The 137,272-nt window shown below is 39.6% G+C and overlaps 1 protein-coding gene across 3 annotated transcripts; it reads right to left on the reverse strand.

Annotated features, from left to right (window-relative positions):
- Positions 1 to 7,464: 7,464 nt before the first annotated feature.
- Positions 7,465 to 121,509, reverse strand: ccbe1 (collagen and calcium binding EGF domains 1). 3 transcript variants are annotated; one of them, XM_061876531.1, is made up of 11 exons: positions 121,191 to 121,506; positions 120,977 to 121,063; positions 54,058 to 54,110; positions 49,260 to 49,394; positions 49,027 to 49,164; positions 31,021 to 31,130; positions 27,109 to 27,214; positions 23,622 to 23,761; positions 15,135 to 15,170; positions 12,110 to 12,145; positions 7,465 to 7,879 (listed from the first exon to the last, which is right to left on the reverse strand). In XM_061876531.1, exons 1-11 carry the CDS (start codon positions 121,292 to 121,294, stop codon positions 7,643 to 7,645), a joined length of 1,182 nt encoding a protein of 393 aa, XP_061732515.1. In that variant the 5' UTR covers positions 121,295 to 121,506; the 3' UTR covers positions 7,465 to 7,642. The 3 variants fall into 3 exon arrangements, with proteins under 3 accessions (XP_061732515.1, XP_061732516.1, XP_061732517.1); XM_061876533.1 differs by lacking the exon at positions 7,465 to 7,879 and adding an exon at positions 9,736 to 9,834 and having other exon boundaries at positions 121,191 to 121,509; XM_061876532.1 differs by lacking the exon at positions 54,058 to 54,110 and having other exon boundaries at positions 121,191 to 121,378.
- Positions 121,510 to 137,272: the final 15,763 nt, after the last annotated feature.

The following is a 137,272-nucleotide window of genomic DNA, read 5'->3' on the forward strand; positions in this document are numbered from 1 at the left end:
TTTTGCTTTTTGTAAAGACAAAAGACATTTTAGGTAGTGTTGACTTCCTGTCAGTCATCTCATCATGGAAGATTACATTGTCCTTAATAAACACAAGTGTATTTAGGGACAAACGGTAGGAAATAGATGGATGGATGGTTTAGATTGCCTTGTATGTGAGTGGTGCTCTCTCAGTGAGGTCAGCAGGTAGTTTGTAGTGAGCAGGTACTGCCCTCTAGTGGTTTTAGGGCGCAGTTGCATCCTTACAGGATTACGTCATGCACATCAGGCCTATAATATTCTTTTAAATTAAACCCTAAATTAGATGGGATGTCACCTAAAAAACAATGTTTGCACTTCTTAAATCAAAAGTGGATCCCTGCATGCACAGTAAAACATCCAGGACAATAAAACCCCCAGGAAAAAATGCAGGGAAGTAGAAATATGCAGTTGGAAAAATACATAAAGAAGAAGTACCCCATAATTCTAAACGGGTGTAAGTAAATGGATATGTTATTACAAACATACTCTGCTATGTTAGAGTCAGGCATTAAAAAAAATATTTTTTTGGTCTGATTATTACGAGAACTATGGTAATTACGGAAATATAGGTGTATTTTACAAGAAAAAAAAGGCAAAATTCTAATAGATAAAATCAGAATTTTATAAAATGGGGTTTTATTTTCTGAGGGTTATGTGAATATTTATATTACTATGTTAAAAAAAAGTGTTGTCACGAAAATCAAGTCTGATTGTTATGATTATAAAATTGTAATCAATCAGGAGCAGGCGCAGGAAGTCAAAGGAGATCATTTTAAGAGGTTTTCATAATCATAAGTATTAGAAAGTCTATTTAAAATGTAAAAAAAATCATATTATTTTCTAATTTATATCTCCATATTAGACATTTACAGTCTGCGATGAGATGGCGACTTGTCCAGGGTGTACCCAGCCTACCGCCCGAATGCAGTTGAGAGAGGCTCCAGCGACCCCCGTGACCCCAAAAGGGTCAAGTGGTAGGAAATGGATGGATGGATGGACATTTGCAATATAGGCTAAAAGTTTAGACCTACCTTCTCATTCAATGTGTTTTGTTTATTTTCATGACTATTTACATTGTAGATTGTCACTGAAGGCATCAAAACTATGAATGAACACAAGTGGAGTTATATACTTAACAAAATAGTAACCGAAATCAAGATTTTAAATTCTAGTTCCTTCAAAAATAGCCACCCTTGGCTCTGATTACCGCTTTGCACACACTTGGCATTCTCCCGATGAGTTTCAAGCACACCTGAGAAGTGAAAACCATGTCAGGTGACTACCTCTTGAAGCTCATTGAGAGAATGCCAAGAGTGTGCGGAAAAGTAATCAGAGCAAAGGGTGGCTGTTTTGAAGAAACTAGAATATAAAACATGTTTTCAGTTATTTCACCATTTTTTTGTTAAGCACATACAGTAACTTCACATCATAGTTTTGATGCCTTCAGTGACAATCTACAATGTAAATAGGCATGAAAATAAAGAAAACGCATTGAATAAGAAGGTGTACAAACTTTTGGCCTGTACTGTATATTCTACAAAAGTACTGTAAAAAAATACAGAATTATTTATGTAAAATTACAAAAAATTAACCACTATAATATTAAAATGAAAAAAAAAACACTTATGGCAAAATTCTACTAAATAAAATTTGAATTTTATAGAATGGGGTTGTATTTTCTGAGGGTTATGTGAATGTTTATATTACTATGTAAAAAAAATAGTTGTTATAACAATCAAGTCTGATTGTTATGATTATACAAGTTTAATCAATCAGATCTTTGTACAATTTTATTGTTTTATAGTTTGTTTAAAAAAACAAGACCTTTGTGCACCAACAGCAAACGGACTGCAAAATTTGCCCAAAATTATATGATAGTTCAAAATGTTCTTTTACTGGTAAACGTGTTTGCTTTAAGGATGGCAACAGTTTGACACTGGAACAGATTTTTGTTGTATTTCCATTCTAACTTAAAAGATGTGAAGAATTGTTAACAGACTGTGGGTTTTAAAGCTTCCGATGCACAAAGCACACTTAAATACTCAGTCGGCAAGTCTATTAGTCGTGTTTTTGTACACCGATAGATAAAGTCTGAACTGATGAACGACACCGAGGGGCCACTTTACGCGTTTTACGGCGTCTTCTTGTGTTATTCAAGAAAACAAAAAGGACGTGGAGTCATGTTGGTACGGCTCCCGAGATTATAACCATAACTTACTCGTGGCCCAAACAAAGACACGTAGCGAGCGAGGTCAACAAAGAGGGTCAAAAAACAAAGTTTTATGACTTAAAAAAAAAGTTACCAGGCTGAAAAACTCAGCTGGAAGCCCAATTTTTTTGCATTTGAGAGGCCCAGCCTGCCTCTTCAAGATGGGATATAGTGTATGTACATTAGTACTCCAAGGGTTCTAGCCAAGTTAATAGTGGAAATATAAAATATACTGTATGTATTCTGTATATCCAAAGGATCTATGACAGTGTGAATGTCGCCCTCTAGTGGACATTACATCCCAGGCGTAGTAACTATTTTAAAGGCCTACTGAAACCCACTACTACCGACCAGGCAGTCTGATAGTTTATATATCAATGATGAAATATTTAGGCCAGCACCACACACGGCTAAAAGTCGTCTCTTTTCATCGCATAATTACACAGTAATTTGGACATCTGTGTTGATGAATCTTTTGCAATTTGTTCAATTAATAATGGAGACTATAAGGAAGAATGCTGTTGGTGGAAAGCGGTGGATTGCAGCTGCCTTTAGCACCGAAACACAGCCGGTGTTTCTTTGTTTGTTGTGAAGCTTTAACACAGAGCAGTCAAGCGAACATGTTTCTCTACGTCAACCAGCAAGTTTTTGGATGGGAAAATTGTGATATTAAGTCAGCTCTTACCGGAGACTTCAGTGGATTATGCGACCTCCTCCTGCAGCTCAAAAAGGCAGCTGTGATCATGGCTCCTCGGCTTCTCTCAGCCATCCGACTTTCAGGTATGACTTTACAATCTCACTAAAACACTATTAAAACAATAAGCATATAAGGGATCTTCCAGAATAAACCTAGTAAATTTGTCTAATTACATCTGAAACGGTCGCACTGTCGCCGCCTGGAGCCGTCGCCTTTTTTTTTGTGTGTGCTTCACTCTAACTTTCCTCATCCACAAATCTTTCATCCTTGCTCAAATTAATGGGGAAATCGTCGCTTTCTCGGTCCCAATCGCTCTTGCTGCTGGAGGCTATGATTATAAACAATGCAAGGATGTGAGGAGCCCTAGAACTTGTGACGTCACGCGCACATCGTCTGTTACTTCCGGTTAAGGCAAGGCTTTTTTATTAGCGACCAAAAGTTGCGAACTTTATTGTCGATGTTCTCTACTAAATCCTTTCAGCAAAAATATGGCAATATCGCGAAATGATCAAGTATGACTCATTTAAATAAGAAAATCTCATTTCAGTAGGTTTTTAAACTTTCCTTTCAATCAGGGGTGTCAAACGTAAGGCCCAAGGGCCGAATCAGTTCCGCAAACAGGTTTTATCCGGCCCACGGGATGAGTTTGCTAAGTATAAAAATTAATCTGAAATTTTTTAATGAAAGAAACTGCTGTTCTAAATGTGTCCACTGGATGTCGCAATAACAATTATTTGTATCCATTTAGATGATGCAACAAGTTCAAAATACACCACATGATGTTAGTACATCAGTTGAGGGAAATGAGCAAACTACATAAATACCATCCTGTAATTAGATTTTTATATTTTTATTATATCTTGATTGATTAAAAAATTAACACCATTGAGTTGATTGATGAACATTGTCACATCATTTATTCAGAAAATATAAATAGCGACAAATAAAGATAGAATACTGTTAACCACTACATGTAAGTGGAAAAACAACATTATGATTTGTACAATTTCAGAATGTGTTTGTTCTATTTTAAAACAAAAAAAATTATCTGACGTTGTCTTTATTTTTACGTTATCGGGCCGTGATTTTACCAGTCGGGCCCACGTGGGAGTAGATTTTTCTCCATGTGGCCCCCCATCTAAAAATGACTTTGACACCCCTGCTTTAAATACTCAGACATTCTAAATTTCAATATCCCTTAATAAATGTCATAATGGTACAAGAATATTCATATTTTCAAAGAAAAAAAATATGAGTGATACAATATGTGAAAAAGTAAATTTTTTTTTTTTTACTAAAGATTACTTTTGCAATTAATTTTACAGAAACAGTTAAAATATAACATTAATAACCTTAAATTTATATCACTTTTACAACACAAGACATGTTATTACGAGAAAAAATGTGAAATGTTAGCTGTACTGGTAAAGTACTATGAGAGAATGTTAAGCATTTTCAGAGAGTAAAGTTGGTTGTTTTATAACAGCTAAATCGTAAAATGTATGTGGTAACGTATATTTATGAAAAAGTGCAATGTTATAAGATTAGCTGAAGTATTATGATAAGACCGTAATTGTGATACATCTTTGCAAGGACAAAGTTGTAATTTTGCAAAAAAAAGTTTTCTCATAAAAAAAAATATATATTTGTTACATGAATAATCGTAGTACGACAAATGTGTATTTACTACAGCAAATTCCGAGTCTTACAAAAATAAAATTTGACTTTCACGATAAAAGTTGTACTCTAATGAGCACAAAGATGTAGTGTTGCGAGACAAGTTTTCATTTTGCAAGAAGTTGTAGTGTCATGGGAATAGAAGTGTTAAGATGAAAATGTCTTTACCAGAATACATTTTGAATTGGTAGTATTATTATTGATTCGTATATTTTAGTATTACGAGAAAAACATTGGTGTGTACACGGCAGTTAAATCCGACTTTTACAAACACAAAACTGTTAATTCATGAACATTTATAATTAATGTAACTTAATATCTATTAAGATGCTAATAACTTTAGATAAGTGATAATTTCACAAGAAAAAGGCAGAATATTACAATAAAAGTTGTAGGTTTAAACCAGTTTAAACCAGCATCCGAAATCCGGCCAGCGGGAAGTCGCAGGTTAACAAAATAATATATATATATTTAAAAAATTCTTATCACTATTATATTTTAAGTTGGTCATTTTTAATCCATTTTCCATATGTATATATATATATATAATTGTGTGTGTGTGTATATATGTGTGTATATATATATATATATATATATATTCATATTGTATATACACATATATACATACACACATATATATATATACACACACACACACACACACACACACACACACACACACACACACACACACAGACATATATATATGTGTGTGTATATATATGTGTATATATATATATATATGTGTATAGATATATATGTATAAATATCTATGTGTGTGTGTATATATATACATAAATATACATACATACATATACATTATATACATATATATATATATACACACACACACACATAAAAACATCAATTATATTAACACATATATAATGTATTTGTTATACTTTCATTTAAATACATAAAATTATTTAGTCATGATTTTTAGCATTCATTTGGTATAATTTTTTTAACAAAATGTGTTTTTAATTTATTATTATTTGAAAAAAAAAAATGTTTTAACCCAATGCAGCCACTGAGTGAATAAATTTGGGGACCGCTGGTTCAAACATTATTTTGTCTCAGAATAAACTTTTAATTTTACGAGACGGATGTATTTTTGCAAGAAGAAAACTGCAACGTTATGAGACTGGTAGTAATCCAAGTAAAAAAGTTCTAATTGTATTAGTCTGGAAAATAAATTTAGTTGAAGAAAATGTCAGAAAATAGACATTTTTAATAGAAAAGGCTATATATAATATTTAGACAAACATTTAGGAGAATAAAGACGAGAAAATTGAAGTCACATTACCGCACATTTTTTAAGGTCAATTGAGTATCCATCCATCCATCCATTTTTCTACCGCTTGTCTCCTTTAATTTCAGAAATCATCATTCATTATCCTTCCACTGAACATCATTGAAAGCAGGGCTCTCAAACTCAATTTACCATGGGGGCCATTGGATGCAGAAAATGGGTGCGGCTGGGCCGCTAGAAAAGTTTTCTTAATGAAATCTAACATGCGCTTTTTAATGAATTCACCTTCTTTGATTGGCTTTCCCGCCCTAGCAACATACTTGCCGACTCTCGCAACTTTTCCGGGAAACACCCAAATATCAGTGCTCTTCTCGTCAATCTACCGGGGCAACCATTCTCTCTGTTTTCACCCGGACAACAATAGTGAGGGCGTGTCGTGATGGCCGTACCTTTGGTGTTCTCTACGAACTACCGTCTCGTCCGCTTTTTCACCATACAAACAGTGTGCGGACCCAGTCACATATTGTATGAGGCTTCCGCAGACCCACGGAAGAGACTGCAAGACATACTTATTCAACAGCCATACAGGTCACACTGAGGGTGGCCGTATAAACAAATTTATCACTGAGGGGTTGGGGTTGGGTTGGGAGTAGCGGGGGTGTACATTGTAGCATGGAAGAGTTAGAGCTGCATGGGATTGTGGGTATTTGTTCTGTTGTGTTACGATGCGGATGTTCTCCCAAAATGTGTTTGTCATTCTTGTTTGGTGTGGGTTCATAGTGTGGCACATATTTGTAACAGTGTTAAAGTTGTTTGTACAGCCACCCTCATTATGACCTGTGTGGCTGTTGATCAACTATGTCTTGCAGTCTCTTACTGCGTTTGTTTATACCGGCTATAACGTGTGGCTGGGCTGGCACGCTGTTAGTACAGGTTGAAGAGGACGCTTAAGGCAGTGCCTCCGCGGTGCCCTCTTAATATTGTTGTTAAGGGGAAATTCGAGAGAATGATTATCCCTAGAGGGGCACTGACATTGGGAGTCTCCTGGAAAAATCGAGGGTATAAAAGTATAACGCTGTAATGCGCCATTCATGTAAAACTCGCGGGCCGCACCGACATTCAATTTTCACATCAAGGTGCGGGGCCGCAAAATAACGTCTGTGTTTGAGACCCCTGATTTAAAGTGACCAAATATGGTTTCTTGCCTCGCAGTGTTTATGATATGTAACGCATAACCATACAGCGTCCCCTATCAGGTGCAAAGTATGAGTCATGTTGTTATCTTCTGTTCTGGCGAGTGTTCCTGCTAGGACGTCCAAGTGCATAAACTATGAACACGTGTGTTATTACGTGAAGATTTACAACAGAGCGACCGATGCGGCAAAGTATGTCAACAAGCCTTCTTCAGGCCTCAGCTGAGTATGGATGAGCGTGACCGCGTCAGTATTAACAATTTTCCATTCGCTTTATCATCCTCGCGTTGTTTGGTCGCCGCCATGGTGACGGCGCATCACAGGCTTATTGAAGGCGACTGGAAGAATACATTTCACTTCATTCTGTGTCATGACGAAATTAAGTACATAAAAAGTTGAGGAAATAAACGGAGGATTCCTGTTTTTCTTTTAATGTGCTGTATGTATATAAAGTATAGTTATGTATTTTTAAATATGCATATTATAGAAAAATAAACATCTGGGATGGTTTTGGCTGATCAAAAATAGTTAAATAACAATAATAACAGGTCAATATTTACACCTCGCATTCAGTATTTAAAAATTCACTCCCCTCAATCATTCCAGTCTCTTCGCGGAGGTTTCCTCTTCCGGTTCTTTCTGGAATGCGGAGGCGGCGGTTCTTTGAAGTCCTCGCCCGAGCCTGCGTCCTGACCATCCCTCCAGACGGCAGGAGGCTCCTCCCCCGGGTAGAGGAGGGCGTGGCCATAAACTTTACCCTGAAGGTCGGCGATGTCGTTGCGGATGTCGGCCATGAGCAGGAGCAGGAAGTCAAAGGAGCCTGGAGGGCCCTTTGAAGTCCAGAAAGATCATTTTAAGAGGTTTTCATATCCCTAAGTATTAGAAAGTGTATCCAAACTTTTCAATCAAATTTCTTACCATTGTAACTATACACAAAAATTCAAACCTTGGTCAAACTGTCGCCATAATGACTTTGAAAAAAAAGCATATTATTTTCTAATGTATATTTTCATATTAGACATTTACAGAACAGGCCAAAAGTTTGGACACACTTTCTCTTCATTCAATGCGTTTTCTTTATTTTCATGACTATTTACTACATTGTAGATTGTCACTGAAGGCATCAACACTATGAATGAATGTGGAGTTATATACTTAACACAAAAAGGTGAAATAACTGATATTATGTTTTACATATAGTTTCTTGAAAATAGCCACTACAGTACATGTATTTGTATTGAACCGTTTCAGTACGGGGGTTTCAGTTCGGTGGTGTACTGAACAAGTTTCCACACGGACATATAAGGTAGTGTACCGCAGGTTCTGTTAACAATGCAGAGCGAGGCACAACACAGGGCATGCTAGCAACGAGCGGGCTAGAACAACATGTAAAAGCCAGAGCTGGAAGACCTTCCTGCCTCGATAGGATCTCCCGTTTGGGAACACTTTGGCTGCGCGATACAACAACGGAGGACGGAGGTTCGCCAACATTGTTCAGCAGCTGCTTCTGACAACACGTCAAACACGCAAACCCGTTCAAGCAGCCTCTCCTTGCGAGTCAGGTAGCGCTAAAGCAATAACAAATGTTTTTATAGCAGCAGATTTAATACCACATTGCAATTGCATTAAAAACTAGATTTTGACCCACTTCTATGGTGGAAGAACAATGAGCCCATATATCCTCTTACTGCCAAGTTAGCCAAGCTGGGGTGGGGGGGAGTTAATCTGAGGCTGAGACTGAGCACTTTCTATATGTAGAAGAAATATTTTGTCATTTTATGTAATCTCAATAACAATTTGAGGCAGTTTAATGTTGACTAAAGTGGACCCCGACTTAAACAAGTTGAAATACGTATTGGGGTGTTACAATTTAGTGGTCTACTGTACGGAATATGTACTGTACTGTGCAATTTACTAATAAAAGTCTCAATTTCTTTATTTTATATATGTTGACCACATAAACCCTGGCAATGGACCCTGTGTGTATATGTATGTTATGCCATTGTTTACAAATTTGGTAAATAAATAACCAAAAATGTATATTTTGTTGTTTTCTTACTGTACCGAAAATGAACCGAATCATGACTTCTAAACCAAGGTATGTACCGAACTGAAATGTTTGTGTACCGTTACACCCCCAGTAGCCAGCCTTTGCTTTCGATCATGGGTCGGGAACCTTTTTGGCTGAGAGAGCCATGAAAGCCAAATATTTTAAAATGTATTTCTGTGAGAGCCATATAATATATTTTTTAAACTGAATACAACTAAATGCGTGCATTTTTAAATAAGACTGACATTTTTATATATAATATGATACATAGTATAATACATCTCCTATTCTTTTTAATAACATTGTCATTCTGAAGCTAACCAATAATAAACAAAATACTTCTTACCATAAATGCGACTTCTTAAACAGGTGGGGTGAAAAACGAAAGGATGGATTAAAATGCATGAGAAATTTTTATATTTTGAACGTTATTTTTAACACTGTGATTACCAGCGGAATTATTCATTACTTATTGTGTTAAGGTACCATGCATTGATTTACGTGGACTCCGACTTAAACAAGTTGAAAAACTTATTCGAGTGTTACCATTTAGTGGTTAATTGTACGGAATATGTACTGTACTGTGCATTCTAATAATACAAGTTTCAATCAATCAATCAAAGCAATGTCAGCTAACATTTATCTGAGTCATCAAAAAAGCCACAGATTCCCTACCCCTGCTCTGGATACTGCTTTGCACACTCTTGGCATTCTCTCGATGAGTTTTAAGCACACCTGTGAAGTGAAAACCATTTCAGGTGACTACCTCTTGAAGGTCATCGAGAGAATGCCAAGAGTATACGAAAAAGTAATCATAGCAAAAGGTGGCTATTTTGAAGAAACTAGAATATAAAACATGTTTTCAGTTATTTCACCCTTTTTTTGTTAAGTACAGAACTCCACATGTGTTCATTCATAGTTTTGATGCCTTCAGTGACAATCTACAATGTAAATAGTCATGAAACTAAAGAAAACGCATTGAATGAGGTGTGTCCAAACTTTTGGCCTGTACTGTATAGTCTATAAAACTACTGTAAAAAATACAAAATTATTTATGTAAAATTACAAAACATTAACCACTATAATAAATAAAATGAAAAAAAAAACTTGGGGCCTGATTTACTAAAGTTTGCGTGTAATAAAACACGTGCAAACTTGATAACACACGCAAAGCTGATCTACTAAAAGTGTGCAAAGTGGATTCCGTCTGTTAAGTGAGCAAAAAAGGGCGTGCCATCCATTTTGCGTCTGTGTCTTTATTAATATGCAAAATATATGGTGATCAACAAAACGGCCACTGAAATATAATTATTTAGCATGGAGAATGTATACATATAAATATATATGTGTATGTATATATATATATATATATATATATATATATATATATATATATGTGTGTGTGTGTATGTATATTAGGGCTGTGAATCTTTGGATGTCCCACGATTCGATAATATATTGATTTTTTCGATTCGATTCTATTTTCGATTCAAAAACGATATTTTTCCGATTCAAAACGATTCTGTATTCATTCAATACATAGGATTTCAGCAGGATCTACCCCAGTCTGCTGACATGCTAGCAGAGTAGTAGATTTAAGAAAAAAAAGCTTTTATAATTGTAAAGGACAATGTTTCATCAACTGATTGCAATAATGTAAATTTGTTTTAACTATTAAACGAACCAAAAATATGACTTATTTTATCTTTGTGAAAACATTGGACACAGTGTGTTGTCAAGCTTATGAGATGCGATGCAAGTGTAAGCCACTGTGACACTATTGTTCTTTTTTTTCATTTTTATAAATGTCTAATGATAATGTCAGTGAGGGATTTTTAATCACTGCTATGCTGAAATTATAATTAATATTGATACTTTTGTTGATAATATTAATTTTTGTTTCATTACTTTTGGTTTGATCTGTGTCGTGTTTGTGTCTCCTCTCAATTGCTCTGTTTATTGCAGTTCTGAGTGTTGCTGGGTCAGGTTTGGTTTTGGAATTGCATTGCATTGTTATGGTATTGCTGTGTAGTGGTTTGTTGGATTGATTAAAAAAAATGATAATAATTTTTTAAATGAGAATCGATTCTGAATCGCACAACGTGAACGATTTGATTCGTATTCGAATCAATTTTCCCCCACACCCCTCATATATATATATATATATATATATATATATATATATATATATATATATATATATATATATATATATATATATATACATATGTGTGTGTGTGTGTATATATATGTACATATTTATGTATATGTGTATATATGTATGTATGTGTGTGTATATATATATATATATATATATCCATCCATTTTCTACCGCTTGTCCCTTTATATGTTTATCAACATTCATCACCGTTTAGCGAGCAGTATTTAGCGTCAGAAGGACATGCGAAATGACTGTTCCACACACCGCTGCAGGATCAGTGACAGCGAATCCTCCGTCCTACGTGAGTGTGTGTGTGTGTGTGTGTGGGTCCACATTTTGGACGGTCAGAAATAAAAAATATTCCACATATTGTCTATTCAACAACATCATTTTATAGCTGTTAAGGGGAATCATAAAGGACTTATTGAAACATATTCAATTGATATTTTTTGGTGTTCTTTGATATATTTTGTTTAATGATGTTTGCTTTTTTTTCCACATTGAATATATACTATTAAAATATTTTTTATATAAAAAAAACTTATTTAAGTAAACATTTTTTTTGCATCATGAGCGTAGTGAAGTGCAGCCTCTCTCCAATAAACATACCTTCAGCGGGAAAAAAAAAAAGTGAGTTCCGTTGTAGGCACACTACAAATCTCAAGAGGTTCCTTTAACATTTTACGTGACAAGATCTGCGACGACAGTTCGTTTTGTGCGACTTCACATTTTCTTAGGGAAATTTGGGTCGGATTCAGATCTTTTAAGGTTCCGCTCTATCTCCACTAGAACAATGAAATTAATTTTGTGTGTTTTTTTTTTTTTTTTTACACATTTAATTTTACTTACTGGAGGTCCAACAAGCCCGGGAGCTCCTCGGTCACCCTGGGGGGTAAATAAAATCAAACAAAAACACAATATTAAAGTACTGAAAATATATTAAATATGAATTAATACATTGAGTAAAGAATAAATAATTAAATCGAATAAATAAATACATTTATATGTATATATGTAGATATATATACACACATATATATGCATATATATATATATATAAATACATATATATATATACATATATATGTATATATTTACATATACATATACATATATATACATATATATGTATATATATATTTACATACATACATATATATATATATATACATATACATATATATATATATATATATATATATATATATATATATATATATATATATATATATATATATATATATGCCAAAAGTATTTGGCCACCTGCCTTGACTCACATATGAACTTGAAGTGCTATCCCATTCCTAACCCATAGGGTTCAATATGATGTCGGTCCACCTTTTGCAGCTATTACAGCTTCAACTCTTCTGGGAAGGCTGTCCACAAGGTTGCAGAGTGTGTTTATAGGGAATTTTCCACCATTCTTCCAAAAGCGCATTGGTGGGGTCATACACTGATGTTGGTGGAGAAGGCCTGGTTCTCAGTCTCGGTTGTAAATCATCCCAAAGGTGTTCTATCTGGTCCAGGTCAGGACTCTGTGCAGGCCAGTCAAGTTCATCCACACCAGATTCTGTCATGTATGTCTTTATGGACCTTGCTTTGTGCATCATGGAAGAGGAAGGGTCCCGCTCCAAACTGTTCCAGCAAGGTTGGGAGCGTGGAATTGTCCAAAATGTTTTGGTATCCTGGAGCATTCAGAATTCCTTTCACTGGAACTAAGGGGCCACGCCCAAATCCAGAAAAACAACCACACACCATAATTCCTCCTCCACCAAATTTCACACTCGGCACAATTCAGTCCGAAATGTACCGTTCTCCTGGCAACCTCCAAACCCATACTTGTCCATCAGATTGCCAGATGGAAAAGCGTGATTCATCACTCCAGAGAATGTGTTTCCACTGCTCTAGAGTCCAGTGGCGACATGCTTTACACCTCTGCATCCCACGCTTTGCATTGGGCTTGGTGATGTATGGCTTAGACAAAGCTGCTTGGCCATGGAAAACCATTCCATGAAGCTCTCTGCGTACTGTACGTGGGCTAATTGGAAAGTCACATGAAGTTTGGAGCTCGGTAGCACAATGTGCTTCAGCATCCGCTGGCCCCTCTCTGTCAGTTTACGTGGCCTAGCACTTCGTGGCTGAGTTGCTGTTGTTCCCAAACTCTTCCATTTTCTTATAATAAAGCCGACAGTTGACTTTGGAATATTTAAGAACGAGGACATTTCACGACTGGATTTGTTGCACAGGTGGCATCATATGACAGTTCCACGCTGGAAATCACTGAAAGCGACCCATTCTTTCACAAATGTTTGTAGAAACAGTCTCCATGCCTAAGTGCTTGATTTTATACGCCGGGCCAAGTGATTAGGACACCTGATTCTCATCTTTTGGATGGGTGGCCAAATACTTTTGGCAATATAATGTATATATACCACATTATATATATATAATATACATATGTTGCATTTATATATAGATACATGGCTTCATCTGGCCGGGATCTTCAGCTCTCACTGGATCGGTTCACAGCCAAGAGTGAAGCGGCCGGAATGAGAATCAGCACCTTCAAATCCGAGTCCATGGTTCTCTCCCGGAAAAGGGTGGAGTGCGATCTCCTGGTTGGGGAGGAGACTCTGCCCAAAGTGGAGGAGTTCAAGTACCTAGGAGTTTTGTTCATGAGTGGGGGAAGAGTGGATGGTGAGATCGACAGGCGGATCGGTGCGGCGTCTTCAGTAATGCGGACGTTGTACCGATCCGTTGTGGTGAAGAAGGAGCTGAGCCGGAAGGCAAAGCTCTCAATTTACCGGTCGATCTACGTTCCCATCCTCACCTATGGTCATGAGCTTTGGGTCATGACCGAAAGGATAAAATCACGGGTACAAGCGGCCGAAATGAGTTTCCTCCGCCGGGTGGCGGGGCTCTCCCTTAGAGATAGGGTGAGAAGCTCTGTTGTCCGGGAGGAACTCAAAGTAAAGCCGCTGCTCCTCCACATCGAGAGGAGCCAGATGAGGTGGTTCGGACATCTGGTCAGGATGCTACCCGAACGCCTCCCGGGGGAGGTGTAAGGGCACGTCCAACCAGTAGGAGGCCACGGGGAAGACCCAGGACACGTTGGGAAGACTATGTCTCCCGACTGGCCTGGGAACGCCTCGGGATCCCCCGGGAAGAGCTAGACGAAGTGGCTGGGGAGAGGGAAGTCTGGGCTTCCCTGCTTAGGCTGCTACCCCCGCGACCCGACCTCGGATAAGCGGAAGAATATGGATGGATGGATGAATGGACATAAACACATAGTATACACAGTAATATATGATTATAAATATATTCTTATTAAACAATCCTTGTCGTTGGCCCATGTAGGTGTACCTAATAAAGTGTCTGCTGAGTGTATGTTTACATATCCAACATCCACTCAGCGTGTTAGCTCGACCGTGAGGAACTACTGTTGATCTACAGTAGCGCCCGTCCGCCCGACTGACGCGGTGACTCGGTGGACTCGCCGAGGGTCACGCCGGGGGCTGTGATTGTTTTTGCAGATGGTTTGGATTTGTTACTCAGGAGACAGATTGGCATCACTCTCCGAGATATCCACACAAACATTGGGCTTGTAGCAAAGATTGCAGGATAAATGTACCTGGATGCAGCTTCCCTTCTCGGGGAAGGAACGTGTTTGCACTTGAAGATCTCACTCATTCCTTCAACTATCAGTCATGCCTTGATTTGTGCAATCTCTAAATCCGATTCAGCAACATAGATGGTAAACATGCAGCGACTGGCCGCTGATCTCCACCTGAGTTTGCGTCACATCTTCTGACTCTGACCTCTGCTATGTCAACTACTACTTGAACATTCATTTCCAAATGTAATCAGAGCTCACCTTGCGTCCGTCTTTTCCCGGTGCTCCAGGAGGCCCCTGTTGAATAAAGACAACAGCTGATATTTGCTCAAGCTTCTGCGTTTTAATTGCGTTTATCGAATATGTTACGGGGGATTTTTAATACTGGTCTGTGCTCGTTCGCCTTAATTTGGCGAATTTTGTTAAATTCCATCCATTTAACGTACATATTGATTAAGTTCTGAAGCAATGAAGGTTTTAACGGGAACCGAGGATTAATTTAGTCTTTTTTGACTTATAAATGTTGGAAATTCATGTTAGTGCTCTCAGGTAGATCCAATCCTTAAAGGGGAACATTATCACCAGACCTATGTAAGCGTCAATATTTACCTTGATGTTGCAGAAAAAGACCATATGTTTTTGTAACCGATTTCCGAACTCTAAAAGGGTGAATTTGGCGATTTAAAGGGGAACATTATCACAATTTCAAAAGGGTTGAAAACACTAAAAATCAGTTCCCAGTGGCTTGTTTTATTTTTCGAAGTTTTTTTCAAAATTTTACACCTCCCGGAATATCCCTTAAAAAAGCTTTAAAGTTCTTGATTTTCGCTATTTGCGATGCGACTGTCCATTTCCCTGTGACGTCATACAGGGCTGCCGATACAAAAAACATGTCGGTTACACAGCAAGATATAGCGACATTAGCTCGGATTCAGACTCGGATTTCAGCGGCTTAAGCGATTCGACAGATTACGCATGTATTGAAACAGATGGTCGGAGTATGGAGGCAGATAGCGAAAACAAAATTGAAGAAGAAACTGAAGCTATTGAGCGAGTAGCTATTGACGCTATTCGGCCATAGCATGGGTGTACTTAATGAAGTGGCCCATAGCATGGCTGCCTTATTAGCATCGCCGGTAAAATATACAGACCAAACGATCAGGACTTTCGCATCTTGTGACACTGGAGCAACTTAAATCCGTTGATTGATAAGTGTTTGTTTCGCATTAAATGTGGGTATCTAGTTTCAAATGTACATACAGCTAGCGTAAATAGCATGTTAGCATCGATTAGCATAGCATGTTAGCATCGATTAGCTGGCAGTCATGCCGTGACCAAATATGTCTGATTAAAACACATAAGTCAACAACATCAACAAAATTCACCTTTGTGATTTTGTTAACTTAATCGTTGCAAATGCATCTGCAGGTTATCCATACATCTCTGTGCTATGTCTGTCTTAGCATCGCCGGTCAAATGTGAAGACACTCTGGCAAATTCAATGGGGGTCTGGCGGCAGATTTCTTGCCAGTGGTGCAACTTGAATCCCTCCCTGTTAGTGTTGTTACACCCTCCGACAACAGACCGATAAACAGAAAGGCGTTTAATTTGCCATAATTCACCCATTTAGAGTTCGGAAATCGGTTAAAAAAATACATGGTCTTATTTCTGCAACATCAAGGTATATATTGATGCTTGCATAGGTTTGGTGATAATGTTCCCCTTTAAATGCCTTTCATTTGATAGTCGGAGCGATGACCTTTCACCCGTGACGTCACAACATGAAATGATCCGCTATTTTCTCAATCTTATTACACGCACCAAGTCAAATCAGCTCTGTTATTTTCCGTTTTTTCGACTGTTTTCCCGCACCTTGGAGACATCATGCCTCGTCGGTGTGTTGTCGGAGGGTGTAACAACACTAACAGAAATGGATTCAAGTTGCACCACTGGCCAAAAAATGCGAAAGTCCCTCGTTTGTTCTGCATACTTTACCGACGACAGCTATGCTACGACAGAGACGGCAAGAATGTGTGTATATCCTGCGACACTCAAAGCAGATGCATTTCCAACGATAAAGTCAACGAAATCTGCAATATTGGAAAATAGACCACCACTGAATCTGCCGGAGTGCGAGCTATTCAAGGACGACGGCAGTCTATTCCCGCAAAGAGCGAGGTAAACCCCCTGGATATGTTGGCTAAGACCTGATTTATGCCACTTCGTCTTCCGTCTCATTTTGTCCACCAAACTTATAACGTTGTGCATGAATGCACAAAGGTGAGTTTTGTTGATGTTATTGTCTTATGTGGAGTGTGCTAATCAGACATATTTGGTCACGGCATGACTGCAAGCTAATCGATGCTAACATGCTATTTAGGCTAGCTTTATGTACATATTGCATCATTATGCCTCATTTGTAGCTATATTTGCATCCAGCCTTTCCCTCCACCCTCATTTAATGCCAAACAAACACATACCAATCGTTGGTTAGAAGGCGATCGCCAAATTCGTCCTCGCTTCCTCCCGTGCTGCTGTCTGTCGTGATCTGGCTCAATAGCTTCAGTTTCTTCTTCAATTTTGTTTTCACTACCTGCCTCCACACTCCAACCATCCGTTTCAATACATGCGTAATCTGTTGAATCGCTTACGCCGCTGAAATACGAGTCTGAATCCGAGCTAATATCGCTACACTTTTCTGTGCTATCCGCCATGTTTGTTTCTGTGTGGTCACACAGGGACGTCACAGGATAATGGACTGGTGGATATAACGACGGTTAAAATCAGGCACTTTGAAGCCGTTTTTCGGGATATTACGTGATGGGTAAAATTTGGAGAAAAACTTTGAAAAATAAAATAAGCCAATAGGAATTGATTTTTATTGGATTTAACCCTTCAGAAATAGTGATAATGTTCCCCTTTAAATCATCCACTTCACTGCTCGCCCTTTTGACCTGTTTGTAAGAGCTGCCATCATACTTGCCAACCCTCCCGATTTTTCCGGGAGACTGCCCCTCCCGATAATCTCCTGGGGCAACCTGTCTCCCGAATTTCTCCTGATTTCCACCTGGACAACAATATTGGGGGCGTGCCTTAAAGGCACTGTCTTTAGCATCCTCTCTCACCTGAGACCTTCACCCCTTAACAGCCGCATGCTGTCCAGGCGTCCACTTTTCCTCCATATAAACTGTGTGCCGGCCCAGTCACATAATAATGTAGCGTTGGACGGGTTTAACAACGGTCTCTGCTCAAATATGTCAAGAAATGCTGACACGTCGTATGATCTTTTAGCTGGTTTAATGATAACGTTAATTTCAAGCACACACACAAACACAAGTGAATGCAATTCATACTTGGTCAACAGACATACAGGTCACACTGAGGGTGGCCATATAAACAACTTGACACTTTTACAAATATGCGCCACACTGTGAACCCACACCAAACAAGAATGACAAATACATTTAGGTAGAACATCCGCACCGTAACACAACATAAACACAACATAACAAATACCCAGAACCTAGGGCTGGGCGATAAATCAATTTAGTCGATATATCGCAGGTTTGTCTCTGTACGATATAGAAAATGACTATATTGTGATATTCGAGTATACGTTCTCACGCAGTTGCTTTTAGCTGCGGATATTACACTACATGCTCTTCTCACTTCTTGTCTCTCCTTCTCACAGGCAGTAAGCGCACCTTCTTACACAAGTCACATACTGTCACGTCATACGTCACATACGTATACGCCCTCACGGAGCAGAGAGGTAGCAGACTGGGTAACGTTAGCTGTGATGCTAGCAGAGCCGTGCGAGTGGTAATACGGGAGAGAGAAGGTAGGAATGAAGGAAGAATTAATTCCCAAGAAAAATAGCATGGGGTCCATCGTCTGGCGGTGGTTCGGCTTCAAGCGGGAAGATGTCGAATAGACAACTTTAATTTGTCAAGTTTGGGGCATAAGCGTTGCTACAAAATGTAGCATTACTGCTAATATGTAGCATAATTTAAAAAGTCACTTGCTAACAACTGTTTAATAAATACAGTTTTGGTCAATTGACTTAGTTGTGATTTCCTTCTCTGCATGAAGGTTTAAAAGTAGCATATATTAATGCTGTATGAAGAAGAATGTTTTAATGTAGACACAGAATCATCATACTGCTGTGATCATATGCATGAAGTGTTCATTGAAGGCTAAGGCAAAATATGGAGATATATATCGTATATCGCGATATGGCCTAAAAATATTGAGATATTAAAAAAAGGCCATATCGCCCAGCCCTACCAGAAACCCTTGCAGCACTAAACCTTCCGGGGCGCTACAATAACATCTACGGCTTTTTGGAGCTCAGTGCACAACTACACACACAACAAGAAGTAGAGGAAGCAGAAGAACGAAGAAGAGACACGGTGACGACAAGTAAGAAGAAGAAATACGCTTGCAAGTTCCAAAATGATTGGAAAAAAAAGCATTTCATCACATCCAGGACAGCTCGAAGAGGAAGGGGTATGCTGCCTGCACCTCAACCCCGCCCCCGCAACCAAGGCGCCCCCCCCACCCCCCCCATCTACCGAATTCGGAGGTCTCAAGGTTGGCAAGTATGGCTGCCATCCTTTATGCTTGGGGTCACCAACGTGAAGCCCGCGGGCACCAGGTAGCCCGTAAGGACCAGATGATTAGCCCGCTGGCCTGTTCTAAAAATAGCTCAAATAGCAGCACTTACCAGTGAGCTGCCTCTATTTTTTAAATTTTATTTATTTACTAGCAAGCTGGTCTCGCTTTGCTCGACATTTTTAATTTTAAGAGGGACAAAACTCAAATAGAATTTGAAAATCCAAGAAAATATTTTAAAGACTTGATCTTCACTTGTTTAAATAAATTCATTTATTTTTTTACTTTGCTTCTTATAACTTTCAGAAAGAATATTTTAGAGAAAAAATACAACCTTAAAAATGATTTTAGGAATTTTAAACACATATACCTTTTAAATTCTTTCCTCTTCTTTCCTGACAATTTAAATCAATGTTCAAGTATTTTTTTTTTTTTATTGTAAAGAATAATAAATACATTTTAATTTAATTCTTCATTTTAGCTTCTGTTTTTTTGACAAAGAATATTTGTGAAATATTTCTTCAAACTTATTATGATTAAAATTCAAAGAAATTATTCTGGCAAATCTAGAAAATCTGTAGAATCAAATTTAAATCTTATTTCAAAGTCTTTTGAATTAATTTTAAAATTTTTGTTCTGGAAAATCTAGAAGAAATAATGATTTGTCTTTGTTAGAAATATAGCTTGGTCCAATTTGTTATGTATTCTAACAAAGTGCAGATTGGATTATAACCTATTTAAAACATGTTATCAAAATTCTAAAATTAATCTTAATCAGGAAAAATTACTAATGATGTTCCATAACATATTTTTTTTTTCAAAAAGATTCGAATTAGCTAGTTTTTCTATTCAGTTTTTTTTGTTGAATTTTGAATTTTAAAGAGTCGAAATTGAAGATAAACTATGTTTCAAAATTGAATTTTAATTTTTTTCGTGTTTTCTCCTCTTTTAAACCGTTAGATTAAGTGTTTTTTTCATCATTTATTCTCTACAAAAAACCTTCCGTAAAAGGAAAAAAAATGTACAACAGAATGACAGACAGAAATACCCATTTTTTTTAAATATATATAGATTTATTTATTAAAGGTAAATTGAGCAAATTGGGTATTTCTGGCAATTTATTTAAGTGTGTATCAAACTGGTAGCCCTTCGCATTAATCAGTACCCAAGAAGCAGCTCTTGGTTTCAAAAAGGTTGGTGACCCCTGCTTTACGCTACATTGCGTCCCAGATTTTCTCCCCAGAGGCCTCTTGTCCTCCATTCTACCTTCAACCGTGACCACAAGCAGATCTCCATGACATACCGTGTGGCCGACCCAGTACTGATGCACTGTAAATCATTTATTAAGCTCTGATGTGTCATAGATGCAAGTGACACACCCTCTGCGATCAAATGTGTTATTTTATGTGTCACTTAACCCCATGAGGAATGATATAATATAATATTTTATGTATAATATTTTGTATAAACTTTATATTCCAAAGACTGCTCTTCTTCATAAGGGACACAGATTGATGGTAACAGTTTCCTCGGAGAGTGTGGTTTTTACACGCAAAGGATTTTGGCAGCGTTTTGACGCCGTAGTCGTCACTCCTGCTGTCTGGCGGAGTGAAGTGCAAAATAAATACTGTGTACTGCCAAAATCACATGATTAGCAACTAGTTGACGTCAGGCTTAAAGTGTCACTGAGGTGCTTAAAGTCGACTACTTTTTTGATCCATGTATCTTATTGGCCTTTGGTCATGGTGTGTATTGAACTTTTGTAAATGTTGCCATAGGGAAATATCTAAATTTGCTCCCATTATTCTGATGGGGGGGAAATGTCTCATGGCTTTACAAGGAGGCTTCATGGATTAAGCTTGCGAACGTACAAAAATGTGCCCTAATTTGGAGCATATTTTTTTTTAATTTGAAACATCATGAACAAAATGGTGAACATTTGGAATATTTTGCTTATTGGAACACTTTCTTTGCTTGTGGTGCCTTTTTTCTATTCAAATTTTGTTGGGATATTTCCTTCAGTTGGACATTTTGAGTGTTGGAGATATTTATTATTCGGACATTTAAGGCAAATTTGGACATTTTCCATCTCTGGACTGTTAGCTCAGTTTACTTCCTTATCGGGACGTTTGAAGCAGATTTGGATAAGCCCATCTTTACCTGAACTCCCCACAAGTAAATAGTTCCTTTATAAATCTTGTTAAGGGCTTACTAAAATGAGATTTTCTTATTTAAGCGGGGATAGCAGGTCCATTCTATGTGTCATACTTGATCATTTCGCGATATTGCCATATTTTTGCTGAAAGGATTTAGTAGAGAACATCGACGATAAAGTTCGCAACTTTTGGTAGCTAATAGAAAAGCCTTGCCTTCACCAGAAGTATGTGCAAGGGGACGTCACGAGTTGCAGGGCTCCACACATATTCACATTGTTTTTAATGGGAGCCACCAGGAGTAAGAGCAATTCCGACCGAGAAAGCGACAATTTCCCCATTAATTTGAGCGAGGATGAAAGATTCGTGAATTAGGATATTGATAGAGAAGGACTAGAAAAAAAAAAAAAATGAAAAAGCGACGGCTCCGGGCGGCGGCAGTGTGAGCGTTTCAGATGTAATTAGACACATTTACTAGGATAATTCTGGAAGATCCCTTATCTGCTTATTGTTTTAATAGTGTTTTAGTGGGATTTTAAAGATTGTAAAGACATACCTCGAGGTCGGATGGCTGCGGTGAACACAAAGTGTCTCAGAGAGAAGTCAAGCTCACAGCTGCTTTTTAAACAGCTGCTGCAAGACGACGAATAATCCAATGATTTCTCCGGTAAGATATATATCACAATTTCCCCATCCAAAAACATGCTGGTTGACGTAGAGAAAACATGTTCGCTTGACCGCTCTGCTTCACAACAAACAAAGAAACATTGGCTGTGGGGCGGTTTAGCTCGGTTGGTAGAGTGGCTGGGCCAGAAACTTGAGGGTTGCAGGTTTGATTCTCGCTTCTGCCATCCTAGTCACTGCCGTTGTGTCCTTGGGCAAGACACTTTACCCACCTGCTCCCAGTGCCACCCACACTGGTTTGAATGTAACTTAGATATTGGGTTTCACTATGTAAAGCGCTTTGACTCACTAGAGAAAAAGCGCTATATAAATATAATTCACTTCACTTCACTGTGTCTCGGTGCTAAAGACAGCTGCAATCCACCGCTTTCCACCAACAGCATTGTTTTTTATTGTCTCTATTATTAAATGGACAAATTGCAAAAGATTCAGCAACACAGATGTCCAAAATACCGTGTAATTATGCGGTTAAAGCAGACGACTTTTAGTCGCGAGTGGTGCAGCTGATAATATTTCCTGACAGTCCGGGACGTCAAGCGTACGCGTCATCATTCCGCGACGTTTTCAACAAGAAACTCGCGGGAAATTTAAAATTGCAATTTAGTAAACTAAAAAGGACGTATTGGCATGTGTTGCAATGTTAATATTTCATCATTGATATATAAACTATCAGACTGCGTGGTCGGTAGTAGTGGGTTTCAGTAGGCCTTTAAGTAGAGACATCTTTGAAACATGGCCTTTTTCGAACTTGTGCTCCTGAGCTAATCAACGTTAAAAAAGTAAGATGGAATCAGTGTTTCCGATCGACACGTGTGACCCACTGATTTAAATCTCTAATGAGGATTAAGAGGTTGCAGAAGACGAACCAGCGAGCTCCCGGTCAGAAACTTACAGTAGTAATTAAAAACCCCCAAATGTGACTTGCGGGCTTTGGTGGTTTTGGCACAATAACGGTGCTCGCTCGTCTGATTGCAGGTGTTGATAGTGTCATTCATCAATATGGCAACCGAGAACCGCTTCTTACACATTCTTGGTTAACATCCCACTCATCAACATGAAAGGCTGACGCTAACAGGCAAGAAAGAGGCTGCGTGCTGAAAACACAATCATGCCAAAGAAAACTGCTCGAGTTGTCAAGGGATTAACCCTTCGTTGTTGTAGTTTACCTCACAAAAGGTGAACAGTTTTATATAAATGAACCATGCATAGCGGATATTATCATCCACCAATTAAGTCATGCACATTTTGATTGCACCTATCTATCAACGTAATAAATAAAAAGTAAACATCCACTGACCACAGCTCCGCGAGGGCCTCGTTTGATGAGGGACAAGTCTGGTGTGGGCCCCATGGGACCCATCAAGCCCCTTGGTCCAGGAGGGCCTGGGGGCCCCGATTGTCCTTTAGGACCCCCTGGTCCTTCAGGTCCTGGAGTGCCTAAAACAACGCAGATGCACGATAAGGTCCACTAAATATTGTACATTTTCCTTTAGCCACTGAGCAGTTGATGAGACAAGCACTGTGGGACGAGCTGTCATGCAAATGATGAATTACAGTTTGAAAAATGATACTTAGGCTATGCAACAATTGACTGTTATTTATCTAATTCTACCAACAACAGTTTTTCTAGCATTCGTTACGATTGCAAAACATTTCCGGCCACAAAATTGGATTCACCTTTGTATAGGCCAAAAGTTTGGACACACCTTCTCCTCATTCAATGCGTTTTCTTTATTTTCATGACTATTTACATTGTAGATTGTCACTGAAGGCATCGCAATTATGAATGAACACGTGGAGTTACGTACTTATCAAAAAAAAGTGAAATAACTAAAAACATGCTACAACTGGGTTCTATTAACATAGATACAAATGTATATACGGCGGATACTGCCCTCCAAAATAGTTTCTCTCGTTTTGAGGAAATAACATTAGAAGAATTGTTAAAACGTGTAAATGGAATAAAACAAACAACATGTTTACTTGACCCACTTCCTGGGAAGCTTATCAAGGAGCTCTTTGTATTATTAGGTCCATCAGTGATAAATATTATAAACTGATCACTTTCCTCTGGCATTGTTCCTCTAGCGTTCAAAAAAGCGGTTATTCATCCTCTCGTTAAAAGACCTAACCTCGATCCTGACCTCATGGTAAACTACAGACATTCCCTTTATTTCAAAAATTCTCGAAAAAATTGTCGCAGAGCAGCTAAATGAACACTTAGCGTCTAACAATCTATGTGAAACCTTTCAATCCGGTTTCAGGGCAAATCACTCTACGGAGACAGCCCTCGCAAAAATGACTAATGATCTATTGCTAACGATGGATTCTGATGCATCATCTATGTTGCTGATCCTCGATCTTAGCGCTGCTTTCGATACCGTCGATCATAATATTTTATTAGAACGTATCAAAACACGAATTGGTATGTCAGACTTAGCCCTGTCTTGGTTTAACTCTTATCCTACTGACAGGATGCAGTGCGTCTCCCATAACAGTGTGACCTCGGACTACGTTAAGGTTACGTGTGGAGTTCCCCAGGGTTCGGTCCTTGGCCCTGTACTCTTCAGCATCTACATGTTGCTGCTGGGTGACATCATACGCAAATACGGTGTTAGCTTTCGCTGTTATGCTGATGACACCCAACTCTACATGCCCCTAAAGCTGACCAACACGCCGGACTGAAGTCAGCTGGAGGCGTGTCTTAATGAAATTAAACAATGGATGTCCGCTAACTTTTTGCAACTCAACGCCAAAAAAACGGAAATGATGATTATCGGTCCTGCTAAACACCGACCTTTATTTAATAATACAACTTTAACATTTGACAACCAAACAATTAAACAAGGCGACTCGGTAAAGAATCTGGGTATTATCTTCGACCCAACTGTCTCGTTTGAGTCACAGATTAAAAGCGTTTCTAAAACGGCCTTCTTTCATCTCCGTAATATCGCAAAAATTCACTCCATTTTGTCCACTAATGACGCTGAGATCATTATCCATGCGTTTGTTACGTCTCGCCTTGATTACTGTAATGTATGCGGCCCTCTCCAAGGTTTCTCATAGTCATCATTGTCACCGATGTCCCACTGGGAGTGTGTCCCACTGGGTGTGAGTTTTCTTTGCCCCTATGTGGGCTCTACCGAGGATGTCGTTGTGGTTTGTGCAGACCTTTGAGACACTAGTGATTTAGGGCTATATAAATAATCATTGACTGATTGACTGATTGATCGATATTCTACTTTCTTTTATTATCTTTACCAGTAGGCTAGACTATTATAATGGTCTCCTTGCAGGTCTTCCCAAAAAAACCGTCAGGCAGCTACAGCTTGTTCAGAATGCTGCTGCTAGAGTTCTAACAAAGACCCAAAAATGTGAGCACATTACACCAATTCTTAAATCCTTACATTGGCTCCCTGTACATCAGATAATTGATTTCAAAATCCTCTTGCTCGCATATAAATCACTACATGGTCTAGGGCCGAAGTATATCACTGATATGCTCCCACTATATAAGCCCTCAAGATCACTAAGATCCTCTGAGACCAATCTGTTAGCGGTTCCCAGAGTAAACTCAAATCAAGGGAGAGCATCATTCCGTCACTACGCAAATAGCTGGAATAAACTTTTTGAAGATGTCAGACTTTCCCCAACTCCGACTACTTTTAAAACTTTAATGTTCACCTTAGCTTTCAGCTAAATCTTTTAATTTTTTAACTTTTAACGTCCGCACTGATTGTATTTTTACTGTCTGCATTTTAATTTTGCTTTTATTTTCTTTCATTTCACTTTGTTGTCTGTGAAGCACTTTGAGTCTGCCTTGTGTATGAAAAGTGCTGTACAAATAAATTTGCCTTGCCTTGCTTTGCTTCAAAATAGCCACCCTTTGCCTTGATTACTGTACGCACATGCTTAGCATTCTCTCGATGAGCTTCAAGCACACCCGTGAATTGAAAACCATTTCAGGTGACTACCTCTTGAAGCTCATTGAAAGAATGCAAAATGTGTGCAAAGCAGTAATCAGAGCAACAGGTGGCTATTTTGAAGAAACTAGATTATAAAACATGTTTTCAGTTATTTAACCTTTTTTTGTTAAGTACATAACTCCACATTCATAGTTTTGATGCCTTCAGTGACAATCTACAATGTAAATAATCATTAAAATAAAGAAAACTCATTGAAAGAGAAGGTGGGTCCAAACCTTTGGCCAGTAATATATATATATATATATATATATATATATATATATATATATATATATATATACATATATAGTTAGTACATATATAAATATGCACATATATATGTGTATATATATAGTACATATATATGTACTATACATACACACACACATATATGTCCTATATATACACATATATATGTACTATATATATATATATGTGTGTGTGTATATATATATATATATATAGTTAGTACACATATATAAGTATATCTATAGTACATATATATACACACACATACATGTGCTATATATACACATATATATGTACTATATAAATACACATATATGTGCATATATATATATATATATATAGTACATATATATGTACTATATATACACACATATATGTGCTATATATACACATATATATGTACTATATATATACACATATATGTGCATATTTATATATGTACTATAGATATACTTATATATATGTACTAACTATATATATATATATATATATATATATATATATATATATATATATATATAAAATAGCTTTAGTTAAATATGAGTTTAATGGTTCCAAACTGTAGCTTACCTGTTGGACCGGGAAGGCCCGGGGATCCTGTCAAAAAAACTGTAGTGGACCCTGGAATTTTGTCATTAGTCCTTTGCTCAAGAGCATCACCACTGCTTGACAGCATCTTTAAAAAAAAAAAAAAAAAAATTATTAAGTATTCCTAATGTGTCTTATTCCTTTGAGAGTTTTGCAGTGGAATATGAAAGCTGATCTTGCATGTGAAGCAGGTCAGCTCTAGCCCAGACAGATGGAGGTTAGGGCAACCTGGGGCGTTAAGCAGTGTTATACTGTAAGCGCTCGGTATGCTAAGCAGCATCCTCAGGAAGAAAAAAAAAAAGTTATCTCTGATCTCAAAATATATATAACGTCGAGTGCGATCCCAGGGGGATACAAATCAGTGTTTGAGGCAAGTTGTGCTGTCAGCATCAAGCTCAACTCCAACCTCTCACCTTGACATGAACACTTGAACCCGGCGGGGAGGAGGATGCATTAAAATACACTGCTATAGGGTTTCGTACATACAATCAGTTGACCTGGAAAAATCTTGTACAAAGGTAACTATAAATGTGCGGTTATAGATGACCACCTTATATCCCACTAGACATCTTAACAGCATTACAGTACATTTGAAAATGTTTACTCCTATAATCATATAATTTGTATTCCCTTATGTGAAAGCACATCTTTAAAAAATAGGCGTATATAAAATGAATCTAGTTTAATCAACTATTAAAAGATATTTTGCTAAGTGAAATTTCAAGTCAAAAGAAAATTGTTCTAACATATGACAGTGATGTTTTTCAACAACAACATTTATAAAGTATATTAACCTGTCTTGAAAAAGACATACAGTGGGGCATAAAAGTATTTAGTCAGCCACCGATTGTGCAAGTTCTCCCACTTAAAATGATGACAGAGGTCTGCAATTTTCAACATAGGTACACTTCAACTATGAGTGACAGAATGTGAAAAAAAAATCCAGGAATTCACATTTTAGGAATTTTAAAACATTTATTTGTAAATTGTGGTGGAAAATAAGTATTTGGTCACTTCAAACAAGGAAGATCTCGGGCTCTCAAAGACCTGTAACTTCTTCTTTAAAAAGCTCTTCTATCCTCCACTTGTTACCTGTATTAATGGAACCTGTTTGAATTCGTTATCGGTTTAAAAGACACCTGTCCACAGCCTCAAACAGTCAGACTCCAAACTCCACTATGGCCAAGACCAAAGAGCTGTCGAAAGACACCAGGAAAAGAATTGTAGACCTGCACCAGACTGGGAAGAGTGAATCTACAATAGGCAAGCAGCTTGGTGTGAAAAAATCCACTGTGGGAGCAATTATCAGAAAATGGAAGATATACAAGACCACTGATAATCTCCCTCGATCTGGGGCTCCACGCAAGATCTCATACCGTGGGGTTAAAATGATCATGAGAACGGTGAGCAAAAATCCCAGAACCACACGAGGGGGACCTGGTGAATGACCTGCAGAGAGCTGGGACCAAAGTAAGAAAGGTTACCATCAGTAACACAAATCCTGGAGTGCCAGACGTGTCTCCCTGCTTAAGCCAGTGTATGTCCAGGCCCGTCTGAAGTTTGCCAGAGAGCACATGGGAGAATGTCATGTGGTCAAATGAAACCAAAATAGAGCTTTTTGGTATAAACTCAACTCGTCGTGTTTGGAGGAAGAAGAATACTGAGTTGCATCCCAAGAACACCATGCTTTGGGTCTGTTGTCTTCTAAGGGGACAGGGCGATTGATCCGTGTTAAGGAAAGAATGAATGGGGCCATGTATCGTGAGATTTTGAGCCAAAACCTCCTTCCATCAGTGAGAGCTTTGAATGGTTGACCAAATATTTATTTTCCACCATAATTTACAAATAAATTATTTAAAATTCCTACAATTTGAATTCCTTGATTTTTTTTTCACATTCTGTCTCTCACAGTTGAAGTGTACCTTTGATGAAAATTACAGACCTCTGTCATCATTTTAAGTGGGAGAACTTGCACAATCGGTGGCTGACTAAATACTTTTTTGCCCCACTGTATTATAAATAAAGGCAAAATAATACTATTGTAATGTAAACAATCTGATTATATTTCATAACTTGAAACATTAATGGACAATATATATTTAATCAATTATTTCCTAGTTTTAAATCATTCTTTTGAGTTGTGTATTTAATAGACACAACAGTCATTTAATTTCAAACAGTGATACCGCATCATGCTTAACTGATTTTTTACAGAATATATTTCCTGGGGTTTTCTGCTCAGCGGTGACTGTTTTCTCTTGGAACCAAAAGAACAAAATGTCTTTAAAGTAGCTGGCATGTTTCAGGAAATATTTGTCTTTATGTTTCTCAAGCTGCTGCATCTCCCCATGAAGAATGTTATCTGTCAACGGAAGGTTTCCTACCCTGGCATCTAGAGATGTCCGATAATGGCTTTTTTTTGCCGATATTCCGATAGTGTCCAACTCTTAATTACCGATATCAATCGATACGAAATATAGATCTGTGGAATTAACACATTATTATCCCTAATTTTGTTGTGATGCCCCGCTGGATGCATTAAACAATGTAACAACGTTTTCCAAAATAGATCAATTCAAGTTATGGAAAAAAATGCCCACATGGCACTGCCATATTTATTACTGAAGTCACAAAGTGCATTATTTTTTTTAACATGCCTCCAAACAACAGCTTGGAATTTGGGACATGCTCTACCTGAGAGAGCATGAGGAGGTTGAGGTGGGCGGGGTTGAGGTGAGGGGGGTAGGGGGGATGTATATTGTCACGTCCCGGAAGAGTTAGTGCTGCAAGGGGTTCTAGGTATTTGTTCTGTTGTGTTACGATGCGGATGTTCTCCCGAAATGTGTTTGTCATTCTTGTTTGGCATGGGTTCACAGTGTGGCGCATATTTGTAACAGTGTTAAAGTTGTTAATATGGCCACCCTCAGTGTGACCTGTATAGCTGTTGACCAAGTATGTGTGGCATTCACTTGTGTGTGTCATACGCCATAGATATTATGTGATGGGGCCGGCACGTAAAGGCAGTGCCTTTAAGGTTTAGTGGCGCTCTGTACTTTTCCCTACGTCCGTGTACACAGCGGCGTTTTAAAAAGTCATAAATTTTACTTTTTCTAAAACTGATACCGATAATTTTGAAACCGATACCGATAATTTATGATATTACATTTTAATGCATTTATCGGCCGATAACATTGGCAGTCGATATTATCGGACAACTCTACTGGTATCAGAGTTAGAATTAAATTTGGACTTAGAAACAAAACATTTTTCGCTACAAGCACAGTAATATTGGAGAATCAAAATCCGAAGTCCCAGTCTGGGCTTCCCTGCTTAGGCTGCTGCCCCCGCGACCCGACCTCGGATAAGCGGAAGAAGATGGATGGATAAAATCCCAATATTATTATTCATCCATACAGTATGTTGTATCTGAAATGGGTGTCTCTAATATTGTGAGCAGTGAGTATGTACAGAGTCCAGCAGCAGGGGTTGGCAGACCACAGGACTGCAAGCCATTAATCATGTGATCCAGTAAGCGGTGCTGAGTGCCAGTAGTGGCGGATTCAGACACATTCGGACAACTGCCATCACACGGAGGAAAACATGACCATTGACGAGGAGTTTTCCGCTAATGTGCTGTCCAATTCGCATTTTTAGGCAAACATCAAGCAGCTCCAGTGAGAGAAACATGTACAGGCCTTTTGATGTTTTCATAATGAGAAAATAAAGTAGTGTAATGCGCCACCGGGGGGCTGCTAAAATGTGCCTCCTGCTGTCAGGTATGGACGGTGTGGAAAATAAAAGTGTGATGAAGGAGCAGATGATTTGTGCAGATATTTACACCGCGGATGTCTGTGAGTTTGCAGGAATGCTGCAGTCTAGCGTTTATGTGTGTACCTTCTGTTTGAGCTGCAGCACGGTCGTCTTGATCTGCTGGAAATCGTCGCACGTGGCCGAGCAGGTCCCCGCGTTCATCACGTTGTCGGACTGGTCCAAAATATGCAGTGCTGGAAATTCAGTTCAGTTCAGTTCAGTTCATTTCGAACATGCATACGATACAATGTCATTCATCACACATTTCCAGTTGTTCCATTACAACACGTTCGAAAAGGAGTAGGAAGAAGCAGAGCTTATTTAATCCTACCCCTTTTCATTCCATTGCAATTTTATCCCATTTCCTTGTTCTCTGTAACAGAACAATGAACAAATAAATAATAAATAAATAATACACCGTAGTAGCAAACAAATATTAAATAAATAAATCTTTGTCTCAATAAAAAAAAAGAAAAAAAAAGTTCAAGATGTTCATCATAATTCTTGTTCTGTGTACTTTGTGAACACTTGTAGTTTGAACAGTCTCTTAAAATGAATCATATTGGTGCTTTGTTTAATTTTTTGCTTAATCCATTCCATAATTTAATTCCACATACAGCTATGCAAAAGATTTTAAGTGTTGTACGAGCATAAAAATGTTTTAGATTAGATTTTCCTTAAAGGTTATATTTCTCCTGTTTTGTTGAGAAGAATTGTTGTACATTCTTGGGTAGCAGGTTATAGTTTGCTTTGTACATCATTTTAGATGTTTGCAAATGCACCAAATTGTTGAATTTCAATATTTGTGTATTAATAAATAAAGGTACATACGTTTGTTCTCTTTATCCAACACTATGTATTATTCTAATTGATCTTTTTTGGAACACAGATACTGAATGAAGCGCTCATTTGTAGTTGTTTCCCCATATTTCTACATCGTTAATCCGATAAATGTTTGTTTCAGAGAATGATAGTGTTAGAATAATCATGTACATATTATCGCACAACTTTATGCTTAAGGGTCATTGCTATAGTTATTATCAATTGTGCTGAAGCTGTATTTTTCTATTTGTGCAAAGCTGGCAATCCAAAAGATTGCAAGTCTTCTCTTATCAGTGTCTTTGTCCAGGAACGGCCTGCTGAATACCCAGGCTGAACACCGAGTAGCGGGACGCAGACAAAGCAGAGACGGGGCGATATCACCAGCGTCAACACACTTGCATTTTATTAATAGTCATATATTGTGTGTAACTGGAGCTGTTGAGATTACCCCCCTTCCCTCGACGACAGCTTCAGTGATGTAACCAGGGACCTCCCAAATAAATAGAGGAAGCACGTGGGCTGGACATTTAGAACGTAGTTTGGATCTGTAACTAGAGTACAGCCCAAAACACGTCTCTCCTCAATTAAGCACAATTTAACTCTGTCTCTGCATGATTCCTTGCTTCTCGTCTGTTTAATAGATGTCATCAGATGTTCAAGTACAATAACACTCATTTTTGTATTTTTTTTTCTTGTTTTTGAACACTGACTTTTTGCATTGAGGTTCCATGTGCACCTATTAGATTAATCTGTGGCCTAACTTGTGGAAAAATTGGCACACTGGAACCTGATTAATTTTCTGAACAGGTTTGAGCATATATGGTCGGTTACATGGTTGTCATCTACAACCGTGCATTTTGCTCTTTGCTCCGTAAGAAACTTTGAATTTAGATGAAAATTATTTTCTCACTGAGGAAGCACCCATAGCATCCAGAGGACCAAATTTTCACATTCTGTACTTTTTGCTCTTCAAAATGAATCTGGCAGTCATTTCCCATAATATCAATTAGTTTTTGAGTAATTGGTAGATAACTAACTGTACTTGGAACGTCTCTGCAGACCTGCAGCGAAGCGGGGGTGTGCCAGGACCGGCTTCGAGATCACCAACAGGTGTGTAGATGGCCCACCTGGGCCTGCTTATCTATTTACCTGTCACTCTGTTAAAAGGGAGCAGCCAGGGAGGAGAGGAGAGGAGAGGAGAGTGGGAGCTGGAGAGAGAGAGAGAGCGAGAGCGAGATTGACACCCACTAAAGACAATTGCTGAAAAGCACAACAGATGCTTTATTGTTAAATAAAACAGTGTCTAAAAACCCTGAAAAGGAGCAGTGATGTCTGTACTTGGTGGTCTGAAGAACCCGGAGGTGAGATACCTCCACAATTTGCCTCCCCGGCTGCTGCCTTTTAACAGAGCGACAGGTGATTAGATAAGGAGGCCCAGGTGGGCCATCTACGCACCTGTCGCTGATCTCGAAGCCGGTCCTAGCACACCCCAATTCGCTGCAGGTCCGCAGGCCACGCCCCCCCCCCCAGTGACATTCCAAGTACAGTTATTTATCTACCAATTACTCAAAAACTAATTGATATTATGGGAACTGACTGCCAGATTCATTTTAAAGAGCAAAAAGTACAGAATGTGAAAATTCGGTCCTCTGGACGCTATGGGTGCTTCCTTAGTGAGAAAACTATTTTCATCTACATTCAAAATTCTTATGGAGCAAAGAGCAAAATGCATGGTTGTCAATGACCACCATGTAACCGACCACATATTCGCAAACCTGTTCAAAAAATGAATCAGGTTCCAATGTACAGATTTTTCTACAAGTTAGGCCACAGATTAATCAATTAAGGTGCGCATGGAACCTCACTGCAAAAAGTCAGTGTTCAAAAACAAGAAAAAATAAAATACAAAAATGAGGGTTATTCTACTTGAACTAAGCAAAATTACCTGCAAATAGAACAAAAAAAATTCGGCTTGTCAAGACTTTCCAAAACTAGTAAAATTAGCTAACCTCAATGAACCCATAATAAGTGCACTTTTCTTGGTAGGAAAAAATAAATTTGACCTTTTTGCTCAATATGTTGAAAAATATTCTTAAATTAGGTAAATGCTAGTGCCATTTTCTTGACATAATGATATGTGCTCGGCATCATGATTTTTTTTCATGCTTGACGTAAAAAAATTGTATTTAAAAAAAGTAGTTTTATACTTGTGAGTGTTGATGACACAGCTTTGCAACAGTTGATATTCTAGTTTCAAGCATGTTTTACTCAACATAGGTCATCAAATCTCAGCAACAAGCTGTAATATCTTACTGAGATCATTTAGGACCAAAACCCCTAAAACTAGTAAAACCTTCAAACATAAAATTTGCTTAGTGAAAATAATTCTCTTATTAGACAGAAAATAAGCAAATATCACCCTTATTTGAGGTATTTAATTTTACTTAGATTTCAGTTTTTGCAGTGCTTAATTTTGGACATTACAACATCTGTAAATTATGTCAAAAAGCATAAGACTTGACTTACTAATTAAACTGCAACATTCTTGATATATTTTGATCGTTTTTATGACATCATTGTGTACTGTAGAGTCTCACACAAATGTAATGGGGAAATCATTGGTGCAAAGTTCTTGACATTTATGACCTAGGGGGCCCTACTCTGCCACTACAAAGTGGCCTGGGGCCCACTCAAATAATAACACTGAATTATTCATTTTCGTCTTAATTTTAATCATATTCAATAAATATATCTAACCTACTAAAAGTTTAACAAGACAAATATATGTTAAATGAAATGAAACCATGCTTTAATCACAAAGATTATTTTCAAGGCTTAGGTCAGGCTGATTACAAAAATAAATACTTATAAAATATATTGCAAAAGATTGAAGAAGAAGGTTTTCGTCCTGGTCGTGGAACTGTGGACCAGCTCTATACTCTCGGCAGGGTCCTTGAGGGTGCGTGGGAGTTTGCCCAACCAGTCTACATGTGGTTTGTGGATTTGGAGAAGGCATTCGACCGTGTCCCTCGGGAAGTCCTGTGGGGAGTGCTCAGAGAATATGGGGTATTGGACTGTCTTATTGTGAAGCTTCGCTCTCTGTATGATCAGTTTTAGAGCTTGGTCCTCATTCCAGGCAGTAAGTCGGACACGTTTCCAGGGAGGGTTGGACTCCGCCACTTTTATGGACAGAATTTCTAGGCGCAGTCAATGCGTTGAGAGGTTCCGGTTTGGTGACCACAGGATTAGGTCTCTGCTTTTTGCAGATGATGTGGTCCTGATGGCTTCATCTGGCCAGGATCTTCAGCTCTCACTGGATCGGTTCGCAGCAGAGTGTGAAGTGACCGGGATGAGAATCAGCACCTCCAAGTCCAAGTCCATAGTTCTCGCCCGGAAAAGGGTGGAGTGCCATCTCCGGGTTGGGGAGGAGACCCTGCCCCATGTAGAGGAGTTCAAGTACCTTGGAGTCTTGTTCACGAGTGAGGGAAGAGTGGATCGTGAGATCGACAGGTGGATCGGTGCGGCGTCTTCAGTAATGCGGACGCAGTATCGATCTGTTGTGGTGAAAAAGGAGCTGAGCCAGAAGGCAAAACTCAATTTCCTACTCGATCTACGTTCCCATCCTCACGTATGGTCATGAGCTTTGGGTTATGACCAAAAGGACAAGATCACAGGTACAAGCGACTGAAATGAGTTTCCTCCGCCGGGTGGCAGGACTCTCCCTTAGATATAGGGTTAGAAAATCTGCTATGCAGGGGGAGCTCAAAGTAAAGCTGCAGCTCCTCCACATCGAGAGGAGCTACAGTGGGGCAAAAAAGTATTTAGTCAGTCACAGATTGTGCAAGTTCTCTCATTTAAAATAATGACAGAGGTCTATAATTTTCATCATAGGTACACTTCAACTGTGAGAGACAGAATGTGAAAAAAAATCCAGGAATTCACATTGTAGGAATTTAAAATAATTTATTGTAAATTATGGTGGAAAATAAGTATTTGGTCAACCATTCAAAGTTCTCAGTGATGGAAGGAGGTTTTGGCTCAAAATCTCACAATACATGGCCCCATTCATTCTTTCCTTAACACGGATCAATTGTCCTGTCCCCTACGCAGAAGAACAGCCCCAAATATTGATGTTTCCACCCCCATGCTTCACAGTAGGTGTGGTGTTCTTGGGATGTAACTCAGTATTCTTCTTCCTCCAAACGAAGAAAAAGTTGAGTTTATACCAAAATGGATACATGGATGATACAGCAGAGGATTGGGAGAATGTCATGTGGTCAGATGAAACCAAAATATAACTTTTTGGTATCAACTCAACTCGTCGTGTTTGGAGGAAGAAAAATACTGAGTTGCATCCCAAGAACACCATACCTACTGTGAAGCATGGGGGTGGAAACATTTATGCTTTAGGGCTGTTTTTCTGCTAAGGGGACAGGACAATTGATCCGTGTTAAGGAAAGAATGAATGGGGCCATGTATTGTGAGATTTTGAGCCAAAACCTCCTTCCATCAGTGAGAGCTTTGAATGGTTGACCAAATACTTATTTTCCACTATAATTTACAAATAAATTCTTTAAAATTCCTACAATGTGAATTCCTGGATTTCTTTTTCACATTCTGTCTCTCACAGTTGAAGTGTACCTATGATGAAAATTACAGACCTCTGTCATCATTTTAAGTGGGAGAACTTGCACAATCGGTGGCTGAATAAATAAATATCAATCAATCAATCAATCAATGTTTACTTATATAGCCCTAAATCACTAGTGTCTCAAAGGGCTGCACAAACCACTACGACATCCTCGGTAGGCCCACATAAGGGCAAGGAAAACTCACACCCAGTGGGACATCGGTGACAATGATGACTATGAGAACATGATACTGTGATACTGATGATACTGATGACTATGAGAACATATGAGAACATGATACTGTGAAAGATCAATCCATAATGGATCCAACACAGTCGCGAGAGTCCAGTCCAAAGCGGATCCAACACAGCAGCGAGAGTCCCGTTCACAGCGGAGCCAGCAGGAAACCATCCCAAGCGGAGGCTGATCAGCAGCGCAGAGATGTCCCCAGCCGATACACAGGCGAGGAGTACATGGCCACCGGATCGGACCGGACTCCCTCCACAAAGGAGAGTGGGACATAGAAGAAAAAGAAAAGAAACGGCAGATCAACTGGTCTAAAAAGGGAGTCTATTTAAAGGCTAGAGTATACAAATGAGTTTTAAGGTGAGACTTAAATGCTTCTACTGAGGTGGCATCTCGAACTGTTACCGGGAGGGCATTCCAGAGTACTGGAGCCCGAAATGAAAAAGCTCTACAGCCCGCAGACTTTTTTTGGGCTTTGGGGATCACTAATAAGCCGGAGTCCTTTGAACGCAGATTTCTTGCCGGGACATATGGTACAATACAATCGGCAAGATAGGATGGAGCTAGACCGTGTAGTATTTTATACGTAAGTAGTAAAACCTTAAAGTCACATCTTAAGTGCACAGGAAGCCAGTGCAGGTGAGCCAGTACAGGCGTAATGTGATCAAACTTTCTTGTTCTTGTCAAAAGTCTAGCAGCCGCATTTTGTACCAACTGTAATCTTTTAATGCTAGACATGGGGAGACCCGAAAATAATACGTTACAGTAGTCGAGGCGAGACGTAACAAACGCATGGATAATGATCTCAGCGTCTTTAGTGGACAGAATGGAGCGAATTTTAGCGATATTGCGGAGATGAAAGAAGACCGTTTTAGTAACGCTTTTAATGTGTGCCTCAAAGGAGAGAGTTGGGTCGAAGATAATACCCAGATTCTTTACCGTGTCGCCTTGTTTAACTGTTTGGTTGTCAAATGTTAGAGTTGTATTATTAAATAGAGTTCGGTGTCTAGCAGGACCGATAATCAGCATTTCCGTTTTTTTGGCGTTGAGTTGCAAAAAGTTAGCGGACATCCATTGTTTAATTTCATTAAGACACGCCTCCAGCTGACTACAATCCGGCATGTTGGTCAGCTTTAGGGGCATGTAGAGTTGGGTGTCATCAGCATAACAGTGAAAGCTAACACCGTATTTGCGTATGACGTCACCTAGCGGCAGCATGTAGATGCTGAAGAGTGCAGGGCCAAGGACCGAACCCTGGGGAACTCCACACGTTACCTTAACGTAGTCCGAGGTCACATTGTAATGGGAGACACACTGCATCCTATCAGTAAGATAAGAGTTAAACCAAGACAGGGCTAAGTCTGACATACCAATTCGTGTTTTGATACGTTCTAATAAAATATTATGATCGACAGTATCGAAAGCAGCGCTAAGATCGAGGAGCAGCAACATAGATGACGCATCAGAATCCATCGTTAGCAATAGATCATTAGTCTTTTTTGCGAGGGCTGTCTCCGTGGAGTGATTTGCCCTGAAACCGGATTGAAAGGTTTCACATAGATTGTTAGACGCTAAGTGTTCATTTAACTGCTCCGCAACAATTTTTTTGAGGATTTTTGAAATAAAGGGAAGGTGAGACACCGGTCGGTAGTTTACCATGAGGTCAGGATCGATGTTAGGTCTTTTAAGAAGAGGATGAATAACCACTTTTTTGAATGCTAGGGGAACAGTGCCAGAGGAAAGTGATAAGTTTATAATATTTAGCACTGATGGACCTAATAATACAAAGAGCTCCTTGATCAGTTTCCCAGGAAGAGGGTCAAGTAAACAAGTTGTTTGTTTTATTCCATTTACACGTTGTAACAATTCCTCTAATGTTATTTCCTCAAAACGAGAGAAACTATTTTGGAGGGCAGTATCCGCCGTATATACAATCGTGTCAGTGTTAATAGAACCCCGTTGTAGCTGGGACGCATTGTCTTTAATCTCCTTTCTAATGACTTCAATTTTCTTACTAAAGAAATACTTTTTTGCCCCACTGTGGATGAGATGGTTTGGGCATCTAAACGCCTCCCTAGGGAAAAATACAGTAAACGCCTCCCTAGGGAGGCGTTTAGGGCACGTCCAAGCGGTAAGAGGCCTCGGGGAAGACCCAGGACACGTTGGGATGACTATGTCTCCCGGCTGGCCTGGGAACGCCTCGGGATCTCCCGGGAAGAGCTGGACGAAGTGGCTGGGGAGAAGGAAGTCTGGGCTTCCCTGTTTAGGCTGCTGGATGGATGGATGGAAGATTGAAGTGGACTCATAAAAACTGAAGATAATAAATGTACATACATTGTACTAAAATATGTTTGACTAAATTAATAAATAATAATAATATACATAATTTTTAAATAAACTTAGATACTGTATTTTACGGAGTATAAGTCGCGCGCCTGCCGAAAATGCATAACAAAAAAGGAAAAAAACATATAAGTCGCACTGGAGTATGAGTTGCATTTTTGGGGGAAATTTATTTGATAAAACCCAACACCAAGAAGAGACATTTGAAAGGCAATTTAAAATAAATAAAGAATAGTGAACAACAGGCTGAATAAGTGTACGTTATATGACGCATAAATAACCAACTGAGAAGGTGCCTGGTATGTTAACGTAACATATGGTAAGAGTCATTCAAATAACTATAACATATAGAACATGCTATACGTTTACCAAACAATCTGTCACTCCTAATCGATAAATCCCATGAAATCTTATACGTCGAGTCTCTTACGTGAATGAGCTAAATAATATTATTTGATATTTTACGGTAATGTGTTAATAATTTCACATATGTGTCGCTCCTGAGTATAAGTCGCACCCATGGCCAAACTATGAAACAAACTGCGACTTTTAGTCCGAAAAGTACGGTATAAGTGCAAATGAAAATACAGCTTCCCTATTTCAGTCAGAACTTTTGCACTGAAGAAACGTCTCCAGTCTTCTTCTGTTTGTTTGAGATTCTCATTACTGTCACAAGTGGTGGAAAAGTGTATTACAACTAAGTACCGCTGCGACCCATATTGACAGCAGACAAACAGATATTTTTTGGCGGCCGTCAAGGAGCCGCTCGCTGCCCAACGGTAAGAAACACTACTCTAAAGCAGTGGTTCTTAACCTTTTTTCAGTAATGTAACCCCTGTGAACATGTTTTTTAATTCAAGTACCCCCTAATCAGAGCAAAGCATTTTTGGTTGGAAAAAAGAGATAACGAAGTAAATACAGCACTATGTCATCAGTTACTGATTTATTAAATTGTGAAACAGTGCAAAAATATTGCTCATTTGTAGTGAACTATTTGGAAAAAAAGATACAAAAATAGCTAAAAACTTGTTGAAAAATAAACAAGTAATTCAATTATAAATAAATATTTCTACACTTAGAAGTAATCAACGTAAAAAGTGCCCTCTTTGGGGATTGTAATAGAGATCCATCTGGATTCATGAACTTAATTCTAAACATTTCTTCACAAAAAAAGAAATCTTTAACATTAATATTTATGGAACACGTCCGCAAAAAATCTAGCTGTCAACATTGAATTGTTGTATATCTTTTTACAGTTTATGAGCTTACATTCATATTTTGTTGAAGTATTATTCAATAAATATATTTATAAAGGGTTTTTGAATTGCTGGTATTTTAAAAATATTTAAAAAAAATCTCACGTACCCCTTGGCATACCTTCAAGTACCCCCAGGGGTACGCGTACCCCCATTTGAGAAACACTGCTCTAAAGGATACTATGCATCACTCAATCAACCGTCAATCCCGGTTGATATGCCAAAACTACAGACATGAAGTTTAGTACAAGGAAACCAAAAAACAACATAATAAAATCTATTTAATTAAACCATTAAAATGAACTACACCTCAAATTAATGAGCCGTGGCAGTATGAACTGCTGTAAATCAGTGGGATACATTCCAATGTGAAAATGGATCAGTGTTTAATTGGGAAGTATGGAAATAGACGATTTCACAGCTGACATGTTGAGACGTGCTACATCACACCTCGCGAGCTTGCCGCCACTCATTCCTCGCCCTTTGACTCGAGACAGAGGGACGTTTCAGTCCAAATTCAAACCCCAGATTTCCTAATTTTCCGCTGTCATTCACATTTATTTCTCTAGTCGAACTTGAAGTGATTATCGAAGTAACGGGTAGAGTACAGAGGTTGGTTTTGTTTCCAGCTGGGGACTACAAGTACATATTTAGTGGCTGAGTGACAGTGCCTGGACCTTTTTTCCTTCAAAAAAAATCAGGCGCACATGATTCCGCTGTACGTGCTGGGGTTTCCTCACGCCGCCACTTCTGTTGTTTTTGGTAACCAAAGTTTTTGGTTCCTTTTGGGAGGAAGTGGCAAACGTGCAGCCTCATTGGCGACGGAACAGGCGTGGACATCTTGTTTTCTTTTTAATGGTCCAAATCCTTTGTGATGTTTTCCTCAAGAGCATCGGGCAAACCAGAGAAGGACCCAGGAGTGGATGGGGTCAGAGGTCAAACTCAGGAAGCAAAACTGCTCTGACATAAGCGATATGTAACGAGTACCAGCTGTCAGTGTTTGCATTAGAAACTCGCTCACACGTTTTCTGTGGATACGTCGGTATAAGTGGAATAATCCAGCAGGTGGCGCTGTGTGTTTAATAGAAAGTAATGATTTAATTACATAATGAATCTGACTACCATACATTCTCCAATTAACACTTTTTATTCAGTTAACCCTTTAGTTGCCGGCTAACTAGTCAAGAAAACTAAATAACTGTCAGGGTCTCTAATTAGCACCGGGTCAAATAACATTGTCAATAACGGCCTTGGCTGTGGGCAACCTCCTAAAGTATTCTTTGTCCAAAAAGAAAAAAATAGCTATGTTTGAAGTTTAATGACAGGTAACCATCTAGCACAGGGGTCACCAAGGCGGTGCCCGCGGGCACCAGGTCGCCCGTAAGGACCAGCTTAGTCGCCCGCTGGCCTGTTCTAAAAAAAAGCTCAAATAGCAGCACTTACCAGTGAGCTGCCTCTATTTTTTAAATTGTATTTTTTGGGGGATTGCTTTGCTCGACATTTTTAATTCTAAGAGAGACAAAACTCAAATAGAATTTGAAAATCCAACAAAATATTTTAAAGACTTGGTCTTCACTTGTTTAAATAAATTCATTAATTTTTTTACTTTGCTTCTTATAACTTTCAGAAAGACAGTTTTAAAGAAAAAATACAACCTTAAAAATGATTTTAGGATTTTTAAACACATATACCTTTTAACCTTTTAAATTCCGTCTTCTTCTTTCCTGACAATTTAAATCAAGTTCAAGATTTTTTTTTTAATTATAAAGAATAATAAATACATTTTTATTTAATTCTTCATTTTAGCTCCTGTTTTTTTGAAGAAGAATATTTGTGAAATATTTCTTCAAACTTATTATGATTAAAATTCCCAAAAATTATTCTGGCAAATCTAGAAAATCTGTAGAATCAAATTTAAATCTTATTTTAAAGTCTTTTGAATTTCTTTTAAAATTTTTTTGTTCTGGAAAATCTAGAAGAATTAATGATTTGTCTTTGTTAGAAATATAGCTTGGTCCAATTTGTTATATATTATAACAAAAGGCAGATTGGAGTTTTAACCTATTTAAAACATGACATCAAACTTCTAAAATTATTCTTAATCAGGAAAAATTACTAATGATGTTCCATAAATTCTTTTTTTAAAAGATTCAAATTAGCTAGTTTTTCTATTCATTTCAGAGTTGAAATTGAAGATCAACTATGTTTCAAATTTTTTATTTCATTTTTTTCGTGTTTTCTCCTCTTTTAAACCGTTCAATTAAGTGTTTTTTTCATCATTTATTCTCAACAAAAAACCTTCTGTAAAAGGAAAAAAAATGTACGACAGAATGACAGACAGAAATACCCATTTTTTTTATATATATAGATTTATTTATTAAAGGTAAATTGAGCAAATTGGTTATTTCTGGCAATTTATTTAAGTGTGTATCAAACTGGTAGCCCTTCGCATTAATCAGTACCCCAGAAGTAGCTCTTGGTTTCAAAAAGGTTGGTGACCCCTGTTCTAGCAGCTTTTACCATGAATTGATTAACGTGGACCCCGACTTAAACAAGTTGAAAAACTTATTGGGGTGTTACCATTTAGTGGTCAATTGTAGGGAATATGTACTGTACTGTGCAATCTACTAATAAAAGTTTCAATCAATCAATCAATCAATCAATCTACATGCATTTAGGGCTGGGCGATATATCGAATATACTCGTTGGGACGGCGTGGCGCAGTGGTAGAGTGGTCGTGCGCAACCCGAGGGTCCCAGGTTCAATCCCCACCTAGTACCAACCTCGTCACGTCCGTTGTGTCCTGAGCAAGACACTTCACCCTTGCTCCTGATGGGTGCTGGTTAGCGCCTTGCATGGTAGATCCCTCCATCAGTGGGTGAATGGGTAAATGTGGAAGTAGTGTCAAAGTGCTTTGAGTACCTTGAAGGTAGAAAAGCGCTATACAAGTACAACCCATTTATTTATCATTTATCATATCGCGGGTTTGTCTACATTCTCACGCAGTTGTTTTTAGTTGCGGGAATTACATTGCAGGCATTTTTCACTCTTTCTTGTATCTGCTTCTCACTGAGACATAAAAACAAGCACACCTTGTTACATACGTCACATACTGTCACCTGTGCAACGTCATACGCCCTCAAGTGTTCATTCAAGGCTAAGGCAAAATATCGAGATATATATCGTGTATCGTGACATGGCCTTAAAATATCGAGATATTATTAAAAGGCCATATCGCCCAGCCCTACATGCATGTAGATAAAGTGCATGAATGTATCTACATGCATGAGCTGTTGCTAACAGTGTGACACGGCAATGCACTGCCGTGTAAACGCACCAGTTCTATTAATGTCGACTGAGCAGTTTGCTACTTATCCTTTCTACAACACTGGCTCTGTTGCTGCAGGGTTATGCAATATGCTTGTTAGTAAATGACCGTGTGGTGAAAGGCATCATTGTTGAACACTACAAACTTTGTCGAGCAATTCAAAGCCAAAATTAAGTCAACAATAATAATGTGAGTAAACTACAGCTTGTAGCCTGAAACATGACTTCTTCTCGGAAGTGAAAACCAGTGATGGTCAACCAGGCTAAGATGGCTGTTATACAGCAAGCAGCGTGTGCACTATCTGAGTATAGAAGAGTCCTATATATTCCTGCGAAAAGCAGATGCTAGAAAAAAAAAGATATCAAGGATTATCTGTTGGCCGCGTTCCCAGACATGTCCAACTATTATTAGAGTTGCGCGGAAAGGCAATTATATCATCCGCAATTACATCACCAAAGTCGTTATCCACCCGCCGTCCACCCGAACAGACATTTTATCAGGACCATACCTGCCCGCCAACCGCCCGCTGAAATAAATCAGAGGTCGGCCGCCTTTACCACTCACAGAGCTATTTAAACCTGTTTCACAGAGTAATGAAAACAATTGGAGCCGCTAACGTTCTTGCGACTATCCAATAGCATTCATCCTGATGACAAGAATATGGGCGTGCTGTGAAGACATTGCCTTAGACACCCTCAACAACATGTATGAACCGATTGTTGGTCCGGCAACATGTTGTGTGCAGCTTCCGCAATTACACGTACAAGATTGAAAGGCATACTGGGTGATACAGAGTACACTGATGGTTGTGATATAAACAACTTTAACACTTACTAATATGCGCCACGCTGTGAAGCCACACAATAAAAGATTGACAGACACATTTCGGGAGAACATCCTCACAGTAACACAACATGAACGCAACACAACAAATACCCAGAATCCTTTGTATCCGTGACGGGCCCAGAATATATTTTACACCCTCGCGCCCCCCGTCTCTTCCTTTTCTTCTCTTTCTATCCCCTCCTGCATAGCTGCACCAAATGATAATATAAATACATTGAATAAAGTCAAATACAAACAAGGCAACAAGAGAAGTATCCAACACTTGTCTTTTGTAAAGTAAATTTGTACAGCTGATATGGGCATCAACATTAACTATATGATTTGCCTGAAAAGCTGGACAGGACAAAAGAAAAAAAAAAGAAAATGTGTGGCGCAATACAAAGCCTAAAATACTGGAGACTCAGGACTGTTGAACTACTTAAGCTGTACATCAAGCAAGAAAGGGAAAGAATTCCACCTGAAAACCTTCAAAAATTGGTTTCCTAAGGTAATAATAAATAATAATAATGAATTTGATAAAATATCAAAGTGCTACAAAGTATAATAATGATAATAATAAAAAAAAAATAGAAGGTTAGAATATATAATAAAAAAATAAAATAGAAATGAAATCATGAAAACACTAGATAAACACTAGACAAAACAGAAACATAGATACAAATAGAAATAAAAGCATGAAAGCACTGGATAAAACAAATGAGCAAGCAGTGTATTTAAAAACAAGAAAGCAGAGAAATTAGATAAGGCCTGTGCTAAAAAGGTGTTTTTTTAGTCCCTTCTTTCCCTGCTTGGCACTCAGCATCAAGGGTTGGAATGGGGGCTTAAAGGGGAACATTATCACCAAACCTATGCAAGCGTCAATATATACCTTGATGTTGCAGAAAAAAGACCATGTATTTTTTCAACCGATTTCCGAACTCCAAATGGGTGAATTTTGGCAAATTAAACGCCTTTCTGTTTATCGGTCTTTTAGCAATGACGTCAGAACGTGACGTCACCGAGTTAACACACCCGCCATTTTCATTTTCAACACATTGCAAACACCGGGTCTCAGCTCTGTTATTTTCTGTTTTTTCGACTATTTTTTGGAACCTTGGAGACATCATGCCTCGTCGGTGTGTTGTCGGAGGGTGTAACAACACTAACAGGGAGGGATTCAAGTAGCACCACTGGCAAGAAATCTGCCGCCAGACCCCCATTGAATGTACCAAAGTGTCTTCACATTTGACCGGCGGTGCTAAGACGGACATGGCTCAGAGATGTATGGATAACCTGCAGATGCATTTGCAACGATTAAGTCAACGAAATCACAAAGGTGAGTTTTGTTGATGTTGTTGACTTATGTGTTTTAATCAGACATATTTGGTCACGGCATGACTGCCGGCTAATTGATGCTAACATGCTACACTAATCGATGCTAACATGCTATTTACGCTAGCTGTATGTACATTTGAAACTAGATACCCACATTTAATGCGAAACAAACACTTACCAATCGACGGATTTAAGTTGCTCCAGTGTCCCAAGATGCGAAAGTCCTGATCGTTTGGTCTGCACATTTTACCGGCGATGCTAATAAGGCAGCCATGCTATGGGCCACTTCATTAGGTACACCCATGCTATGGCCCAATAGCGTCAATAGCTATTCGCTCAATAACTTCAATTTCTTCTTCAATTTCATTTTTGCTATCTGCCTCCATACTCCGACCATCTGTTTCAATACATGCATAATCTGTTGAATTGCTTAAACCGCTGAAATCCGAGTCTGAATCCGAGCTAATGTCGCTATATCTTGCTGTGGTAACCGCCATGTTGTTTGTATTGGCAGCACTGTATGACGTCACAGGGAAATGGACAGTCGCATCGCAAATAGCGAAAATCAAGAACTTTAAAGCTTTTTTTAGGGATATTCCGGGAAGTGTAAAATTTTGAAAAAAACTACAAAAACTAAAACAAGACACTGGGAACTGATTTTTATTGTTTTCAACCCTTTTGAAATTGTGATAATGTTCCCCTTTAAATCACCACAAATGATTCCCGGGCGCGGCACCGCTGCTGCCCACTGCTCCCCTCGCCTCCCAGGGGGTGAACATGGGGATGGGTCAAATGCAGAGGACGAATTTCGCCACACCTAGTGTGTGTGTGACAATCATTGGTGCTTTAAAACGGTCGACCGACTGTGGTGCTCTAAGATGGTCGGGGAGAGCGTTCCAGAGTTCGGGTGCGGCCCATTGATTGTAATTTTGTCCTAATGGGTTTAAGGAGGTTAGTGTTTGAGAAGCGGAGGTTGCGGGTAGGAGGTTGAGGGGAAACTAGGTCCTTGAGGTAGGAGGGGCCGTTGCCGTAGATGCATTGGTGAGTTAGCAGGTTCATCTTAAATTGGGTCCGGGATGCAATGGGGAGCCCAGTGGAGTGATTGATTGAATTGATTAATTTAAATATTTATTTCAAACCTACATAGTACAACAAAACATTTTTTTTTCTTTTTTACATTTTGGCAGGGATAATCATGCAAGGCTTGAAAAGGGGTTGGATGAAGCAGATGCTTATAATATCCCAACCCCTCTCACTCATTCCACATTTAACATAAACATTATAATACTGTTATTATTGTGATTTGAGGATGGGTGTGATCACACTTGCGCACTCTCATCAAGATCCTCGCTGCGCTGTTTTGAATGTACTGGGGCTTTTTGATGCTCTTTTTGGTTGACCCTGTCGGCTGGGGTGAGTGAGGGGCGGAGTCTTGAGATGTTGCGGAGGTGAAAGAAAGAGGTTTTGCACAGATGGTTAATGTGGGTCTCAAAGTTCAGTTCAGTTCCCAAAAGTTTAGTGAATGTTGTTAAAAGGAAAGGCCATGTAACACAGTGGTAAAAATGCCCGTCCCAACTTTTTTGCAATGTGTTGCTGCATGATTATTTGCAAGTTAAGTTTATCAGTTCGAACATTAAATATCTTGTCTTTGCAGTCTATTCAATTGAATATAAGTTTAAAAGGATTTGCAAATCATTGTAATTTGTTTTTATTTACAATTTCTAGGGGTGTAACGGTACCTGTATTTGTATTGAACCGTTTCGGTTTGGAGGTGTACCGAACGAGTACACATGCTAGCAGCGACCGGTCTAGGACAACATGTAAAAGCCAGAGCTGGAAGACCCTCCTGCCTCGTTAACATCTCCCGTTTGGGAACATTTTGGCTGCGCGATACAACAATGGAGGACGGAGGTTTGCTGATATTGTTCAGCAGCTGCTTCTGACAACACGTCAAACATGTGTTGCACCTTTCCTACTTCCTGCTCCCAGTCGAGGAACGCAGGGCAGACACTCCTCCAGGGCTGATGTATTCTCGGGGGCAACACCTTTCACTCTACCCGGCAGTGGGTCTCCACAGCTCCGGAATCCAGTGTAAATGAAGAATCCGGCGATTAGTTGCAAATCGTGGCTTTATTCAGGTCTTGCACACAGCCCATCCAACAAAACACCAGCCAATACCGCACTCACGCTACGCTCCCTCACGTCGCTCGCCCACACACTCACTGATGTCACTCACCTCACATGCTGTCATATATTAAAGGGCCACACACACACATACGCTACTCTCATAATACATGCTAACCCATTTGAAGCGTCACCACCGCATTCAAGCAGCCTCTCCTTAACAAATGTTTTTATAGCAGCAGATTTAAGTCCACATTGCATAAAAACTAATTTTGGCCCACTTCTATGGTGGAAGAACAATGAGCCCATATATACTCTTACTGCCAAGTTAACCAGGCTAATAAAAGTCTCAATCAATCAATCAAAAAAATCACTATATATGTAGAAAGGTTTTGTTAAGAAACCTTTCTGAGCCTTATCTTATTAAGTTTTTATTTTATACCTGTTGACCACATTAACCTTGGCAATGGACCCTGTGTGTATATGTGTGTTATGCCATTGTTTACAAATTTGGTACATAAATAACCCAAAAAAATTATATTTTGTTGTTTTCTTACTGTTCCGAAAATGTACCGAACCGTGACCTCTAAACCGAGGTACGTACCGAACCGAAATTTTTGTGTACCGTTACACCTCTACAATTTACACAACGTGCCAACTTCACTGGTTTTGGGTTTTCTATGGTTGTTGCCTTTTGTAAAAGCTTAACTCTTGAGTTTTGTTCACTTTTAATTAATTTTATTCAGACTTGCTCAGTTGGTAATTTATGGAACACTGGTAGCAAACACGTGTTTTAAGAAATACAAATAATATCAATATATTACTTAAAGGGGAAACACTAAACCTTTGACGAGTGATCACAGCAAACTTGTGCATTTTTCGTCTTCGCTCCTTTGTACCGTAGTGTGTGGTAATTTTGTCATCGTCTTCCAAAAAATCTTGCAGTTTTCCGCCCTTCTTGATTACCTCTCAGGGAACTCGGAAGAAATGTTTGTCCTTTTCGCGATTTAAACAATTTGTACAGCCGAAAACAATGCAAACAGAGCATTATTCTTCACGAAAGGCTAAATGGCGCAGATCACCCATTGAAAACAGACGCTGGCTTGACCACCACGTGTGTTCAATGAGCAGGACGTGACAATAAAACCGAGCATTTCTCGTGTGTAAAGACATCACTGACCTCTCTCCCCCTTGGTGCATGTTCGCCCGTCTTCTTCCAGGAAGTAGCCCGTCTCACACTCGCACCTAAAGCTCCCCACCGCGTTGACGCAGATTTGAGAACAGGCCGTTTTGTTTGTCTCGACGCATTCGTCGATGTCTTGCAGTATGAAAACAGAAAATCAGACAAGAAACATGAGGCATGTAAAATAAAAAACATAATATCTAATTGATGGATGCTGCGCAAAAGCTCACCCAGGCAATAAGGCTTCTCATGGTTCCTGTGCCTCTCGCGGTGATATCGGTAGCCGGGGTAACAGGTGCACACCACTCGGCCGAAATGATCGGTACACTGCTGCTCACAGGGGGCGCCAGCACACACGTCATAATCTTCAACGAAAAAATAACAAATTACCTAACAGTTGGAAAGCAGTTTTTTTAAGATAAAAGCGAAAAGAAAAGGTTGTTAAAGAGGCAACAGTGGCTTAGCGCTAAACCTCTATCAAAAGGAAAGTCACCCAGTGTTTCTTTGTGGTAGCCCGCCACAAATAAATTTGGACCACATAAATTGATTTACCGCTACCTGTTAGGTGGCGGTATACATTGTACTGTAAGTCAGCTTCTGAACACAGCTCATACACATAGGCATTTATCTGCAAGTGAATGCATTTACTCGGTAAATAAATGCATTGGGTAAAAAAACAAAAACGAATGGGAGAGAAGATCTAGACCTGCAGTGCACCAGCACAAGGCCAGGGAGTGAGCTTTACCACTATCGTGAAAGGCGAGGTGTGGAAGCATGCAGAACACCCCATTCGACAAATTTCGCCACACCTAGTCTGTGTGTGAGACAATCATTGGTACTTTAACTTTAACTAGCGTTAACCATGACTAGTTTAAGTCAGGGGCGTCACTAGACCTAATACTGTACTGGGGCACACCTGGGGCACAAATTATTCATGTGAGCGTGGAAAGCGCGCAAGCAAAAACATTTTTAGCACTTATTTATCATAAAAAATACACAAATAGTGCTTTAAGCCATGAAATCATATCAGATTATGTTGTATGGATCTTTGATTAACCACCTGAAATTAACTAATGCATTTGACCTACTTGTGCACTTTTTTTACTCCAGACTTCTAAACTGCTACTGGTAAAAGCAAAAACAAAGAGCAATGAATCTTTTTGAAGTATATATTGCAGTAATCATCTGCAAATTTAACATTTACAAAAGTAAAACAAAAACTAAAGCACCCCTACATCTCTGGGTTCTTTTATATTATTTAATTTCCATTTATGGCAATGTGGCGAAACATATATCAGATACACAAAACTATAAAATATACACAAAACAATAAAGCCACAGTAGTAGAATAAATAAACAACTGTTGTGTGTCTGTTCAGGGAATCATTTTCTGAGAAGTAAACTGTAACGTCTCCTTTTCATTTTTGCAAAGTGGTCAATCACTCTGGACAGACATGGAAATATTACAGTAACTGTTATACAGTTGACCAGTGGTTCCCAACTGCTGGGTCGTTACATAAAAGTGGATTGTGTGTCATTTTCAGTGAGTCGCAGTCAGATGTGTGCATGAAAAAAAAAAAGTTTAGGGAGAAAAAAATCAAATTGTGGCAACAAAACCAGATATTTATTGCCATTTTTCTAGTGACTATTAGTGAGTATTGTAGCAAAAGGCAAACCGACTAACAAATTGGAGGAGGACTCAGGACAGACGTGGAAATATATACATATTTTTAATCTAAATGGGGCAACAAAACCCGATATTTTCAGCCATCTTTCTGAAAACAAATACAGAAATGTTACTATTTTTTCTGGAAACAAAACCAGATGCTATGGCTGTAGCCATTTTTCTGGTGACAAAACAAGATTATTTTAGTCAAAGTCACACCGATTATCAAGACAGGTCTACTGTGCTGTTTTTCTGTGAAATAAACTTGAATGATTTAAAAATTTGGCTCACGACTTGATTATATGGAAAAATGTTTTTCTTCCTGAAGATAAACCATTTGAGAAGCACTCAACTCACACATGCTTACTCCAAATCATCATTGATGCAGAACCAGCAGACAATAACCAACATTATGTTTCATGTTAATAGGAAATTCTCCCGACAGCTCGTACAGCAAATGAATATGTTTGTCTTGATACAAGGAATAAGGTTAGCTAACTTAGCATCAACTTAAGACAATGATGTTGCCTAGCTAGCTAGGACTTAACTTACATTTCTCATTCCTGCTGCTTCTTTTCTGCTCCGGGCGAATAACTTTCTTAAATCCATCTAGGAGTTACAGTTTGAGTCAAATCAAAATCAAAATAATGTAATTAACAAATTGTTGTTGGCTAACGTTACCTTCCTCATGCAGTGATTCTCATCCTCTCTCTCTCTCTCTCTCCCTTTCTCTCTCTCTCTCTCTCTCTCAACCGAAGTCTCGATCCACACGTGAATAAATTACCATATTAAGTAGCCATGTGCTCATTGTTACTTGGAGTGAATACAGTAGCAATCAATTACCATACTAAGTAGTATGTGCGCTGTTGTCTATGTTATGTAGACTTAAAACTCTGAAGCGTTTTTTTTTATTGGTGAAATTTTTACTGGGGCACTACAGATCAACAGTGGGGCACGTGCCCCAGTGAACTCTGTCTGGCGACGCCCCTGGTTTAAGTACTAAGAAGTGAAATACGTCAACTAAGAGTGACCAAAGTACAGACAGGGGGTCATTTGCAGGCCACAGGTTGGTTTTTCTATGGGCCCGTAGCACATTGTAATAGTAAAATACCCCAAAACAAACCCAGCAAAAATGAACAATAATCTGAAAAGGCATAATGTAACGACAAAAAGCTGAAATTTCAATACTAATAACTCCTCCCGCACTTACCTTGCAACCTACCACCACATATAAATTGCAGTCCTGTGGGAAACGTCACTACTTAGTTAAAAATGTTACAGTTACCACACAAAAACGATGACTTATCGTATTTTCCGGACCATAAGGTGCACCGGATAATAAGGGGCACTGCCAATGAATGGTCTATTTTCGATCTTTTTTCATATATAAGGTGCACAGGATTAAAGGAGTCATATATATTTTTTTTTTTTTTCGAAATTGAAAACAAACTTCCTTGTGGTCTATATCAGTGGTTCTCAACCTTTTTTCAGTGATGTACCCCCTGTGAACATTTTTTTAATTCAAGTACCCCCTAATCAGAGCAAAGTATTTTTGGTTGAAAAAATAGATAAAGAAGAAAAATACAGCACTATGTCATCAGTTTCTGATTTATTAAATTGTATAACAGTGCAAAAAATTGCTCATTTGTAGTGGTCTTTCTTGAACTATTTGGAAAAAAGATATAAAAATAACTAAAAACTTGTTGAAAAATAAACAAGTCATTCAATTATAAATAAAAATGTCTACACATAAAAGTAATCATCAATTTAAAGTGCCCTCTTTGGGGATTGTAATAGAGATCCATCTGGATCCATGACTTAATTCTAAACATTTATTCACAAAAAAAGAAATCTTTAACATCAATATTTATGGAACATTTCCACAAAAAAATCTAGCTGTCAACACTGAATATTGAATTGTTACATTTTTTTCACAGTTTATGAACTTACATTCATATTTTGTTGAAGTATTATTCAATAAACATATTTATAAAGAATTTTTGAATTGTGGCTATTTTTAGTATATTTTTTAAAAATCTCCCGTACCCCATGGCATACCTTCAAGTACCCCCAGGGGTACGCGTACCCCCATTTGAGAACCACTGGTCTACATAACATGTAATGGTGGTTCTTTGGTCACAATGTTGCATAAATTATGTTTTACAGATCATCTTCAAGTTGCTTTCTGACAGTCGCTTTCTGACAGTCCCCTCGCGATGTGCCGTTTTATGGACTGTTTTATTAACGTGGCCCACCTTCGGCAGGGTCTTCTCCCTGTCATCTTTGTTGTAGCGGTGTAGCGTTCAAGGACGGTAGTGGAAGAAGTGTCAAAAGATGGAGCTAACTGTTTTATTGACATTCAGACTTTACTAAACTCAATAATGGAGCAGTATCTCCTCATCCGGAAACAACAACAAAGCCGTCCAACCAGAACTCTCTAACTAAACTTCCTTTGGTGAATAATGTAAACTCACTACACTAGTATGTTTTAGTGGTTTCATTTACTTTATATTAGAAATGGCAACAGCGGATGAATGTCACATAACAAGGAGATAGAGAAAACGAAGAAGCTTATCGACTAGGCTGTTGGCATGGACTACAAAGGCGGAAGCGCGCAATTTTTCAGGACTCTGCAGATCCCAAATACAGATCAACAGGTACCAGAAGGTAAGAAAAGTTGCCTTTGCATAATATTGCGAAACAAAATGCCAGATGATATGTATTACCTTATATACACATCATAATAATACTCGTATGTTTAATGTGCTGACAATCCATCAAGCGGTGCGGCTTCGTCGCTTACCAAAGTCGTACTAAAACATTTTGATAGATTTTTGAGCGCCGTGTGTAATGTTCTATGTTTTCAATAGAATATATAAAATGTTGGTGTTGTTTACCGGAGTCATATTGCAGTCTACGCGTTTCTCTTATGTTTGACTGCCATCTACTGGTTACACTTATCATTACACCATGTACCAAATAAAATTGCTTCAAGGTCGGTAAGCAAAACCAGAATTATTCCGTACATTAGGCGTCACCTGGCTATAAGGCGCACTGTCGAGTTTTGAGAAAACAAAAGGATGTTAAGTATGCCTCACAGTCCGGAAAATACGGTACTCAACTACACATATTTTAAAGTAAAATGACTATTTATTGTTTTAATGCTTTGAGATTTGTAAAACTATCGCTATGACATCTTTAGGCAAAAAAACTAAGAAAGGTGCCTTCATCTGTTGAGGCTTCCGCCATTTAATAGAATGTGACTATACTGGTTTATGATGTAACCTATGACGCAATATAGCCTTGATAACACAATTGGGCCATGAAATTCTGCATAATTTACACATTTCTGAATTATTTACCTTCAGGAATACACTGGCCCAGCACAAACTTGAAGCCCTGGCAGCACTGCTTTCTGAAAAACATTAAACGGAAGCGCACGTGTAAGAGGGAACGGTATATGATATTTCTGCATTTTGAATAAACGACCTGCACACAAACATGCACGGCTGTCTGCAGGTCAGACATAATTTTTCCTGCTCTCTTGGACATGTTCCCCTCACAATGCTCCATTATGATCTTAACTGTTATGGTTATTATTCGTCCCCGGCTCACGCACAGCAAAGTGCTTCCAGGTGTTGCCTTTGAATGAGAAATTATTGGAAAAAAACAAAAAAACGAATTACCCCATGAAGTCACTGTGACAATAGAAAAATATTATAAAGTACTTGCTTACGATGTCATTTTTTGCAGCGCTTAGTAGGAAATTTAATTCAAAGGGGTCATTGCCTTCTTTTAGGCTTGCCAGCATTCAAACTTGATTGATGTCATTTAAAGTCATATTATTTGTGTGGTCGAGCAGCAAATACAAGAAAGTTCCGCACCAAGGGAGTTACTCTCAAATGCGATTAACACACAGGAAAATAGTCATATGTCAACCATTTTCTAAAAGTAATGTTCGTATTGTTTCAAATTAAATTATTTTATGGTTGTATAGTATTGCACTGTATTATATTATCATCATAAACATATTGTTTAGTGAATCTTTCATATATTTAATAAATGAAAGTAAAGTAAATCAGTCAATCTATATTTCTAATAAATGCGTCTAATTCTATTTAAAATCCAAATGAAAAAAATGCACACTCAAAAGCTTTAATGCCAAAAGTAAAGTACATTTAAACCAAATCTGGTCAAGGTTATGTATTTGGTATAAATTATAAATTTGATGTATAAATTATTTGTTATGAATTTACTTAAATAAATAAACAAGGTTTTGTCTTTTTATTATTTGGAAAAAGTGTTTGTAATAGTAGTATAATTGATGATTTATACATGAAATGTATACACATTTTTTTTGTGTCAGGTAAACCGTGACAATATATATGTATATATGTATGTATATATACAGTCGTGGTCAAAAGTTCACATACACTTCTAAATAACATAATGTCATGGCTGTCTTGAGTTTCCAATCATTTCTAGAACTCTTTTTTGTGATAGAGTCCATACTGGTTTGTTACAAAAAACATTCATGAAGTTTGGTTCTAATATGAATGTATTATTGTTTATAATTTGCTGGGTCAGAAGTATACATACAGCAATGTTAATATCTGGTTACATGTCCCTTGGCAAGTTTCACTGTAATAAGGCACTTTCGGTAGCCATCCACAAGCTTCAGGTTGAATTTTTGACCACTCCTCTTGACAAAATTGGTGCAGTTCAGCTAAATGTGTTGGTTTTTTGACATGGACTTGTTTCTTCAGCATTGTCCACATGTTTAAGTCAAGACTTTGGGAAGGCCATTCTAAAACCTTAATTCTAGCCTGATTTAGCCATTCCTTTACCAATTTTGACGTGTGTTAGGGGTCATTGTCCTGTCTTTGTCCGAACCCAACTGCGCCCAAGACCCAACATCCGGGCTAAAGATTTTAGGTTGCCCTGAAGAATTTGGAGGTAATCCTCCTTTTTCATTGTCCCATTTACTGTCTGTAAAGCACCACTTCCATTGGCAGCCAAACAGGCCCAGAGCATAATACTACCACCACCATGCTTGACGGTAGAATTGGTGTTCCTGGGATTAAAAGCCTCACCGTTTCTCCTCCAAACATATTTCTGGGTATTGTAGCTAAACAGCTCAATTTTTGTTTCATCTGACATCACATGGACAAAGATGAGACCTTCTGGAGGAAAGTTCTGTGGTATAAATTATTGGAAACTCAAAAGACAGCCATGACATTGTGTTCTTTACAACTGTATGTAAACTTTTGACCTTGACTGTATGTACATATATGGCTTCACGGTGGCAGAGGGGTTAGTGCGTCTGCCTCACAATACGAAGGTCCTGCAGTCCTGGGTTCAATCCCAGGCTCGGGATCTTTCTGTGTGGAGTTTGCATGTTCTTCCCGTGAGTGCGTGGGTTCCCTCCGGGTACTCCGGCTTCCTCCCACCTCCAAAGACATGCACCTGGGTCTAGCTTGATTGGCTACACTAAATTGGCCCTAGTGTGTGAATTTGAATGTTGTCTGTCTATCTGTGTTCGCCCTGCGATGAGATGGCGACTTGTCCAGGGTGTACACCGCCTTCCACCCGATTGTAGCTGAGATAGGCACCAGCACCCCCCATGACCCCAAAAAGGGAATAAACGGTAGGAAAATGTATGTAGTAGGAAAATGTATGTATGTATGTATGTATGTATATGTATATATATATATATATATATATATATATATATATATATATATATATATATATATATATATATTACCATATATATATATATGGTAAATGGGTTGTACTTGTATAGCGCTTTTCTACCCCTTTTTAAGGAGCCCTAAGCGCTTTGACAGTATTTCCACATTCACCATTCACACACACATTCACACAATGATGACGGGAGCTGCCATGCAAGGCGCTCACCAGGACCCATCAGGAGCAAGGGGTGAAGTGCCCTGCCCAAGGACACAACGGATGTGACTATATATATAGATATATACACACACATAAATACATCAATTATATTAACAAATATATAATCTACTTGTCATACTTTCATTTGAATACATACAATTATTTAGTATTGATTTTAAGCATTCCATCCATTTTATACCGCTTATTCCCTTTTGGGGTTGCGGGGGGCGCTGGCGCCTATCTCAGCTACAATCGGGCAGAAGGCGAGGTACACCCTGGACAAGTCGCCAGATTTTTAACATTCATTTGGTATAATTTTTTAAACAAAATTTGTTTCTAATATATTATTATTTAAAAAATGTTTGACACAAAATGTTTGCAGTAGTAGTATATAAATGATATAAATGATCTATTCATATGATTACAGTATTAATTATATTTTACATTATTTTCGGTCTTCATTGATTTCTCGCCTGACAAATGTTAAGCCTTGTCGGAGGTCTGTGCTCTCGTTTATCCAAGCATCATGACCTATCCGCAACAAGGTTATCCTTACCAAAACTATTTGAACAGGGTTTTTTTTTTATTCAGGAAGCCAACAGATGAAAAGCCGTAACTCATCCTCATAAGGGCGAAAACCACAATGCTGGCTCGTCAAAGACAGGACTTACATACGTTAGTTTAGTTCAGCCATACCACAATGTATTTTCAATGTGTGTTTTCTTAAAAAGTCCCACGCTGAAAAGTGCTTGTGTGTCCCGAGACGTCGTCACGTTGGAATATAACGCGGATGATGCTACACCAGGCGAGGCTCTTTGGTCCCATTATGCGCGCGTAAAGAGTGGCGCAGGCACTGGCTGACTCGTGTGAAATATTCAGCAGACATGACGACGACTTTTGCCAGCACACTTGAGGCACATGAATGTAATACTACTGCTGCAAAAGAGTAATAATACACCACAGGGGGCCGCTCATGAGGTCAATGCATTGTGGGCTTGTACTACTAGTTAAAGTTAAAGTTAAAGTACCAATGATTGTCACACACACACTAGGTGTGGGGAAATGTGTCCTCTGCATTCAACGTATCCCCTTGATCACCCCCTGGGAGCAGTGAGCAGCAGCGGTGGCAACGCCCAGGAATTATTTTTGGTGATTTAACCCCCAATTCCAACCCTTGATGCTGAGTGCCAAGCAGGGAGGTAACGGGTCCGATTTTTATAGTCTTTGGTATGACTCGGCCGGGGTTTGAACTCACAACCTACCGATCTCAAGGCGGACATTCCAACCACTAGGCCACCGAGTAGGACTTTCATACTTTATTAAACAGTACATACATTGTACTGTATGTCTACACCAGGGGTCGACAACCCAAAATGTTGAAAGAGCCGTATTGGACCAAAATTAAATTAAAAAAAATCTGTCGAGAGCCGCAAAAAATTAAAAGCCATATTACATACAGATAGTGTATCATGAGATATAAATTGAAATAAGAGGACTTAAAGGAAACTAAATGACCTCAAATATAGCTACAAATGAGGTATAATGATGCAATATGTACATATAGCTAGCCTTAATAGCATGTTAGCATCGAATAGCTTGCAGTCACGCAGGGACCAAATATGTCTGATTAGCACTCCACACAAGTCAATAACATCAACAAAACTCACCTTTGTGCATCCACGCACAAGTTAAAAGTTTGGTGGACAAACTGAGTGGCATAAAACACGTCCTAGAAAGTCGGAGAAAGTTGTACATGTAAACAAACTACGGTGAGCTCAAGTGCCGTCAAAAATAGTAGGACAAAATGGCGCTCGCCAAATACTCGAATGTTTAAAATAAACAGTGTGCTTCAAAACAAATTAGGGAGGTTTGTGTCATGTTTGTCCTCCTCCGGAAACCATATTAAAACAAAAAATTTATATATTTTTTCCCCTCATTTTTTTCCATTTCTCATACATTTTTGAAAAAGCTCCAGAGAGCCACTAGGGCGGCGCTAAAGAGCCGCGGGTTTCCGATCCCCGGTTTACACAGTACAATTATACAGTACAGTACCTACAAGACCATCACATTGATGATATCATTAGTATATTTCATGAAACTTGTCTTCAAAATTTGAGGGTTTATTAGGACAAGGTCGTACCCTTATGAGGCAAGTGGAATAATTACGGAAAAAACATCAGGACATCATTTTATGAGACTAAAGTCAAATATTAAAAAAAATAAAAACAATTATTCGATATAGTCTTCAGTGTTTCCTAAAAGAACATTTGTTAGTTAAGGTGGTGTTTCTCCCGGGGGAAGGGGGCGCCGCCCGGGACAAGCGGACGGACGGGGAAGGGGCTGAGTGGGTGTAAGGAACAGTGTTATTTGGCCTGTCGCCACCATCACGTCCGTCTCCATCTCACTACAGCCTGAGGGGGTAATAGGCTACAGACTGTGGCGAAGTAGGCCGGCTTCGTCACATGAAGAAGCCTACAATACTTTGGTTGTGTTTTCCACTCTGTATGGTGAGTGGCAAAATACGATATATATCTGGATATGTTTTCCGTTAAGTAAAAACAAAACACAAAACAGTCCTAGTTACCTGAGATACTAAGTATGTCATTATGTTGAATTAGTAAATATTGACTTACTAAGACAAAATAATGACCAAGTCAAATTAATGACTTACTGTAAATAAACGTTTGCAACGAGCGTTTGATAAAGAATAAAAGTATGCTGACATATGCTCAACTCATCATGCTTGATTTACAGGACAAAAAAATACACACATATATATATATATATATATATATATATATATATATATACATATATGTATATATATATATATATATGGTGCATACAGTATTTTCTTGAAATGCCGCAGGGCATATAGTATGCGCCTGCCTTGAATTACTGCCGGGTCAAACTCGCTTCACAAAACAATTAGCGCATGCTTAGTATTACCGCCTGGTCAAACTCGTGACACTTCCCCTGTCATCATTTTCAAAATGGAGGAGGCTGATTTCAATACCGGTAATTTGAAATCGCATAAAGGGAAGAAGATTAAGAGCTATTCAGTAGGATTTAAGGTCCAAGCTTACATCACACTCAAATGTTTACTGCATACCTTTGGTAAGTGCCAGAGTGAGAAGAGGTTTTAAAATAATTAGCACATGCTTACTTTTACCACATGCCTTTGGTAAGCGCAGGAGTGAGAAGAGGTTTTAAATTAATTAGCGCCCCGGCGGGAATTCAAGGAAATACGGTATATATATATATATATATATATATATATATACTGTATGTATCTATCTATCTATATATATATATATATGGCGCCTATCTCAGCTACAATCGGGCGGAAGGCGGTGTACACCCTGGACAAGTCGCCACCTCATCGCAGGGCCATATATATATATATATATATATATATATATATATATATATATATGTATATGTATATATATATATATATATATATATACATATACATACATATATATATACATATATATATGTATATATACACATATACATATATATACATATATACATATATATAATATATATACATATATACATATATATATATTTTTTTTTTAATTCATTTTTTTTTTTTAAGAATTTAGTTTAGGCGGTGGGTCTTTGTTGCTAAGGTGGCCACCTTAACAACAAAGCGCTGTGGGAAACCCTGGTCTTAATATATGAGACTAGTCGGAATATTACAACCAAAAGTATCTTATGATTTCACAAGATCCATTTGTTGTCATATTCTTTTTGACAGTTAGGGGTTTTTGTAATGTTTCCTGTGTGTAGTGTTTCTTCCTGGATAGCGCTCTTATTTTTGTTCCACTTCCTGTTTTGGTTATGTCTTACAGTGACTTCAACACAGTTTGAGCGGTGTTCTCTCAACCTGTTCTTTATTAGTGATCAGGGGACTCACCTGCTCCTAATCACTAATCAGTAGGGGTTTATCTGTCAGTGCTGCATTCCTTGCGACACTACTCCGTTTGTTTACTGTGAATAATCTATATGGTGGGCCTTTTTGATGTTAGCTTAACTAGTCCTGTATAAAATAACATTACTTAGCCTACCGTCTTTGCATTCCCGGATTCCGCCAGCAACTACCGTAAGCTCCCGTGACAGTTGTAATTCTAAGTTGTGTTTTGAAGATGAAAATAAAGTTGTTTTAAGAGATTAGATGTATAATTACAGGAAAAAGGATACAATTATAATTTTATTGATTATAGTAATTGTTTTTGGGTTTTCTTAATGCTATTTTACAAACAAGTCATAATTTTATCCTGCACTACCAAGAGCTAATGGAACGAAATTTCGTTCTTATTTGTACTGTAAAGTTCAAATTTGAATGACAATAAAAAGGAAGTCTAAGTCTAATAATGTTCCAAGATAGGCCAAGTACAATAGAATATTATTTTAAGATTACAAAAAAAACCAAGTTTGTTATAAATATTAATTGCCACAGAAGGCTGGAATAAAGTCTGATTTGTAGAATACATTTTCAAACATAAAAGAGTAGCTGCTGTATTACGATTTTGAAAATCATTCTATGAGAATAAAGTTGGAATTATACAAAAATAAAATTGGAATATGACATTTAAAACTGCCAAGTTGAACAAATATTCAATAACGTTGTAATAATATTGCCTATTAATTTTAAATAGCTTCTGATTCTAATATGCTAGTCAGTAAAGGTCAATCCAATACATGCTGCTCAAAGCCTTGCTAAAAGTGCAACAAATCACTGCTTTTACCACGTTACTTACTCAAGTACTGCTAAATATAGGAAACATTACTCTGTTCAATTTAAAAAATCTGTTCAAAAGTTTGAAACTCTGAGGTCAAAACAAGCATGGTTATTATTCAATACGTGTAGGATGCTTTCTCAATGAGCCTTGTCGATTTTGTATGATGTTTAAGTTGCAAGGTAAAAAGGTTAATAAGCAGGATAAAACAGTCGCAATTGTTAAATAAACTATTGTCATAGACACTATAGAGCAGGGGTGTCCAAACTTTTTGACTTGGGGGTCGCTTTGGGCTGAAAAAAGTTGGCCGGGGGCCGAAAGCCGACTGCAAGTAAAGTAAGTGTGTGTATATAGAGACATTACCGTGAAGGTTGAGTGTGATCCCACAATAGTTGGAACACACCCTCCGGTTCTTTAAGAAGGGGAACGGCAGGGTGTGTTCCAACTCTTTTGGGATCACACTATTCAGCCTTTGCGGTAAAGTTTATTCAGGTGTACTGGAGAGGAGGCTACGCCGGATAGTCGAACCTCGGATTCAGGAGGAGCAGTGGGTTTAGTCCTGTTCGTGGCACTGTGGACCAGCTCTATACTCTCGGCAGGGTTCTTGAGGGAACATGGGAGTTTGCCCAACCCGTCGACATGTGCTTTGTGGATTTAGAGGAGGCATTAGACCATGTCCCTCGGGAAGTCCTGTGGGGAGTGCTCAGAGAGTATGGGGTATTGGACTGTCTGATTGTGGCGGTCCGCTCCCTGTAAAATCAGTGTCAGCGCTTGGACCGCATTGACAGCAGTAAGTCGGACCCGTTTTCAGTGAGGATTGGACTCCGCCAGGGCTGCCCTTAGTCACCGATTCTGTTCATAAGTTTTATGGACAGAATTTCTAGGCGCAGTCAGGGCGTTGAGAGGATTCACGTGGCAGAGGGGTTAGTGCGTCTGCCTCACAATACGAAGGTTCTGCAGTCCTGGGTTCAAATCCAGGCTTGGGATCTTTCTGTGTGGAGTTTGCATGTTCTCCCCGTGAATGCGTGGGTTCCCTCCGGGTACTCCGGCTTCCTCCCACTTCCAAAGACGTGCACCTGGGGATAGGTTGATTGGCAACACTAAATTGGCCCTAGTGTGTGAATGTGAGTGTGAATGTTGTCTGTCTATCTGTGTTGGCCCTGCGATGAGGTGGCGACTTGTCCAGGGTGTACCCTGCCTTCCGCCCGATTGTAGCTGAGATAGGCGCCAGCGCCCCCCGCGACCCCGAAAGGGAAAAAGCGGTAGAAAAATGGATGGATGGATACTCAGGACCTTCGTATTGTGAGGCAGACGCACTAACCCCTCTCCCACCGTGAAGCCCATATATATATATATATATATATATATATATATATATATAAATAGCTAAAATGTGCCAAACACGGACAAGTATGGAGAGAGTGTTTTACATTTTTCCTATCGTGCACTCTAATGGATTTAAATTGGTGTCAATTTTGATTTTTTTCATAGTGTTTATACATCTTTTTATAATATCCACAATGTTCAGTGAGCAGGTTGTGTTGTGTGTGTCCATGTTTATTGACCTTTATAATATATATATATATATATATATATATATATATATGTTTTTTTTTTTTTTTTTTTGCACCATGACAAGGGAAGGTTGTTTGGATTGTGTTATATATGTAAATGCTGTGCTACAAATTCAAAGTACTTTCAAGGGTTATTAATCTATTTTACTCACGTTGTCCACAAGATTGCAGCAAATATGTAGCATTCAGAACCCACCTGGTATTTAAGATGAATTTGAAAGTACTCTTCGATGCAATGCTTTGTTGAACTCAGGACGTCTCGTGGGTAAAAATTGAATAAGCTGGCGGGCCGCACTCAGCCTGCAGGCCGTAGTTTGGACACCCCCGTTATGGAGTTTTAATGACAACATTATTGGATAGTTCTAAGTCTGGAATGGGGACATCACGTGTGGACACCCTGAGAGAGTTGATGCAAAAACGACTTCCTGTATGACCCAACAGTTCATGTCAGAATAAATCCTCATGACCGCAGAAGGCCCTGACTACAAACAACCGACGAAGGAAAATAACTCAAAGACGATGGGACAATAGTGGTGAAAACAAACATCCAGACCATCATGAGAGAGAGGCCAGGGAACTAGATTTTCATTCCCTAAACTGCATCATTTATTGAATTACCACTGAGGGAAATTCTCATACATTTGGAGCCTGGCAACATTATACCTTGTTGCCCTTCACTGAAAATCCAAGCAGGATGAAGAAACATCCACAACAATATTACAAGGTTACCTTTTTCTCCAATGTGAATTATTTGATTAGAAATAATTTCTTCTGGATTTCCTTTCCTCTTTTGACAGTTGAGTTGAGTTGGACTTGGGGGAGCTGGGTGGGAGGTCATGCTATGACCCATGTTAAGGTTAAAACAACACCTGTATTATGGAAAGGCAGGTCAGCAGCCTAAAACAATAAAAACACCTCAAACAAACCACGCCTTATCTGAGGCTGACAATCTATCAGGCATCCAGATCAGAACTAGACTAGACTACACTAAACAAGACGAGAGCAGACACTCTGCATTTGTCCTTGGGTTGTGCCAAAGCTACACATGACATTTATTAGAAATCCCTTCACAATGTTTGTGTTATGTCGCGAAAATGATCCGAATCCACATTGCGGATCCCAGTCTAGAAGATGATCCAAAGTTCTTTGCGTGACACTAAAACTACACAGCTAATTTAATCAGAACTTTGAATCCACATTTTGGATCCAGAACATGACTGGAAGCTAATCAACATGTCCTTGGATCACACCAAAGCTACATGTTACCACATTTTGTGTAAATCCATTCAGTTTTTGAGGTGAGTCCATGCAACAGAAATTCCAAACTTGTTCATAAATAAACAGACGTGGGCCGTACCAAAGCTACACAGCAAATATGATCGAAATCGATTAAAAATCTCTAACAGAATTTCTCGCTCCAGATTCAAAACATGACCAAAGGAAAATGTCCCAACAGAGTGGAACCCAGATCTCGCCTGACAGTGTAAAGTGAAGTTAAGTGAATTATACAAACCCTGTTTCCATATGAGTTGGGAAATTGTGTTAAATGTTATAATTCAATGATTTGCAAATCCTTTTTAACCCATCATCTAAGATGGACTGATGCAAAGTGGAAAAGTGTTCTGTGGTCTGACGAGTCCACATTTCAAATTGTTTTTGGAAATATTCGACATCGTGTCATCCGGACCAAAGGGGAAGCGAATCATCCAGACTGTTATCGACGCAAAGTTCAAAAGCCAGCATCTGTGATGGTATGGGGGTGCATTAGTGCCCAAGGCATGGGTAGCTTACACATCTCTGAAGGCACCATTAATGCTGAAAGGTACATACAGGTTTTGGAACAACATATGTTGACATGTAAGTGCCGTCTTTTTCATGGACGGCCCTGCTTATTTTAGCAAGAAAATGCCAAGCCACATTCAGCACGTGTTACAACAGCGTGGCTTCGTAAAAAAAGAGTGCGGGTACTTTCCTGGGCCGCCTGCAGTCCAGACCTGTCTCCCATGGAAAATGTGTGGCGCATTATGAAGCGTAAAATATCACAGCGGAGACCCTGGACTGTTGAACGACTGAAGCTCTGCATAAAACAAGAATGGGAAAGAATTCCACTTTCAAAGCTTCAACAATTAGTTTCTTCAGCTCCCAAACGTTTATTGAGTGTTGTTAAAAGAAAAGGTGATGTAACACAGTGGTGAACATGCCCTTTCCCAACTACTTTGGCACGTGTTGCAGTCATGAAATTCTAAGTTAATTATTTGCTAAAAAAAAAAAAAATAGGGTTTATGAGTTTGAGCATTAAATATCTTGTCTTTGTAGTGCATTCAATTGAATATAGGTTGAAAAGGATTTGCAAATTATTGTATTCCGTTTATATTTACATCCAACACAATTTCCCAACTCATATGGAAACGGGGTTTAAATTTATATAGCGCTTTCCATAAGGAAACCCATTATTACCATGAAATGATTAACGTGGAGCCCGACTTAAACAAGTTGAAAAACGTATTCGGGTGTTACCATTTAGTGGTCAATTGTACGCAATATGTACTGTACTGTGCAATCTACTAATAAAAGTTTCAATCAATCAATCAAAAATCTATATCTCTAAGCTACATTTACACCAGTGGGTGTCACTGGGAGCAAGGAGGGTAAAGTATCTTGCCAAAGGACACAACAGCAGTGACTCGAATGGCAGAAACTGGAATCGAACCAGGAACCCTCGAGTTGCTGGCATTGCGCTGTGTCAACTGAGCCACACCCTGTGGCCTACATGCTAACCACAAGCCCACAATAATAGCATTTCATCAAATTAATTCAGATTTTTTTTTTATTATATCAAGACAACAAATTGAATCCGGGTCCAGACCTAAAACATGACCTAAACAAGCATAGTTTTTCATCAAAATCTTTTCACAGGCTGCAAATTCTCATTTCAGATTCAGAACAACACCAAAAGGAAAAAATAAATCTTGTTTTTCGTTTGCACCAACGTAGCACTTAACAACATTTAATCACATTCATTCAGATGTTTCACTTATGTCAAGACGACAAAATAAATCTGCGTCCAGATTTCTTTCTTGGGTTGTACCAAAGCTAGATTTTAATTCAAATCTGTTCATCAATTTTTGAGTCACATAAATTATCCATAAATTATCCAAAGACATGCACCTGTACAATCAGTGTCAGAGCTTGGTCCGCATTGCTGGCAGTAAGTCGGACACATTTCCAGTGAGGGTTGGACTCCGCCAAGGTTGCCCTTTGTCACCGATTCTGTTCATAACTTTTATGGACATAATTTCTAAGCGCAGTCAAGGCATTGAGGGGTTCCGGTTTGGTGGCCGCGGGATTAGGTCTCTGCTTTTTGCAGACGATGTGGTCCTGTTGGCTTCATCTGGCCGGGATCTTCAGCTCTCACTGGATCGGTTCGCAGCCGAGTGTAAAGCGGCCGGAATGAGAATCAGCACCTCCAAATCCGAGTCCATGGTTCTCGCCCGGAAAAGGGTGGAGTGCCATCTCCGGGTTGGGGAGGAGACCCTGCCCCAAGTGGAGGAGTTCAAGTACCTAGGAGACTTGTTCACGAGTGGGGGAAGAGTGGATCGTGAGATCGACAGGCGGATCGGTGCGGCGTCTTCAGTAATGCGGACGTCGTACCGATCTGTTGTGGTGAAGAAGGAGCTGAGCCGGAAGGCAAAGCTCTCAATTTACCGGTCGATCTACGTTCCCATCCTCACCTATGGTCATGAGCTTTGGGTCATGACCGAAAGGATAAGATCACGGGTACAAGCGGCCGAAATGAGTTTCCTCCGCCGTGTGGCGGGGCTCTCTCTTAGAGATAGGGTGAGAAGCTCTGTCATCCGGGAGGAACTCAAAGTAAAGCCGCTGCTCCTCCACATCGAGAGGAGCCAGATGAGGTGGTTCGGGCATCTGGTCAGGATGCCACCCGAACGCCTCCCGAGGGAGGTGTTTAGGGCACGTCCAACCGGTAGGAGGCCACGGGGAAGCCCCAGGACACGTTGGGAAGACTATGTCTCCCGGCTGGCCTGGGAACGCCTCGGGATCCCCCGGGAAGAGTTAGACGAAGTGGCTGGGGAGAGGGAAGTCTGGGCTTCCCTGCTTAGACTGCTGCCCCCGCGACCCGACCTCGGATAAGCGGAAGAAGATGGATGGATGGATGGATGCACCTGGGGATAGGTTGATTGGCAACACTAAATGGTCCCTAGTGTGAATGTGAGTGTGAATGTTGTCTGTCTATCTGTGTTGGCCCTGTGATGAGGTAGCGACTTGTCCAGGGTGTACGCCGCCTTCCGCCCGATTGCAGCTGAGATAGGCACCAGCACCCCTCGCGACCCCAAAAGGACAACTAGTAGAAAATGGATGAATGGATACATCATCTAGATCTTGATCAAAATTCTGGACCCTGATTTAAAAAATGAAAAAAATTAGTTAAAATTTTAACTAAACTACAGGATTATACATTTTCTATTGAAATACATTTTTTGAGATGTCTATTCCAAAAAAGATATGTGTCCACATTCTGGATCCAGATTCAGAATATGACCAAAATGAAACAAACAAGGTTGTACCAAAGCTACACAGCAAATTTTATCAAAATCTTTTCAGAACCTGTCAAGTTAGGATCGACATCCTGGATCCAGATTTACAACAGGATCAAAAGGAAATAAACTTGAAATTTGGTCGCACAGAAGAATTAGAATGCAATCCAAATCCAGACCCAGATCATATCAATCAAATAATCCAAATCTATTTTTAATTCTTTAAATCACTTAAATGAGCTAGAAATTGATCAATATTATGGATCCATAATCAGACAATGAACAAAAAGGAAATTCAGTTTTTACAAAAACTACTGAAATTCATTATTCCCTTTTCTGTCACAAAACAGAAATAAGGTTGGACCGATTCCAATTCGGGATCCAGATTCAGAACTTGATCAAAAGGAAATAAATGTGTCCTTATCATAGATAAATAAATTATTTACAATGTGTTTAGTTATGTCCATGTCACAAAACTGAGCCAGGTCTACTTTCCACATAGAGATTAGAGATTCAGAACATGACCAGAAGGGAATTAGAAATAAATATATTTGGCTCACACAAATGTTATCAAAATCTATTCTCAATCTTTCCACAATAAGGATTCACATTCTTGATACAGACCCAGAACTTGAGCAAAAAGAAATAAACTTGTCATTGGGTCATATCAAATCTACACAAAAGCAAATTTCATCAAAATCAATCCACAGTTCTTCCACTTTAAGTCCATTGGTAGTAAAATATGTCACATAGTTATTTGGAGGTTTGGACCAAGGAATGAATTGTTTGAATAATTTACTTGGAAGTGTTGTTTTGGGAGTCAACCATATCCAAGTTCAAGCAGCGTCATGGAAAGACTTGTGGTCTAACTTTAAGGTACCACTGTATATACAGTATGAATGGACGGACTGTTGTATGAGGTGACAAACCAATGTAATATTATCCTACCAGTCCACATAATAAGATTTATTTCATCCTGTATCAATGTCAACCTGACGTACATAATATAGTTTGTATACTTTTGTCTTGGCACGGCAGTGATAAAGCTGCATGTGCTGAGGAACCTTCCTACTCGGGGAGGTCCTTTTTCTCTAAGCGTCTTCCTCTTTTTTATTAAAGCAACACACAAAGTCTCACCAGAAGCTTTATTTGTCTAGAATGTGCGCTGGTGACACACAATAACATTCAACCTGATTAAACCTACTCAGTGAGTGTGACAGAAAATATACAATCAATCAGCTCATAATTCAATCATTTCAACAAATACAGTGGCTGCCAGTTTTGAGTGAACATTTTAAACATTCTCTGCCTTTGGCGCCTAAAATGTGAGACTTTTATATCAGTGTCGGACTTAAAATTTAATTAATAACCGCTCTCTGCCAGGCCATATTCCCCAACTGTCAAGACTAGGACTATGGTGTGGGTTGTTTTCCCGTGGTGCAAAGAAACTAGACCGGGCACGACGTAAAGGTAATGACATATTTTAATTTTAACACTCAAAGTAATACAAAAACAAAGGGCGTGCATAAGGCGGGGAACAAACTTAACGCAGGAACAAAACTAACACATAAACAGACTAAGACATGAAACAAAACTTAACTTACTGTGACATGAAAAGCAAGAAACTATGGCAAGAAGTGAGCAATCAGAAGTGTCAGGAGTGTGTAGAAGGTGATGTCGCCAGGCTGACTGCCTGGCAACTACAGGCTTAAATAGTGGTGCAGTGATTGAAAGGTGCATGAGTCCAAACAAATCAGGTGCATGAGTCGTGAACACATAACAGGTGAAATAATGAGTTGTCATGGTGACAAAACAAACAAGAGTGCACAATTAGTCCAAAACCAAACAGAACGTGACCACAAAACCAACAGTAAAGAATCATTTAAATGATAAATCTTGAAATCCAAAAGTGTGATACAGACTGCCCCCAAAATGTAATCACTTGTTCTATAATTTTATTTCAGACATTTCCTGAATGTTTAATCAAAATTCGTCATTACCTTTTTAAGCTAGGTTTCTACTAAAGTAGGCAGTGAATTTAGAGCACTACATTTTGACATCATTGTTTGTTGGACTAGATTCAATGAATTCTAGGCTGGGGGTTGGCTACCCGCGGCTGTTTAGCGCCGCCCTAGTGGCTATCTGGAGCTTTTTCAAAAATATATAAAAAATGGAAAAAGATGAGGCGGGGGAAAAAACATTTTTTGTTTTAATATGGTTTCAGTAGGAGGACAAACATGACACAAACATCCCTAATTGTTATAAAGCACACTGTTTGTATTAAACATGCTTCACTGATTCGAGTATTTGGCGAACGCCGTTTTGTCCTACAAATTTTGGCGGTCCTTGAACTCACCGTAGTTTGTTTACATGTATATACTTTCTCCAACTATCTAAGAGGTGTTTTATGACACTTCTTTTTCTGTCTCATTTTGTCCACCAAACTTTTACCGTTGTGCATGAATGCCCAAAGGTGAGTTTTGTTGATGTTATTGACTTGTGTGGAGTGTGCTAATCAGACACTTTTGGTGACTGCATGACTGCAAGCTAATTGATGCTAACATGCTATTTAGGCTCGCTGTACCTCATTTAGTTTCCTTTAAGTCCTCATAATTCAATTTATATCTCATGACACACTATCTGTATGTAATATGGCTTTTCATTTTTTGCGGCTTGAGATGGATATGTTTTTGTATTTTTGGTCCAATATGGCTCTTTCAACAGTTTAGGTCGCCGACCCCTGTTCTAGGCCATTCTAAAACCTTAATTCCAGCCTGATTTAGCCATTGGGGTCACTGTCCTGTTAGAACACCCAACTTCGCCCAAGACCCACCCCTGATGATTTTAGGTTGCCCTGAAGAATTTGGAGGTAATCTTCCTTTTTCATTGTCCCGTTTACTGTCTGTAAAGCACCGGTTCCATTGGCAGCAAAAACATTCCCAGAGCATAATACTACCACCACCATGTTTAACAGTAGAAATGTTGGCCTCACCTTTTCTCCTCCAAACATATTGCTGGGTATTGTGGCCAAACAGCTCAATTTTTGTTTCATCTGACTACAGAACTTTCCTCAGAAAGGTCTTGGCTCATAAGTTTACATATCCATCCATTCATTTTCTACTGCTTGTCCCTTTTGGGGTCGCGGAGGGTGCTGGAGCCTATCTCAGCTACAATTGGGCGGAAGGCAGCGTACACCCTGGACAAGTCGCCACCTTATCGCAGGGCCAACACAGATAGACATACAACATTCACACTCACATTCACACACTAGGGACCATTTAGTGTTGCCAATCAACCTATCTCCAAGCCGGAGTACCCGGAGGGAACCCACACAGTCACAGGGAGAACATGCTAACTCCACACAGTCAGATCCCGAGCCCGGGATTGAACTCAGGACAACTCAGGACCTTCGTATTGTTAGGCACAATACTTCTGTTCCATTGTGCTGCCCTAAGTTTACATACCCTTGGATAATTTAGAATTTATTGGCCATTCTACATGGGTAATAGTTGGGTTAATCTATTTATTGGCAAAAAACTGGGTTTACTCTTTTTAAATCAAAATGACAAAAGAAAGTACCCAAATAACCCTAATCAAAAGTTTAAATATCCCAGTGACTTTGACATGATAACATGTACATGTTAGGGACGGCGTGGCGCAGTGGGAGAGTGGCCGTGCGCAACCCGAGGGTCACTGGTTCAAATCCCACCTAGAACCAACCTCGTCACGTCCGTTGTGTCCTGAGCAAGACACTTCACCCTTGCTCCTGATGGGTGCTGGTTGGCGCCTTGCATGGCAGCTCCCTCCATCAGTGTGTGAATGTGTGTGTGAATGGGTAAATGTGGAAGAAGTGTCAAAGCGCTTTGAGTACCTTGAAGGTAGAAAAGCGCTATACAAGTACAACCCATTTATTTATTTACATAAGTTGACACAAACAGGTTTGAATGGCTAATCGAGGTTCCCACCCTCACCTGTGACCAGTTTGTTTGTAATTAGTGTGTGTAGAAAAGGTTAGTGAGTTTCTGGGCTTCTGACAGACCATTGCATCTTTCATCCAGTAGTGCACAAACGTTTCTGGATTCTGAGTCATGAGGAAAGCAAAATAATTGTCACATGATCTGCAAGAAAAAGTAATTGAACTGCATAAAACAGGATAGGGGTATAAATTGATTTAGAATGCCAATCAGGAGTGAAAATCCAAACCAAACCGTGGTCAGGTAGATCAGCAAAGATTTCAGTAACAACTGTCAGGAAAATTGTTTTAGATGCAAAGAAAATCCACAAATAACTTGAGCTGAAATACATTGTGGTGAGGCTGTTTCAAGACGCACAATAAGGAGGCACTTGAAGAAAAATGGGCTGCATGGTGGAGTCGCCAGACGAAAGCCATTTCTGTGCAAATGCCACAAAGTATCCTGCTGATTGTCACACACATACTAGATGTGGCGGAATTATTCTCTGCATTTGACCCATCAACCTTGATCACCCCCTGGGAAGTGAGGGGAGCAGTGGGCAGCAGCAGTGCTGCGCCCAGGAATCATTTATGGTGATTGAACCCCCAATTCCAACCCTTAATGCTGAGTGCCAAGCAGGGAGCTAATGGGTCCCATTTTTATAGTCTTTGGTTTGACTCGGCCGGGATTTGAACTCACGACCTACCGATCTCAGGGCGGACACTCTAACCATGAGCCTCAAAACACTTCTGGAACAATGTAATTTGGAGTAATGTGGCCAAATTTGAACTTTTGTGCCACAACCCTAAACGTTACATTTGGAGAGGAGCCAACAAGGCCATGATAGAAGGAACACGATTCCTACTGGGATGGCACCCTCTGAACCAGGAAGAGGTTTGATAACATACAGATGACGCAATTTAGCATTATGTAAAAGTTAGTATATAGCCGAATGGAACAAAAAAATAGCTTCACGCCCACTCCTACATAATGGTTTTCAAGCACTGCTCATATTTGTATGTATTTCAAAAGCGCTGAGTCTGGGAAGGACAAGTTTCACAGTGTCTTAGCTGAATGAGCAAGTCTCGGACACCTCGGTCTCCTTGGACACATCCTCGCTCATCCATGCAGACTGGACACTGGTCGAAAGTTAGTGGGCGGCCGAAGGTGGAGTCTGGTCTCTTGTTTGCTTTATTGGGTCTGCTCCGGTCTCTGGCTAGGTCCCCCCCACCCCAGCAGACGATGGCGTAGAACACCGCAGAGGCCACCACAGTGTTTATAGATGTTAAAATTATGTTTTTGTTTGGTTGCTTGTCTATTCGTCTCCGTCCATCCCTCTCCTTCTCTGCCACTGGAACCCTGATCCATGCCTTCATCACCTCCAGAATTGACTACTGTAACAGCATCCTCTAAGGCTCATCTTGCAAAATTCTCAATAAACTCCAATACATTCAAAACTCTGCCGCTGGTCTGTTCACCCACACCCGCTCCTGTGAGCACATCACCCCAGTCCTTCAGAAACTCCACTGGCTCCCCGTTCCTCACCGGATCCACCTTAAAATCCTCCTCCTCACCCACGAAGCCCTCCCCAACCAGGCCCACTGCTACCTCACCAACCTGCTTCACTGCCATACCCCTTCACGCAGCCTCCGCTCCTCTGATGCCAACCTCCTCTCCCCACCACTCAGAACTAAGCTCCGGACCTGGGGGGATAGAGCCTTCTCTATCGCTGCTCCCACCCTCTGGAACTTTCTTCCCAAACCCATATGTGACTGCTCAGACCTTCTCACCTTCAAAAGCCTTCTCAAAACACACCTATTCAGATCTGATTTTAACCAGTGATTAGTGTTCTGTGTCTTGTAATGTCCCATCTTGTAATTGTCCTGTATTATTACCATGAATTGATTAACGTGGACCCCGACTTAAACAAGTTGAAAAACTTATTCGGGCTTTACCATTTAGTGGTCAATTGTGCGGAATATGTACTGAACTGTGCAATCTACTTATAAAAGTTTCAATCAATCAATCAATCAATGTATTTTACAATGTACTTCTTTTATATTTCCTGTATTTTATATTATTACTTTGAACTGTTTTATATTTAAATTTTTTATCCTATAAAGCGTCTTTGAGTATTCATAAAAGCGCTACACCAAATGAAATGTATTATTACTATTATCATTATTCATGATGCAATCGTGTGTGCGCAATATATATTATTGGTAAATTAATATTTATTTATTTTTTGTTTTCCTTTTGCTATGTTAATGTCTTTAATGTCTTTTGTGTTCTTTGATGTTTGCCTCTTACACACATGTGCTATGACTATGAGTTTTTTTCCCCCTTGGCCTAATTCTGGACCCACTCTCCAGGGGCCCAGGCAAAGACTGAATCTGAATATATATATATTTTTTAATCATCCCCCCCCAGCATTTACCTTTTTCTCACCTTTTTTCGTAAGGGGCGCCGGAAGTTGGAAGACCCGTCAGCAATCCTGTTCTGTCTCCCTATAATGTTTGTCTGCTCTTGAATTGGATTGTGATGAAAATCTTAACTTCCTCTCGGGGATTAATAAAGTATTTCCGATTCTGATTCTGAAGTATCCCTACTACTGAATGTTCCCTGGTGCTGTATCTACTCTCACTCCCTTCCCTTAGTATCATAAAACCATCAGTTGCTGCAAATGAATCCTATTAATATCCCAAATAAATAAAAATGGTTGAGGTAATAATGTAGAAATAAAAACAAACAGTGGTGTGTTAAAAGTTTATCTTCAAGTGGAGAAGGAATGATGAGGCCGTGCTGTCATATAAACAAGAAAAAATTGTGGTTTTAAACAACGTTCTATATTTTCAACAATTTTAAGTAAGTCTCAGAGGACCCACAATAGTGTATTGGAAGTGTGTTGCCCAACATTTGGTCTTGATGCTGGAATTTAGACCGTTACAAAGCGCTTTTAGGAAGTCCATAACATAGTTTTGTATGTCTGATGCTTTAATGCTCATGAGCCGTGTGTCGACTGTGTGTGTGGCTCCAAGAAGTGCACTTTAACTTATTTTTACATATACACTATAACTCTGTACTTGTCCAAAGTAATAGACGTTATATATCACATACAACAACCTTAGTGCACGGGCTTACATGGGCTGAAGCCCAGGGGGCCCCACCCAATCAGGGGCCCCCGATTTTAATGTCGGAATGTAATGATTGGTGTTCATAGCTGTCAATCACAGACAGCTCTGCTTCGTGTAGCGATTGTGTACGCTCTCTCTACTGCTCCGAGCGGGGCACAAACTCAGGTCGCTGTTGTAAGAGGCGAGCGTGCTGACGACTGAGCTAAAAGCACAGGCAATCTCCAAGATTGCCAGCTCTATTCTTGAAGTTGCATGGCAGCTTCCTCCTTCAGTATGACCGCTTTTTTGTTGTCCTTAAGTGTGCAATGACAATAAAAGTCGATTCTATTCGCTGTCACACTCGGACAGATGTGCATGGGCCCGTCACGAAAGAGATGTATTAACGAACGTAATGATTATTTAAATGGATATTTTAGCATTGCTGCTGTTCTGTTGAGTAAAATCATAATTCTTTTCAAAATGTGTTTTCAGGATGGGGGGTAGAAGGGGATTTATTTTTTTTCGGGTGGGGGGGGGTGGGGGGGGGAGGGGCGGTCTGTGGCGGTGGGCCAAAAGGACACTTTGATAGCCATTTAGGGCTAAGAACTGGCAAGGATGACATGAAAAACACATGTTTCCGCCCCACACCCTGTTTCTTCACGAGGATTATGACAAATGTATGAATATAAATAAGAATATGTGAACATCCTAGCAGTCGGCATCCTAATGACAACAGACCTTGTACAGTAGGTGATGTTGCATTATGATATTTGGCTCTCATAAAGTCTGCAATGAGTAATTGATGAAGGAAAAAAAAAAAGCCAACATGAAGTGAAGTGAATTATATTTATATAGCGTTTTTTCTCTAGTGACTCAAAGCGCTTTACATAGTGAAACACAATATCTAAGTTACATTCAAACCAGTGTGGGTGGAACTGGAAGCAGGTGGGTAAAGTGTCTTGCCCAAGGACACAACGGCAGTGACTAGTTTGGCAGAAGCGGGAATCGAACCTGCAACCCTCAAGTTGCTGGCACGGCCACTCTACCAACCGAGCTAAACCGCCCATGATTGTTTTTTTTAAATTATTGCGTCGTGTATGCTTAAAAATGATCAAAATATGTAAAAATTAAATGTTATTATAAATGTGTCCTTTACTACATTACATATATACTTACATCATGTATATAGAACCCTAATGGATGTTTTATTAGGTGCTATATAGGCAGAATTGAACGGCTCCCATAGGGCAGTGGTTCTCAAATGGGGGTACGCATACCCCTGGGGGTACTTGAAGTTATGCTAAGGGGTACGTGAGATTTTTTTTAAATATTCTAAAAATAGCAACAATTCAAAAATCCTTTATAAATATATTTATTTAATAATACTTCAACAAAACATGAATGTTAGTTCAAAAACTGTGAAAAGAAATGCAACAATGCAATATTCAGTGTTGACAGCTACATTTTTTGTGGATATGTTCCATAAATATTGATGTTAAAGATGTATTTTATAGTGAAAAAATGTTTAAAATTAAGTTCATGAATTCAGATGGATCCCTATTACAATCCCCAAAGAGGGCACTTTAAGTTGATGCTGTTTTTCTTGGGAATTAATTTTTCCTTCATTTGTTACCAGATTCGTGACAGTATGTGACGTGTGTAAGAAGGTGCGCTTCTTTTATGTCTCTCTGAGAAGGAGAGACAAGAAAGAGTGAGAAGAGCCTGTAGTGTAATGCCAGCAGCTAAAAGCAACTACGTGAGAACGTATACTCGAATATCACGATAAAGTCATTTTCTATATCGCACAGAGACAAACCCGCAATATATCGAGTACATCGATATATTCCCCAGCCCTACCTGATACCTGAAAAAATAAGAACGGAATATTCACTTGTTGACATTAGACCTTGCCAGTCTTTTTTGTCAGATATTATTTGACATTAATAGGGTTCTTACTTTGTTCCATCATTACTACAGTCATCTTTCTTTAGACTAGGCTACCACATGTCTAACAGCCCATAACTTTGCTATGGGACATTAAATCAAGACTTTCACCATGTAAAATCTATGTAGTTTTAGGCTCACTACATTTAAATGTAAACACATGAACTCAGTATGGCCCTGCGGTGGTGGGGAAGTTTACAACTTGTCACTTTGATACAAAACTCCTACCTGCCAGAGGCTGGTAAAGAAGATGAGATAAAGTTCAGCAAAAGCACACCTGAGGGTTTATAGGGAACACATAAAAAATATATGGTAATCTGAGTAGATCTTGAGAATGTCTGGACAAGCACCAGAGTGAAAAAAGACACACGGCGAGGTCACTGTTTCATCTAAAACTACCACACATCAGCCCTTTTCTCTGTTCTAACATTCCTCTGACGTGTTAGCGCTCCCTCAGCCGTGTCCTCATTATTCGCGGGAATTAAGACTTACATTGTGGACTACGTCGGAGATGCCAAAAAGAAAAAGGTAAAACAATGTTAAAGAAATGTGTTTTTCCACCAGATGATATCGTTCTGTTGGGAAGCAGCTGGAGCAAACGCGAGGCCAAAGTACTTGAGTCAGAGGACCAAAGGCACATTTCGCAAACTGAGGACTCCAACAACAACTAAACAGCTCAAAAGGTTTCACGTGTTTGAAAGTGTTTAGAAGACACAGCGGGCCAATTGAGAATGACACAAATCAAAACGTGGAAGTCACAGGGAACTGCCAGAACTCTTACGGCAATGTGGATGATCTTTGAACTCTACTTCCTCAGCATTCTTCCACTGGATATCAATCAAAATCACTACAGTTCTTGCTATCGTTTGAAAATGTTTTCTTAAAAAATAACAGATACTATTTACACTTACCACAGAAACTTGTGTAGGGTCTTAAAAATAAGGGTCTTATATTGTTGAAATGTACCCAAAATATCAGAACATTGACCTTATCTATTTAAAAATCCTAGAGTCAGCGATCCGGCAAAATCACTCAAGCTTTTGCTCTGTTGTAGCGAAATACTCCGCAACAGTTGCAAAATGTTGACACCAACAATAACCACCTGAATTCTGTTGTGTCTACAACACATATTTGGTATCAGATATCACCCAAAATTCCTAGACTTCCGTTTCGAAGGGTTTGAATTCCAAAAGAAGAAAAATCCTTACTGATCTGACATTTGACCTTAGTTTCACCAATACTCCTGTAGCAAAAATGAGAACTAAATAAGGATCGTCTTTAGATCAAACAAAATAATGCTGACACATTCGATCCTGGCTACCTCATCTAGCTGATGTCAGATATTTAAAATCCGTAGTGTACATGCTTTTTGTCTAAAGTAAGCCTTGTTTGGTTTTCAGCAAATTTAAACACAATTTAAAATGCCAAATGTTTTAAAGTTCTATCATGACTTTCTCAACCATCATGGGTGAGAAAACTTTAAAAATAAGCACAGTTCTGGTTTACACATAAAAGAAGAAATCTACTGGAGTTTGAAAGTGACAACTACTGTTATTTCCAGTAGTGTCCTGACAAGGAACGTTTACACTACAATCTGTAGTTTATATACACTATGTTTTGCCAGATATACTTAAGAATGTATAGGATTTATGCTACAAATTAAATAAATTTCTGAAGTTCAGACAATTTGGAGAAATCACTCCACGTAAGCGGCATGGCTAGAAACCAACATTTAATGACCGTGACCTTCGATCTCTCAGATGGTACTGTATCAAAAAACAGACAACAATCTCTAAAGGATATCACCACATGGGCTCAGGAACACTTCAGAAAACCACTGTCACTAAATACAGTTTGTCGCTACATCTGTAAGTGCAAGTTAAAGCTCTACTATTCAAAGCAAAAGCCATTTTTCAACAACAACCAGAAACTCCGCCGGCTTCTCTGGGCCTGAGATCATCTAAGATGGACTGATCCAAAGTGGAAAAGTGTTCTGTGGTCTGACGAGTCCACATTTCAAATTGTTTTTGGAAATATTCGACATCGTGTCATACGGACCAAAGGGGAAGCGAACCATCCAGACTGTTTTCGAAGCAAAGTTCAAAAGCCAGCATCTGTGATAGTATGGGGGTGCATTAGTGCCCAAGGCATGGGTAACTTACACATCTGTGAAGGCACCATTAATGCTGAAAGGTACATACAGGTTTTGGAACAACATATGCTGCCATCTAAGCGCCGTCTTTTTCATGGACGCCCCTGCTTATTTCGGCAAGATAATGCCAAGCCACATGCAGCACGTGTTACAACAGCGTGGCTTCGTAAAAAAAGAGTGCCGGTACTTTCCTGGCTCGCCTGCAGTCCAGACATTATGAAGTGTAAAATACGAAAGCGGAGACCCCGGACTTTTGAACGACTGAAGCTCTACATGAAACAAGAATGGGAAAGAATTCCACTTTCAAAGCTTCAACAATTAGTTTCCTCAATTCCCAAACGTTTATTGAGTGTTGTTAAAAGAGAAGGTGATGTAACACAGTGGTGAACATGCCCTTTCGAAACTACTTTGGCACGTGTTGCAGCAATGAAATTCTAATTTAATCATTATCTGCAAAAAAATATATAGTTTATGAGTTTGAACATCAAATATCTTGTCTTTGTAGTGCATTCAACTGAATATGGGTTGAAAAGGATTTGCAAATCATTGTATTCCGTTTATATTTACATCTAACACAATTTCCCAACTCATATGGAAACGGGGTTTGTACTACTTTTAGGCGCAATATTTTTGAGTTTGTGTAACTCTAGACTTGAATGGAAATGGAAATAGGGTCGCAAACTTAAAACATATATCATGTAATGTAATATAATGGATAAACTGTATAGGTAAGACATCAACAGGGCCAGTGGTAATGTAGTGGTTCACATCGTTGTCAACTGTAATGCAGCTAGCGTTAGTTCAATCAATACTCACTTGTCTATTCAACATGACTGTGATTGACTGGCAACCAGGTCAATCCAGGGTATACTGCTGCCTTTTGCCTTCAGCGAGCTGGGAAATACTCCAGTACCCTAAACAGGATAACGTAACTCAAATATTCCCAAGATGTACACTATGTACGTAATTTACCCTGACAATCAGCAACCAAATAAAAACTAACTTCGGATCTGTTTAGCTTCCCAAAATAAATTTGGGAAAGACCTGTCAAGACGAATTCCAGGGACAAAACCTCAAACTGGAAGTCAAAGTAAGCTCTTATTTCATAGGACACAAAAATATGTACCATAAAGTATTCTCTCTTGTGTGGTTTAAGAAGCACTAATGTGTATCCAGCCAAATAGCAGTGCCGCATTAGCTAACTAGCATGCTACATTAACATAACTTATTGGTAGTTTGGGGTTCATGGTCTATGAACAGGGTCACACAAGCCTTTATTTCAAATGAAACTCAAAGTTATGTATCAATTTGAATCCTTTTTTTTGTGTTCACGGCGACGAGTCAGCGACTGGAAGGTTTGGAAAATATAATAAAATTGCTTAAAATACGCTGTCCAGAGTTTGGAATAACAACTGAAGTCGCTGCAATCAATCTGCAGTCAGATGCAGCCATGCGTGACATGCTGCGGTCCACAGAATAAGATCTCCACTTTGCTGCTGCTGGACAACAGCCGGGTTCCAAAACGCCTGCAGTCGGCTACAACTGAATCAGTCGGAGCGTCTTTAGTCGTCTTGGCACGGCGACATTCCCATGTTCAACAAAAGTGCTCACATCGTAATAGAAGCAGTGAAGTAATACACAGAGGTGGGTAGAGTAGCCAGAAATTGTACTCAAGTAAGAGTACTGTTACTTTAGAGATGTATTACTCAAGTAAAAGTAAGGAGTAGTGACCCAAATATTTACTTGAGTAAAAGTAAGAAGTATGTTGTAAAAAAACTACTCAAGTACTGAGTAACTGATGAGTAACCTGATTACGGCAACAAATAATGCACAAAAACATAAAAATAGCAATGAGCAAATTCAGAGCCAGGAATATCTCTTAAGCAAATAAAACAATAATATATTTTAAATAATAGTACATTAAAATAAAAAAAATTAAGGCACATTGAGCCACAACAACTTAACAGCACCATAGGCTCAATAGGCATTGATTGACTGATTGATTGATTGAAACCTTTATTAGTAGATTGCACAGTACAGTACATATTCCATACAATTGACCACTAAATGGTAACACCCCAATAAGTTTTTCAACGTTAATCAATTTCTTAATAAATGACCAAGTCGGGGTGATCTACCTCATATACACACATACATACACACATATCATATACATATATATATATATATAACAAAAACGGCAAAATAAATAAATATAAATTATACACTGTATATATAAATGTATGTATATATATATATATATATATATATATATATACATACATTTATATATACAGTGTATAATTTATATTTATTTATTTTATATATATATATATATATATATATATATATATATATATACATACATACATTTATATATACAGTGTATAATTTATATTTATTTATTTTGCCGTTTTTGTTGACGTGTTAAAGGTGTTTTAATGAATATACATGCATGTTTAACATATAGATTCCTATCTTTCATGAAGACAAGAATATAAATTGGTGTATTACCTGATTCTGATGACTTGCATTTTAGTGCTGATAACGTCGACTTTTTCAAATGGAGGAGAAAAAAAGTTCATATTTTCTGTCTAATACCATATGAAAGTCGTTGGTTTTTGGAATCTTATTTGTCCAGCTTCCATATTCGTTTTTATACACTTTACAAGAAATACACTGGCGGCAAACTCCGTATCTTGCTAGCTTGTTTGCGCTGGCTTTCGGAGACTCTTATTTTGTTAGCGCAGGCTCGATGGAGCGGCACTTTTATTGTGAAGACAGGAACTGTGCGATCAGTCTTTAGGCTTTTGACGGGAAGTACGGTTGAAATAAAAAGTGTCTTTTTTCCTTTACACTTTTGATTGATTGCTTGATTGATACTTTTATTATTAGATTGCACAGTACAGTACATATTCCGTACAATTGACCACTAAATGGTAACACTCCAATACGTTTTTCAACTTGTTTAGGTCGGGTCATGTGATCGCCTGGCTCTGTTTGATTGGTCCAACGTCACCAGTGACTGCATGTGATTGGTGAAACGCAGGCATGCGTACATTCTACTTTGAAGCTCTGTCATAAACCAAAACAAACATTAACAGACCGATAAAAAAAAAAAGTAGCAAGTAACGAGCTGAATGTAGATAAATGGAGCGGAGTAAAAGTAGCGTTTCTTCTCTATAAATATACTCAAGTAAAAGTATGTTGCATAAAAACTACTCGTAGAAGTACAATTCATCCCAAAAGTTACTCAAGTAAATTTAACGGAGTAAATGTAGCGCGTTAGTACCCACCTCTGGTAATACACACTGATACCGGTGTGCCTTCATGTCACGCTTAGACTGGAAAAAATGCATATTTAGTTCCAAGTTCCAAGGAACAGACTACTTGCAGTGCTGTGTGACGTCTCTTATGGTGACATAGCAGGAAATCATACAGAGCACGTTTGTCTTTGGAGTGTTGCAGTACATTTTAAAGGCCTACTGAAACCCACTACCACCCACCACGCAGTCTGATAGTTTATATATCAATGATGAAATATTAACATTGCAACACATGCCAATACGGCCTTTTTAGTTTACTAAATTGCAATTTTAAATTTCCAGCGAAGTATCCTGTTGAAAACTTTTACGGAATGATGACGCATATGATGACGCGTGGGCGTGACGTCACCGTTGGTAGCGAACATGTTCTTCCAGCATCGGTCACGGCTAAAAGTAGTCTGTTTTTATCGCATAATTACACAGTATTCTGGACATATGTGTTGCTAAATCTTTTGCTATTTGTTCAATTAATAATGGAGACTACAAAGAAGAAAAATGTTGGTGGAAAGCGCTGTATTGCAGCCAGCTGTAGCAACACAAACACAGCCGGTGTTTCTTTGTTTGTTGTGAAGCTTTAAAGGGGAACATTATCACCAAACCTATGCAAGCGTCAATATATACCTTGATGTTGCAGAAAAAAGACCATGTATTTTTTTAACCGATTTCCGAACTCTAAATGGGTAAATTATGGCAAATTAAACGCCTTTCTGTTTATCGGTCTTTTAGCGATGACGTCAGAACGTGACGTCACCGAGGTAATACACCCGCCATTTTCATTTTCACATTACAAACACCGGGTCTCAGCTCTATTATTTTCCGTTGTTTCGACTATTTTCTGGAACCTTGGAGACATCATGCCTCGTCGGTGTGTTGTCGAAGGGTGTAACAACACTAACAGGGAGGGATTCAAGTTGCACCACTGGCAAGAAATCTGCCGCCAGACCCCCATTGAATGTACCAAAGTGTCTTCACATTTTACCGGCGATGCTAAGACAGACATGGCACAGAGATGTATGGATAACCTGCAGATGCATTTGCAATGATTACGTCAACGAAATCACAAAGGTGAGTTTTGTTGATGTTGTTGACTTATGTGCTAATCAGACATATGTGGTCGCAACATGACTGCCAGCTAATCGATGCTAACATGCTATGCTAATCGATGCTAACATGCTATTTACGCTAGCTGTATGTACATTTGAAACTAGATACCCACATTTAATGCGAAACAAACACTTACCAATCGACAGATTTAAGTTGCTCCAGTGTCACAAGATGCGAAAGTCCTGATCGTTTGGTCTGAACATTTTACCGGCGATGCTAATAAGGCAACAATGCTATAGGCCACTTCATTAGGTACACCCATGCTATGGCTCAATAGCTTCAATTTCTTCTTCAATGTTGTTTTCGCTATCTGCCTCCATACTCCAACCATCTGTTTCAATACATGCAATACATGCGATACATGCGTAATCTGTTGAATCGCTTAAGCCGCTGAAATCCGAGTCTGAATCCGAGCTAATGTCGCTATATCTTGCTGTGGTAATCGCCATATTGTTTGTATTGGCAGCCCTGTATGACGTCACAGGGAAATGGATAGTCACATCGCAAATAGCGAGAATCAAGAACTTTAAAGCTTTTTTTGGGGATATTCCAGGAGGTGTAAAATTAAAAGAAAAACTTCGAAAAATAAAACAAGCCACTGGGAACTGATTTTTATTGTTTTTAACCCTTTTGAAATTGTGATAATGTTCCCCTTTAAGATGGAACAGAGCGGTCTCTACCACATGTCAACCGGCAGGTTTCAGTGAGAAAATTGTGGTAATAAGTCGGCTCTTACCGTAAACATGAGCGGAGCTTGTGTCGTTCCTTCTGCAGCTGTCAAAGAGGCAACTGCGACTTTCTTGGCTCCTCTGTGGCTTCCCCTCGGAGACACTGGCGGTCACCACACCCCTCCGACTTTCAGGTATGACTATATAATCTCACTAAAACACTAGTAGCACAATAAGCAGATAAGGGATTTTCCAGAATTATCCTAGTAAATGTGTCTAATAACATCTGAATCGCTCCCACTGCCCTCGTCTTTTTTTCTTTCTTCTAATAATAATAATAATAATGGATTAGATTTATATCACGCTTTCCAATTACTAGATACTCAAAGCGCTCACAGAGAAGTGGGAACCCATCATTCATTCACACCTGGTGGTGGTAAGCTACATCTGTAGCCACAGCTGCCCTGGGGTAGACTGACGGAAGCGTGGCTGCCAGTTTGCTTCTACGGCCCCTCCGACCACCACCTATCATTCATTGATCATTCATTCACCAGTGTTAGCGGCACCGGGGGCAAGGGTGAAGTGTCCTGCCCAAGGACACAACGACAGCTCAAATTAATGGGGTGATTGTCGCTTTCTCGGTCCGAATCGCTCTAGCTGCAGTTGGCCATGATTGTAAACAGTGTGAGGATGTGAAGAGCTCTACAACCAGTGACGTCACGCGCACATCGTCTGCTACTTCCGGTACAGGCAAGGCTTTTCTATTAGCGACCAAAAGTTGCGAACTTTATTGTTGATGTTCTCTACTAAATCCTTTCAGCAAAAATATGGCAATATCGCGAAATGATCAAGTATGACACATTGAATGGACCTGCTATCCCCGTTTGAATAAATACATCTCATTTCAGTAGGCCTTTAAATGGTAAAGCAAAACATTCCATGTGTTTCTAATTCAACTGCAACCTCTACTTTAGGTTAATAAATAGTGTCCTTATACAGTAATTCTGTACTTTGACACAGTACCTTGGAAAATACAAATACAAATGTACTGATAGGAGGCAACAATCAAATGCAAAGTTACCATCCATCCATCCATGTTCTACTGCTTGTCCCTCTCGGGGTTGCAGGGGGTGCTGGAGACTATCTCAGCTGCATACGGGCGGAAGGCGGGGTACACCCTGGATAAGTTGCAACGTCATCGCAGGGTCAACACAGATAGACAACATTCACACTCACATTCACACACTAGGGCCAATTTAGTGTTGCCAATCAACGGTGCTTGTCTTTGGAGGTGGGAGGAAGCCGGAGTACCCGCAGGAAACCCACGCAGTCACGGGGAGAACATGCAAACTCCACATTGACCCAGTTTTTAAACAGAATTTTGTTTTATTTGAAGAAAGTCTAAAAAAATATGTCTGTCTTGCTGTATCAGTGTTGGCGCTAGGAGTTTTTAAAATATGGTCCCACCCTGCCTTCCGCCTGAATGCAGCTGATATAGGCTCCAACACCCAAAAAGGGACAAGCAGTAGAAAATGGATGGGTCCCAGGGACCCCATCAAATCATAAAAATGGTCCCAGTACATTTTTGGGGTCCGACTTTTTTGTAATCGTTTTGAAAACAAATGATAAATGTATGCATTATCTTGTTATATCTCACATTCTATATTGTGTTTTGGAAACAGGTTTTCAAACGTTACTTAACTCGTTAAAAAATAATACATAACAAAACACATTTTTATGCATATGTGAATGTATTAAGTTATAAACAATCATTCACTTTATTCTTTCCTTAATGGATATAAACTTTACTGCTGACTGTATTTTTTTCTATATTTTTATTTAATAAGTTGTAGGTGTATGTATTTTAGTATGAAAGTGTAAAAAGTTATGATAACGGTGTGCCCGGGCATACATCCATATGACACATTTAATTGATTATTCTTACATGTATGTAGATTATCAGCCGTTTAAAAACCGCCATATTTACACTTTAAAGGCAGATAATGCCAAGAAACTTAAAATTTTGCAAGTTAGTTTTAATGTCATTGAAAACAGTTGCACTCAATGCCTCTAGCATTTCGTCTCTGGCATTGTGATGGCCATAAGCTGGGTGTTCCCCTTTAAGAAGGGCAGTGTGTGGGGTGAGTGAGGTGTATAAGTGAGTGGGCAAGTTAGGGGAGGTAGTGCTAGGATGTTCAGGAGTGTTAAAAGCATGGTGGATGTCTGGTCGGCTTTGTGGAAAACATTAATAAAGTTTTGTAACAAATCGACAGCCTCGTTATTCCAACCAAAGAGTGGAATTGAAGGGACCCACTGTGTTACCCTTGACAACGTCTCCCGTGTGTTCCTCGACCACAGTCTGGGAGCAGACAAGCAGGAAAGGTGTAACCTGATGTTTCTTGGTGTCTGGTGAGGCTGGATCTTTGAAAATCATTGCACTCGGTTGTAAAGGTGTTCTTTTTCTTAGCCCGTTTACATGGCGTGCAAAATATCTTTCCATCGTCATAAGTGAGGCATTTGCTAAAAAGTGGCTCCTGAAGCAACTTTTCATTGAAGCTTTGCTTCTTGGGTTTATTGCTGGCAATGACGAAAACAATAACACGCGGGAGTCCTGATACCGGAAATGCAGTATTTGTGATTGATAAAACTTTCGGCAAATCCAAATTTAAGAAATTGTATTGTAGAGTTCATTACTTTGAAATCGGCCAATAAAAACGCAACAAACGGGGACGGAAAGCACCGGCGGAAAGCGATAATCAATAAAAAGGCTGGGTCGGTAAAAAAAAATCTGCATCTCAGTGATGCGCAGACTTCCGTAAATGTGCGTCCTTTCTGATTTCAATGCGTAAAAAGACACAAAAAGTGTGTTAACGCCAACAGTGCTGTATATTTATACATGCACTCCAATAAAATAAGAGGTTTTTTTCCCTGTCACTTACACACACCAGTGACCTGGAGAGTTGCAACCACATCTTTGTCTCAAAGGCTGGACAATTTAGCAAACAACAGCAGGTAATGGTAATCATTAATATTTCAGCCTTTGGAAAAGGCTGAAATACCATTACCATTACACATGGGTGTCAAACATAGTTTGACACCCATGTGTTCATCTAACACATGGGTGTCAAACTATGGCCCGCGGGCCAAATTTGGCCCGCTGTGTAATTTCATTTGGCTCTTGAGGCAATATCAAATTAAGATTAGAGCTGGCCCGTCGGTATCATACAGCGACAGTGCCCCTGTAACACCACATTCACCGCTGATACTCATACTTGTCAACCCTCACAATTTTCCCGGGAGACTCCCGAAGTTCAGTGCCACTCCCGAAAAATGTTTAAACAGCTCGATCCCAATAAAAAGGGACTGGGTTCAAATCCCAGTCAGATCAATCAGGTAATTAGGAAAGCTTCAGTTGGTGGAGTTAAGCTTTTATATCTTAGTTTACTGAGACAGGTTCTCAATTAAATATGTCATTAGGGCCCTAAATCTCCCTTTAAGAAGACCAAAGATGGCTGAGTGGTCAAAACAGGTATCTCCCAATCAAAGAGGACTGGGTTTAAATCCTAGTCAGGTTGATCGGTAACTAGGAAAGATCCAGTGGGAGGAGTTAAAGTTCACACAGACAACAATATTGGGGGACGTGCCTTGAAGGCACTGCCTTTAGTCCTCTACAGCCTGCCGTCACATCCGCTTTTCTGCCATACAAACAACGTGCCAGCACAGTGACATAATACATACGGCTTTAACACACACAAGTGAATGCAATTCATACTCGCTCAACAGCCATACAGGTCACACTGAGGGTGGCCGTATATACTACTTTAACACTGTTATAAATATGCGCCACACTGTGAACCCACACCAAACAAGAATGACAACCACATTTCAGGAGAACATCCACACCATAACAGAACATAAACACAACAGAATAAATACCCAGAAACCCTTGCAGCACTAACTCTTCCGGGACGCTGCAATATACACCCCGCTACCACCAAACCCCGACCACACCCAATTTTTATTTAAAATTTATTTGATACAGCGTTGATATTTTTTAATTATTATTATTATAATTTGAAACTTGATTTTGCATGTCACTATAAAGTTATATAAGCCTTGCTTGTTCAATATTCAATGCAAAACGTGTTTGGGTCCCTATTAAAAGGTTAATTTGTTTAACCTTGGCCCGCGGCTTTGTTCAGTTTTAAATTTTGGCCCAATCTGTATTTGAGTTTGACACCCCTGATTCTAACATATATTAAGACATTTATTTAAAACATTTACAAATGTTGTGTTTAATTTTGCCTTAAGACTTTTTTTATTTTTAAACAAGTCTCGAAAAAGCGTATTTCTGTTATATTCAGGGTTGTTTTATAACTCCCGAGAACCAATGGATACTTGTGTTTTGTACAGAAAAGCAAATTTTTTCCCGAAATGTGTAACCCTGACAAAATAAATAGACCATGAACAAATTATCAAAAGAACATTTTCAGAAGCAAAACTTTACATTAGATCAGGATTCAAGTTAAAGTTTAAGTCCCAACAATAGTCAAACACACACTAGGTGTGGTGGAATTATCCTGTACATTTGACCCATCCCCATGTTCACCCCCTGGGAGGTGAAGGGAGCAGTGAGCAGCAGCGGTGGCCGTGCTCGGGAATCAATTGGGTAGCTAATGTCCTGCTAGACACCGACATCTATTTAATAATACCACCTTAACATTTGACAACCAAACAATTACACAAGGCGACTCAGTAAAGAATCTGGGTATTCTCTCGTCTGAATCACACATTAAAAGTGTTACTAAAACACCCTGCTTTCATCTCCGTAAAATCGCTAAAATTTGCTCCATTTTGTCCACTAGCGACGCTGAGATCATTATCCATGCGTTAGTTACGTCTCGTCTCGATTACTGTAACTATTATTTTCGGGTCTCCCCATGTCTAGCACTAAACGATTACAGTTGGTACAAAAATGCGGCTGCTAGACTTTTGACAAGAACAAGAAAGTTTGATCATATTACGCCTATACTGGCTCACCTGCACTGGCTTCCTGTGCACTTAAGATGTGACTTTAAGGTTTTACTACTTACATATAAAATACTACACGGGTTAGAGCCATCCTATCTTGCCGATTGTATTGTACCATATGTCCCGGCAAGAAATCTGCGTTCAAAGAACTCCGGCTTATTAGTGATTCCCATAGCCCAAAAAAAAGTCTGCGGGCAATAGACTGTTTTCTATTCCGGCTCCAGTACTCTGGAATGCCCTCCAGGGTAACAGTTCGAGATGCTACCTCAGTAGAAGCATTTAAGTCTCACCTTAAAACTCATTTGTATACTCGAGTCTTTAAATAGACCCTTTTTTAGACCAGTTGATATGCCGTTTATTTTATTTTACTCTCAGTCCCCCTCTCCCTTGTGGAGAGGGGGCGGAGGGGACACAGGTCCGGTGGCCATGGATGAAGTACTGGCTGTCCAGAGTCGGGACCCGAGGTGGACCGCTCGCCTGTGCATCGGTTGGGGACATCTCTGCGCTGCTGATCCGTCTCCGTTTGGGATGGTCTCCTGCTGGCTTCACTATGGACGAGACTCTCGCTACTATATTGGATCCACTATGGACTGGACTTTCACAATATCGTGTTAGACCCGCTCGACATCCATTGCTTTCGGTCTCCCCTAGAGGGGGCGGGGGAGGTGCCCACATATGCGGTCCTCTCCAAGGTTTCTCATAGTCATTGTCACTGACGTCCCCACTGGGGTGAGTTTTTCCTTGCCCTTATGTGGCCTCTAATATTAATAGTGGATTAGATTTATATCGCGCTTTTCTATTGTTAGATACTCAAAGCGCTCACAGAGAAGTCGGAACCCATCATTCATTAACACCTGGTGGTGGTAAGCTACATCTAGACTGACGGAAGCGTGGCTGCCAGTTTGCGCCTACGGCCCCTCCGACCACAACTTATCATTCATTCATCATTCATTCACCAGTGTGAGCGGCACCGTGGGCAAGGGTGAAGTGTCCTGCCCAAGGACACAACGGCAACGATTTGGATGTCAATAGGTGGGGAGCGAACCTGCAACCCTCAGGTTTCTAGCACGGCCGCTCTACCCACTACGCTATGCCGCCCCAAGCTCTGTACCGCAGATGTCGTTGTGGCTTGTGCAGCCGTTTGAGACACTTGTGATTTAGGGCTATATAAATAAACATTGATTGATTGATTGATAATTTGGCTGTCTTGTGTCTAATGTTGTTCAAAACCAATATCACCCTTGCATTGACACAGATAAATAACCTCAGAGAGTGGATATATTTGACAAACTGAACTGAAACAAGAACAACACTTAAAATTACTGCAATGAATGATTTTAGAAGCCATGTTCAGCATCCATCCATCATCAGTCGGGAGTTGTATGTCCCAACATGTACAGTATATGGGCTTTGCCATGAAGTAGTTTTTTTCTCACTATAAACCAGCCCCCCACCGCAATAGGAGCCCAGTCTGAAATCAACTTTTTTTTTACTCATCCTCCCCCAGCATCTACCTTTTTCCCACATTTTACGGGGCACCGTAAGTGGCGACCCATCAACGTTCCAGTTCTGTTCCCTGCACGATATTTGTTGGTCTAATCTTGAACGGGTTTGTGGTGAAAATTCAATTTAGTTGTACTTGTGCAATGACAATGAAGCTCATACCATACCATACCATCAATAAATCAACGTTACATGAGTTGACCTCCACTGCATGACAATCACTACTGTGCAGTTTGTAGTATGGTAATGAAAGTGATCACGAGGATGAACAATAATTGTCTAAAGCAGGGGTGTCAAACTCAAATACAGAGTGGGCCAAAATTCTAAACTGAATAAAGCCGCGGGCCAAAGTTGAACAACTTAACCTTTTAATAGGGACCCAAACAAGTTTTACATTGAAAATTGAACATATAGTGACTTAGCGTTTAACAATCTATGTGAAACCTTTCAATCCGGTTTCAGGGCAAATCACTCGACTGAATCGCAAAACTGACTAATGATCTATTGCTAACGATGGACTCTGATGCGTCATCTATGTTGCTGCTCCTCGATCTTAGCGCTGCTTTCGATACCGTCGATCATAATATTTTATTAGAGCGTATCAAAATACGAATTGGTATTTCAGACTCAGCCCTGTCATGGTTTAACTCTTATCTTACTGATAGGATGCAGTGCGTCTCCTATAACAGTGTGACCTCGGACTATGTTAAGGTAACGTGTGGAGTTCCCCAGGGTTCGGTCCTTGGCCCTGTACTCTTCAGCATCTACATGCTGCCGTTAGGTGACGTCATACGCAAATACGGTATTAGCTTTCACTGTTATGCTGATGACACCCAACTTTACATGCCCCTAAAGCTGACCAACACGCCGGACTGTAGTCAGTTGGAAGCGTGTCTTAATGAAATTAAACAATGGATGTCCGCTAACTTTTTGCAACTTAATGCCAAAAAAACGGAAATGCTGATTATCGGTCCTGCTAGACACCGACCTCTATTTAATAATACAACTTTAACATTTGACAACCAAATAATAAAACAAGGTGACTGTAAAAAATCTGGGTATTATCTTCGACCCAACTCTCTCCTTTGAGTCACACATTAAAAGCGTTACTAAAACGGCCTTCTTTCATCTCCGTAATATCGCTAAAATTCGCTCCATTTTGTCCACTAAAGACGCCGAGATCATTATCCATGCGTTTGTTACGTCTCGTCTCGATTACTGTAACGTATTATTTTCGGGTCTCCCAATGTCTAGCATTAAAAGATTACAGTTGGTACAAAATGCGGCTGCTAGACTTTTGACAAGAACAAGAAAGTTTGATCATATTACGCCTGTACTGGCTCACCTGCACTGGCTTCCTGTGCACTTAAGATGTGACTTTAAGGTTTTACTACTTACGTATAAAATACTACACGGTCTAGCTCCAGCCTATCTTGCCGATTGTATTGTACCGTATGTCCCGGCAAGAAATCTGCGTTCAAAAGACTCCGGCTTATTAGTGATTCCTAGAGCTCAAAAAAAGTCTGCGGGCTATAGAGCGTTTTCCGTTCGGGCTCCAGTACTCTGGAATGCCCTCCCGGTAACAGTTCGAGATGCTACCTCAGTAGAAGCATTTAAGTCTCATCTTAAAACTCATCTGTATACTCTAGCCTTTAAATAGACCTCCTTTTTAGACCAGTTGATCTGCCGCTTCTTTTCTTTCTCCTATGTCCCCCCCTCCCTTGTGGAGGGGGTCCGGTCCGATGACCATGGATGAAGTACTGACTGTCCAGAGTCGAGACCCAGGATGGACCGCTCGTCGGGACCCAGGATGGACCGCTCGCCTGTATCGGTTGGGGACATCTCTACGCTGCTGATCCGCTTGAGATGGTTTCCTGTGGACGGGACTCTCACTGCTGTCTTGGAGCCACTATGGATTGAACTTTCACAGTATCATGTTAGACCCGCTCGACATCCATTGCTTTCGGTCCCCTAGAGGGGGGGGGGTTGCCCACATCTGAGGTCCTCTCCAAGGTTTCTCATAGTCAGCATTGTCGCTGGCGTCCCACTGAATGTGAATTCTCCCTGCCCACTGGGTGTGAGTTTTCCTTGCCCTTTTGTGGGTTCTTCCGAGGATGTTGTAGTCGTAATGATTTGTGCAGTCCTTTGAGACATTTGTGATTTGGGGCTATATAAATAAACATTGATTGATTGATTGACATGCAAAATCGAGGTTTGTTGGTAGCGGGGGTGTATATTGTAGTGTCCCGGAAGAGTTAGTGCTGCAAGGGGTTCTGGGTATTTGTTCTGTTGTGTTGATGTTGTGTTACAGTGTGGATGTTCTCCCGAAATGTGTTTGTCATTCTTGTTTGGTGTGGGTTCACAGTGTTGTGCATATTTGTAACAGTGTTAACGTTGTTTATAAGGCCACCCTCAGTGTGACCTGTATGACTGTTGACCAAGTATGCTTTGCATTCACTTGTGTGTGTGTGTAAAATCCGCATATATTACGTGACTGGGCCGGCACGCTGAATGGATGGCGGAAAAGCGGACATGACAACAGGTTGTAGAGGACGCTAAAAGCAGTTACTTTAAGGCACGCCGCCGATATTGTTGTCCGAGTGGAAATCGGGAGAAATTCGGGAGAATGGTTGCCCCGGTAGATTTTTGGAGGGGGCACTGAAATTCGGGAGTCTCCTAGGAAAATCGTGAGGGTTGGCAACAGAGGTGGGTAGAGTAGCCAGAAATTGTACTCAAGTAAGAGTACTGTTACTTTAGAGATTTATTACTCAAGTAAAAGTAAGGAGTAGTCACCCAAATATTTACTTGAGTAAAAGTAAAAAGTATGTTGTGATAAAACTACTCAAGTACTGAGTAACTAATGAGTAACCTGTTTGTTTAATGATTACGGCAACAAATAATGCACAAAAACATAAAAATAGCAATGAGCAAATTCAGAGCCAGGAATATCTCTTAAGCAACTAAAACAATAATATATATTAAATAATAGTACAATAAAATAAAAAAAAAATAAGGCACATTGAGCCACAATAACCATAGGCTCAGTAGGCATTGATTGATTGATTGATTGATTGATTAAAACTTGTATTAGTAGATTGCAGAGTACAGTACATATTCCGTACAATTGACCACTAAATGGTTTTTCAACGTTTATCAATTACTTCATAAATGACCAAGTCGAGGTGATCTACCTTATATATACATATACATACACACACATATCATATATATATATATATATATATATATATATATATATATACATACATTTATATATACAGTATATCATTTATATTTATTTATTTTGCCGTTTTTGTTAACATGTTAAAGGTGTTTTAATGAATATACATGCATATTTAACATATAGATTCTTATCTTTCATGAAGACAAGAATATAAGTTGGTGTATTACCTGATTCTGATGACTTGCATTGATTGGAATCAGACAGTATAGTGCTGATACGTCCACGTTTTCAAATGGAGGACAATAAAAGTTCCTCCTTTCTGTCTAATACCACATGAAAGGCGTTGGTTTTTGGCATCTTATTTGTCCAGCTTCCATATTCGTTTTTATACACTTTACAAGAAATACATTGGCGGCAAACTCCGTAGCTTGCTATCTTGTTTGCGTTGGCTTTCGGAGACTCTTATTTTGTTAACGCAGGCGCGATGGAGCGCCGCTTTTATTGTGAAGACAGGAACTGTGCGATCAGTCTGACGGGAAGAAGGGTTGAAATAAAAAGAGTCTTTTTTCCTTTACACTTTTGATTGATTGATTGAAACTTTTATCAGTAGATTGCACAGTACAGTACACATTCTGTACTATTAACCACTAAATGGTAACACCCCAATACGTTTTTCTACTTGTTTAAGTCGGGTCATGTGACCGTCTGGCTCTGTTTGATTGGTCCAACGTCACCAGTGACTGCATGTGATTGGTGAAACGCAGGCATGCGCAGATCCTACATTGAAGCTCTGTCATAAACCAAAACAAACATTAACAGATCGATAAAAAAAAGTAGCGAGTAGCGAGCTGAATGTAGATAAATGGAACGGAGTAAAAGTAGCGTTTCTTCTCTATAAATATACTCAAGTAAAAGTAAAAGTACGCTGCATAAAAACAACTCGTAGAAGTACAATTTATCCCAAAAGTTACTCAAGTAAATGTAACGGAGTAAATGTAGCGCGTTACTACCCACCTCTGGTTGGCAAGTATCAGAATTAGCGGTGAATGCACCGCCGCTGTATAATACCGGTTGGCCAGCTCTAATGTTAATTTAATATTGTCTCAAGGGCCAAAATAAATTACATGGCGGGCCAAATTTGGCCCACGGGCCAGAGTTTGACACCCATGGTCTAAAGCCTAAAGCGATCAAATCCAGCAAACCAGGATAGCTGTTACTTGAGCGCCACATCCGTCACAGAAGAATGCTCTTTAACACTAACATGTCCTCCCCTGTTTTACTGATTCCTTGCACTCCTCAGTATCATACCCAGTTTAGGAACCGGAAGCATTTGTATCTTCCACTTAATGAGACTCATGGACGCCTCACTTTAACTGTTGACAAATAGTTCCTTCCCCATGATGCGAGAGTATTAATAATATTGTGAGTGAGCGCAAATGTTTTTTGTACCGATATTACCACCCACACCCCCAGCAGCAGTAAGAATGAATGCAAATAAAGCACTCATCCACTTCCCACTCACAGCTAATCAATCAGACCAACATCCTTGTAGCTCCTCTACTCAAACAACATTTTTTAAATGAGGTGCAAAGGCCGACACTATAAATAACAGTAACTAGCATGACTGTAGACGACCACAGTGAGTGGATGGATGCATGGATGGATGGATGGATGGATGGATGGATAGATAGATAGATAGATAGATAGATAGATAGATAGATAGATAGATAGATAGATAGATAGATAGATAGATAGATAGATAGATAGATAGATAGATAGATAGATAGATAGATAGATAGATAGATAGATAGATAGATAGATAGATAGATAGATAGATAGATGTGATGGTTGGCTGACATTGTGGTGATGGTTGGACACAGCGTAAAGGTAAGAAAGTAGGATTTATTAATACCAACAAAACAAACTAAGAACAGAAACACTTGCAAAAAGGCACTAAAGACAAAACAAACAGAACTAGCATGGGAGCTAGAAGAAACTAAGGGCGCTAGCATGTGAGCTAGGGAATAAACAATGGAATAGCGTGGAAGCTAACAAAAACACAAAATTGTTTTTTTACCACAATTGGGAAACAACGTCGTCACCTGTTGAACGGAACAGAAACTAGAATGCGAGGTCGAATGAACAAAAAGGGCAGGCTTAAATAAAGGTGATAATCACAAAGCAGGTGCGCGTGAAAAACAAGAGGCAGGTGACACTAAATGCGTAGCTATGGAAACGGAAACAAACAGGAAGTGCCACCAGGAACAAAGGAAGACAAATACCAAACAGGATGTGATACAAAACAGAACAAAACCAGAATATGACATGATCAAAGTAGCGGATCATGACATAGATAGATAAAAAATAGATGGATGGATGGATGGATGGATGGATGGATAGATAGATGGATAGATAGATAGATAGATAGATAGATAGATAGATAGATAGATAGATAGATAGATAGATAGATAGATAGATAGATAGATAGATAGATAGATAGATAGATAGATAGATAGATAGATAGATAGATAGATAGATAGATAGATAGATGGATAGATAGATAGATAGATAGATACAAAACACGTTTCCAAATGAGTTGGGAAATTGTGTTAGAGGTAAAAAAAAACAGAATACAATGATTTGCAAATCCTTTTCAACCCATATTCAATTGATCGCACTACAAAGACAAGATATTTGATGTTCAAACTCATAAACTTTATTTATTTTTTTGCAAATAATAATTAACTTAGAATTTCATGGCTGCAACACGTGCCAAAGTAGTTGGGAAAGGGCATGTTCACCACTGTGTTACATCACCTTTTCTTTTAACAATACTCAATAAACGTTTGGGATCTGAGGAAAGTAATTGTTGAAGCTTTGAAATAGGAATTCTATCCCATTCTTGTTTTATGTAGAGCTTCAGTCGTTCAACAGTCCGGGGTCTCCGGTGTTGTATTTTACGCTTCATAATGCGCCACACATTTTCGATGGGAGACAGGTCTGGACTGCAGGCGGGCCAGGAAAGTACCCGCACTCTTTTTTTACGAAGCCACGCTGTTGTAACACGTGCTGCATGTGGCTTGGCATTGTCTTGCTGAAATAAGCAGGGGGGTCCATGAAAAAGACGGCGCTTAGATGGCAGCATATGTTGTTCCAAAACCTGTATGTACCTTTCAGCATTAATGGTTCACAGATGTGTAAGTTACCCATGCCTTGGGCACTAATGCACCCCCATACCATCGCAGATGCTGGCTTTTGAACTTCGCGTTGATAACAGTCTGGATGGTTCGCTTCCCCCTTGGTCCGGATGACACGATGTCGAATATTTCCAAAAACAATTTGAAATGTGGACTCGTCAGACCACAGAACACTTTTCCACTTCGCATCAGTCCATCTTAGATGATCTCGGGCCCAAAGAAGCCTGTGGCGTTTCTGGATGTTGTTGATAAATGGCTTTTGCTTTGCATAGTATAGCTTTAACTTGCACTTACAGATGTAGCGACCAACAATATTTAGTGGCAGTGGTTTTCTGAAGTGTTCCTGAGCCCATGTAGTGATATCCTTTGGAGATTGATGTCGGTTTTTGATACAGTACCGTCTGAGGGATCAAAGGTTGCGGTCATTCAATATTTGTTTCCAGCCATGCTGCTTATGTGGAGTTATTTCTCCAGATTCTCTGAACCTTTTGATGATATTATGGACCGTAGATGTTGAAATCCCTAAATTTCTTGCAATTGCACTTTGAGAAACGTTGTTCTTAAACAGTTTGACTATTTGCTCATGCAGTTGTGGACAAAGGGGTGTACCTCGCCCCATCCTTTCTTGCGAAAGACTGAGCATTTTTTGGGAAGGTGTTTTTATACACAATCATGGCAACCACCTGTTCCCAATTAACCTGCACACCTGTGGGATTTTCCAAATAAGTGTTTGATGAGCATTCCTCAACTTTATCAGTATTTATTGCCACCTTTCACAACTTCTTTGTCACGTCTTGCTGGCATCAAATTCTAAAGTTAATGATTATTTGCACACAAAAAAAAATGTTTATCAGTTTGAACATCAAGTATGTTGTCTTTGTAGCATATTCAACTGAATATGGGTTGACATTGATTTGCAAATCATTGTATTCTGTTTATATTAACATCTAACACAATTTCCCAACTCATTCAAACAGGGTTTGAATGAAAATATTCAATTTACTACTTGTCAAGAATTCTCATGGTAGGGGTAGCTGTGACCCCAAAATGCGGAGATAGGAGACGACGTGCAGGTTAAAATATATTTATAATATTTCCGAGATGGCGTCACTGTATGGAGTGCTGGTTGTAGGAGCTCTGTGCTCTTCTGTGTCCTCTGTGTTCTTGGAGTCTCCCTCTGGTTTTCATGTGTTTTTTGCCATTTGATCCAGGCCCCTTCGGGACAAGGGGTTGGCACATTCGTGACTTCTGCAGTGCTTTTTGGTGAACGTTTGGATGTGCCTCAGGGGAGCCTTTTGGCCATGGCTATGTTTGCACCGGAGGCCAGCTGCTGGCTCCCTGCCACACCAGAGTCCACGTGGAGAGGCCGGAGGACATGCTGAGGAAGAGACTCGGCTGCGGAGCTTATCGCTGTCCTGGCTGAATGAGCATGTACCGGACACTTCGATCTCCCGGCTCCCTGGAATGATTCTTGGTCATTCGCGCGTCCCGGACATTGGCCGAAAAGCTAGTGGGCAGCCCGGGACGTAGTGGGCTCTCTTGGTTGCTTTGTTGGGTTTGTGCCTGTCTCTGGCCGCATTGCCCCCACCCCAACAGATGACGGTGTGGCGCACCACAGTGTATGTGGGTGTTTTTGTTTTGTTGCTTGTCTGGGTATGGTGCATTCGTATGTGCGCATTATGTATTTTTTATTGCAAATGTTTTGGTTTTTCATTTGTTTACTTATTGTAGTTGTATGTACAGTAGAAATGGTGCCACTGAAGTGGCAGCTGGTGGCACCAGCTCTGTTCTCTTTAAACATATTTTATGTCCTCTGTGTTCTCTGATCTGGGCAGCATGGTGGAAGAGGGGTTAGTGCATCTGCCTCACAATACAAAATTCCTGGGCAGTTTTGGGTTCAATCCCAGGCACGGGATCTTTCTGTGTGGAGTTTGTATATTCTCCCCGTGACTGCGTGGGTTCCCTCCGGGTACTCCGGCTTCCTCCCACCACCAAAGACATGCACCTGGGGATAGGTTGATTGGCAACACAAAATTGGCCCTAATGTGTGAATGTGAGTGTGAATGTTGTCTGTCTATCTGTGTCGGCCTTGTGATGAGGTGGCGACTTGTCCAGGGCGTACCCTGCCTTCTGCCCAAAACGCATCTGAGAAAAGCTCCAGCACCCCCTGCAACCCCAAGTGGTAGAAAATGGATGGATGGATGAATGGGATGAATAAAATCTATCCTATCCTATCTATTCCTCAACAATAGAGCAACAGGAAAGTGCACAGGAAACATATATGTTTTGCAGGCTAGCAATCAGCAAAGCAAAACAATGAGCGTTACAAACAACAATCAAGCCCTGCAAAATTGGTAACCTGTGTGCCCAGATTGTCAATCAGAGGAAGGTGAGGGAGACCCCGCTCAGGCCGAGAGTGGTGGAGCCAAATAGGAAGTTGAATGAAAATAAGACTAATGGAAATAAAACAAATACAGAAAATAAGGAAAAATAAACAATTGTACTACAAACCCCATTTCCGTATAAGTTGGGAAATTGTGTTAGATTTAAATATAAACGGAATACAATGATTTGCAAATCCTTTTCAACCCATATTCAGTTGAATATGCTACAAAGACAACATCTTTGATGTTCAAACTGATAAACTTTTTTTGTTGTTACAAATAATCATTTAGAATTTTATGCCAGCAACACGTGACAAAGAAGTTGGGAAAGGTGGCAATATACACTGATAAAATTGAGGAATGCTCATCAAACACTTATATGGAACATCCTACAGGTGTGCAGGCTAATTGGGAACAGGTGGGTGCCATGATTGGGTATAAAAACAGCTTCCCAAAAAATGTTCAGTCTTTCACAAGAAAGGATGGGGCGAGGTACACCCCTTTGTCCACAACTGCATGAGCAAATAATTGAACAAGAAATTTAGGGATTTCAACATCACACATTTAGTTTCCTCAGTTCCCAAACGTTTATACCTACTCAGTGGCCTAGTGGTTAGAGTGTCCGCCCTGAGATCGGTAGGTTGTGAGTTCAAACCCCAGCCGAGTCATAACAAAGACTATTAAAAAATGGGACCCATCGCCTCCCTGCTTGGAACTCAGCATCAAGGGTTGGAATTGGGGTTTAAATCACCATAAATGATTCCCAGGCACTGCTCCCCTCACTTCCCAGGGGGTGATCAAGGGGATGGGTCAAATGCAGAGGACAAATTTCCCCACACCTAGTGTGTGTGTGACAATCATTGGTACTTTAACTTAACTTTATTGAGTGTTGTTAAAAGAAAAGGTATTTGTAACACAGTGGTGAACATGCCCTTTCCCAACTACTTTGGCACGTGTTGCAGCCATGAAAGTCTAAGTTAATTATTATTTGCAAAAAAAAAAAAAATCAAGTTTATGAGTTTGAACATCACATAACTTGTCTTTGTAGTGCATTCAACTGAATATGAGTTGAAAAGGATTTGCAAATCATTGTATTCTGTTTATATTTACATATAACACAATTTCCCAACTCATATGGAAAAGGGGTTTGTAATAATTTCCCTTGTGGATCAATAAAGCTTGTCTAAGTCTAAGTCTAATCAATTGTATGAAATACAAATGTGCCACAGTTGAGCGTGACTGCTAATTCACATGAGAATTTTGCTCGAACCCTACAATCATTAAGTTGAAAATTATCCAAACTGTACCTACAACTGTAAACATGTACATCATGATGTATAGTTTCATTTATACCGTACATGTGCTACTTCCAAGCTGGCAATTTATTACAGCACCCCTGCGCTATCACGTCCAAAATCTACCACAGACAATTTACTGTGTTTTTATTACTGATTAATCCGGATGATATCAATTAATCATTAGCTCTGTATGTTTGAAGCTGCAGCTCTTGACCTCCTCCTCTTTGTTCTCCCTACCTTCTTACTCCCTCTCCTCATGTCCCTCCTTCAGATCTTTTTTAGCTTTCAGCATGGTGGGAGCCATCGTTATCTCGACTTTGTGTGTTCAACTGACAGGCTTTCACATGCAAGATAGAAAACGTGTCCACTTTCTTTCTTTGACACTCATTATGTCTCCATTTACACATATGAGGTTTGAACAAGTACAAACATAATAGATAGACATGGTTTACTACATCTTAATTAGTTGTCCAGTGTTGTTTCACTCGTCCTTGCCAGGCAAGGTTACATTGCTGAAGAGGGTTGCCAGGTCATGTAAATTGTTTTCAGGCATCTCAGATTGGCATGATTGCTCCTTCTACATCTGCTTAAACCCATTCATGTTTATTCAAAGTGTTGACAAACAACTTGGACACCTTCTATCATTTTTTTCCTATATTTTTAGTATTTCCTTTCATATGGTTAATATTTGAGGCAATACTTCAAGATATATCTTTTTAAAGACAGTTGAATGCATTAAAGTAGCAGCAGCAAGTGCATGACTGTGGAAGTTGCCCCTCCAGTGGGTTCCTAAGACCAACAAACACTGCCACGAGAGCCCGGATCAGGGTTGCAACACTGTTTTATTTTCAAACTGTCTCTTTGTGTCCGTTTATCTCTGGCTCTCATTCTAGCTCCAACAACGTGTCTCATTCGGCTGCTGCTAATAAAGGCGACAGGTGATTAGATAACAAGGCCCACCTGGGCCATCCACTCACCTGTCACTGTCTTCGAGGCCGGTCACTATGTAAAGCGCTTTGAGTCACTAGACAAAAAGCGCTATATAAATATAATTCACTTCACTTTACCATTAACCACTGTTTGCTATGAACCCCTCCACAATAAACTCTTAGACTTTTCCACTTTTTCAACTTTGCATGCTAGATCAGTGTATATGCATCTCAAAACCTAAACTAAACTAACAAACTAACCAGCCTCTTAAAGGGCAACTGCACTTTTTGGGGAATTTTGCCTATCGTTTTTGATTGATTGATTGATTGATTGAAACTTTTATTAGTAGATTGCACAGTTCAGTACATTATGACACATTCACAATCATTATGAAAGACATGACGATGGATGGATTTTTTTTTTTAATGCATTCTAAATATTAAAAAACGTTAATAAAAGTCCGATGGGAACTCATAAAATCAAATAAATAACCAATTAAAAAGCGGCAATAATATTGCATGTACTTTTGGTGACTTGAATATTAACCAAGTATTAGTGATATTGTTATTACAAACGCTAACAGAAACAAACTATCTATAGCAGCGCCATGTTCACTACCGTGTGTGCCTATGTTTACATTGAGTGGTCCTTCATCCTGACTTTATTGCTCCCTTTAAGTTTATTCTAGATCATAAATCATGCATCTCACCTGTACAGAAGAAGTCTGAGTAGGTATTCCGACAAGTAGGTACACTTTAACAGCCATTTGGGACCCGAAAATGGCCAGAACGACAGGAAAAATGTGTGGTCCCTCTCCCCCTCCCACACCGTTTCTTCATGAGGATTATGAGACATTCTTCATCGAAATGGGAATATATAAACATTCCAGCAGTCTGCATTCTTATGACAGCTGCCTTTGTACAGTAAGTGATTTCATTGTGTTTGTTGGCTCTCATAAAGTCTGCAGGGAGGAATAATCAGTGATGAAAAAGAGAAAAGCAAACGTGATGCGTTTTTGAAATTGATGCGCTGCGTAAGCCTAAAATTATCAAAATAGGTGAATATTAAATGTTATTATGAATGTGCCCGTTACTACATTACATATATACTTAAATCATGTATAAAAAACCTCAATAGGAGGTGTTAAAATGTTTTTTAAAGGCTTTGTAGGTGGAATTGCACGGTTCCCGTAAGCTCAATTGTAAGCAGCCTTCTGATCACCGTTATTTAATATTAGGAATGCAAAAAAATATATAACATCCATCGTCATGTCTCTCATAAGGATTGTGAACGATAGGCAAAATTCCCAAAAGAGTGCAGTACCCCTTTAAAGCTCTGCTATTTAGCAACATTGACAAGAACATTCATCCCACTCCTCGCAAGAAAACTCCATCCCATGCATATGCAACACGCCTGGTTCAGCCCCTGCTTCTGTTTCGACCGGGACTCAAACCTGGGTCGTAAAATTTTTTATTTTAGCCTTTATTTAACCAGGTAAAATCCCATTGACATCAAAGATCTCTTTTCCAAGGGAGACCTGGCCAAGAGGGCAGCAGCAAAGTTACAATAAAAACAGTAAACAACACATAAAACATCACATTTACAACATTAAAACTTGCTCACATCACACATGTGCATACAGACAAGGTAGACTGCAATCCTTTCACAGAAGCTTTAAACTCATTCAACGTAACAAGGGTTTGAAGTCGAATATTCGATTGTAGGTTATTCCAAGCCTTCGGTGCTGAAAACTTAAACGCTTTCTTGCCCAGTTCAGTTCTTACTTTGGGGATGACAAATTGAAGAACATTCATTGAACGCAGATTGTGACTTCCTTGTTTTTTTGTTAAAAGACAAGATAGATAAGATGGAGTGATACAAAGAATGGTTTTGAAGATGAAAACATACCAATGATTGAGGCGTCGAGCACATAAAGATGTCCAGTTAACCATTGAGTATAAGACACAATGGTGAGTAAGGGGACCGCAGTTGGTGATGAAAGTCGGGAGTGCCAAGTACCGAGCAAAAAGCCTAAACTGTCAACTCAATCAATCAATCAATCAAACTTTATTTATAAAGCACTGTTCATACATAAAATAAATGCAATGCAAACCTAAAAACAATACCCGGATGACCAAGATCCCCCATTATCCCATACGCACGGACACAAATACCAAACACAATCACATACACACAGGCTTTGCAACAATTTTTAAAATACATCCCGGAACTCTGCTTCATTGGTTACAATACGTAAGCAATATATGTCTGATCATTCTGGTTTTATTCACCAAATAAAAAGACAGCGTAGCCTTTCTTGCCATTTTTGCTCGTTACATAAAAACATTGAATTCACCAGCTTCTATCTCAGCATCCTGGGGTCATGCTAACAGCCAACATGCACCACCATGAATGCTTTTGCATTTGAGTCGACTTTTCGTAACTTTTGTAGTATATTTGTCTTTATATATCCATCCATTTCCTACCGCTTGTCCCTTTCGGGTTTGCTGCATTCGCGCAGAAGGCGGAGTACACCCTGGACAAGTCGCCACCTCATCACAGGGCCAACACAGGTAGACAGACAACATTCACACTCACATTCACACACTAGGGACCATTTAGTGTTGCCAATCAACCTATCCCCAGGTGCATGTCTTTGGAGGTGGGAGGAAGCCGGAGTACCCGGAGGGAACCCACGCAGTCACAGGGTGAACATGCAAACTCCACACAGAAAAATCCAGAGCCTGGGATTGAACTCAGGACCTTCGTATTGGGAGGCAGACGCACTAACCCCTCTTCCACTGTTCTGCCCATCTTTATATACATTTTCCTTATTTCGTATCACAATCAACTTTAGGATTTCTACTGCAGTGGCTCTCTCTAGCTTATGGCAAAATTGGTACATTACAGTTTATTCTGTGTTTAAATTTTTTGACAGAAGTTGGCATACATTCATCAAAATTGAAGAAGGAGTAGGCAGGGCGATACATCGATATACATGATCGATCGCGGGTTTGTCTCTGTGCGATATAGAAAATTACTGTATCGTGATATTCAAGTATACGTTCTCACGCAGTTGCTTTTAGCTGCGGGCATTAAACTACAGGCTCTTCTCGCTCTTTCCTGTCTCTCCTTCTCACAGACAAGCGCACTTTCTTACACACGTCACATACTGTCACGTCATACGTCACATACGTATCCGCCCTCGCGGAGCAGAGATGTAGCAGCATGGGTAACATTAGCTGTGATGCTAGCAGAGCCGTGCGAGTGGTAATACGAGAGAAAGATGGTGCGACTGAAGGAAGAATTCATTCTCAAGAAAAACAGCAGGGGGTCCATCGTCTGGCGGTGGATTGGCTTCAAGTGGGAATATGTCGAACACACAACCGTAATTTGTCAAGCATGTGGCAAAAGGCTTGCTATAAAAAGTAGCACTACTGCTAATATGTAGCATCATTTGAAAAGTCACTCGCTAAAGAATGAAGAGTGCTTGAAACTCTGCATGTCAACATCTCCGTTCGGTGCCACACCATCAAAATGCAGCGGCAAACATTTTCAGATCAACATCATATGAAAAAAATAGTCAACAACAGAATTCAATAACGTCCGTAGTAACCTACCACATAGCGAAGGACGAATACTATTTGATTTCCTATCACGCAGCTCATTTTTATTTGACACTTAAAATGTCTCTGACAATCTTGCACTTTCTGTTTTGGAAATGACATGAACGTTGGTGCCACTGCTTAATAACTGCTTATAAATACACTTTGGGTTAATTGACTTAGTTGTGATTTCCTTCTCTGCATGAAAGTTTAAAATGAGCATATATTAATGCAGTATGAAGAATAATATTTTTAATGTAGACACATAGAATCATCATACTGCTGTGATTATATGCATCAAGTGTTCATTCAAGGCCAAGGCAAAATATCAAAATACATATCGTGTATCTCGATATGGCCTAAAAATATTAGGGTTATTAAAAAAAGGCCATATCGCCCAGCCCTAAGATGAAGATACTATTTTTGGCTCATGCTGAGCTCTTCAGCAAAGTTACTGACACACAAAAATGCAGCATGTTCCAAACAGAACTGACCTGTGCTCTGCACACAAAAAACACTTCTTACTTTTAACTCATTTAACCTAAATAAGAGCGCGCGAGTGGACTTTTGACACTGAAAGTAGAAAAACAGTGCAAGTCATGTCAAAATAACACCCATCATTCTGAAGAAAGACATTTTTGGTTTCCTAACTAGGGAGTGAACAATAAAAAAGCTCCTTAGCAGCAGAATTATTTATGAAAATAACACTGCAATAACGGCACATGCCACATGTTAATTATGTGTAACTGTTACAGCTGCGGAGTGGAAAGAGTCTTTTATGGGGACGTCTTTACAGGACGAGGCGAAAGCCAACATTGCACACACAATAAATCAGCCCAATCATCCTTTTCGCACAATACCCCCACTGAAGAAGAATTATAAACAAAGATTATAAATGTCTTTTTCACCGCCATTGTTGGTTAGCACGGACAATCTGGCCTTCGTCTTGGAGATGTCAAAGCTGAGGAACTATCCAAGTGTGGCTGATGAAATCTGTGATTATATCATCGAGTACATGACCCCTGACTTTTTTTTACAAACCCCGTTTCCATATGAGTTGAGAAATTGTGTTAGATGCAAATATAAACGGAATACAATGATTTGCAAATCCTTTTCAACTCATATTCAGTTGAATGCACTACAAAGACAAGATATTTGATGTTCAAACTCATAAACTTTTTTTTTTGTGCAAATAATAATTAACTTAGAATTTCATGGCTGCAACACGTGACAAAGTAGTTGGGAAAGGGCATGTTCACCACTGTGTTACATCACCTTTTCTTTTAACAACACTCAGTAAACGTTTGGGAACTGAGGAAACTAATTGTTGAAGCTTTGAAAGTGGAATTATTTCCCATTCTTGTTTTATGTAGAGCTTCAGTCGTTCAACAGTCAGGGGTCTCCGCTGTCGTATTTTACACTTCATAATGCGCCACACATTTTCGATGGGAGACAGGTCTGGACTGCAGGCGGGCCAGGAAAGTACCCGCACTCTTTTTTTCACGAAGCCACGCTGTTGTAACACTTGTCTTGCTGAAATAAGCAGGGGTGTCCATGATAACGTTGCTTGGATGACAACATATGTTGCCCCAAAACCTGTATGTAACTTTCAGCATTAATGGTGCCTTCACAGATGTGTAATTTGCCCATGCCTTTGGCACTAATACACCCCCATACCATCACAGATCCTGGCTTTTGAACTTTGCGCCTATAACAATCCGAATGGTTATTTTCCTCTTTGTTCTGGAGGACACCACGTCCTCTGTTTCCAAATATAATTTGAAATGTGGACTCGTCAGACCACGGAACACCTTTCCACTTTGCATCAGTCCATCTTAGGTGAGCTCGGGCCCAGCCAAGCCGGCGGCGTTCATAGGTGTTGTTGATAAATGCCTTTCGCTTTGCATAGTAGAGTTTTAACTTGCTCTTACAGATGTAGCAACCAACTTTAGTTACTGACAGTGGTTTTATGAAGTGTTCCTGAGCCCATGTGGTGATATCCTTTACACACCGATGTCAGTTTTTGATGCAGTACCGCCTGATGGATCAAAAGTCCGTAATATCATCGCTTACGTGCTGTGATTTCTCCAGATTCTCTGAACTTTTTGATGATTTTACGGACCGTAGATCGGAAAATCCCTAAATTCCTTGCAATAGCTCGTTGAGAAATGTTGTTCTAAAACTGTTTGACAATTTGCCTACAAAGTGGTGACCCTCACCCCATCCTTGTTTGTGAATTACTTAGCAATTCATGGAAGCTGCTTTTATACCCAATCATGGCACCCAACTGTTCCCAATTAGCCTGCACACCTGTGTGATGTTCCAAATAAGTGTTTGATGAGCATTCTTCAACTTTATCAGTATTTATTGCCACCTTTCCCAACATCTTTGTCACGTGTTGCTGGCATCAAATGCTAAAGTTAATGATTATTTGCAAAAAAAAAAAAAAGGTTTATCAGTTTGAACATCAAAAATGTTTTCTTTGTGGCATATTTAACTGAATATGGGTTGAAAATGATTTGCAAATCATTGTATTCCGTTTATATTTACATCTAACACAATTTACCAACTCATATGGAAACGGGGTTTGTAGAACATTAGCTTTGCTATGAAAAATAGTTCTTTAAAAGAGGAGTCTGTCTATGAATTAGACAAAACTGTGATTAGAAAACAAAAATGACTAGCTGGTGAAAACCCTTAGTCCAAATAAAGGTCATAAGAAGCAGAACAATGTCAAGCCAAGATTGAATTTGTTCAATGTGCAGCAAAGTAACACCACTATGGTAGATATTTAGCACCCACGTCGTTGCCAAGTTGGTACTTGTAACTCACAGCATTTGCGCTACTAAAACTTTTATTTTGCAATTAGAAGCATTTAAGGAGCAAAGGTTTGGCGGAGCCATTCATATCCTTTGGGCAGACAAACATTCAACTCAGGAGCAGGAGAAAATATACTAATTCAACATTATGTGATCCGTCACAGTAAGATATACACTGTAATAAAGTAACAGACAAATGTAGGATTTTTAGTTTTACATTGTTGAAAACTTAAGGAAATTCAAGTAAATATTATCTTGGCGATTGGGTTCTTCTGTTTTTCTAAGCACTGTCAGACGGAGAGATTACACACAAAACAGATTTTGCGACATTCTGCATAACACCTCTGACAGACAGAATTGAAGAAGAATTATGTCCGATAATGGCTCTTATGCCGCTATCCGATATTGTCCAACTCTTAATTACCGATTCCGATATCAACTGATACATATATCTACAGTCATGGAATGAACACATTATTATGCCTAATGTTGTTGTGATGCCCCGCTGGGTGCGTTAAACAATGTAACAAGATTTTCCAAAATAAATCAACTCAAGTTATGGAATCAAATGCCAACATGACACTGCCATATTTATTATTGAAGTCACAAAGTGCATTGTTTTTTTTAACATGTCTCAAAACAGCAGTTTGGAATTTGGGACAAGCTCTCCTTGAGAGAGCATGAGGAGGTTGAGGTGGGCGGGGTTGTGGGGTGGTGAGGTTTAGGAAAGGTTAGTGCTGCAAAGGGTTCTGAGTATTTGTTCTGTTGTGTTCATGTTGTGTTACGGTGCGGATGTTCTCCCGAAATGTGTTTGCCAATCTTGTTTGGTGTGGTTTCACAGTGTGGCGCATATTTGTAACAGTGTTAAAGTTGTTTATACGGCCACCCTCAGTGTGACCTGTATGGCTGTTGACCAAGTATGCGTGGCATTCACTTGTGTGTGTGTGTGTGTGAAAAGCCGTAGGTATTATGTGATTGTGCTGGCATGCAAAGGCGGTCCCTATAAGGTTTATTGGCGCTCTGTACTTCTCCCTACGTCTGTGTACCACTCTGTACAGCGGCGTTTTAAAAAGTCATTAATTTTACTTTTTGAAACCGATACCGATAGTTTCCGATCATTACATTTTAAAGCATTTATTGGCAGATAACATCGGCAGCCCGATATTATCATCTCTAGTAAAAAGTGAAATGTTATCCAGTTATTTGTTGAAGGGCCCTTCTAATGCTGACAACAATGGCACTTATTACATAGTTCTGGACCTCAGAATTATGTCTACAGTTGAAATTTCCCCCAAAGTAGACACAGTGGTAACTTCAGGCTTGTTTTCTGATAAGTTTCAGCAGTATTTGGAAGGCCGGCTGACGTCACTGGAGGCATTTCATAATGCATAGTACACAATGGCGGGCCGTGCGTTTCTGACCTAGGCCTGCAGTGACTTCAATAATTACCTCTCAAAATACCATAATGTATGTCACCACATGACCATTGCATGGACATTGGACACTGAACCACATCAAAAGTGTACAAAACAAGTTATTTTCTGGCCCAGTTAAAGATTAATAAACCCACATCAGCAATTATAACATATCTTATGAGGTACTGTCAAAATTGTAATTGCAAAAAACATATTAAACGTGAAAAAATTAACAAATTAAATATTTGAACTCACATTTTTAGCTCCCATTCGACGCCGTATAAGCCAGTGGTGCCGCTCGTTGTGTGGCGGGCATTTCTCCATTTGAGCTAGATTCCGGGGCTGGCCGACATCGTCTCACAAGATTTATCGTATTTTTCGGATTATAAATCGCTCCGGAGTTTACGTCGCACCGGCCAAAAATGCAAAATAAAGAAGGAAAAAAACATATATACGTCACACTGGAGTATATGTCGCATTTTTGGGGGAAATGTATTTGATTAAATCCAACACCAAGAATAGACATTTGAAAGGCAATTTAAAATAAATAAAGAATAATGAACAACAGGCTGAATAAGTGTACGTCGTATGACGCATAAATCACCAACTGAGAAGGTGCCTGGTATGTTAACCTAACATATTATGGTAAGAGTCATTCAAATAACTATGACATACAGAACATGCTATACGTTTCCCAAACAATCTGTCACTCCTAATCGATAAATCCGATGAAATCTTCTTCCTCGATGTCGCTTCTAAACAACTCTGCCAACTCCAAAGGTATGCGCCGCTTCCTCTTGTCGTTTTCTGCTGCATATTTCACTACGTCCATCTTGTAATCTGTAGTACATGATTTCCTTTTCTGTGACATTTTTGTTCAGCCCTTCTCAGTATTTATATGTTACTGCCAGCGTTGAAATGATCCATTTTAATAGCTACGGCAGTAGCATATAGCAGTTAGCATCCCATGACCCACAATGCACTTCTGCCATGACCCACCCCCGCCAAATTCTTATTGGTTGACGTGTGTGTGACAATTGCTGACATTTTCTTTGTCTCTTCCGCGAATGAGATAAATAATATTATTCAATATTTTATGGTAATGTGTTAATAATTTCACACATAAGTCGCTCCGGAGTATATGTCACACCCCCGGCCAAACTATGAAAAAAAATGCGACTTATAATCCGAAAAATATGGTAGTTTCTCTTTAAATATCCTTCTTGAAAATGGCCTAGCAAATATATGTGTAGTCCTGTCTAATCATAAAAGATGCAGACCAGGCGTGTTGGCTGAGTTCTTAAAGTTTACTCCACAGCGTGCTCATCAAAAACATCCAGCTGCCGGCATGTTTACATTTAAGAACCTAACCGGGGCTACTGCGTATGCGTTTCACTACTGTGGCATGCTGGGTAATGGAGTTCTTATGTTAGCAGGCTCATAACATCACAATATATATCTGCCTTAGGCCAGCTAGAGGGCCTTAATGACAACAACTCGTGAGCTGATTGGTTATCGCAACTGTCTCAAATGTTTGTGAACGGACCCCCGCATTGTTGATTCTGAAGTTCCCGGGCTGATTTTGTACAGCAAGGCAACAGAAGCTAGCTGAATTTTGATTGGATAAAAAGTCTATAACCTGAAAACAACAGAATACTTCAAAATATTTAGGAAAAGTAAATAAAAAATGTGTTTTATCTTTAATTATGATCATGATTTCTGGTTATGTTAGGTCAACAGAGAAGGCCTTGCTGGCCCTGATGGTTCAACACTGATCACATCTTCACAATATTTTCACGCAGAATTTAAAAGAATAATCAAATATGGCAGTCAGATGCATTGTTGCAGGTTGTAGCAACATAACTACAGAAGGGGTCAGCCTGCATACATTTTAAATGATAGGAGTATGAGGAATGGTTGGCCCTATCCGGTCAAATTGACTCGGGCAAAATAGTGAGATGTTAAAATGCTGGCTTGTCACGCCAACAATGACGGATGTTTGTTAATTTTTTTTTTTTTCTTTAACATTAAAAAACTTCAATTGCGTAAATCCAAAAATATATAAATGATTGAAATGATCGACAAATATTGATTTATAAACAATACCAACATTTTTATTACAAAACTCATTTAAAAAACGTGTATTTGCAGTCTATCAAAGAATAAACTGGTATTATGCAAAGTTTGTACATTAGTATTAAAGGTATTTGGGTTTTGGCGCCACAATACGACATCAAGACAAGCAAGGAAGGAGGTCATCATTAACTTGTAAAGAGCAGGTGAACATGAGACACATTCAGACAGAATTAGCTTGGATCTTGGCTAAAACTAATCTCTTCTTTAAACAAAAACCCGCGCCTGCGGCCATAAACCACCATGATGAGGTTAAGAGGGTGTCGGGGGATTTGAGGATCAAACGGGATGTCACTGCTGTACTTGAACACCTCGCGGGAAAAAAGTCCAATAAGATCATAAAGAAAATGTGTCTACAACACAGGAGAGCACTGAGATCATTATCCATGCGTTTGTTACGTCTCGCCTCGACTACTGTAACGTATTATTTTCGGGTCTCCCCATGTCTAGCATTAAAAGATTACAGTTGGTACAAAATGCGGCTGCTAGACTTTTGACAAGAACAAGAAAGTTTGATCACATTACGCCTGTACTGGCTCACCTGCACTGGCTTCCTGTGCACTTAAGATGTGACTTTAAGGTTTTACTACTTACGTATAAAATACTACACGGTCTAGCTCCATCCTATCTTGCCGATTGTATTGTACCATATGTCCCGGCAAGAAATCTGCGTTCAAAGGATTCCGGCTTGTTAGTGATTCCCAAAGCCCAAAAAAAGTCTGCGGGCTATAGAGCGTTTTCCGTTCGGGCTCCAGTACTCTGGAATGCCCTCCCGGTAACAGTTCGAGATGCCACCTCAGTAGAAGCATTTAAGTCTCACCTTAAAACTCATTTGTATACTGTAGCCTTTAAATAGACTCCCTTTTTAGACCAGTTGATCTGCTGTTTCTTTTCTTTTTCTTCTATGTCCCACTCTCCCCTGTGGAGGGGGTCCGGTCCGATCCGGTGGCCATGTACTGCTTGCCTGTGTATCGGCTGGGGACATCTCTGCGCTGCTGATCCGCCTCGACATCTCTGCGCTGCTGATCCGCCTCCGCTTGGGATGGTTTCCTGCTGGCTCCGCTGTGAACGGGACTCTCGCTGCTGAGTTGGACCCGCTTTGGACTGGACTCTCGCGACTGTGTTGGATCCATTGTGGATTGAACTTTCACAGTATCATGTTAGACCCGCTCGACATCCATTGCTTTCCTCCTCTCTAAGGTTCTCATAATCATTATTGTCACAGACGTCCCACTGGATCATTATTGTCACCGATGTCCCACTGGGTGTGAGTTTTCCTTGCCTTTATGTGGGCCTACCGAGGATGTCGTGGTGGTTTGTGCAGCCCTTTGAGACACTAGTGATTTAGGGCTATATAAGTAAACATTGATTGATTGATTGATTGATTTAAAAAGGAACATCTGTGCTTCTCATCATGACATGCCTTAAAAACCCTTTTTTCACAGCATGAATCCCCCAGCTATTGACAGTTTTCTATTGGCGAAAGAATCAGGTTCTACAAAACCCAAAACCAGTGAAGTTGACACGTTATGTGAATGTTAAATAAAAATTGAATACAATGATTTGCAAATCCTGTTCAACCTATATTCAATTGAATAGACTGCGAAGACAAGATACTGTACTTAACGTTCCAACTGGTAAACTTTCAAATTTTTTGCAAATATTGGTGCCTATCTCAGCTACAATGTGTTAAATTAAAAAGGCTGGATAAGTGTACGTTATATGACGCATAAATAACCAACTGAGAAGGTGCCTGGTATGTTAACGTAAGAGTCATTCAAATTAATATGACATATAGAACATGCTATACGTTTACCAAACAATCTGTCACTCCTAATTGATAAATCCGATGAAATCTTATACGTCTAGTCTCTTACGTGAATGAACTAAATAATATTATTTGATATTTTACGGTAATGTGTTAATAATTTCACACATAGGTCGCTCCTGAGTATAATTCGCACCCCTGGCCAAACTATGAAAAAAACTGCGACTTATAGTCCGCAAAATAGGGTAATCAATTATAACAACCGTTTCAGTCAGATGTTTACGTTGCATGATAATAGCATAGAATGGTAGTACAGCTGCACCATGCCTTGTGAATTGACAGATATATCAATCCATAAGCAATATAATCGATTATTTGACCCAGCCCAACTAACTGCTGTATCAGAGTAGCTAAGTCATGGGTGTCAAACTCTGGCCCGCGGGCCAAATTTGGCCCGCCGTGTAATTTTATTTGGCCCTTGAGGCAATGTCAAATTAACATTAGAGCTGGCCCGCTGCTGTAACACCGCATTCACCGCTAATACTCTTACTTGCCAACACTCCCGATTTTCCCAGGAGACTCCTGAAGTTCAGTGTCCCTCCTGAATTTCATCCCGGGCAACAATATTGGGGGTGGGCTTTAAAGGCACTGCCTTTGGCGTTCTCTACAACCTGTCGCCACGTCCGCTTTTCTTCCATACAAACAGCTAGCCGGCCCAGTCACATAATATATGCGGCTTATACACACACAATTGAATGCAAAGCATACTTGGTCAACAGCCATACAGGTCACACTGAGGGTGGCCGTATAAACAACTTTAACACTGTTACAAATATGCGCTACACTGTGAACCCACACCAAACAAGAATGACACATTTTGGGAGAACACCCGCACTGTAACACAACATAAACACAAGAGAACAAATACCCACAACCCCTTGCAGCACTAACTCTTCCGGGACGCTACAATATACACCCCCCGCTATCACCAAACCCCGTCCACCTCAACCCCGCCGCCGAAAAGAGGCATTCCATTTTAATTAAAATTGTATTGGATATGCCATTAATATTTTTAATTATTATTATTATTATTTGAAACTCGATTTTGCATGTCACTATAAATTTATATACTGTAAGCCTTGCTTGTTCAAGTTTCAATGCAAAACTTGTTCGGGTCCCTATTAAAAGGTTAATTTTATTCAACCTCGGCCCGCTGCTTTGTTCGGTTTTAAATTTTGTCCCACTCTGTATTTGAGTTCTGCACCCCTGATCTAAGTGGAGAGCTCAATATCTAGTAATAGGGCTGCAGATATCAATTATTTTAGTAAACAAGTAATGTATTGTTCAGTTTGTTCAATTAATTGGATAAAACACATTTTAGAGCGGTATGGCCCGGTTGTTAAAGTGGCGTGGCAGCAACTTGAGGGGTCCAGGTTCGATCCCCGCTTCAGCCAGCCGTTGTGTCCTTGGGCAAGACACTTTACCCACTTTTCCTTTTTTTAATATATATATATATATATATATATATATTTTTTTTTATAAACCTTGCAAGGCCTTGTGTGTGTTTCTATCCTCACAAGCTGCTGAAAATGTGAATATCTCTTTGGAGGAAAATAATGTATGTGTGTGTGCATGTATGTATCTATGTATGCATCTATATATCTATCACTGTACCTTTCAGTATAGGTCCACTTGTGTAACTTAACTATTCGTACAAGTAAAGTACAATCATTTTAACTAGAGATGTCCGATAATGGCTTTTTTGCCTATATCTAATATTCCGATATTGTCCAACTCTTAATTACCGATTCCGATATCAACCGATACCGATATATACACTCATGGAATTAACACACATTATTATGCCTAATTTTGTTGTGATTCCCCACAGGATGCACTAAACAATGTAACCAAGGTTTTCCAAAATAAAGCAACTCAAGTTATGGAGAAAAATGCCACAAAGTGCATTTTTTTTTTTTAACATGCCTCAAAACAGCCGCTTGGAATTTGGGACATGCTCGACTTTTCTGCCATCTGTTCATGCTGCCTTTGCAGCTGTCACTGCCAAAACGTGGCGACAGCTAGCTAGAACAGACCTGAGCAAATTAAGGCCCGGGGACCACATGCGGCCCGTTAAGCTTTTCAATCTGGCCCGCCGGACATTCCCAAATATTATTTTTAGATCTTTAAAATGGAAAGTGTAGCTGCCATTATGATGTGCAGTGATATTTTCTAATGACCGTACGTCTTGAGCTATACAACATATTTCAATGGTTAGAATCTGCGCTTTTGTATGATATTTTAGTGACTAGTGTTGTCCTGATACCAATATTATTTTGATATTTTTCCATACTTTTCGATACTTTTCTAAATAAAGGGGACCAGAAAAATTTGCATTATTGGCTTTATTTTAACAAAAAATCATAGGGTGTGGCGGACCTGTACTTTTCAGAGGCGGTATGATACCGAATATGATTCATTAGTATCGCGGTACTATACTAATATCCGTATACCGTACAACCCTACTAGTTACTATAGTAATCTACGTCACAGCAGGTCAGATGAGGCATCAAGCAGTGTGGGTGGGGAGCGTTTCCACAGAGAGTGTTTCCAGAGCGGCCAGCCTGAAATGTGGGTGTCAGGGACCGACGTGGAAGGAGATTTTTACAAGAAAGTTCTAAAGCTTAGTGATATATTACATATAGGGGTTTTTTTACCCTTCATGTTCATATTTCGCTGTGTTTGTTGCATTTTTGTTGCATTTGGCTTGATTGTAAAATATGTCGATTGAGAGGGGCTGTGACGTTCATATGTTCTCAATATTCAGGGTTTTATCCATCATAGGAAAAAAAAATTCCATTCCGTTTTTAAGGTGGTCTGTCATAACATTTTTAGCATTCAATCAAACATTATTGTGAGGTTTTGTATTACTTTTCCTAAAAATAGATATACCGGCTCCCAGATAATTTTTTTTCTCTAAATTTGGCCCCTGTTTTTGTTGTTCAGATATGCTCCAGCACCCCCTCTCAACCACAATAAGGACAAGCGTTAGAAAATGGATGGATGGATGGATGGATGGATGTTGCATTTTTGTTGCGTTTTGCTTGATTGTACAATATGTCGATCGAGAGGGTGTGTGATGTTCAAATGTTGTCAATATTCAGTCTTTTATCGGTCATAGTTAACATTGTAAATCCCACATCCTTTATTTTTTTGTACATTCTGGGTGTCTCATTCAGTAAAAAAAAAAAAATAATTCCATTCCATTTTTTTAAGGCAGTCTGTCATAACGTTTTTAGCATTTAATCAGACACAATTGTGAGGTTTTGTATTAATGTTCCTAAAAATAGATATACCGGCACCCAGAAACATTTTTTTTCTCAAAATGTGGCCCCCGGGTCCAAATAATTGCCCAGACCTGGTCTAAGAGGAAACAACAAATTATATTTGCCTGAATTTAGAACTTTAAAATCAATGTGCATTTGAGTGCGTGGAGTCACTTTGCGGAACAACTTAGGAAACGAGTTAAAAACGTGTTCTAACATGATTCAATTGAATACACTGTTTAAAAAAGAAGTACTGAAGAAGTACGAGGAGGAAATAGAGTGATGCTCTCAGCCCAGAGCGATGGGAGAGGTGTGTGTGTGTGTGTGTGTGTGTGTGTGTGTGTGTGTGTGTGTGCGTGTGTGTGTGCGTGCGTGCGTGTGTGTTGTCTTGTCTTGTCTTGTCTCATACTAAAAGTGGTACTATTGTATTGTTAGTGTACAGGAGTTTTTCTTGTTTTTGTTTGTATGGTATTGTTCTTGTATTATATTGTTTATGTTAAATGTGGAATGAGTGAGAGGGGTTGGAATATTATAAGCATCTGCTTCATCCAACCCCTTTTCATGCCTTGCACAAATGTCTCTGCCAAGATGTAAAAAAAAACTGTGTTGCTGTATTGTGCAGGTTTAAAATCCATCCATTTTCTACCGCTTATTCCCTTTTTGGGGCGGCGGGGGGTGCTGGCGCCTATCACAGCTACAATCTGGCGGAAGGCGGGGCACACCCTGGACAAGTCGCCACCTCATCGCAGGGCCAACACAGATAGTTTAAAATAAATATTTCAATTCCATTCAATTCAATTTTGTTAAATTAAGCTGAAATTATTTCTATTTTAGACAAAGACTTTTTATCCTGTTGATTTTGTGACGTTTGGCTGGCATCGTGGTGAAGTTGCGTTCTCTCGTGAATGCAGCGGAATGGAACACAGCGTGAAGGTAGGAATGATGATTTATTTATATACTAAAGAACAACCTAAGAACAAAAAGACTTGCACAATGGCACTATAAACAAACCAACAGAACTAGCATGTGAGCTAGGAGGAACAAAAGACGCTAGCATGTGAGTTAGGGAAACAAACAAACAAAATAGCATGGAAGCTAATCGAGTAAGAAAGGGTATTAGACCAATGCGGGAAAGCGACGCCACCTGATGCATGGAAAGCAAACTACACTGCGAGGACGAAGGAACAAAAAGGGCAGGCTTAAGTAGGGACAGAAAATTAGGAGGCAGGTGCGCGACGACAAACAAGAGACAGGTGACACTAAATGCGTAACTAGGCTACAGAAACAAAACAGGAAGTGCCACCAGGAACTAAGGACGTCAAATACTAAACAGGGTGATAACAAAACAGAACTAAACCAGAACATGCCATGATCCAAGTAGTGGATCATGACATATTTATTTATTCTAAAAATGTACAGATCATAATGTTGTTGTTTTTATTACCCTTACAAGTTGCGGTTACTAGTATTCTATCTATATTTGTCGTTATTTATACTTTCTGAGTAAATTATTTGATCATGTTCATCAGTTAACTCATTGGTGTTAATTTTCAATCCATCAACATAAAAAAATATTATAAAAATCAAATTACAGGATGTTATTTATGTAGATTGCTCATTTTCATCGACTGTTTCACTAACATCATGTGTTTGTTTTTGTTTTTTACATATGTAGCATTATCTACAAAGATACAAAGAATTGCTATTGGGACATCTGGTGGACACATTTAGAACAGCAGTTTCTTTCATTTAAAAAATTCTGCTCATTTTTATACTGAGCAAACTCATCCTGCGGGCCGGATAAAACCTGTTCGCGGGCCTGATCCATCCAGCGGGTTGTACGTTTGTCACCCCTGCTATAGACCAAATATTAATTTTCATTCTAATAATTTTTTATGTTATTTTGTGATCAGAAATAATATTGCCAATGCATATTTGTCTGTATTATTAATAATTCAAGACACTAGTTTTGGATGTATTGTCCGGTTATTAGCAGGCGCATGAGCGCTGTCCGTTGCTGTATTTGTCACCTTTGCACATGAAACATTTTTGCCATCATTGCTTGTGTTGGGCTGAACTATATTGTTGAATATTCTTTGGTGAAACTCAGTTAAAACGACTTTTATTTTATTTTTTTGCCCTTTGGTTCGGTACCCTTTGGGACAGTGCAACAAGGGGTGGCACTTTTGTGACTTTAATTTCATTCAATTAAATTTTGTTGAATTAAGCTGAAATTATTTCTATTTTAGACAAATACATTGTATCCTGTTGATTTATTTATTTTGCACAAAAAACTCACTATTGAACAGTTTGTTTACCAAGTAAATTTTGTGCACCTAATTAAATTTTGATTAGGGTCAATTATTATAAAAATGTGTGTGTCGATTGTCATGTTATCCACAAAGGTTGAATGTAGGGCTGGGCCATATATTGATATACACGATTTATTAAAAGGTTTTTCTCCGTGTTGTATAGAAAATGACTATATCGTGATATTCGAGAATAGGTTCTCTCGCAGTTGCTTTTAACTGCGGGCATTACATTACAGGCTCTTCTCGCTCTTACCTGTCTCTCCTTCTCACAGACAGCAAGGGCACCTTCTTACATACGTCACATAACGTCACATCTTACGTCACATACGTATACGCCCTCGCGGAGCAGAGAGGTAGCAGCATGGGTAACGTTAGCTGTGATGCTAGCAGAGCCGTGCGAGTGGTAATACGAGAGAAAGAAGGTGCGAATGACGGAATAATTAATTCCCAAGAAAAACAGCAGTGGGTCCATCGTCTGGCGGTGGTTTGGCTTCAAGTGGGAATAAGTCGAACAGACAACCGTAATTTGTCAAGGGTGGGCCAAAAGCGTGGCTACAAAAAGTAGCATTAATGCTAATATGTGGCATCATTTGAAAAGTCACCTGCTAGAGAATTAAGAGCGCTACTCCGCATGTCAACATCTCCGTTCGGTGCCACACGCCCACACCAACAAAATGCCGAGGCAAACATTTCCACATCAACACCGTATGAAAAAAATAGTCAACAACAGAATTTAATAACGTCCATAGTAACATACCACATAGCGAAGGATGTATACTATTTGATTTCCTATTATGCAGCTCATTTTTATTTTACACTTCAAAAGTCTCTGACAATCTTACACTTTTTGTTTTGGAAACGACATGATTGTCTGTGCCACTGCTTAATAACTGTTAAATAAATGCAGTTTTGGTCAATTGACTTAGTTGTGATTTCCCTCTCTGTATGAAAGTTTAAAATGAGCATATAATAATGCAGTATGAACAACAATGTTTTAAAGGCCCACTTAAACCCACTACTGCCGACCACGCAGTCTGATAGTTTATATATCAATGATGAAATATTAACATTGCAACACATGCCAATACAGCCTTTTTAGTTTACTAAATTGCAATTTTAAATTTCCCGCGAAGTGTCGTGTTGAAAACGTTGCGGTATGATAACTCGTATGATGACGCGTGCGTTTGACGTCTGTGGTTGTAGCGGACATTATTTTCCAGCCCGATCCATGCTATAAGTAGTCTGCTTTAATCGCATAATTACACAGTATTCTGGATATCTGTGTTGCTGAATCTTTTGCAATTTGTTCAATTAATAATGGAGAAGTCAAAGTAGAAAGATGGAGGTGGGAAGCTTTTAGCCTTTAGCCACACAAACACACAGTGTTTCCTTGTTTAAAATTCCCGGAGTTGAAGCTTTACTATGGATCAGAGCGGTTAAGCGAACATGAATCCCGATTACATGTCAACCGGCAGTTTTTGGTGAGGAAATTGTGGTAATGAGTTGGCTTTTACCGGAGATCAGCGGAGCCAGCGTCCTCCTGCAGCTGCCGTGACTTCCCGTGGCCACACCCCTCCGACTTTCAGGTACTATTTAACTCACTAAAACACTAGCAACACAATAGGCAGATAAGGGATTTCCCAGAATTATCCTAGTAAATGTGTCTGAAAACATCTGAATCGCCTTTTTTTTTTAATACTTTTTTTTTTTCAAGTCATTCACTCTAAATTTCCTCATCCATGAATCTTTCATCCTCGCTCAAATTAATGGGGAAATTGTCACTTTTTCGGTCCGAATAGCTCTAGCTGCTGCTGGCTATGATTGTAAACAATGTGAGCCCTACAACCCGTGATGTCACGCGCACATCATCTGCTACATCTGGTAAAGGCAAGGCTTTTTTTTATTAGCGACCAAAAGTCGTCGATGTTCTCTACTAAATCCTTTCAGCAAAAATATGACAATATTGCGAAATGATCAAGTATGACACATAGAATGGATCTGCTATCCCCGTTTAAATAAGAACATCTCATTTCAGTAGGCCTTTAATGTAGAGACATAGAATCATCATACTGTTGTGATTATATGTATCAAGTGTTAATTCAAAATATCGAGATATATATCGTGTATCGCGATATGGCCTAAAAATATCGGCATATTAAAAAAAGGCTATATCCCCAGTGCTAGTTGAATGAAAGCAACTCTGAAACAAACAAGTCAACCTTTGTAAATAATATAAAATTATGTTCACACAGGGAGTTGGCAATCCTAGTTGTTAGAGATGAAATATCTGAAAGTAAATAAGATATATAAGAGAATGAATGGACATACCTGTAACATGTAGCAACTTCCCCACTGGACTTGACACAGGAGTACTGAGTGGTGGAGATGTTGTTGTCAGAGCACTGCTCACTGTCACTGGCAATACAACATCAATACAAAAACACAATTAAGAAGGTTGATTGCGACCCCAAAAGGGACACGCGGTAAGAAATGGATGGATGTATGGATTAAGTGAAAACTTCTGTGTCCGTGGAAAACACACCCGTAGCGGGCATCCTCCTGGCGGTGTGACCATGGCGAGGCTCCGGAGAGAAACACACAGGTGAGGGCAAGCAGAAGCGGTCTCCCAGCGTGTCCGTGGATCATGTCGGCCCACTCACCACCGCTGCCTGCCGGCTCCTGTCATGAGGCCATCGGCTCCGACTGCTAGCAGCCTGGCGGCGTGGATATTAGACACGCCCACTCGCCATTAGTTTTTTTTGTTTGATTTTTGTCACTGTCAAGCGTGTATTATGATTCATGAGACAATTTATAAATGATTATTCGACCATGAATATCTTTGTTTTTGTTTTTTGATATTAAGGATAATTGTGTCGCCTGTCGATTTTACCTTAATGAGGAAGTGGTGCATCTTAACACAGGACGTATAACGTCATCGTGATCTGCACTGCCCCCTTGCGGCTGTTTATAAAAGCACAACAGTAAACCGTTTTAATGCAATCCAACACAAGAAATTTATTAAAAAATATATCAATTCAATAATATAATACACCTTTTAACGAAAATGTTAATTTAATGTACATACGTATCATATGTTTTATTATTGTACATTTGTGAAGGGCAGCACGGAGGAGCAGGGGTTAGTCCATGGGGGGTGGGGTGGGGAAGAGGCGTGGTTGGGGCGTGGTCAGGTCGGGGGCGTGGTTAAGAGGGGAGTATATTTACATTACTTGAGTATTTCATATATATCTATATATATATATATATATATATATATATATATATAGCTATAGCTAACATATATATATATATATATATATATATATATATATATATATATATATATATATATATATACATGTATATACATTATATGTATATATATATATATATATATATATATATAAAATACTTGACTTTCAGTGAATTCTAGCTATGTGTATTTATTTTATTATATATATAAATAAAATAAATAGTTGAATTTCAGACGGTACCTATCAAATACACAGTAATAAAAACAGTTGTTCTACTAACTGTACTGTGCTTGCTGGTTACTAAAAAAACAACAACACTTACCTTTCACTATTTGAGTAACCTTTGCGTGCTGGCCAATCAAAAGGCCACCCCATAACGCTATAGCTAACATTTACCAGGAGATGGCGATAGACAACATAGAATCAGTCTATTACAGACGGCGTCACCATGGCTGTAACTTCCTCGTTCTTCTGCTTCGTCTCCTTGTGTGTGCAGTTTTTATTAAAATCCGTAGATGTTGTAACGTGATTGGGCAGACACGCTGTTTATATAGTGGAAAAGTGGACGTGAAACCAGACTGTCCCCACTCAGGTCCGCATGGAGCTGGAGGGGACGTGGGCTCCAGCTCCGCTGAATTCCGGGAGATTTTCAGGAGAACATTTCTTCCGGGAGGTTTTCGGGAGAGGTGCTGAATTTCGGGAGTCTCCCGGAAAGGTTTGGCAAGTATGGTGCATGCGCCTCACAATACGAAGGTTCTGAATGGTCCTGGGTTCAATCCCGGGCTCGGGATCTTTCTGTGTGGAGTTTGCATGTTCTCGCCGTGACTGCATGGGTTCCCTTCAGATACTTCCTCCCACCTCCAAAAACATGCACCTGGGGATAGGTTGATTGGCAACACTAAATTGGCCCTTGTGTGTGAATGTTGTCTGTCTATCTGTGTTGGCCCTGCGACAGTGACGTGCTGTCAGGGGAGGCAAGTAAGGCTGTGCCTCACCTGCCACCAGGTGGCTTAACCATGAGATGTTCCAAAACAAAGTAATAAAATAAAATAAGTTTTAATATTTCTCTTTTGGTTTATGCTTTCTATTAGGGCTGGGCGATATTGCCTTTTTTTAATATCGCAATATTTTTAGGCCATATCGCGATATATATTACGATATTTTGCCTTGGCCTTCAATGAAAACTTGATGCATATAATCACAGCAGTAGGATTACATTAAAACATTTTTCTTCATACTGCATTCATACATGCTACTTTTAAACTTTCATGCAGAGAGGGAAATCACAACTAAGTCAATTGACCAAATGTTTATTTACAAAAGTTAATAAACAATGGCACAAATATTCAAGTCATTTTCCAAAACATAAAGAGAACCTATGACGTGACAGTTTGTGACGTATGTAAGAATGTGCACCTGCTTGTCTGTGAGAAGGAGACACAGGAAAGAGCGAGGAGAGCCTGAAGTGTACACCCGCAGCTAAAAAGTCCTGCGTGAGAACGTATACTCGAACATTACGATAAAGTTATTTTCTATATCGCACAGACACAAACCCGCGATATATCGTATATATATCGATATATCGCCCAGCCCTACTTTCTATGTGATTTTGGTGTGGCTCCTGTATATTTTGATGATTTTCATGGTCAAAATCGCAGAAATTCCATGTTTCCTGATCAAAACAATGCAGCAGATGAGAAGTGAGGCAGACACAGGCGGTGCCTCCACGGCTACACACAGTGTGTATTTGGCGTGTGCGTGCGGAGGTGGCGCATGCTTGTTGCCACGTGGAAAAGGCAGGTCTTGAGGCAGCAAGTACCTCTGCCTCAAGGTAAGGGGCGATATAATGTCAACTTGCAGTTCAATGCGTCAGCAGTACTCTGACTCGCCACACTGGGAGAAGTGGGGGCACTCAAGCTAGCAGACACAGGTCTCTCCAGCGAAGCCAGCCTTTTTTCTTTTCTTTTTTTTTAGCTGTATTTATAACAAATATGGCATTTTTATTAGAGTAAGCCCGTGTTTGTGGGTGTTTTTTGTCTGATGCAAAAATATTGTTTTATTTCTTGGAATGAAATTAAATTAAATGACTGTGTCAGCCAATATTTGAGGATTATATATTGTATCCAAGATTAAATACTTCTCTAAACTGGACTTTAAGACAAAAGGAATGTGGTCATACAAAGTATGTTTTCATGGAGGATAGCTATTGCTGCTTCAGATACAAATACAGAAAGGTAAAATACACTCACAATACTTGATTTATTTTGTTAAAAGCAAATGATACCAAAAAGTATAAACAACTTTAATAAATACTTTTTCGAACCATTTATCATATCATAATTTCAATATGATAACGTTTTTATGAAAGCAAATAACTCCCTTTTTTGCCCCTGTAACTCTAATGTGCAACCTAAATCAACAATGACTAGAGCTGCACATGTGAATTTAAGTTACAAAAAAAAGAAGAAAAAAAGTATGCATGCCTCACCTGGTGATTAGTTCACCGCACGTCACTTCCCTGCGATAAGGTGGCGACTTGTCCAGGGTGTACACCGCCTTCAGCCCGATTGTAGCTGAGACAGGCATGAGCGCCCCCCACGACCCCAAAAGGGACAAGCGGTAGAAACTGGATGGATGTACATTTGTGAGTTATTTGTGGTCGGTTACGGCTATTGAACTGGCAGCCCATACTTATACACTTTTTTTTATTTATAAAGCGCTTTACAAAACAAAGGGCTGTACACCAAGTTACGCAAAACTGAATTAAAAGCATGAATAAAAACACATTCAATTATTGTTTGTTGGGAAAAGTAACAACACACAATGTTAAATGCTATCCATTCATCCATTTTCTACCGCTTGTCCCGTTTGGGGTCGCGGGGGTGCTGTAGCCTATTTCAGCTACAATAGGGCAGAAGGCGGGGTACACCCTGGACAAGTCGCCACCTTATCACAGGGCCAACACAGATAGACAGACAACATTCACACTCACATTCACACACTAGGGCCAATTTAGTGTTGCCAATCAAACTATCCCCAAGTGCATGTCTTTGGAGGTGGGAGGAAGCCGGAGTACCCGGAGGGAACCCACGCAGTCACGGGGAGAACATGCAAACTCCACACGGAAAGATTCCGAGCGCAGGATCGAACCCAGGACCTTCGTATTGTGAAGCAGACGCACTAACCCCTCCTCCACTGTGCTGCCCACAATGTTAAATGGTTGGATGGAATATGATGAGAAACAGTCAGATCAAATCAAATCAATGTTTGTCTATATAACCCTCAATCACAAGTGTCTCAAAGGGCTGCACAAGCCACAATGACAAGCCATAAGATCCCACATCAGGGCAAGAAAAAACTCAACCCCTTGGGATACAATTAGCGGTTATTCATCCTCTTCTTAAAAGACCTAACCTCGATCCTGACCTCATGGTAAACTACCGACCGGTGTCTCACCTTCCCTTTATTTCAAAAATCCTTGAAAAAATTGTTGCGGAGCAGTTAAATGAACACTTAGCGTCTAACAATCTATGTGAAACCTTTCAATCCGGTTTCAGAGCAAATCACTCCACGAAGACAGCCCTCGCAAAAATGACTAATGATCTATTGCTAACGATGGATTCTGATGCGTCATCTATGTTGCTGCTCCTCAATCTTAGCGCTGCTTTCGATACCGTCGATCATAATATTTTATTAGAACGTATCCATCCATCCATCCATTTCCTACCGCTTATTCCCTTTCGGGGTCGCGGGGGGCGCTGGCGCCTATCTCAGCTACAATCGGGCGGAAGGCGGGGTACACCCTGGACAAGTCGCCACCTCATCACAGGGCCAACACAGATAGACAGACAACATTCACACTCACATTCACACGCTAGGGCCAATTTTTTTTTGTGTTGCCAATCAACCTATCCCCAGGTGCATGTCTTTGGAAGTGGGAGGAAGCCGGAGTACCCGGAGGGAACCCACGCATTCACGGGGAGAACATGCAAACTCCACACAGAAAGATCCCGAGCCTGGATTTGAACCCAGGACTGCAGGACCTTCGTATTGTGAGGCAGACGCACTAACCCCTCTGCCACCGTGAAGCCCTATTAGAACGTATCAAAACACGAATTGGTATGTCAGACTTAGCCCTGTCTTGGTTTAACTCTTATCTTACTGATAGGATGCAGTGTGTCTCCCATAACAATGTGACCTCGGACTACGTTAAGGTAACGTGTGGAGTTCCCCAGGGTTCGGTCCTTGGCTCTGCACTCTTCAGCATCTACATGCTGCCGCTAGGTGACATTATACGCAAATACGGTGTTAGCTTTCACTGTTATGCTGATGACACCCAACTCTACATGCCCCTAAAGCTGACCAACACGCCGGATTGTAGTCAGCTGGAGGCGTGTCTTAATGAAATTAAACAATGGATGTCCGCTAACTTTTTGCAACTTAATGCCAAAAAAACGGAAATGCTGATTATCGGTCCTGCTAGACACCGAACTCTATTTAATAATACAACTCTAACATTTGACAACCAAACAATTAAACAAGGCGACACGGTAAAGAATCTGGGTATTATCTTCGACCCAACTCTCTCCTTTGAGGCACACATTAAAAGCGTTACTAAAACGGCCTTCTTTCATCTCCGTAATATCGCTAAAATTCGCTCCATTCTGTCCACTAAAGACGCTGAGATCATTATCCATGCGTTTGTTACGTCTCGCCTCGACTACTGTAACGTATTATTTTCGGGTCTCCCCATGTCTAGCATTAAAAGATTACAGTTGGTACAAAATGCGGCTGCTAGACTTTTGACAAGAACAAGAAAGTTTGATCACATTACGCCTGTACTGGCTCACCTGCACTGGCTTCCTGTGCACTTAAGATGTGACTTTAAGGTTTTACTACTTACGTATAAAATACTACACGGTCTAGCTCCATCCTATCTTGCCGATTGTATTGTACCATATGTCCCGGCAAGAAATCTGCGTTCAAAGGACTCCGGCTTGTTAGTGATTCCCAAAGCCCAAAAAAAGTCTGCGGGCTATAGAGCGTTTTCCGTTCGGGCTCCAGTACTCTGGAATGCCCTCCCGGTAACAGTTCGAGATCCCACCTCAGTAGAAGCATTTAAGTCTCACCTTAAAACTCATTTGTATACTCTAGCCTTTAAATAGACTCCCTTTTTAGACCAGTTGATCTGCTGTTTCTTTTCTTTTTCTTCTATGTCCCACTCTCCCCTGTGGAGGGGGTCCGGTCCGATCCGGTGGCCATGTACTGCTTGCCTGTGTATCGGCTGGGGACATCTCTGCGCTGCTGATCCGCCTCCGCTTGGGATGGTTTCCTGCTGGCTCCGCTGTGAACGGGACTCTCGCTGCTGTGTTGGATCCGCTTTGGACTGGACTCTCGCGACTGTGTTGGATCCATTGTGGATTGAATTTTCACAGTATCATGTTAGACCCGCTCGACATCCATTGCTTTCCTCCTCTCTAAGGTTCTCATAGTCATTATTGTCACCGACGTCCCACTGGGTCATTATTGTCACCGATGTCCCACTGGGTGTGAGTTTTCCTTGCCCTTATGTGGGCCTACCGAGGATGTCGTGGTGGTTTGTGCAGCCCTTTGAGACACTAGTGATTTAGGGCTATATAAGTAAACATTGATTGATTGATTGATTGAATTAGAAACCTTGGAGGGGACCACAGATGCGGGTTAGTGCATCTGCCTCACAATACGAAAGTCCTGAATAGTCCTTGGTTCTATCCCGGACTCGGGATCTTTCTGTGTGGAGTTTGCTTGTTCTCCCTGTGACTGCGAGGATTCCCTCCAGGTACTCCCGCTTCCTCCCACCTCCAAAAACATGCACCTGGGGATAGGTTTATTGGCAACCCTAAATGGTCCCTAGTTTGTGAATGTTAGTGTGAATGTTGTCTGTCTATCTGTGTTGGCCCTGCGATGAGGTGGCGACTTGTCCAAGGTGTAGATCACCTTCCGCCCGAATACAGCTGAGATAGGCTCCAGCGACCCCCCGTGATCCCAAAAGGGACAAGCGGTAGAAAATGGATGGATGGATGGCCATCGTCTCACAAGATGTAGTTTCTCTTTAAATATCCTTCTTAAAAATGCCTTTGCAAATATATGTGTTGTCTTGTCTCATAATAAAAGCTGCAGACGAAGTGTGTTGGTTTAATTCTTAAAGTTTACTCTACAGTGTCCTCTTCAAAAACATCCTGCTACATCTCTACGTTTAACCTTTCCGAGGCTACTGCACATGCTTTTCACTACCGTGGCATGCTGGGTAATGGAGCTCTTATGTTACCTAGCTCATAACATCACTATATATCTGCCTTAGGCCAGCTAGAGGGCCTTAATGACAACAACTCGTGATCTGATTGGCTATCGCAACTGTCTGTCAAATGTTTGTGTCCGTTTACTTACAATGCACGGATCCCTGCATAGTTGATTCTGAAGGCTGTAGGCAGACTTCGTACAGTGTGGCAACATAAGGGAGCTGAATTCTGATTGGATGAAAACTATATAACCAAAAAACAACAGTGCTGGAAGGAGCATAATATGACATTAAGAGAATATGAATATTTTTAGATATTTAGGGAAAGTAAATTAAAAATGATGCTGGACAAAGTAGTTGGGGTGTCAGGTTCAAACACTGATGACATCTATTAAACAGACGAGAAGCAAGGAATCATGCAGAGACAGAGTTAAATTTGGGTCAGTTGAGGGGACACGTTTTTTGAGCTGTACTTTAGTTTCGGATCCAAACTTCGCTCTAAAGTCTAGCCCATGTGCTTCTTCTATTTATTTGGGAGGTTCCTGGTTACATCACTGAAGCTGTTGCTGAGAGAAGGGGGTTAATCTCGACAGCTCCAGTTAGACACAATATATGATTATAAAAAAATGCAAATATTCTGACAGTCGGGATATCGTCTTGTCTCTGCTTTGTCTGCGTCACGGTACTCGATGTTCGGCCTTGGCAGTCAGCGGGCCGATTCTGGAAACAAACAGTGATACGAGACTTGAGCTGGCAATCTTTTGAATTCCCAGCTTTGCACAGACAAAGAAAAATACAATTTTAGCACAATTGATAATAACTATAGCAACGGCCTTTAAACATAAGAGTTGTCTGATAATATATACATAATTATTCTACCATGAGAGGTAAGTCTGGGCTTCCCTGCTTAGGCTGCTGCCCCTGTGACCCGACCTCAGATAAGCGGAAGAAGATGGATGGATGGAAATTAAGAATTACTTTTATCTTTAATTATGAGCATGATTTCTGGTTATGTTAGGCCAGCAGAGAAGGCCCTGCTGGCCACACCACTGTGTGTAAGGGTACCCGCATGGAACACATGGTGTGTGGTGTCCTTTGCTGTAGCTTGACCTTATAATTTTTCACCGGGAGGTTTCAACAGAGCTTATAAAATTAAAACGATTCTTCATATAAAGAATGCAGAAAGCACAAGCAAGCTGCACTTCTGCTTCCCACCACCGGATGGCCCTTTCAACCAACAGATCAGCAGCACCACTGTCCTCTTCTCCTCCCTCCCTCCCCATCACTATCATCCTGCATCCCTTTCTCTTGTTTCAGCACCCTCCCTCGTCATCAGTGCCCACAAAATGGATGACAGCTTTTAGCCATAGCAGGGTGCGTCACGACTGCACCGTGCCATTTACCTTCCTACCTGTTTCGATGCCTCAGCAACTTGAGATGCCAAATGAAGGCTGCAGCAGGCCCCGGAGAGAGGCTGCAGGCCACCAAACAGCAAAGGGGAAAAAATTGGGCTTTGATTCTCACCGTGACCTTATTTTATCCCGGAAAATAACAACAAGATGAAGCGTTTTTGCTCCTTTGATGTACGTCATTGCCACTCTAGTCTACACGTAATGCAGGACATAATGGTTATTCACATCCTCTTGCCCTACAAGGATAACATCCTGCTAGTCAGAGATACAACCTTTGGAATAACCAGTAATAAACGTGTCTGTCTATCTGTGTTGGCCCTGCGATGAGGTGGCGACTTGTCCAGGGTGTGCTCCGCCTTCTGCCCGATTGTAGCTGAGATAGGCACCAGCGCTCACCGCGACCCCAAAGGGGAATAAGCGGTAGAAAATGGATGGATGGACATGATTTGTATTTCAACCACCGGCATTATAGGGGCAACATGGTGCAGTGCCCCGCCATATCCACCGGGTGATGCTGTTTTTCTTTTGTTTCATCCATTCATCCATCCATTTCCTACCGCTTGTCCTTCTCGGGTCCAATTTGTATTTTATTTCTGATAGTGATGAGATAGCACTATTAGATATTTTGAAATATTTAAAGTGTGGATTTTTACTGATTAGACTTTTGTATTATTGTATTTGTATTTATCCTTCCACGCGTCTATTTTCTACCGCTTGTCCCGTTCGGGGTTGCGGGGGTGCTGGAGCCTATCTCAGCTGCATTCAGGCGGTATTTAATATAATATAATATAATAATAAATGTGAGTGTGAATGTTGTCTGTTTATCTGTGTTGGCCCTGTGATGAGGTGACTACTTGTCCAGGGTGTACACCGCCTTCCGCCCGATTGTAGCTGAGATAGGCTCCGGCACCCCCGTGACCTCGAACGGGACAATGGGTAGAAAATGGATGGATGGATAATGATATAATATATCAGTATATATTATATACTGTGTATATAATATGTAAATATTACATATGTTATATTTTATTTTGCTACTATGGTACATATTTAGTCTACTTAATACCTGCATTATTCTACCCTTTCCATCCTTTGAAACTGCCTTTGGATCAATAAAGTTTGTCTAAATCTAAGTCTAAGTCTAAGTATACATCTGTTTCACCTACTGCTTGCTCTCTAGTAATTAGTTCATTGGCCATCGCCGTCAATTCTGCCTAGTAACAAGAGGCTGATTGGCCGAGTCAGATAACTCATTTCGTGGGTATATATTTACTTCCAGGCATCTACGATGGAATAAAGCTAAATTAAAAGGAAAAATGTAAAATTTTTTATTTGTATTTATTTATTTATTTTAAATATATTTTATTTTAGCTTAGTACCGGGTGACTTGTTAAAGGGTGGACTAGCAAAGTAAGAGTTTCATTGTACGGCAAACTGTCTGTTTAACTGTGCATATGACAATAAACAATCTTGAATCTTGATTCTTGAAGTGAGTTCTATACTGCATACTGCTGGAGAAACCGACAGTAGAAGGGGTGCTATGCTAATATAGCATCTTTGTGACAAAATATCGCCTTTTCATACTTGGCTATATTTGCGTTTTGTTTGTGTTTAGCTCAGGGGTGTCAAACGTACGGCCCGAATGCAGGATAAGGCCCGCGAACAGGTTTTATCCGGCCTGCGGGATGAGTTTGCTAAGTATAAAAATTAACCTGAAATTTTTGAATGAAAGAAACAGCTGTTCTAAATGTGTCCACTGGATGTCGCAATAGCAATTCTTTGTATCTTTGTAGATGATGCTACATATGTACAAAATAAACCATATGATGTCAATACAGTATCAGTCGAGGAAAATGATCAAACTACATAAATAACATCCTGTACTTTGATTGTTGACTGAGCTGACTGATGAACATTAGCACATAATTTATTCAGAAAATATAAATAATTACAAATAAATATAGAATACTAAAAACCACAAAAGGGAATTGTAAAAAAAAATCAACAACATTATGATTAGTACAATTTCAGAATGTTCTTGTTCTATTTTTAAACAAAGAAAACAATCTGAAGTTGTCTTTATTTGTAAGTTATCGTGCCGTGATTTTTCTCCATGTGGCCCCCGATCTAAAATGAGTTTGACACCCCTGTTCTAGCAAATGTTAGCATGATACATACTTTTTTTTTAATGTTAACATTTGCTGAATACATTGTTGTATTCCTCTAAGATTAGTATTTGGCTAATATTTACACCAACAATCTAGTTACTGCACTAAATAAAGTTACTGTTAGCAAGTTTAAAGCTAAAAAAATATGCAAATAAACCCCAGTCATTTTAAAATAGGTTTATGTTTACTGTGAGTTTAATGTTTAATCTTTAGCTACAATACTGCCGGGCAAACTGACAGCTGCTACGCTAACATAGTGTCTTGATTAAAATTATTGCCTTTTCCAATTAACATTTTGACCATATTTGTGTACCTCCTACACATTTCTATTACATATAAGATGTCCAGGTCCACTGAACTAATAGAAGTGTGGAAATTGATATTCTGTATACCCCCCCCCACACACACACACACGTATTTGTTACCTTCTTGAGACCCCTGAAAAAAGCCTACCATAATAAAAGTCATAATTTTACACAATGCAAGTCAAAATTTTACAAGAAAAACTAAATATTTGTGCATTATGATAAAAGTTGGAATTTTGATCAATAACAGTCGGAATTTTACAAGAAAAGCCTAACATTTTGGAAATTTTATGAAAAGAGTCGTCATTTTACTCGACAAAAGCCACAATTGTATAAGAACATTTTTAAATGTTGGCAAAATTAGAATAATAAATCGGAATATTACTTGACAAAAATAACAAAAGTTCTAATTTGACTTAAAAACATTTTTTTAGCTGCCCTCTTGTTTTATCATATATTGCTGCCTTTGCACCTGTCAATGTTTACTTTTGTATGCACATTAAATCAACAACAACACAAATCCTGACTTTGGAGCAATGTTCACAGACCCTAGTATTTGGCTCCCTAGTAACTTGTTCACACCTTGTTCCTTCTTGGTGTCTCAAGAAGGGCAGAAATACAACACACACACACACACACACACACACACACACACACACACACACACACACACACACACACACACACACACACACACACACACACACGCACGCACGCACACACACACACACAGCAGGCCTAGACAGGAGGAGGACAGAGTGTAGGTACACAGAACATCAGATAGTCAAATGTGCGAGAAAATGAGAGCAGACAGTGTTGACAAACAATGTTGCAACCTTGTGTGGGAACCGCAGGTGCAGAAACACAAAAGAAGAATCCCTGTGGGATGCGGAAACTGGCAGAGAAATTTTCCGGGCAACGTTTATATTGTTGTTACTCAGCCAGCGTTTGTGGGTCTGATGGACCCGCTACATTTTGTGGCTTTTATTACAGATGTTTATTGGGATAAGGTAAACAACTTTTCGATATTTTAACATAAAAGTGTTTGATTGTGAGGCATTAAATGCCACAAAAGCTAAAAAACAAAAAAATAAAATAAAATTAAATAAAAATTAGACACCCTTTGGGCAGGACGACCATATTGCTCAGTTGTATCCATGTCCCGAACCCACATGGCTGCGGTAGTTGTGACCCCATGATGCAAGAAACAGGAAGTTTACGAGCAAGGTAAGAGTTTTTACTAAACGTAAACAAAGAGGAATGAGTCGTGCATTAACGGTTCTCAACATAGTCAATCCTCGAGCACTGAGGAGCAGTGCAGGCATAAATTGCCACCTGATTGGCAACTGCAGCCAGGTGTGCTCAGCCACCAATCAATGACAGGGGAGGGGAACGAGTGCTCAGTGTGACGCGCAGGAAATGCAACAAAAATAAGAGCGCTGACAGGAAACAAACACCAAAACAAGGAAACACAAACAGAAGTGAAGTGACAGATCGTCAAAATCTAGCTAATATTAGTTAGTTAAAGCACATGCTATGAACTTGTTATACAACTGCAGTCAGATATTAGTCGTATATTCAAGATTATAGGCCGCCACTTTTTTCCTACACTTTGAACCCAGTGGCTTATGAAGCAGTGCGGCTAATTTATGGATTTTCTTTTGCAAATTGCCATAAAGTTTCAGGTTTGATAGTTTTCATGAAACCCAAGCAAATGACTATTATGTTGTGTCATTGTTTGTGCCATGGCGCCATCTTTTGGACAAGTTTTTTAACCATAAAAATGAGACCCATTAAATCCCTGCTTGGCACTCAGCATCAAGGGTTGGAATTGGGGGTTAAATCACCAAAAGTGATTCCCGGGCGCGGCACTGCTGCTGCCCACTACTCCCCTCACCTCCCAGGGGGTGAACAAGGGGATGGGTCAAATGCAGAGGACACATTTCACCACACCTAGTGTGTGTGTGACAATCATCGGTCCTTTACCTTTGACTTTTTTACTTTCCAACCTTCAGACCTCCGTATTCGGGAGATGTGTGTGTGTGTGTGTGTGAGTGGGGGGGGGGGGGGGGGGGGGGTTGGTTGGTTGGTGGTATTTAGGGGTATATATTCCTGGAAGAGTTAGTGCTGCAAGGGGTTCTGGGTATTTGTTCTGTTGTGTTTATGTTGTGTTACGGTGCGGATGTTCTCCCGAAATGTGTATGTCATTTCAAGTTTGCTCATTATCCTCGACTTATGACTCGACTAAAGTTAATGTTCCAATAATTGTCACACACACACTAGGTGTGGTGAAATTTGTCCTCTGCATTTGACCCATTCCCTTGTTCACCCCCTGGAAGGTGAGGGGAGCAGTGGGCAACAGCGGTGGCATCATGTGTTGTTGTTGTGTTGTTTTTTACATATGTAGTAGGGTTGTACGGTATACCAGTATTAGTATAGTAGCGCGATACTAATGAATTATTTTCAGTACTATACCGTCTCGCAACCCCCCGCGCCCGCGTCAAAGTCAAGTTCTGACATTGCTGGTTTACGAGCAGAGGAGCATGTTCGGCAGTGCACAATAACGGAGTACTTCCAAGCAGACACAGTGTGTAGACCGAAAAGGGAGAACGGCCGCATTTCTGCTTGAAAACTAAAGGTAAAGGTGAAATTATAACACTGAAACGCCCTCAGGAAGAGGTGCTTTAAGACATGGTAGTGTTTTAGCGACTTCTAAATCACTAATCTTGGTCTCCATGGTGACAAATAAAGTACGTTTCTTACAAGTGTCATCCCTGCAAGACGAAGAATAGCTAAACATGCTTCACTTCACACCGTAGTTCGCCGGCATCAAAATGTAAACAAAAGCCATTGGTGGATCTACACCTAACATCCACTGTAATGATATCAAGTACAGGCACGTATTTAGTCGATACTACTATGATTGCGCCAATATTTTTTGGCATCACAACATCTTTTGCTTTTAAAAAATGTATATTGTGTTTATAAACTCAGAAAATATGTCCCTGGACACATGAGGACTTTGAATATGACCAATGTATGATCTCCTGTAAGGACTTGGTATCGGATTGATACCCAAATTTTTGGTATCATCCAAAACTAATGTAAAGTATCAAACAACAGAAGAATAAGTGATTATTGCATTTTAACAGAAGTGTAGATAGAACATGTTAAAAGAGAAAGTAGCAGCTATTATCAGTAAATGAACAAGTAGATTAATAATTAATTTTCTACCGCTTGTCCTAAATAATGTTGACAACATAATAGAATGGAAAATGACACAATATGTTACTGCATATGTAAGCCTTGCCTGTACCAGAAGTAGCAGATGATGTGCACGTGACGTCACGGGTTGTAGGGCTCCTCACATCCTCACATTGTTTATAATGTGAGCCTCCAGCAGCAAGAGCTATTCGGACCAAGAATGCGACAATTTCCCCATTAATTTGAGTGAGGATGAAAGATTTGTGGATGAGGAAATTTAGAGTGACGGACTAGAAAAAAAAAGAAGTAAAGATTAAAAAAAAAAGGCGATTGTATTGGAAGCGATTCAGATGTTTTTAGACACATTTACTTGGATAATTCTGGAAAAATCCTTTATCTTTCTATTGTGTTACTAGTGTTTTAGTGAGTTAAATAGTACCTGATAGTCGGAGGGGTGTGTCCACGGGTGTGTTGACGCCAGAGTCTCTGAGAGAAGTCACAGCAGCTGCAGCACGACAGAAGCTCTGCTGATCTCCGGTAAGAGTCGACTTATTTCCACAATTTTCTCACCAAAAACTGAGAACATGGATCACGACTACATGTCGTGATCCATGTTCGCTTGACCGCTCTGATCCATAGTAAAGTTTCACCTCCGGGAATTTTAAACAAGGAAACACCGTGTGTTTGTGTGGCTAAATGCTAAAAGCTTCCCACCTCCATCTTTCTACTTTGACTTCTCCATTATTAATTGAACAAATTGCAAGAGATTCAGCAACACAGATGTCCAAAATACTGTGTAATTTTGCGATGAAAAAGCAGACAACTTTTAGCTGTGTGTGTGCGCAGCGCTAATATTTCCTAACAGTCCGTGACGTCACGCGTACACGTCATCATTCCGCGACGTTTTCAACAAGAAACTCCCGGGAAATTTAAAATGGCTTTTTAGTAAACTAAAAAGGCCGTATTGGCATGTGTTGCAATGTTGATATTTCATCATTTATATTCAAACTATCAGACTGCGTGGTCGGTAGTAGTGGGTTTCAGTAGGCCTTTAATAATGTTGACAAAATAATAGAATGGAAAATTACACAATATGTAAGCAGACTAAATTAGGAGCCTTTTTTTTGCTTACTTACTAAATAAAAGACAAGCTGTCTTTTACGGTCACTATTTTTTAAGGACAAACTTGCAAAAAGAAAACTATGTGTAAGGTATCCTCATATTTTTTGTTAAAATAAAACCAATAATGTCATTCTTTTGTGGTCCTCTATTTAGAAAAGTATCGAAAAGTACTGAAAAGTATCGAAATAATTTTGGTACCGGTACCAAAATATTGGTATTGGGACAACACTAAGTACCGGTAATATTTAAAGGCCTACTTAAATGAGATTTTCTTATTTAAACGGGGATAGCAGGTCCATTCTATGTGTCATACTTGATCATTTCGCGATATTGCCATATTTTTGCTGAAAGGATTTAGTAGAGAACATCGACAATAAAGTTCCCAACTTTTTGTCGCTAATAAAAAAGCCTTGCCTGTACCGGAAGTAGCAGACGATGTGCGCGTGACGTCACGGGTTGTAGGGCTCCTCACATCCTCACATTGTTTATAATGTAAGCTTCCAGCAGCAAGAGCTATTCGGACCAAGAAAGCGACAATTTCCCCATTAATTTGAGCGTGGATGAAAGATTCGTGGATGAGGAAATTTAGAGTGACGGACTACAAAAAAAAAAAGTAAAGTTAAAAAAAAAAAGGCGATTGTATTGTGAGCGATTGAGATGTTTTTAGACACATTTACCAGGATAATTCTGGAAAATCCCTTATCTTTCTATTGTGTTGCTAGTGTTCTAGTGAGTTAAATAGTACCTGATAGTCGGAGGGGTGTGTCCACGGGTGTGTTGACGCCAGAGTCTCTGAGAGAAGTCACAGCAGCTGCAGCACTAGAGAAGCTCTGCTGATCTCCGGTAAGAGGCGACTTATTTCCACAATTTTCTCACCGAAAA

Source organism: Nerophis ophidion, linkage group LG17 (assembly GCF_033978795.1).
Source record: "Nerophis ophidion isolate RoL-2023_Sa linkage group LG17, RoL_Noph_v1.0, whole genome shotgun sequence".
Classification (NCBI taxonomy): Eukaryota; Metazoa; Chordata; class Actinopteri; order Syngnathiformes; family Syngnathidae; genus Nerophis; species Nerophis ophidion.

Coding starts and splice junctions, on each gene's coding strand:
- ccbe1 (XM_061876531.1), bottom strand. CDS start 121,294: ATGATCCACGGACACGCTGGGAGACCGCTTCTGCTTGCCCTCACCTGT. Junction 49,395..54,057: donor GGGCCAGTGTATTCCTGAAG/GTAAATAATTCA, acceptor TTTTCGTTGAAG/ATTATGACGTGTGTGCTGGC. Junction 31,131..49,026: donor ATGCACCAAGGGGGAGAGAG/GTCAGTGATGTC, acceptor CTGAATTTCCAG/CACTGCATATTTTGGACCAG.